The sequence below is a fragment of the Anomaloglossus baeobatrachus genome, chromosome 1 (genome assembly GCF_048569485.1).
Source record: "Anomaloglossus baeobatrachus isolate aAnoBae1 chromosome 1, aAnoBae1.hap1, whole genome shotgun sequence".
Taxonomy (NCBI): Eukaryota; Metazoa; Chordata; class Amphibia; order Anura; family Aromobatidae; genus Anomaloglossus; species Anomaloglossus baeobatrachus.
The window spans coordinates 890,202,479-890,346,657 of record NC_134353.1 but is presented as its reverse complement, the minus strand read 5'-3'; the positions used below and the strand labels follow the sequence as shown (position 1 = coordinate 890,346,657).

General features: G+C 47.2%; 1 protein-coding gene across 1 annotated transcript; it reads right to left on the bottom strand.

The window, feature by feature from the left end:
- Positions 1–34,213: 34,213 nt before the first annotated feature.
- On the bottom strand, positions 34,214–127,590 carry EMB (embigin). Its single transcript, XM_075326724.1, is given in 10 exon segments — positions 34,214–35,715; positions 61,901–61,952; positions 62,272–62,305; positions 76,034–76,316; positions 91,122–91,249; positions 94,937–95,025; positions 101,737–101,926; positions 107,361–107,447; positions 127,402–127,540; positions 127,543–127,590. Coding segments are annotated over 10 exon segments (1,053 nt in total). The 3' UTR covers positions 34,214–35,712.
- Between the last annotated feature and the right edge of the window lie 16,589 nt (positions 127,591–144,179).

Genomic DNA, 144,179 nt, shown 5'->3' with positions numbered 1-144,179 from the left:
CTCTCCAAAAAATATGCCTCCATTAAAGTAAATAGAGCCTGGAACTACAGGTTATTAGTAAGAGCTGTGATTGGTTACTATAGGAACAAAAGACATTCATAGTATACGAAGCTTATATGTGAGGTAATAAGATGTTGGTGGTGAGACGTGTGACGACATGGACTCTCATGGGTTAAAGTGTCTTAAAATTCAGCCAGACAGCATGATAGATTGTCTATAGACGGGGGAGAAGTCCCTCATTGTTTTTACAAGACTCTTGTTGACTCAATGTAATTGTGTTGGCCACTGAAAGCCAGACGTATTGTTCTCCAGACTTTTCCAGTAACCATTGTATTGTAGTTGTGTATTGCTAATGTGATTACCTTAGTAGCCATTGTTGAGTCTGTGACTTGCAGACTCCATGTAGATATCTTCAATCTTTCTGTAGACATCATTTGGATGAACATTGTCCATGCAGCTTGAGATTCATCCAATGGGAGAGGCGCTCTTGTCCAACCAATCGATGAGGACGCACTGTATCTAAGTGGAAGGCTGTAGCTATAAAAGGGACTTCTTTAAGCCACCAGGTGGTTGATGGATGCTGATGGATCCAGTCTAAGCTCTTCAGAGCTGACTAGAGGATCAGGATATCTTATGGCTTCAATCTAGGGACTCCGGTTCCGGTTGGAGACCATATCCACAGCCTAGGGATTTCGACTCCGGCTGCCAGGATTGTATCAACATACCAGGACTACCTAAGGAGGACACTCAGGTTGGGACAGTTCAGTCACCTGTTACAGACTTTGCAGACCTCAGCTAGCTTCCTAAATCTGGCGTTATTCCAGTCACGGTGGGTGCCCGCCGAAAGCGGGGTGCTGCTGGATTGGAGTAAGTAGCCCTGGAACCTGTGAAGCATGGACATTCTAAATCCCTGGTGAGCCAGCGGAAGGGTGAGACTCTGTTGCCTGTTACATTTGTGTGTTTTGCTGGTTATGTGTTATGTGCCGTTAATTGTTTGGGGATCCAATAAAGTCTAATTATTGTGGTTCCCTCACCCTGTGTTGTCTGAGTAGTGTTACGCCCACGGTTAAGGAGGCCGGCGTTCAGTTGGGATGAGCCCTGAGCCACGCTGTCTTTCTAAAGGCGGCGGGTTTCAGTGGACGAGAGCACCCACTGAGCCTCGTGTCTCCACAAGACGGATAGAGAGAGACAGACAGAGAGATAGACAGAAAGACAGACAGAGAGACAGACATGCAGACGGGGAAAGAGACAGAGAGATAGAGACAGACAGGGAAACAGACAGACAGAGACAAATGGTGAAAGAGACAGACAGAGACAGACGGGGAAAGAGACAGACAGAGACAGACCTGGAAAGAGACAGACCTGGAAAGAGACAGACAGAGACAGACCTGGAAAGAGACTGACTTGGAAAGAGACAGACCTGGAAAGAGACAGATGGGGAAAGAGACAGATGGGGAAAGAGACAGACAGACATACAGACAGGGACAGAGACAGGCAGACAGGGAAGGAGGAGACAGCCAGAGAGACAGACAAAGATAGATTGGGAAAGACACAGACCTTGATAGAGACAGACGGGGAAAGAGACAGAGAAATAAATACAGACAAGAAAAGAGACAGACAGAGACAGGCAGACAGGGAAAGAGACAGACAGGAAAAGACACAGACAAAGAGACAGACCTGGGAAAGAGACAGACCTAGAAAGAGACAGATTGGGAAAGAAAACAGAGAGATAGAGACAGACAAGAAATGAGACAGACAGACAGGCAGACGGGGAAAGAGACAGACGGGGAAAGAGACAGACGGGGAAAAAGACAGACGGGGAAAGAGACAGATGGGGAAAGAGACAGACGGGGAAAGAGACAGACCTGGAAAGAGACAGACGGAGCACATTACTTAGCCAATTTAGTTAAATCTGTGTGGAATATCTGAGGTGTTGAAATATATGTTGTGAAATGCTTCTATTAGCTTAGTTTTTGCCTTTTAATAATTACATTTCTATCTATTGGTTTTGTGGTTTTTGTGTGCAGAATACATTTTTGTTAATACATTCTATTTTGTTAACAACAGTTATTAACCTGGGCGAAGCCGGGTAGTACAGCTAGTATATGTATATATATATATATATATATATATATGTATATATACTACATGTACTAATATGTACTACCCGGCTTGGCCCGGGTTAATAACTGTTGTTAACAAAATAGAATGTATTAACAAAAATTTATTTTGCACACAAAAACCACAGAACAATTAGATAGAAATGTAATTATTAAAAGGCAAAAACTAAGCTAATAGAAGCATTTCACAACATATATTTCAACACCACAGATATTCCACACAGATTTACCGTAACTAAATTGGCCAAGTAATGTGCTCCGTCTGTCTCTTTCTTGGTCTGTCTCTTTCTTGGTCTGTCTCTTTCTTGGTCTGTCTCTTTCCCCGTCTGTCTCTTTCCCCGTCTGTCTCTTTCCCCGTCTGTCTCTTTCCCCGTCTGTCTCTTTCCCTGTCTGTCTCTTTCCCTGTCTGCCTGTCTCTGTCTGTCTCTTTTTTTGTCTGTCTCTATCTCTCTGTTTCTTTCCCCATCTGTCTCTTTCTAGGTCTGTTTCTTTCCCAGGTCTGTCTCTTTCCCCATCTGTCTCCCTGTCTCTTTGTCTGTCTCTTTCCCTGTCTGTCTCTTTCCCTGTCTGTATCTATTTCTCTGTCTCTTTCCCCGTCTGTCTCTATCAAGGTCTGTGTCTTTCCCCATCTATCTTTGTCTGTCTCTCTGGTTGTCTCCTCCTTCTCTGTCTGCCTGTCTCTGTCCCTGTCTGCATGTCTGTCTGTCTCTTTCCCCATCTGTCTCTTTCCAGGTCTGTCTCTTTCCAGGTCAGTCTCTTTCCAGGTCAGTCTCTTTCCAGGTCTGTCTCTGTCTGTCTCTTTCACTGTCTGTCTGTCTCTTTCACTATCTGTCTCTGTCTGTCTCTTTCACCGTCTGTCTCTGTCTGTCTCTTTCCCTGTCTGTCTCTCTGTTTGTCTGTCTCTCTGTCTGTCTCTCTCTATCCGTCTCCCCACTGACATCTTATTACCTCACATACAGTTAGGTCCAGAAATATTTGGACAGTGACACAAGTTTTGTTATTTTAGCTGTTTACAAAAACATGTTCAGAAATACAATTGTGTTTATAATATGGGCTGAAAGTGCACACTCCCAGCTGCAATATGAGAGTTTTCACATCCAAATCGGAGAAAGGGTTTAGGAATCATAGCTCTTTAATGCATAGCCTCCTCTTTTTCAAGGGACTAAAAGTAATTGGACAAGGGACTCTAAGGGATGCAATTAACTCTGAAGGCGTCTCCCTCGTTAACCTGTAATCAATTAAGTAGTTAAAAGGTCTGGGGTTGATTACAGGTGTGTGGTTTTGCATTTGGAAGCTGTTGCTGTGACCAGACAACATGCGGTCTAAGGAACTCTCAATTGAGGTGAAGCAGAACATCCTGAGGCTGAAAAAAAAGAAAAAATCCATCAGAGAGATAGCAGACATGCTTGGAGTTGCAAAATCAACAGTCGGGTACATTCTGAGAAAAAAGGAATTGACTGGTGAGCTTGGGAACTCAAAAAGGCCTGGGCGTCCACGGATGACAACAGTGGTGGATGATCGCCGCATACTTTCTTTGGTGAAGAAGAACTCGTTCACAACATCAACTAGTCCAGAACACTCTCAGTGAAGTAGGTGTATTTGTCTCTAAGTCAACAGTAAAGAGAAGACTCCATGAAAGTAAATACAAAGGGTTCACATCTAGATGCAAACCATTCATCAATTCCAAAAATAGACAGGCCAGAGTTAAATTTGCTGAAAAACACCTCATGAAGCCAGCTCAGTTCTGGAAAAGTATTCTATGGACAGATGAGACAAAGATCAACCTGTACCAGAATGATGGGAAGAAAAAAGTTTGGAGAAGAAAGGGAACGGCACATGATCCAAGGCACACCACATCCTCTGTAAAACATGGTGGAGGCAACGTGATGGCATGGGCATGCATGGCTTTCAATGGCACTGGGTCACTTGTGTTTATTGATGACATAACAGCAGACAAGAGTAGCCGGATGAATTCTGAAGTGTACCGGGATATACTTTCAGCCCAGATTCAGCCAAATGCCGCAAAGTTGATCGGACGGCGCTTCATAGTACAGATGGGCAATGACCCCAAGCATACAGCCAAAGCTACCCAGGAGTTCATGAGTGCAAAAAAGTGGAACATTCTGCAATGGCCAAGTCAATCACCAGATCTTAACCCAATTGAGCATGCATTTCACTTGCTCAAATCCAGACTTAAGACGGAAAGACCCACAAACAAGCAAGACCTGAAGGCTGCGGCTGTAAAGGCCTGGCAAAGCATTAAGAAAGAGGAAACCCAGCGTTTGGTGATGTCCATGGGTTCCAGACTTAAGGCAGTGATTGCCTCCAAAGGATTCGCAACAAAATATTGAAACTAAAAATTTTTTTTTGGGTTTGGTTTATTTGTCCAATTACTTTTGACCTTCTAAAATGTGGAGTGTTTGTAAAGAAATGTGTACAATTCCTACAATTTCTATCAGATATTTTTGTTCAAACCTTCAAATTAAACGTTACAATCTGCACTTGAATTCTGTTGTAGAGGTTTCATTTCAAATCCAATGTGGTGGCATGCAGAGCCCAACTCGCGAAAATTGTGCCATTGTCCAAATATTTCTGGACCTAACTGTATAAGCTTCTTATACTATGAATGTCATTTGTTCCTATAGCAACCAATCACAGCTCCTACTAATAACCTGTAGTTCCAGGCTCCATTTATTTTAATGGAGGCATGTTTTTTGGAGAGTAACTGTAAAGCGCGGGGTTAAATTTTCCTATGAAAACATGGTCTACAACGTACCCTGGGTCACATGAGGTGTCTGTGCAAAATTTTGAGATTGTAAATGCGACGGTGCGGATACACTTTTCGTTTCACTTTTTCCCCATTATGTAGATAGGGGCAAAATTGATTGGTAAATTGGAAAGCGCGGGGTTAAAATTTCCCCTCAAAACATAGCCTATGACGCTCTCGGGGTCCAGAAGTGTGAGTGTGCAAAAGTTTGTGGCTGTAGCTACGACGGTGCAGATGCCAATCCTGGACATACACACACAGCGTTATATATTAGATATATATAGTGTGTGTACATATATACTGTGCATATATATATATATATACGGTATATATACTGTATATATACTGTGTGTATATATATATATATATATATATATATATATATATGACAATTTATGATGTGACCGTAATTACGGTAGATTATGCCATTCTGCTTCGTTGGTTGGGAATAGGCAGCTGTTATATAATAATCACCTAGGATCCTTAGTAGAGCTGTTTCTGATTGTGACTTGTTTTACATGGGCTCATTGCATAGACTCTTCTGCCACCTGCTGGTACTTATTGGAAAGTGCAATTTTCATTTTATACACTCCTTTAGGGAAAACGTTTTTTTCTATTTAATATGTAAATGTTTTATAAGATTGGTACACTTTTTCAATCACTTTTGTTTCTCTAGTGTATTAAAAAAAAAAAAAAAAAAAAGGAAGTGGGTTTTCAAAAGAAAAAAAAAAAGTAACTGCTAGAATGAAAAAAAAAAGCCTCATACTGACACTGGGCAAACAAACCTAACACTAGATCTCACCCAGTGGGGATGGACCCGGTATAGCTCTGGGGGGCTCCCGTTATAGGTGGGGGGATGAGGGGGGGCCCGGTGTCAGCATTGGCACTCGGCTTTCCCGCTTGGCATCACATTTTCAACTGTATTGGCATCACGGATGCTGATACAGTTGTAAGCAATGATGGAAGAGGGAGTGCTCAGCTCCCTCCTGCATCATTTTCCCTTGGCGTATGAGATCTGACGTCTCAGTGCAGCGGACGCAATGACGTCACTACTGTGCGCCCGCTGAGCAGTGCAGAAGTACGTTCACCACAGACACAGAAGCAGTAGGGGAAAGGGGAGAGGTGAGTATTTATTTATTTATTTTTTTATCAGTGAGTATACTGGTGGCCAAGGGTCATAATACTATATATGGATGACTATAGGGGTACATTATACTATTTGGAGGACTGTGGGGGTGCATTATAATATATGGAGGACTATCTGGTGAATTATAATATATGGAGGACTATGGGGGGTGCACTATAATATATGGAGAGCTATGGGAGTACATTAAAATATATGGAGGACTATGGGGGGGTATTATACAATATGGAAGGCAATAAGAGGCCCATTATACTATATGGACTATGACTCAGAGGTCCCCAACTCCAGTCCTTAAGGCCCACCAACAGTGCATGTTTTTGGGATTTCCTTAGTATTGCACAGGTGCTAATGTAATTATCTGCCCAGGTGCTGGTTCTAACACCCATGCAATGCTAAGGAAATCCTGAAAACATGCACTGTTGGTGGGCTCTGAGGACTGGAGTTGGGGAACCCTGGACTATGTGATGCATAACACTATATGGAGGACTATGTGGGGACAATTATACTATATTCAAGACTATGTAGGGCCATTATAATATTTGGAGGGCTATGTGGAGACTATTATACTATTTGGAGGACTATTATAATCTTTGGAGGTCTATGAGGGAGCCTTTATACTTTATGAAGGGCTATATGAGGATCATTATACTGTATACAAGCAATTATACAATGTTAAGGTTTGTGTGGGGTCCAACATACTTTGGGGAGAGTTGTGTTGGGGCCATTATACTGTTTGGAGGGCTAGTAAGGCCATTATACAGAGTAAAGAGGTGTGATAGTCCATTATACTGTATGTAGACCCATTATACTGCATGGAGAGCTGTGTGGGGGTCACAGTAAGGGATCATATTGTGTTTGGTCACCATACTTTGCAGGGGGAGATTATGGGGTACAGTAGGGTCATCATAATGTGTGTGTGTGTGTGTGTGTGTGTGTGTGTGTGTGTGTGTGTGTGTGTGTGTGTGTGTGTGTGTGTGTAGAGTACTGTGGAGGAATTCACTGTGGGGATATCATACAGTGTTTGTGGGGCACTTTTGTTGGCATCATAGATATGGGTGCAATGAAAGAAGAATCTAGGGGTTTATAGGAGAAAATTATTTTATAAGGGTTTATAGAGTTATGTGATAGAACCTGTGCTATGTGCACCCATGATTTCTATGTTCGACCCTGATCTCAGCCATCTGCATTATCCAAAGGCAGGCAGCTTGACTTAAGGTAAAAAAAATACCTTTGATTTCTAAGAAGTAAATGCTTTGAAATTGCAAGTATATCACAATTAATGCTGTAGTACTGTAAGATTTAAGGCCCCGTTACATGCAACGATATATCTAACGATATGTCGTCGGGGTCACGGATTGCACATCCGGCGTCGTTAGCGACATTGTTGCGTGTAACATCTACGAACGAGTGTTAACGATCAAAAATACTCACCTAATCGTTGATCGTTGACACGTCTTTCATTTTCAAAATCTCGTTGGTCGTTGTGAACATAGGTTGTTCGTCGTTCCTGAGGCAGCACACATCGCTACGTGTGACACCCCGGGAACGACGAACAACAGCTTACCTGCGTCCTCCGGCAATGAGGTGGGCGTGTCGTTAATGCGGCTGCTCTCCGCCCCTCCATTTCTATTGGTCGGCCGCTGTGTGACGTCCCTGTGACGGCGCACGAACCTCCCCTTAACGAAGAGGTTGTTCGCCGCCCACAGCGACGTCGCTAGGAAGGTAAGTACGTGTGACGGGTGTTAGCGATATTGTGCGCCATGGGCAGCGATTTGCCCATGACGCATAAACGATGGGGGCGGGTGCTTTCACGAGCTCCACTTCTGGGGTGGCTGCAGGATGGTAATTTTTAAGCTATGAAGGGACCAATAAACAGCTTTCTATTAACCAAATAAATACTGCATTATGGTAACTAGCAAAGGTAAAGCAGACAGCTGTGAGCTAATATTATACTATTCTACAGCCAAATTGGTTTGGAGCTAAAAACAGTTGAATTTAAAGAGACTGTCTTAATCAATGTCTGATCGATTAGGGTCTGACACCCGACGATCTGATGTTCTCGTTACCAGCGATGAAGGAAGGTGCCAGCACCAGGCATTCTTTTACCAAGGAGACTCTGTGTGCGATTGGGACTTCAGGTGGGGTGCATGACACTTACTGGTTTCTTCAGGACTGTGTCAGTCACCCTGCTGGCAGTCATCGTTGTAGACATGCAACACCAGAGCTCATTAAGTCAACCACTTTATACTTCACACCATTATGATAGACATGGCCTTCCTTTACTTCCTTCCTCTCAGTGTGGCATACTACTCCTCGACCTGTTCCCCTATGCTATCATGGCCTCACAGTTCGATGTCTGTGTTTCATTTCCCCTGACTCCGTTCACCTTTAGTAGATTCTGGGCCCCATCGGCTCTCTAGCCTGATTACTCTCTAAGACTGCCAGGAGGAACCGTAGGCTTGGGACCTCTTGAGGTTACCTCAGGGTTCTCTGAGGTAACACCGAGGCCATGTCTTCTCACACTTGAACCCTATACTCAACTGGCTCCTCTTGAGACCTCCCAACTGTTCTCTTTCTCCGCACCTGCAACGCCCCCACTATCTCTTCCATTCTGCCGCTATCCCAGCCCAACCACTAGGTGGTGCCACAGTCCGCTCTATTGCATGTGGAGCCTGCACCCAGCTAGCAACATGATATAGCAACATATATATTTAGTATAACAAATAGAATATGTGTCGCCCTGGGCAAGCCAGGGGACACAGGTCACAACACCACCACACCCCACACTCCAGGTAGGCACATCTGCTAACCAGAAATCCTTGTTGCCTTCCTCCAGGAGTCTGTTGATGCACACCAGGGGGTGGGCCAGGCGGTTGGCTCCGCCCACCAAGGAGCTCACAGCTCTGGAGGCAGGAAGTTACCAGGCAGATTAGCCCAGGCAGGGCTCGAGTGCAGATAGCCCCGGGCAGGGGAAGAGTGAAGTCCAGTGAGGGGCTAGAGTAAACAAAGAAGTGAAAGTGGAGGAAAGAAGAGTAGTAAAGGAGGAAAGCAAGAAGTGGTGACAGAGCAGAGAGTGTGCCAAGCCTGAGAGCCCAGCTTTGTGTAGGGCTAGAACAGCAAGGTCAGCGACGGCGGTGACTGTTCGGAGGGGGACCGTTTGGAAGTTCCTGGAAGGACCCCGTTGGCTGTGTGCCCGGTGGTCTGGAGCAGTGTTCCGAAGGACAGTCAGCACCAGGGCAGGGGCCTCTCGGACCCCGGCAAGGCTAGGAGTCGCCAAATTTGCCGAATCCGTCAGTGAAGGGGACGTAGATCCCCCAGCAACCAAGTCCCGATTGACGGCAACAGCCCGACCATTACAGGGGAGACACCGCCACCGCCATGGCACCAGTTTCCCCAGGGCCAGCGCCTGCGGGCAAAGTGTAGAGCTCCTCCGGCCCAGATTGCAGTCGGGGAGCGGGTAACCGGAGGGAATCCACCGCTACCATCAGTCAACACAGGTGCAAGGAAGAGAGACATCACCGTCACCTACCGGGAGTGCAGGTGCAGCCGTCTGTGGGACCGTCCTACCAGCCGTTTGGTTTACCGTACAAACTGTGTCCAAGTCTCAGGCTGAGTGAGTACCACAGTGCCGCAAGGCACAGCGCTGCCCCCGCGTCCCTGCGCCCTCCAGGCCCTACACTTTACATCTCTTCACTGGGCCCCGGGATCACCAACCCCTACCCACGGAGGGGCAACACAACACCTGGCTGCTCCGCATCACCATCCCCGGGACCCCCACACTGAGCAGCGGTGGTGCAATCACCACAACCGTGGGTGGCGTCACGAACTATATCAATCCCCACACCCAACAAACATCCCCCCTTTCACTCACGGGCGAGGAGTGTCGCTCGAGAAACCCCGGGATCCGGCCCACCGCTCGAGCCACCACTGAGCAGCTGCCGGACCCGAGCAGAAGGGGTGAGCGCGGTGTGCTGACACCCTCCTCCCCGCCCGCGACAACTTGGCGTCACGAACAGGATCTTACCGCTCTGCCGTCTGGTAGAGGTGCGCCTTGTTACCGCCGGAGGTATCCGGCAGAAAAATTTCAGAAGCCGCCATCTTTGGCGCGAAAAGTTCCCGCTCGAGCGTCTTCTCGAGCAGTAGAGGCGCGAAGGCTAAAACCCCGCCCCGAGAGAGGAGGGGCCGGAAAGAGCTAAGGGGGACGCGATGGTGGCTGGCCGCATGTAGCCGCGGCTATAGAAGCAGGGACGCCAGGACCCTGCGGCCATTGACTGGTTCCTGGAAGAGGCCGCTGCTAAAGATGCTGAGTCCGACCAACAACACCGTGGTCCCCGCGCCTGGCATCGCGGCGCGGGTGGAAGTCCGGACCGCCCAGCTAAGCAGCCGTCTGCAGGTCCGCATGCAGCTCCTCCTGCAGGAGTGGGAGGCCGACATGGTGGAAGTGGTGGCTGCTATGCGGAGATGCGAGGTGGAGGAAGATTTGGAGGAACGGGTAAGAGACCCACGTCCCTGTATTCCCAAGGGATCGGCCGCTGCGGCTGAGGGGCCCGGCCTACACCCGTTCACCCTGCTGCCTCTCCCGCTACCCGCGTTAGCTGCTGCTGCCCCGCCACTAGGCCCGCTGCCACCACCACCGGTAGCGGTACCCTGCCAATCCGCCCCGGCGGACCGACCTGCAGCAGAAGCTCATGACCACCCTGAACCGCTTCTATGGAAGAAGCCAAAGGCTGAGCCCGTCAGCAAAGATGCACCGGAGGCACGGCGGGGATGCAGCTGCCAGGAGGCAGAGGAGGCCATGTCACAGCGGGGTCCCTCATTACTGAAGGTGCCGGTCGTAGCCGACACGGAGGGACTCTGGCTGGGTCCGTCCCCCGCACACGCTGAACCGGAGCAAACAGAAAGTACTCCCGGCTGGGAGCGGCGGCAACAGCAGCTGCGCAGGGAGATCGATGCCCGAGAGGGGTGTAGAGCGGATGTGCATGCCCGCATGAATAAGGAAGAAGATCGCCTGCAGCGAGCTACCATTGGGGTCCAGAGCGGTGCACCGTGTGAAGGTGGCACTAGAGCCCCACGAGTGAGAATGGACTGTTAAGCCGCAAAAGGCAGCGGAGTGCCGTTGCACAGTCCCCGTTGGGACCACCAGTCAGCATGTTTACAAGTTTGTTTGAAAAGTTTGAAAGTTTTGAAAAATGAAAAAGATGATTATCCGAGTTTTCACCTGATTTTGTGTGATTTGCAACCGGCTGGAGCCGGCACCGTTGTCCCCGTGGGGACCGTTTAAAAGTTTATGGCATGGGAACTATCCATGGACAAGCCCGTGAACTCTGCAGGGCAACCACAAACGTTAGTGGCTTGTAAATATGTTGGGTACCGTTACCGTTTCCGAATGCCGCCTCCGGAGAGGCAGGTTGGAGGGAGGGCCCTGAGCAGAGCAGGCCAGGGCCCAGCCACCAAAGGAACCGGTGGCTACCCTCTGGAGGGAAGGACAGATCCCGCTCGGGTACCGTGTGCTGGACTGTGGGTCAAGGGGTGCTGCCTGGGTTTTAGGGGCAGCATCAGGGCCAGGTTACTTGGGTGGGAGAGAGCGGAAACCGTGACCGTATACCGTTGAAACGTTAAAAGTAAAATGTGCCTCCCGTCTTGGGAAGAGTTATTAAAAATGTTATGCATGTTTGTTTAACCCTGTTATCCCCTTTTTACAGAAAAATAAAACCGGTGTAGGACGGCAGCCCGCGGACGGTCTGCATTTTGCTAAGGGGGAATGTGTCGCCCTGGGCAAGCCAGGGGACACAGGTCACAACACCACCACACCCCACACTCCAGGTAGGCACATCTGCTAACCAGAAATCCTTGTTGCCTTCCTCCAGGAGTCTGTTGATGCACACCAGGGGGTGGGCCAGGCGGTTGGCTCCGCCCACCAAGGAGCTCACAGCTCTGGAGGCAGGAAGTTACCAGGCAGATTAGCCCAGGCAGGGCTCGAGTGCAGATAGCCCCGGGCAGGGGAAGAGTGAAGTCCAGTGAGGGGCTAGAGTAAACAAAGAAGTGAAAGTGGAGGAAAGAAGAGTAGTAAAGGAGGAAAGCAAGAAGTGGTGACAGAGCAGAGCGTGTGCCAAGCCTGAGAGCCCAGCTTTGTGTAGGGCTAGAACAGCAAGGTCAGCGACGGCGGTGACTGTTCGGAGGGGGACCGTTTGGAAGTTCCTGGAAGGACCCCGTTGGCTGTGTGCCCGGTGGTCTGGAGCAGTGTTCCGAAGGACAGTCAGCACCAGGGCAGGGGCCTCTCGGACCCCGGCAAGGCTAGGAGTCGCCAAATTTGCCGAATCCGTCAGTGAAGGGGACGTAGATCCCCCAGCAACCAAGTCCCGATTGACGGCAACAGCCCGACCATTACAGGGGAGACACCGCCACCGCCAGGGCACCAGTTTCCCCAGGGCCAGCGCCTGCGGGCAAAGTGTAGAGCTCCTCCGGCCCAGATTGCAGTCGGGGAGCGGGTAACCGGAGGGAATCCACCGCTACCATCAGTCAACACAGGTGCAAGGAAGAGAGACATCACCGTCACCTACCGGGAGTGCAGGTGCAGCCGTCTGTGGGACCGTCCTACCAGCCGTTTGGTTTACCGTACAAACTGTGTCCAAGTCTCAGGCTGAGTGAGTACCACAGTGCCGCAAGGCACAGCGCTGCCCCCGCGTCCCTGCGCCCTCCAGGCCCTACACTTTACATCTCTTCACTGGGCCCCGGGATCACCAACCCCTACCCACGGAGGGGCAACACAACACCTGGCTGCTCCGCATCACCATCCCCGGGACCCCCACACTGAGCAGCGGTGGTGCAATCACCACAACCGTGGGTGGCGTCACGAACTATATCAATCCCCACACCCAACAAACATCCCCCTTTCACTCACGGGCGAGGAGTGTCGCTCGAGAAACCCCGGGATCCGGCCCACCGCTCGAGCCACCACTGAGCAGCTGCCGGACCCGAGCAGAAGGGGTGAGCGCGGTGTGCTGACACCCTCCTCCCCGCCCGCGACAAATACATGAGATAATGAGTACAGGGTCAAGTCCACCTTCTACAGCGGTGGCAGCAGGTGGTCAGAAATGCACAATGCTAGAGCTGCTCCATCTTCAGTATTGCACATCCACTTCCTATTCAAAACAATAGGAGGAGGATGTGCATAAAGCCTGCTTTACACCTTACAATTAGGTGTGCGATCTCGTATGCGATGTGACACGCCCAGGTCGCATATGCGATTGAATGAGATCGCACGTAGGTCGTTATTTTGCTGTCACACGAGCGTTAGTAGTCTATGTTAAATTGATCAATTTTGTGTGCGATCCTTTAGATCATGTGTTCCGTGACGTATGCATTGGGCACCTTTTTTTTTTTTTTTTTTTTATTTATTGACTTGCCAAGCGTGTGTAATGTGTAGGGATGCGTTTTTACTATGTCATCTGCCATTCAGCTCTGCTACATGGCCGCTGACAGCAGCCACAGACAGCCATGTAGCAGAGCTGAATGGCAGATGACAGCAGACACAGACAGAGCCGCACTGTCAGAATGAACTCGAGTGAACTTCACCCGACTTCATTGTCATGCTGCGGCTCTGTCTGTGTCGCGTCCTGATTAGCGGTCACCTGTGAAGGACTCACCAGTGACCGCTAAACTCCTGAGTAACTGAATTGAGCAGCCCTCTCTGATATACTCACCGATCCCCGATCCCCGGCTCTGCACGGCATTCACACTGCTCCGGCGGCTTTTACTGTTTTGAAAAAGCCGGCCGCCCATTAAACAATCTCGTCTTCCCTGCTTTCCCCGCCCACCGGCGCCTATGATTGGTTACAGTGAGACACACCCCACGCTGAGTGACAGGTGTCACACTGCACCCAATCACAGCAGCCGGTGGGCGTGTCTATACTGTGCAGTGAAATAAATAATTAAATAATTAAAAAAAACGGCGTGCGGTCCCCCCCAATTTTAAAACCAGCCAGATAAAGCCATACGGCTGAAGGCTGGTATTCTCAGGATGGGGAGCTCCACGTTATGGGGAGCCCCCCAGCCTAACAATATCAGCCAACAGCCGCCCAGAATTGCCGCATACATTAGATGCGGCAGTTCTGGGACTGTACCCGGCTCTTCCCGATTTGCCCTGGTGCGTTGGCAAATCGGGGTAATAAGGAGTTATTGGCAGCCCATAGCTGCCAATAAGTCCTAGATTAATCATGTCAGGCGTCTATGAGACACCCTCCATGATTAATCTGTAAATTACAGTAAATAAACACACACGCCCGAAAAAATCCTTTATTATAAATAAAAAACCCAAACATATACCCTGGTTCACCACTTTAATCAGCCCCAAAAAGCCCTCCATGTCCGGCGTACTCCAGGATGCTCCAGCGTCGCTTCCAGCGCTGCTGCATGGAGGTGACCAGAGCTGCAGCAGACACAGCCGCTCCGGTCACCTCCACACAGCAAATGAAGACAGCCGCGCGATCAGCTGCTGTCACTGAGGTTACCCGCTGTCACTGGATCCAGCGGTGGATGCAGCAGTGGCCGCGGGTAACCTCAGTGACAGTTCAGCTGATCGCGCGGCTGTCTTCATTTGCTGTGTGGAGGTGACCGGAGCGGCGGTGTATTCTGCAGCTCCGGTCACCTCCATGCAGCAGCGCTGGAAGCGACGCTGGAGCATCTTGGATTACGCCGGACAAGGAGGGCTTTTTGGGGCTGATTAAAGTGGTGAACCAGGGTATATGTTTGTGTTTTTTATTTATAATAAAGGATTTTTCGTGTGTGTGTGTTTATTTACTGTAATTTACAGATTAATCATGGAGGGTGTCTCATAGACGCCTGACATGATTAATCTAGGAGTTATTGGCAGCTATGGGCTGCCAATAACTCCTTATTACCCCGATTTGCCAACGCACCAGGGCAAATCGGGAAGAGCCGGGTACAGTCCCAGAACTGTCGCATCTAATGTATGCGGCAATTCTGGGCGGCTGTTGGCTGATATTGTTAGGCTGGGGGGCTCCCCATAACGTGGAGCTCCCCATCCTGAGAATACCAGCCTTCAGCCGTATGGCTTTATCTGGCTGGTTTTAAAATTGGGGGGGGACCGCACGCCGTTTTTTTTAATTATTTAATTATTTATTTCACTGCACAGTATAGACACGCCCACCGGCTGCTGTGATTGGGTGCAGTGTGACACCTGTCACTCAGCGTGGGGTGTGTCTCACTGTAACCAATCATAGGCGCCGGTGGGCGGGGAAAGCAGGGAATACGAGATTGTTTAATGGGCGGCCGGCTTTTTCAAAACAGTAAAAGCCGCCGGACCAGTGTGAATACCGTGCAGAGCCGGAGATCGGGGATCGGTGAGTATATGAGAGAGGGGGTAAGAGGGATAGACTGACATGGACAGAGAGAGAGGGACAGAGAGAGTGACGGACTGACAGAGATTAGTGAATGACAGACATTGTGAGGCGCTTCAGAACGCAGCTTTTCAGCTGCGCTCTGAAGCGGACCTTTTTTAAGCTGCGGTGCAGAGCGCACACCTGCGCACATAGCATCAGACACCAAAATCGTATGAGGGATGTCACACGTTTCAATTGACTAGGTTCATACAACAAAACGTCCAATGTATGAGGAATAAACGACGTGTATGCGATCACCGTATTTTCGTTCAATCTTGATTGCACGTAGGTTTCACACGCAAATACGTCACGAACGATGCCGGATGTGCGTCACTTACAACTTGACCCCGACGACGGATTGAAAGATCTATTGAAGCGTGTAAACCAGGCTTTACCAGGCCTCGGCCACTTTCAGAAGATGGAGCAGTGCCAGAACTGAGCATTTCTAGTCAACTGCTCCTTTTTCAGGCACCAAGAACAGTTGATTGATGGGAGTGCCGGGAGTTGTACCCTGGATGATCAAACATTAATAGCCTATCCTTATTAATAATAATAATAATAATAATAATAATAATAATAATAATAATAATAATAATAATATAATAATAATAATGTTTATTTTTATAGCGCCAACATATTGGCTTTACAATCAAGGGGGCTTATACAGACAATCTATGGGGAAATGGGGGACACAAAAGGTAAAGCGTGCTTGTAGTATCTGGTCCGGCATTATGATAAATTATTGAATTCGTATAAAGTGGAATGATCCGATCACCAGACAGTAACCTTTTAAGTTCACTTACATGCTATTGGTTGTAGGGAGGATGTGAGGACAGGAATAGGAGGGAGAAGGTTATGAATTGCATTTCGAAGGTGGGACAGGGGAAAGTCAGGTTAGGGTGACCAAACAAAAAACACAAACTCAGCTCTGATGACATGATCCTAATTACAGTTGCATGTACAGCCGCATAGACCTATTCCTTGTAAGTCAGAAGGCCCTGACATGGCAGATACAGGCCTCTATAGGCAGTATCTCTTGGTCAGATCATGCCCCCATATTTTGAGCCTCACTATCCCGGACGGACCTGGGAGGCCGTGGTCTTGGCGGCTGCATGATAGTCTGCTGAGGGACCAGGGATGCTTGAAAGACGTGCAGAACACAATAGATGAATTCTTGGAGATACACTCAGGAGACACTACTACCCTACCTGTTCAATGGGAGACACTCAAGTGTGTGTTGAGAGGGATTCTGATCAAACATGGGGCTAGGATTAAGAGGGATAGAGCCCAAACCATTCTGTCTCTACTTCAGAATATTTCAGACCTAGAGAAGATCCATAAGCAGACATTATCCCTGGTGACACTGACAGAGCTAGTTAAAAACAGAGAGGAACTTAAATCCATTCTGGACCGACAATACGAGCGATACAGGAATAGACTAAAAAGATTTATGTATGAATATGCGGACAAATGTGGCAGACCACTAGCTAGGTTATTACATCCGAGGGGGGACCCCAGTAACATCCCTACGATCAAAAAATCGGACGGCCTTTTGACTCAGAACCCAATCCACATAGCGGAGCAGTTTCAAAAATATTATAGTGACCTTTATGACATAAGGAGCAAATTTGGGGATATGCCACAAGAAGCTTTGGAGACTAAAATAAATGATTACATACTTAAAACAGCCCTGCCGACTATACCCAATACTGAGGTTGAAAACCTAGAAGCAGACTTTACAGAGACAGAAGTGGCATCTATTATCAGAGATTCTCCCTTAGGCAAAAGCCCCGGTCCGGACGGGTTTACCCCTAAGTTCTATAAAATTTTTCAGACTCAGTTATCCCCGTTCATGACCAAAGTATTTAACTCCATATCTGAAAACTCCCAGTGGGTAGCACAGTCTCTTGAAGCACACATATGTGCTATCCCCAAACCGGGAAAGGACCACTTGCTGGTTAAAAATTACAGAGCCATCTCACTGATTAATTTAGATTCGAAATTTTTCTCTAAAGCACTTGCCAACAGACTTGCCCTGTCCCTGCCTGGGATAATACATACGGACCAGGAGGGATTCGTAAAAGGCCGGGAGGCACGGGACAACACCAACAAATTGTTCCTCCTGATAGCTCGGTCGAAGGCTCAGTCTCTCCCCATGTGTTTACTTTCAGTGGACACCGAGAAGGCTTTCGACCAGGTCAGTTGGAGCTTTATGATGGCAGCCTTGAGACAGGTGGGTTTGGGTCAGAAATTTGTGGGTAGAATTGCGCCCCTGTATATGAGAAACTCAGCAAAAGTCAGGACAAATGGGTTTCTATCATCATCCTTTCTGGTCCACAATGGAACTAGACAGGGATGTCCACTGTCGCCCCTGTTATACGTCATAGTCATGGAGCACCTTGCGGTTGCCCTGAGAAACAACACAAGCATCCACGGGATAGAGGCGGGGGGAGAACTGTAAGCTGGCTCTATTCGCGGATGACCTTCTCATGTTCCTTTCCCAACCACACATATCCTTCCCGTCAATTACTCAAGGAGTTCGAAGAGTTTGGCAACTTAAGCAACTTCAAAGTAAATTTTTCCAAATCAGAGGCCATGAACGTGACTTTATCGGCAGAAGACCTTGCGAGAGTATCACAAAACTTCCCTTTTAAGTGGCAACCATCAGTTTTAAAATATCTGGGAGTTATGGTACCTAGGGATCCAGCAAAAATTGCACATCACAATTTTTTCCCCTTATTAGAGAGGACAATCAGGGACTTAAAGAAATATGACAAAAAGAGATTGACGTGGTTTGGGCGTATAAACGCGATAAAAATGGATGTGTTACCGAGGTTCCTGTTTCTGACAATACCCATACAGCTACCGCTAAGTTACTTCTCCAAGATCCGGACAGCCTTGTCTGGGTTTGTCTGGGGGAACAGGAGACCCCGAACAGGAATTATAACTCTGTCCAGACACAAAAGTGACAGGGGGGCGGGGCTCCCTAATTTTCAGTTATGTTACAAGGCAGCTATCCTAACGAGATTACTGGACTGGCATTTTCATAGGAATTCAAAACAATGGGTGGTGATCGAACAGGATATGCTGGGAACTCCCTTACATTTACTCCCATGGTTAGAGAAAGAAAGTAGGATCCAGATAGCGAAGGGAATGGAGTTCACGCGGACGGCGATGGGGATGTGGGATGGAGAGATAAAAAAGGGATCTCTCTCTCAGGAGCAGGGCCCACTTACTCCCGTATTCGGTAATAAGAAGTTCCCCCCGGGACTCCACTCCCATAGATTCGGGGGATTTACTCGCGCGGATGATACTCGTTTTGGTCACGTGCTCCAGGGACACACCCTACCAACTTATACTTCCATGCAGGCCACAGGGTGAGAGATCTCCTGGATGGAATATATGCAGTTGAAATCTTTCTTCTCGTACCAGGACAGGGAGAGAAGGATGAGGACACCCCCTACTCCTTTTGAGAATGTATTTTTACTGGGGTCATCACCTGGACATGGCCTCTCACTCATTTATAAATTTGCTGAACCAGAGAAATAGGGTGGATAAACCTCACTTGGTCTGTAGGTGGGGAGAGGAACTGGGAGAGGATATTCCAGAGGACGATTGGAGCAGAGCGTACCTGTGGACCCACAAGTTTTCCTTGGCGTGCGCCGCTCAAGAGAAAAGTTATAAAATTCTCACAAGGTGGTACCATTACCCGACTAAATTACATGCTATATTTCCCTCTGTGTCTGATGTGTGCTGGAGGTGTGGCACAGACACAGGTACAATGCTACACATGTGGTGGAGCTGTACTAAGCTGCAACCCTTTTGGGACTCAGTGTTCTACCTGTACAAAAAGATGAGCGGAGGTGAAATAAAAAAGTCCCCCCAGGTTGCCCTTCTTTCTATGTTCCCAGGAGCTATTAAAACACAAAAAAGGGACATGTTGCGATTTTGCCTGGTGGCTGCCCGTATGATTATCCCACGATTTTGGAAACAGACTAGATGCCCTACGGTGCTGGATTGGTTGGAGGAGATGACAAACCTCCAGAGAATGGAGGAGCTGACAGCAGAACTAAATGGGAACACAGAAAAATTGACTACAGTTTGGGGACCATGGATTATGTTCATGGAGTCCCCAGAGTTTCTGGAGAGTTTGGCGAGCTTTTTGAACTGAGAAACAGTGGGAAGTCTCATTCCTTCCCCCCCCCCCCTTTTTTCTTTTCTTTTCTTGCTTTCCCCCCTCTCCCCCCTTCTCTCTAATTTCCTCTTCTTTATGCTTGTATCTTTCCTCTTCTTTCTTTCTTTTCTGAACATTAATCTGCATTTTTTATATGAAAAGATTTTTCAATAATTCATAAGACAATAGACATACAATGAGAATGAGTATATTAGGATACGGGGAGTCAAAAGAAGTGGGAATTCTGACCTATAATTTATCAATGGTTATATAGTAATAGCACAAAGATAATTTGAAGAATTCCAAGAAATTTAGTAATGTAACAATCTCTGGATGTTATCCCGTCATTGAGAAAATGATGTTTATTTATTGTAATTGCACAAATGATATGTTTCTATGTTGACAACAGTTTCATCGATAAAACAGATTTGAAATAATTACAGTTGCATCACCTACTTTTATAAATGCTCCATGTGTAAGGTATATAGCTTTAGGATTTCTAAACATATTGACATGTTTCTATATGTTTTTTTCAGCTATGCCTCATTCTTATACAGTATTAATCAGGTGGATTGTTGTTGGTGTATGTGTACGGAGAAGTCAATTTTGCATCAAAAAAGTCAAAACCTGACTACCATGATAAAGAAAGTCTACAACCTGTATTTTGCATGCAGAGTAGGCGATCAGGACAAGAGTTTGGCTCCACACATTCTACAATAGATGTGCATCGCATCTTGCCCAGTGGTTGCATGGGAAGAGGTAATATATGACTTTTACAGTCCTAATGATCTGGAGAGATCCAACCGATCACACCACCATTTGCTATTTCTCTATGGTACCTCCCATTAGAAAAGGAGTTGCAAGGAAGAAGGCGTAAACTTTACAAGGTCTAAATATTCTATCTGAAATATGCCCAATACTATATAGAGAAGAACTGCCGGATCCAAAAGCACCAGAAACATTTTCAGTCTAGTCAACTGAGGAAGAAGAGGGTGCTTGGTGTCTTTGATACACTCAAAACAGGACTAAATCTTTCTGAAGAATTTATGACCTACTACAGACTCTGATACTTTGCTATACCTGATGAGAAGACCTAAGTGGTCACTAAAACTTGCTTTGTAACATCGCCATTAATAGGTCTCATAACTACAAGATTAATATTTAGTTTCTCCTACTGAGAGCAATTAATATATTATCAACTGGGTAACATGGAACCAAATACTTTTTTATTCTTAGTAAATTCGAGTCATGGATGACAATTGATATTAAATTTATAGAGGGCGCTGTCCAGTACCTCTGGTCCTGAAGATTACAGAGAATGAAGCCAATAAAACTCCGACAATTCAACTTTGAAATCCTAGGGAGAAATACTGTTCACCTAAACTAAGGCACTTAAATTATTTACAGTTTTATGAAAAATGTTTAATCAAAAGAGAAATTTAAAGAAATGTAAAGGAAAAGGAACATTACAGGGATTCTCCCGTCTGGCTAATTTGAGGCTAATGATACCTTTCTTGTTCTAAAACCTTTCTGCTAGAAAAGCTGTAGGAAACCCTAACAAGGACTTGGTGGTGTATGTACAGTATATATTGAAATGATTTCCATAATATTAATATCACCTGTCCCTAAATGTCTCATAAATATGACTGACTAGTCAAGGCAAAGAGTCCACAGAATTTTGATGGTGTTCTTTGGTATTAGTCACAGAGGTGTTTGTAGCATATCTTTTAAGAGTCATTTAAGTATTGAGGTGTAACCTCCCTGGATCTGACTTGTTGCGGCACAGATGCTCAGCGTGACTCATATCCGGAGAATTTGGAGGAAAAGTCAACATTTGGTAATAGGCTACCATCTTTCTTTGTTCTATGGTTAAATGCTGATGTTCAACAGCCCACTGTAGATACTTTAGGGTGGTACACAAGACTCAGCATGGATGATCTAACTCGTTTGTGGCTATGTAGCCCTATTTTGTACTTTTATATCAATTACCTGTAGTAACTGTTGAACAAATTGGGCTATAGCAGTTATTCTCTGGGGTCAGAAAAGACAGATTATTTTTCAATTAGTATATATCAATGAGGCTTGGAAACCAATGACCGTGTCACAAAGTCACCCGTTGTCTAGAATTGGACTACTGCATACTGGATACACCACTACAAACTGTGGGATGTATGTTATAAAGACAAATATGGTCATCCCTTGTGGCTACGTAGCCCTATTTAGTACTTCTATATCATTACCAGCAGTAACTTATTCAACAAATTGGGCTATAGCAGTTATTCTATGGGGTCAGAAAAAACAGGTTGTTTTTCATTTAGTACACATCAATAAGCCTTGGGAGCCAATGACCGTGTCACAGAGTCAACAGTTGTCTAGACATAAGGTCACTTTACACACAGCGACATTGCTAGCGATGTCGCTGGTGGAAGCACCCACCCCCGTCGGTTGTGCGTCACAGGCAAATCGCTGTCCGTGGCGCACAACATCGCTAGGAACGGTCACACGTACTTACCTGCCTAGCAACGTCGCTGTAGCCGGTGAACTGCCTCCTTTCTAAGGGGGAGGTTCGTTCGGCGTCACAGCGGTGTCACTAAGCGGTTGCCCAATGGAAGCGGAGGGGTGGAGATGAGCAGCCGGAATATCCCGCCCACCTCCTTCCTTCCTCATTGGAAGGTACGATGTTGTTCCTCGTTCCTGCGGTGTCACACATAGCGATGTATGCTGCCGCAGAAACGATGAACAACATCGTACCTGCAGCAGCAACGATATTTGAGATTAGAACAACGTGTCAACGATCAACGATATGGTGAGTATTTTTGATCGTTAGTGGTCGTTCGAACGTTTCACACGCAACGACGTCGCTAATGAGGCCGGATGTGCGTCATGAATTCCGTGACCCCAACGACATCTCGTTAGCGATGTAGTTGCGTGTAAAGCGGCCTTTAGACTACTGCATATTTAATACATCTCTACAAACTGCTGTGTTGGAGATGTAGATTATGAAGACATCACAATATGGTCATCACTTATCAAAGTCACACATACAGTGCCTACAAGTAGTATTCAACCCCCTGCAGATTTAGCAGGTTTGATAAGATGCAAATAAGTTAGAGGCTGCAAACTTCAAACAAGAGCAGGATTTATTAACAGATGCATGAATCTTACAAACCAACAAGTTATGTTGCTCAGTTAAATTTTAATACATTTTCAACATAAAAGTGTGGGTCAATTATTATTCAACCCCTAGGTTTAATATTTTGTGGAATAACCCTTGTTTGCAATTACAGCTAATAATCATCTTTTATAAGACCTGATCAGGCCGGCACAGGTCTCTGTAGTTATCTTGGCCCACTCCTCCATGCAGATCTTCTTCAAGTTATCTAGGTTCTTTGGGTGTCTCATGTGGACTTTAATCTTGAGCTCCTTCCACAAGTTTTCAATTGGGTTAAGGTCAGGAGACTGACTAGGCCACTGCAACACCTTGATTTTTTCCCTCTTGAACCAGGCCTTGGTTTTTTTGGCTGTGTGCTTTGGGTCGTTGTCTTGTTGGAAGATGAAATGACGAGCCATTGGCCAAAATCTCCAGGTAGGCCGTGCTATCCATCTTCCCATGGATGCGGACCAGATGGCCAGGCCCCTTGGCTGAGAAACAGCCCCACAGCATGATGCTGCCACCACCATGCTTGACTGTAGGGATGGTATTCTTGGGGTCGTATGCAGTGCCATCCAGTCTCCAAACGTCACGTGTGTGGTTGGCACCAAAGATCTCGATCTTGGTCTCATCAGACCAGAGAACCTTGAACCAGTCTGTCTCAGAGTCCTCCAAGTGATCATGAGCAAACTGTAGACGAGCCTTGACATGACGCTTTGAAAGTAAAGGTACCTTACGGGCTCGTCTGGAACGGAGACCATTGCGGTGGAGTACGTTACTTATGGTATTGACTGAAACCAATGTCCCCACTGCCATGAGATCTTCCCGGAGCTCCTTCCTTGTTGTCCTAGGGTTAGCCTTGACTCTTCGGACAAGCCTTGGCTCGGCACGGGTGGAAACTTTCAAAGGCTGTCCAGGCCGTGGAAGGCTAACAGTAGTTCCATAAGCCTTCCACTTCCGGATGATGCTCCCAACAGTGGAGACAGGTAGGCCCAACTCCTTGGAAAGGGTTTTGTACCCCTTGCCAGCCTTGTGACCCTCCACGATCTTGTCTCTGATGGCCTTGGAATGCTCCTTTGTCTTTCCCATGTTGACCAAGTATGAGTGCTGTTCACAAGTTTGGGAAGGGTCTTAATTAGTCAGAAAAGGCTGGAAAAAGAGATAATTAATCCAAACATGTGAAGCTCATTGTTCTTTGTGCCTGAAATACTTCTTAATACTTTAGGGGAACCAAACAGAATTCTTGTGGTTTGAGGGGTTGAATAATAAATGACCCTCTGAATAAACTTTTCACAATTTAAAAAAAAAAATAAAAAAAGAAATAACATTCTTTTTTGCTGCACTGCATTTCACACTTCCAGGCTGATCTACAGTCCAAATGTCACAATGCCAAGTTAATTCCGAATGTGTAAACCTAATAAATCTGCAGGGGGTTGAATACTACTTGTAGGCACTGTATGTATACAAGCACTGTGCAAGAGTTTTAGGCAGGTGAGTAAAAATGCTGCAAAGTAAGAATGATTTCACTGTAATAGTTTGCAATCAATATTTGGTGTGACCTCTTCCTTTCAAAACAGCATCAATTCTTCTAGATACCCTTGCGTAAAGTTTTTGAAGGATCTCGGCAGTGAGGTTGTTATAACTATCTTGAAGATCTAACCACAGATCTTCTGTGTATGGAACTTGTGAAAATCCTTTTATCTCTTCATATAATCCCACCCAAAGTTAATGACTTTGAGATTGGGGCTCTGTGGGGCCATATAATCACTTTCAATACTCCCTGTTCTTTGCACTGAAGATAGTTCTTATTAACATTGGCTGTGTGTTTGGGGTTGTTATCCTTCTTGAAGTGATTATATTATTTACACAGAGCCTTTATCTCAATATCATTGAGTTTGTGACAGACAGAAAGATTTTTGCAAGTCTACAACACAAAAGATCTGTCGTTAGTTCTCCAAGATGTTTGGAACAACCAACATTTCCTTTAAAAACTATGTGCATGTGTACATAGAACTGATGCTGTGATGTTGTTTTGAAGGCAAAGAGTGGTAAAGCCAAAGATCCATCTTTTATTTTTCACTTTGCATTTATACAGTACTGTATATATGAAAAGGTAAGTGAAGAGGACCCCTGTGTCTAGGGAAGTGAGAGATACTGATCCCTGACCAAACCTACTGCTGGCCCCTGGGGTCCCTCACCACCCATAGGTTCTGCACCTATGTGCTGAACCGGATACCTGACCCTAGGTATCCCTAGTGCTGGACCCTAATTAGGGAATGAGTAGGATGAGTTCTTCATCAACCCAACTAAATGCTAAAGGAAGACACAAGAAAGACACACAAGGGAAAATGCATGAACTACTTATCCACAGATGACTCAGGCAGGAGTTTAGCAAGGTTTCAGCAACGCTACTACAGATGAGAGCAAGCCATCTGCTTGCAACCAGAGCTAGAATGAACTAAATAATATCATGAGCACCAGTCCAGGGATGGAGGGAATATTTAAGCACCAACAGAATACTGATGATCAGCAGCTGGGTGAAAGGTGAGCTCCTGCTGGGTCCAAAAGGGGAAAGATGAAAATCCACCAGGAAAGCTACCCACTACACAATGACATCAACAGCAGAAACAATAGAAACACTACACAACTACATCAACAGCAGGAACAATAGAAAGTCAGGGAGCATTTTGCGCAGTCAAATGCTTTGACCTTCTATTGCCAGAAACCACGTGACTGTGACCCGTGACACACTTGTGACAATATTGTAGTTACAAATGATCCTAAAGAGGCATCTATATATATAATTGCCTTATTCTGTCTGTCTGTCTTGCTCCAAAATTGTGTCGTTATAGTGACAGTGTCGTTATAGTGACAACTGTCGGATTGGCCTCTGGGCTCGGCCTGGGCCCGCCCCCCCACGGATTGGCCGCTCGCCTCGGCCTGGCCCCGCCCCCCGCATGGATTGGCCGCTCGCCCCGGCCCTCCGCACGCATCGCCTGCTCCAGCGTACACCGGCTCCCGGTACACATGTGCAGGGAGCCGGCATACACTGACGCCTCGCCCGCTCGGCCCTGCCCCCGGCACACCTTGGCACGCTCGGCCCCGCCCCCGGCGGACATAACTTTGCGATGCTGGGATCGTGACGGAGCCGGTGTACGCTGGTAACCATGATACACATCGGATAACTATAGGAAGCGCTTCCCTTAGTTACCCGATGTGTATCATGGTTACCAGCGTACACCGGCTCCCGGTACACATGTGCAGTAAGCCGGCATATGCTGACACCTCGCCCGCTCGGCCCCGCCCCCGGAACACGTTGGCACGCTCGGCCCCGCCCCAGGCGGACATAACCTTGCGATGCTGGGATCGTGACGGAGCCGGTGTACGCTGGTAACCATGATACACATCGGGTAACTATAGGAAGCGCTTTCCTTAGTTACCCGATGTGTATCATGGTTACCAGCGTACACCGGCTCCCAGTACACATGTGCAGGAAGCAAGCATACGCTGATGCCTCGCCCGCTTGGCCCCGCCCCCGGCACACGTTAGCCCGCTCGGTCCCGCCCCAGCACACATTGGCCCACTTGGCTCCGCCCCCAGCGACCCGCTCGGCCCCGCACCCGGCACACGTTAGCCCGCTCGGCCCCGCCCCGACACACGTTGGGCACTTATACACCTCCCCCACAGAACTACTCCTCCCATTATACTCTTCTTTCCCCAGGACTATTCCTCCCATTATACTCCTCTTTCCCCAGGACTACTCCTCCTATTATATTCCTCCTATTACACTCCTCTCTGAGTAATATAATATAATAAGAGGACTATTATAGCATGGGGGATGGAGCACGATGGGGGGGTGCAGCATGGAGGATGGAGCACGATGGGGGGTGTGCAGCATGGGAGATGGAGCACGATGGGGGGGTGCAGCATGGGAGATGGAGCACGATGGGGGGTGCGCAGTATGGGAGATGGAGCACGATGGGGGGTGCGCAGCATGGGAGATGGAGCACGATGGGGGGTGCGCAGCATGGGAGATGGAGCACGATGGGGGGTGCGCAGCATGGGAGATGGAGCACGATGGGGGGTGCGCAGCATGGAGGATGGAGCACGATGGGGGGTGTGCAGCATGGAGGATGGAGCACGATGGGGGAGTGCAGCATGGGGGATGGAGCACGATGGGGGGTGCGCAGCATGGGGGATGGAGCACGATGGGGGGTGCGCAGCATGTCGGATGGAGCACGATGGGGGGTGCGCAGCATGGGGGATGGAGCACGATGGGAGGTCTGCAGCATGGGGGATGGAGCACGATGGGGGTGCGCAGCATGGGGGATGGAGCACGATGGGGGTGTGCAGCATGGGGGATGGAGCACAATAGGGGGTGCGCAGCATGGGGGATGGATCACGATGGAGGGTGCGCAGCATGAGGGATGGAGCACGATTGGGGGTGCGCAGCATGGGGGATGGAGCACCATGGGGGGTGCGCAGCATGGGGGATGGCGCACGATGGGGGGTGCGCAGCATGGGGGATGGAGCACGATGGGGGGTGCCCAGCATGGGGGATGGAGCACGATGGGGGGTGCGCAGCATGGGGGATGGAGCACGATGGGAGGTGCGCAGCATGGGGGATGGAGCACGATGGGGGTGCGCAGCATGGGGGATGGAGCACGATGGGGGTGTACACCTCCCCCCAAACACACACACTGCTACGCGCGCACCGCACAGCGCACCGCACAACACACTGGGAACCAGAAACACCGCCCTACACAGACACCCACACACACACAGACAACGCCGCACACACACAACACCCAACACACAAACACCGCGGCATACACAAATATACGCACATACCGCGCAACACACACACATTGCACAAAACATACCTCCCCCCAAAACACACACATGCACCCTACACCCACACAAACCGTGCAACACACACAGCACCACACACACACACAATGCTGCAGACACACTGCGCTCCACAAACAACGCAACACACAAACAACACCGCTCTCACACACCCCCACACCCAGACAACACCCAGAACATTTACAGCGCCCTACACAAACACTTGGCAACTACACACAACAACATCTATATATATATATAACAAAAATCATATATTAACTACACAATACGTAAATTCTAGAGTACCCGATGTGTTAGAATCGGGCCACCTTCTAGTAATAGATAAATGCTCATAAAGGAAGAGAAGGGAAAATATTTCCTTATTAAATGTGGTCAGATTTTAAAGACAACCCTTATTCAGATGCCCTTTTAAATGTGGCTACAATAAGAGAGGTGCCCCTCTCAAGACCCCTCTCTATGAACCAGAATGATGAATAAATATGTAATAGTCAACAGGTAATTCTGGATCATAGAACCTAGAAAAATAATGGGGTCTCAAATTATTACCATCCCGAATATATACTTAAAGGGGTATTCCCATCTCTAAAATCCTATCCCAATATGTAGGAGGTGTAATAATAGTAATATTAGCAAATACCTCTAATTAGAAATGTAGTATAGTTCTCCTGATATAACCGTGTCTCTTACCTCAAGTGCAGGGCTTTGCAGCTTAGGTGTCCATGGTTATGAACAAGCTACTGTAATGCCCTGCACATGAGGTAAGTGACATAGCTAATCAGGAGAACTATATTACATTTCTAATTGTAGTACATGTTCTGTTTGAATGGAGTTGTTTGATGGAACAAACCCTTTTAAAGAGGATGGGCAAAAATTTTCCACCAGTAGAATATCTCGGACACATATTCATCTGTTTACTAAATATGTGAAAATGACAATGTTGAAATGAATCAGTCGAAGTTAAAGAAAGAAAAAACAACTACTCAGTGTCAAATATTTAATATACAGTAAATTGGAAGTTACAGCAGAATAGTTCTGCATAAAAAAATCATTACATTATATTAATATACAGTAATATACATACATGTAAGAAGAAATTACATCACGTAATATTACTATACAGTAATAAAATCACTTTCAATATATTAGTATATAGTAATAAAATGTAATAAGTATTATCACCATATGGTAACAATATCTCTTACATTCTAATAATATGTAGTAAGAAAATACATTAAATTATATTAATATAAAGTAATAAAAGTACCGTACATCACAAAACATTATATTAATATAGATAATATACAATATATTTCACTATATTATAATATACCATATTTTTCGGACTGTAAGAAGCACTTTTTTTCTCCAAAATTTGAGAGCAAAGGGGGATGCGTCTTATAAGATGCGTCTTATAGTCTGCATGTGCCTGGCTCACTTTGGGGGGCGGTAGCGGTGGGGTGGGTCTAAAGAGGCAAGAGCAGAAAAAAAAGGAATATTTACTTCTCCCCACAACCATAATCCACCTCTCAGCACAGTGCCGAAAGGTGGCCTGGATTATGGGTGTGTGGGGCAGTGAATATTCATTTTCTCTAATAGCGGACACACTGACCACCCCAGCAGTCGGCTTCAGCGAGTTAGGGGTACTTTGCACACTACGACATCGCAGGTGCGATGTCGGTGGGGTCAAATTGAAAGTGACGCACATCCGGCATCGCAGGCGACATCGTAGTGTGTAAAGCCTAGATGATACGATTAACGAGCGCAAAAGCGTTGTAATTGTATCATCGGTGTAGCGTCAGCGTAATCCATAATTACGCTGACGCGATGGTCCGATGTTGTTCCTCGCTCCAGCAGCACACATTGCTGTGTGTGAAGCCGCAGGAGCGAGGAACATCTCCTACCGGCGTCACCGCGGCTCCCGTAGGATATGCGGAAGGAAGAAGGTGGCCGGGATGTTTACATCCCGCTCATCTCCGCCCCTCCGCTCCTATTAGCCGCCTGCCGTGTGACGTCGCAGTGACGCTGTACGACCCGTCCCCTTAATAAGGAGGCGGGTCGCCGGCCAGAGCGACGTCCCAGGACAGGTGAGTCCATGTGAAGCTGCCGTAGCGATAATGTTCGCTACGGTAGCTATCACAAGGATATCGCAGCTGCGACGGAGGCGGGGACTCTCGTGCTCGGCATCGCAGCATCGGCTTGCGATGTCGCAGCGTGCAAAGTACCCCTTAGTCTGCTATTAAAGAAAATTAATAATTACTGCTCCCTATGCCCATTATCCTGGGCGTGGGGAGCAGTGAATATACATTTTGGATTAGTTGACAGCTGACGTCGCTATGTAACTGGGGGTGCATAGCAAAGACGTCATGCGCTGCCCATCGCTTAAACGCTGAAGTTAATTGCTGGCATCAGAAGAGGCCACCATGCACAGGGGGAAAAGGTGGAAGGTGAGTAGAATAATTTATTTTTTTTATGTGTGAGGAATAGCGAGAGGCATAAATACCATGATGGGGGGGACATATAATGTATACAGACCCATGATAAGGGGTCATATAAAGTATACCAGGATGGGGGACATGTATATAAGGATTGGGGACATAAATACCAGGATTAGGAACCTATATATCAGGGTTATGGACATATATACCAGGATGTCCTATGATGCCCATCATATATACCAGGATGGAGGACATATAAACCAGGATGGGGAATATATATACCAAGATGGGGGACATATATATCAGGATGGAGCAATGATGGGGATTGATATACCAGGATTAACTGCATATATACCAGGATGGCCTATGATGGGGATCATATATACCAGGATGGAGGACATATAAACCAGGAAGGGGAACATATATACCAAGATGGGGGACATGTATATCAGGATGGAGCAATGATGGGGATTGATATACTAGGATTAATTACATACAGTATATACCAGGATTGGCCCAGGATGAGGATCATATATACCAGGATGGGGGACATATATACATGGAAGAAGCCCAGGATAGATAAAATCAGTACAGAATTGGGTGATGTTACCCCCATAACAGTGACAACAGCAGATTCCCCCATAACAGCGTCTCATGACTAAATTTTTTGCTTCAAATTTTTCCACCCTATTTTCCTCCTTTAAAACTTAGGTGAATCTTATTGTCCGGTGCGTTTCATAATCTGAAAAATATGGTACTATGTTTTTAAAGGGGTTTTACAGAAAAAAACTTTTGATGTTATAATCTTATGGATTCTATCAATCAGAAGATCCAAATAAATGGGAATGGGGCTGAGCTAAAGAAGCTGGCACAAGCAAAATTATAGAAAATCTGAGGAACTTGATTAATGATGATGTGCCCTTAGAGCATCCGGAAAACCCTGGTAAGAGTCGGGCCCCACTGAGCCTATTGGCCTAGGTTTTTCTTGGTGCACAGCACAGGATTCAGCTGTGTTGTACAGCTGGCACATGAATGGTACCCCTACAGACGTTTATTCACTTAGCAGCCACTGTCAATTGTGATAGCAGCATTTAAGAGGTTGAGAATTGGTTGGGAGGTCTTCCTCCAAATGCCTATTATGAATGCAATAGTGGGGTGCTAATGGCTTTATCATTAAATCCACGGACTAAAGGGTGCTTTAAATGCTGCGACATCGCTAGCGGTTGCTAGCGATGTCGCGAGCGATAGCACCCGCCCCCATCGTTGGTGCGATATGTGGTGATCGCTGTCGTAGCGAACAATATTCCTACGGCAGTGTCACACGCACATACCTGTTCCTGGACGTCGCTGGAGACACCGAACAATCCCTCCTTCAAGGGGGAGGTGCGTTCGGCATCATAGCGGCGCCACAAAACGGCCGTCCAATAGAAGAGGAGGGGTGGAGAAGAGCGGGCGGAATATCCCGCCCACCTCCTTCCTTCCTCATTGCCGCTGGACGCAGGTAAGGAGATGTTCGTCGTTCCTGCGGTGTCACACGTAGCGATGTGTGATGCCGCAGGAACAACGAACAACCAGCGGCATGCACCACAAACGATATTATGAAAAGGAGCGACGTGTCAACGATTTTTGCCGTTTTTGAAATCGTTGATCGTCACTCCTAGGTGTCACACGCTATGATGTCGCTAACGACGCCGGATGTGCATCACTAACGACGTGACCCCGACGATATATCGTTAGCGATGTTGCAGCATGTAAAGCACCCTATACTACAGGCCCTTGAATCTGTGGTCTTTGTACACTTATAGAAATATCGGTACATTTGAAAATTCACTGCAATTTTTACAGTTTTACAGTAATAAAAGACAACACAAGTGATCACAGGTTTAAGTCCCCCATGGCGACTAATAAAAAATAGGAAAAAAAAAAGAAAAATATTTTGAAAAAATAAAAATTCACCTCACCCTTCCCCATTTTCATAGAATGTAAATAAAATCTTAAACAAAAAAATAGCATATTTTTAAATTATTGTGTAAGTATCCGAGATAATACAAAAATAAGATTTCTCTCATATGGTGAACATTAAAAAGAAAAAAAGAAAAAATTGAAGTAGCAGAATTGTTGATTTTTGGTCACTTTGCCTCCTCTCAAAAAACGGAATACAAACAGATCATAAAGTGGTATGGACCTCAAAATGGTAATGAAAAAAAAGGACAAAAAACAAGCCCTATTGACCGAAAAAAAAAACCTTATAGCTTTTGGAATCTGAGAAGGAAGATCAAAAGTTAAGATTGGACTCAAAAGGCCTGTAAAAACTTGTAGGCAACTCTGCCACACAGCACCACACCCCATTTGTTCTCCTGATCAGTTGGTGTCCCAGAGGACTAGACCATCAATGTACAGTATGATCCCGGAAATCCCCTTTAATATAATCTCTTTTAATACAACCACCCTATAAAATATAACATAACAGTCATAATAATACTTTATTGCTGTGGAAAAGCCACCGATCACTGAGGTGAGAGCTAATTAATTCGTACAGTATTTTAACATTTGCATAAATCACATATATTTCCAAACACAGAGGTAGCATTAAACTGAACGGTCTTGTATGACACATCGACCCGTTTATCAAAAATTGCAGCCATACTGGATTGCTGATCCCTATGTGTAATCTACAGAAAATTAATACAATTAAAAAGGTTTTCTGGGAATTTGCCAAATTTTGCAAAGAATAGGCAATGTTATGAAAAGAATGAACACCACTTACTTGTTGAATCCTGGCTGCAACTTCAGCCATCATGTACCAGATCATTTTACTCCAGCCGTTCGTTGGCTTAAAGGACAACCCCCATTTTAATTAATTCAGGACTCCAAATAAAATGAAAATCATTGACTGCATACTCATTTCTGATGATTCCACCACCAATGTTCCCACAGAGAGATGAGAGTTATTGTGCTATGCGCAGGCTGCAGCTCATAAGTATTCAATCATGGTCGACATCGAAGAGCGACCGCTCACGTTACTTTCTCCAGAAACAGCGATGCTGCGGGAGCTGAGTATCCGCTGTGTTTACTTTGCATGAGGTCCTGAATTAAAGGGACCAATATATATCCAGAACCATGAGCAGTTCTAGGTGTGTATTGCTAATCCCTGCCTAACCGTCCCTGTATACACTAGCATAGATTAAGAGATCTTTATAAAAAGTATTTCTAAAGATCCTTTATGATATGCTAATGAGTAAAAGGATAATACTCCCAAGGGCGTTAGTTCCTGCGCTCATTCCGACCTCTTAGCATGTTAGCATGCCCACATACCTATATCTGTTGCACCCCCTCAAACGCCGAGCTTAGAGTCAGTGTGCATGATCATAATGTCCAAGGACATGCGCACTATACCAGTTTGAAGCCGGGACGCGTACACCCGGTTTCATAGTGCACATGACTGCAAGTCCAGGGACTTTCTGATCATACCCACTGAGCTGAAAACCAGCGTCGGCTGAGGAGGCGGCCAAGAGGTGAGAGCAATCATGCCTCTGATGCTGCGCATTCATTAGCATTTTAGCATGCCCACAGGAGCGTACTTACATACTAAGGGGGACAACTAGCCAGGGGAAATAACGCCCTTGTGACTAGTTGCTGGCCTCATTAGCATATCATAAAGGATCTTTAGAAATACATTTTATAAAGATCTCTTTATGTATGCTACTATAGGCTGGGACTGCTAGGCCGGCAACAGAAATATACACCCAGAACTGCTCATGATTCTGGGTGCAAATTGCACCAGGCATGCTCCCTTTAATTACATTAGTCTATTTGTGGACAACCCCTTTAAGTTAGAAATTTTCATGACTGCAACAACTGCTGAGTTCATTGATCATGGGACCTCATCACTGCATGACCTGTTTGGATAACCTAAGCACCAGTGCTGGGAATTAAAAGGAACCTATCACTAGATTTGTCCCCTATAAGCTGTGGCCACCACCAGTAAGTTCTTGTATACAGTATTCTAGAATACTGTATATAAGTGCCCAAGCCATAAAAAACACCTTTTATTATACTCACTTGCGGGTTGGGGCGGTTCGGTCCGATGGGCGACGCTGGTATTGATCCGGTGCCTCCTCTCTTATTACGGTTGCCGTCCTCTTTCCTGCTTTGTGTAGATGACGCCTCCTATGTCATGCACACAGTGTTCCTCTGTTGCGCTCTTGTGCACTTCTCTCTACTCTGCTGAGGGCAGAGCAATGTATCGTAGTGCACATGCCTGGGCAGTCTTTGACCTTTCCCTGCGCCATTACAGTACTTACAACAGGGCAGAGAGTGCAATTGAAGACACTTTGTGCAGGACGTAGGACGCATCATCCATATGAAGCAGGGAAGGAGGATAGCAATCGCAAGAAGACAGGAGGCACCGGTTCAAGACCAGTGATGCATATTGGACCAGACCGCCCCACAGGTGAGTATGATAAAAGATGTTTTTTACGTGATGCAGCGCAGCCTGGGGACTTATATACAGTATTCTAGAACACTGAAATAAGGGCTCACTGGTGGGGGGCGCAGCTCATAGGGGACAAGTCTGGTGACAGGTGCCCTCTAAACTAATAATGTTTTTTGTTTTGCTTTCAGTACTTATTACCATTATTGGACAGATTTTATAAGATTCATGAAAATCCCTTGCACATATTTTTTCACAGCATTAATTGGAATATTCAGTCCAATATGGATATATTCAGACCATGCTCAAAACAACTAATACCATCAATCCATAAAGACTGTGCACAATGTTCTTACAGCCAGGAATGAAACGTTTCAAGCCTAATAAGATCACTATGATTTCTTAAGGAGATTCATGCCAATTCTAATTTTAAAACTAAAAATGTTGTGCCATGTTCTGTCCTCTGGAGCGGATTGCTTGCCTATCTTCCTGCTTATGAGAAATGTGGGGTGGAGGGGTTGATGCGCTCCTGATGATTGACAATTTGGATATGCAACATAGTTGAGCCGCGGGTCCAAACGGGTTGCTCTTCAATGTTGTCTGCACAGCAACGGAGCAGTGCAGCTCATTGATCCAGTGATCGGGCCAACTTCAGAGCAGCGCTCGCAAGCAGTATAGCCAAAGAGCTTGCAGGTATTGCCCTATTTGCCTAGGAAACTAATGTAGCAACTCTGATATACTGCAGAGGTGGCTAGTAACTCAAGCACATATCAGTAACGTATACAATTAAAAATATTGAGGATGGAGAAGATTTTTAGTTACATGTTAATTGTTGTTTGTTTTAATAAGAAAAAACATTTCCGAAGATGTGACAACCCCTTTAAGTAAAAGCAGGATTAGAGAGTGTAGGGGGTGCTTAGGTGCCAACGGCGTCTATTAGGTTTCAAGTGCTTGTGCCACATAAGTAGAAGCCAGAATTACAAATAACACATGGTAGGTGGGGGATTTACAGACTTTATACTAGGGAAATGGTACAATGACGACAATGGATCAATGACAACAATGAGTATAATTTGCGTTTAGAGATGCAAGTCAGCAGTCCTGGAGAAAGGCCACGGAAATCTGAAGATCTGGCCGAAGGTGGGTTGGAACACAGAAACCAAATCTGATTCCATCGGATCTGGAATTGTTGACCTACCGAGCCGTAGGAGAATTCATTTCACTGTAGAAGGAAGAAAAGAAGAAATGAGACGACGTGGATTAGGAGAACGGTATCTCACGAAAACTAAGGTGTCAGATCATTAACGTGAGCAAACAATGTATCTAAAACGTTTCTGAAAGTCTAATCATAATTAATGTAGGCGCAGGAGATGGTGCTACTGCCAAATTGTTTTTTTTTCTTTTGTCCCCATAATGATAAATTAGTGTTACGTTGATTGGATTTGGGTTAGTCAATCTGACAGTCTGATTGCTATGGGTGGCACCTGACAAATTGGGTTGTCAGGCAGCACATCCCTAACAACTTATTTTTCTTAGTTTCTTGAAGTCTCAAATATAAATTGTATCTCAGCCATTTATCATTGTGTCATTTTAGCTCCATAACTTTATTATATTTTTCTGATGGCTTTTAAATCACTGACATAGATTTAAGAAAGAACTGTTCCAGGCGGCACACAATCAAAGGTGCACGTGTCCGAGAAGGCATCCACAATATAACTTGAACAAAGGAACCACCCTTTGTTCAAGTGCTATAGATTTAAGGTATAACTGCACATTAAGGCCTAAGCCACACGGCGAGAAAAACGGTGTGAGTGGAGTGCGATAAAACATCATATTCCACTCGCACCAATATTAGCCTGTGTGTCAGCACTCATGAGTGATTATTTTCTCAACCCTAATCGGACTGAGAAAATAATCGCAGCATGCTACGATTGTAATGCGAAACTCTTTCTCTCGCACCCATTCAAGTGTATGGGGCGAGAGAAAAATTGCACTGCACTTGCGGTACACCGGTGTACCGTACGTGCAGAGCGAGAATCGCAATAGCCGGCTACGGAGGAGAGAGGAAGAAAAATCCCTCCCGCCCCTCCTCAGTGCCGGCTCGCCCCTCCTCAGTGACGGCCCGCCCCTCCTCAATGACGGCCCGCCCCTCCTCAGAGCCGGCCCTACCCCCGCAGCTGAGAGGTTCGCTCACACAGTCGGACCTCAGTCACAGGGACACTCGCATGACACTCGGCTCCCGCTGTGCTGCCAGCGGAAGCCGAGTGTCATGCGAGGATCGCACTAGTGCCCCATGTGGCCCCGGCCTAAGAAAACTTCTGACATGTCATGATGACAACTTTGTCAGTTTTTATTGATGGCTGTCCCTGTGTTGAGACCCCCACCAATCGCTAAAACAATGTATCAGAAGCGTTCAGCCAAGTGTTCTCTCGTCCAAGACTAAAGGTGGACAAAAGTTTGTTCCAAAATTGTGAAAAAACAATATCTTCAAAAAAATCTTCTAAAAAATCATTACTTTATTATTCCATAGAAAAGTTTAAAAATATAGACACAGGACGGTCTACACGTTTCGAGTCAACTTGCTCTTACTCATAAGGGAAATTATGAAATATACTGATTTTGACCCAAACTAAGTGAGACTAAAGCGGGCTTTACACGCTACAACAAATCTAACCATGTGTCAGCGGGGTAACGTCGTAAGTGACGCATATCCGGCATCGTTAGTGGTGTTGTAGCGTGTGACAGCTACGTGCAATTGAACGTAAAACTGTTCATCGCATACACATCGTTCATTTCCTTAAAATTGCACGTCGGGTTGTTCAATGTTCCCGAGGTACCACACATCGCAGTGTGTGACACCCCAGGAACTATGAACAGATCTTACCTGCGTCCCGCGGCTCCCAGCCAGCAATGCGGAAGGAAGGAGGTGGGCGGGATGTTTACGTCCCGTTCATCTCAGCCCCTCCGCTTCTATTGGCTGGCTGCTGCGTGACGTCGCTGTGACGCTGAACGTCCCTCCCACTCCAGGAAGTGGATGTTCGCCGCCCACATCGAGGTCGTATGGAAGGGTAAGTGCGTGTGACGGGAAATAATCGTTTGTGCAACACGGTCAACAAATTGAACGTGCCGCACATACGATGGGGGCAGGTACGATCGCATACGATATCGTATGTGATATCGTAAGGTGTAAAGCAGGCATAAGGCACCGCCGTGAGAGTCATTCAGAAATGTAGTGGTGACCTTCCTTGGTGACTGAGTTATAACAACGCTCTTAAGAATTGGGATGCAATGTGTCTCTCAAGTTACATTTCCTGGACTCTCATTCACATTTTTCCCCAATAACCTTAGAGATGTCAGTGATGAGCATGGAGCTTGCAGAACAGTTTCATCAGGGCATCGTGCTATTCGAAGGCCATTATAAAGGGAAATGAAGCCCAAAAATGCTCGCAGACTACTGTTGAGGACTAAAAAGGGACATAGCTATATATTCAGCCATATAATTAAAAAAAAAACCTTTTTTTAAAAAATAATAAAAAAAACCTAAAAATGTTTTGTTGAAAATAAAAAAATCTCTAAAATTTAAATGCTTGCAACTCAAAATCCTTGTTTGACAGAAACATTTTGAAGGCAAATTTGGAATCATGGGATAAATTACCATACGAAATAGCTAAAATATATCTTTGTACCGTGTTGATACCATTAAAAGGTATCAACCACTGAGGACTTCAGTTCTTTTAAACAATTTTTCATACGAAATAGCCAATTTCATGCAAAAAAAGGTAACATTTTATAGGCCAGTGAAATCTTTTCATAAAAAAAAAATGCTTAAAATGTCTTCATATGAACAGAAAAATGAATTTCCCAAAGTAATAAATAGGAAAAGTATTCCAAGGCTTTAAGAAGCAGCATTTAAAGTGAATTTTGGGGCGGATCTACTTAAAAACATTAAAAAAAACAAACTCTGAGTGAACAAACTAAGTGAAGTTTTCTAAAAGTAATTTAAAATGATAAAGGGCAGGGAGGACTAGAGCTGGCTGGAACAGTAGGGGTTAAATGAGTACAGAGTTTTTAGTTATTTCATCATTATTAATTGTGGGCAAATTTGTAAAAACTTGGAAACCCCGTCATCATACTGGCTGCATCCAGATATCACCAGAGAGAGAGCTTAGGAGCTATTGTATGCAGAGACAGCTAAAAATTCCTTAAAGGGTTGGTCCAAAACACATAATAGGTAGTTATTTAGTATGAAAATTATTTACTGCCATAATCTAATCTATTTTCCAATATATTTTAGTTAAAAAGGCTAATATATCCTCACTACACTAACTTCTTTATTTTTTTTTACTATTTCCTTTCTTGATGATGCTTTGTTTGAGCTTCTCAGTGCACTCTGGGAAACTCAAATGAAGCATCATCAGGGGGGCAGAGTTAGCAGTCACTTGAGAATCCTCTGTCCCACCCTAAGGCTTTCTTCACACGTTAGTAATTCTGGTAAGTATGTTGCAGTTTTTATATGTACCAGAATCACGGACATACACAGACCCATTAAAATCAATAAGTGTGTGCACACATCAGTGATTTCTCACTGACATGATTCCATGTGGAGCACACGCGTGTCCGTGTGTTATGCACGGAGACAAGTCCTTTTTTCTCCGGCATCGCTGATGTCCCATTGACCACATAGTGGTGTGAGCCGTGAAACACGTACCAGAAAAAACATACATTTAACACTAGAACTACTGAGGTAGTCATTTTGACTACTTTGCAGCATGTATTTCTATATAGGTGTCACGAGTCCAGCAGTTCTAGTGTTAAAATAAAAAGCTTTTTAAACTCAACTGTCTCCAGCGACGCTGTCTTCAGCAGCTGCTGTCTCCTGCTTCAAGGCCGGCTAATTATGGTCATACATATGCACTGCACAGCTGACCCGGAAGTAGCTGCAGAGGTGAGACAGCAGCGGCCGCACACAGCATCTCGGGAGATATCAGCACAACGGACAGCAGAAGCGTGGGCAGGTGAGTATAAGTGCCTGATCTACATGTATTATCACGGATAGCACATGGAGATCACACGTGTGCAAAACTCATGGCACACGAAGAGACATAGGTACCTTTATCACGTCAGTAAAAAATGTGTGGGTTTTTCACTGGCATTGAAGGGGGCTTAAAACAAAGCATCATCAGTGATGTCCTTGTAAGAAGCTAGGCTGATCGCTGCTCTACTGAGGATACTCAGATTGTCATTTACAACGGATGCGGAGTAGATTCTTGTCACTGTGCTGATGTGATATTTGCATGTGGCGATCATACTTGACACAAGTTTTTCTTTATTTTGTTTCAATTTTTTCATCATCTGCAAATCATTAACATGAGTGTCGATCCTGTGATTATAATAACGTCACAACCTTTCCTTGTCTGTTTTGCAATTTCAATCTTGTGGAGAGTATATTCGTGAATACAGACAACAACCAGAGTAAAAGCAGTCAGTAGATACATTCTTTTAATTTCATACCTATGAATTCCGTCTATAATTCCCTTTTAAAAAGGTCTATTTTATATCAGGATAAATGGATAGACAGCTTTTTATGTACAGAAAGCACAGATTTCATCTTGGCATGGTTATATCTCATGTCTTTCTTACAGAAGAGGAAATATTGATTAAAGACATTAATAAAATCTACTAATCAATTTAAAATATCACAGTGCGGATGGAAAGGGAAGAGGTCAATTCATTATTAATGCAGCGGCTAATTATATCTCTGCCGCTCCCGTTTTAGCCTTGTGGTTCTCCTTATCCCTCAGCTTTACTTTTCAAGGCATTTTTGAGTCATTCTTCCTTACTATTCTTTTCTTATCAGGAACAGCCACAGTAATCAGACACTATGCATACTTCACGAAAACATGACACATATGTGACACACATAGGATGCTCCACATCAATGAGGCCCCCGCTGGATGCATGCTACATACACAAGAGACGCATACATGCACACCGCATACACGCTACAGACCCATCAGGTACATGCACCACACACATCCCTACTGTATATCATACACTGAACTACATACAGCAGCATAAATATAACCCATACAATTAACTCTTTATGCTCTATATACACTGCAGCATGCACCAAGTAATGCTCTCAGCCTATAACTTAGTAGGTCTTCATAACCAAGGCCTGCATGCATATGGCCCGCCAAAGGGTTTGTTGTGTCCAGAAGGAACAGGGAGATGCTGACTCCCTACTTTCTTTATTCAAATGTCTTCATGTTTTTCTGACTTGAATACACTTGAACACTTGAGTGCCAGAATTGGCACAGAAGAGGGCTCATCATACCTGACCCAACATGCAGCGATGTGTTGACAGCCCGCTACTGGCCTCATCCCACTATTATTGTAAACACACTGCTGCGGAGATGGCAGAGAAAGCAACAGTAAGCACCTCATGGAGGAGCCAAAGATTAAATGCCATCTTATTTTAGATGAAGGGATCAAGGGGAAGAGAGGGTTAGTGTTGCTGGGAGGGCATATTATGGGGCAATGTGTGGAGGGATTGTAAAAGAAGGACCAGTATAGCAAGGGGAAGTGGAGTGGGAGGGACTGTATACAGAGAGGCAGTGTGGGTGAATATTATGGAAAGGAGCAGTACATCAGGGGATATTATGGAGAGGGGCAGTGTGAGAGGAATATTATGGAAATAAGCAGTGCATCAGGAGATTTTATGGAGAGGTGCAGTGTGGGATGACATTATGGAGCGGGGAAGTGTGGAAGAAGGGCTATTATGGAGAGTGGCAGTATGGGAAAACATTATGGAGAGGAGCAATGTGGGGGGAAATATTATGGAGAGGAGCAGGGTGGTGGACATTATTAAAAGGAACAGTGTGGGGGGATATTATGGAGAGGGGCAGTGTAGGGGGAAATTTTGCGCAAGACGCACAATGAGAGGCAATTGTTTATTCAGGGACGCAGCATGGAAGTCATTTTTATTTATGGGGCAATATAATGAAACTGTTATTTTTAAAGGGTACTATGTTGGAAAGTGCTGCTGAAGATGGACAAGTGGTATGTTCAGAGAGATGAGCTCTGACCATGAAATCTCATCAGTGTATCTGTATTACATGGAGATAAATGGGATGAGAAAGACTCAAATCAGAGAAGATGTCATCTATAAAGTACCTGGATGTAAATGTTTATTTGTGATACTGAATAAGTCTCATCAGTACTGTGGTTCATTGACTACAGACTGGTCACTTGGCTAGACGTCATTGCTTGGTCCTGTCAGTGCATCTCTCCGGTACGCGGTGATCGTTCAAGCATCTCCGTGTACCGGCAAAATGCTCTGGCACATGGTCGAGTTCCTATTCCTGCATGTGGGCGCTCTTTACAGAGTCAGCCCACATACAGGGACTGGCTGTCACAGCCGGTAAATAGTGGCACCGGTAATCACATGATCGGAGCACCGTTGTTATGGTAACCTGCCTGTCAGCTGTGACGTCACCGTTTACAGCACGCAGCTTGTGCTTGCTCACTGAGTGAATAGACTACACGGGAGCAGCAGCGTTCTTCCTCCCATGCTGTGCTGTCTGATGTAGCAGAGCTGCATGGGTTGAAGGAGAAAGAAGACAGAAGACCATGGATCGTGGAGGGATGAGAGGGAGTAATAAAAATGGAGTCTCTAATGTGTCTGTGTATTTATTTCTATTAAAGTATTTTTTCTCTGTGTGGTGTCTTTTTTTAACCCTTTATTGGACATTCTTAATGGCCGAGTCAAACTTGCCTGACATTAAGAATCTCTGGCTTAATACTAGCTAGTAAAACAAAGCTAGTATTAACTCATTATTACCCAGCAAGCCACCCGGCTTCAGGCTGCTGGAAGAGTTGGATACAGCGCCAGATGATGGCGCTTCTATGAAAGCGCCATTTTCTGGGGCGGCTGCAGACTGCAATTCGCAGCAGAGGGGCCCAGAAAACTCGGGCTAACCTGTGCTGCGGATTCCAATCCCCAGCTGCCTAGTTGTACCTGGCTGGACACAAAAATGGGGCGAAGCCCACGTCATTTTTTTTTTAATTATTTCATGAAATTCATGAAATAATTAAAAAAGGGCTTCCCTATATTTTTAGTTCCCAGCTGGGTACAAATAGGCAGCTGGGGGTTAGGGGCAGCCGTACCTGCCTGCTGTACCTGGCTAGCATACAAAAATATGATGAAGCTCACGTCATTTTTTTTTAGTTTTTTGGCAAAAAAAAAAAATGCTTCCCTGGATTTTCCATTGCCAGTGAAGGTAACACCAAGCAGTGGGGGTTAGCAGCCAGTAGCTGCTTGGATTACCCTTAGCTAGCAATACAAAAAATGCAGCGGGAGCCCATATATTTTTTTTTAATTATTTATTTAAATAACTAAAAAAAATGGACTTCCCTGTATTTTGATTGCTGGACATCACAGTACTGTAAAAATAAATCATTAAAAAGAATGACGTAGCGCTCCGCGGTATTTATGATTCTCAGCGCAGATAAAGCAGACAGCTACGGGTTGCCACCCCCATCTGCCTGGTGTTACTTTGGCTGGCAATCAAAATACAGGGAAGCCCATTATTTTTTTTTATTGAAAAAAATAGTTTAAAAAAAAAAATGACGTGGGGTCCCCCCATTTTTGATAGCCAGCTAAGGTAAAGCAGATGGCTGTAGCCTGAAAACCACAGCTGGCAGCTTTACCATGGTTGGTGATCCAATATGGAGGTCACCCCAGGCTCTCTTTTTATAAATAATAATAATTACAAAAAAAAAGTAGGGTCCCCCCAAATTGGATCACCAGCCAAGGTAAAGCGGACAGCTGTGGTCTGGTATTCTCAGGGTGGGAAGGTCCATAGTTATTGGCCCTTCACAGCCTAAAAATAGAAGACCGCAGGTGCCCCAGAAGTGGCGCATCCACTAGATGCGTCAATCCTGGCACTTCACCCCAGCTCATCCCGTGCCCTGGTGCAGTGGCAAATGGGGTAATAAATGGGGTTGATACTAGCTGTAAAGTCACCTGACATCAAACCCAGCAGTTTGTGATGTCATGGCGTCTATCAGATACCCAACATCACAAACTGTCAGTACTAACAAAAAAAATAGACAAAAAAATGTATTTGAAAAAACACTCCCCAAAACATTCCCTCTTTCACCAATTTATTGTAAGGGAAAAAAAATAAGGCGGTCCCACAACGACTCTGGACCATCTAGAATATGGGGAGACACGCTCAGGGAACGTATCCCCCATTTTCTAGGAGTGCAGACCCTCCATGTGAGGAGTGTGGGTGCAATGAATCTGCACCCACTCTCCCTGGGTCCACAGCAGCAGAGTCCATGTCGTAACTGTTGCTAACCAAAGTTGCAATGCCCTGCTCATGAGGTAAGGGAATGCCTAACCAGGAGAACTATTCTACATTTCCAAATATTGGTATTTGCTGATATTATTGCTATTCCACCTACTATATATTGGGGATAGGATCTTGGAGATGGAATACCCCTTTAAGTCCAGTTATCCAGCTGAATGAATACTAAACAACAGAGCTCGCTATTTAGACATGTTTTCTTGTGGCGTATAACGGACTCTCATGTTTGGTAGTCGTTCAGCAGGGCAACTATAAAATCAAATACCTCCATTTGGAAATGTAGTATAGCTCTCCTGATCAACTATGTTCCTTACCTCATGAGCAGGGCATTGCAGTAGCTTACAGATGCATGGTTACCGCCACTCACTGTGTCTGAACACAGGAAGCTGAGCTGACAGCCGCTCTGTGCATGCGGCAGCATCTATTGTGAAGGAGGGGGCCGCTGGAGATCAACGCCACATAGGTACCGTGGGACACCGGGGAACACCGGTGGGGTTATAGGGGGTGACCTGGCAGGGTCTGGGGAGGAGTTTTCTGTTGCATGTGTCATGGCACATGCGACAGAAATCAGAGGAGTAGGGTGAATGCGGCCGGCGTGCTGCTGTGCGCGTGGCCATCTTGGATTTCCGGGAGAGGGTCGGGGGGGGCACTTTGGCGACACCGGGGGACCGGAGGGGACCGGGGAGGAGATTTATTCCCATCTGACATGTTTGTTAATGCCAGCTGGGAGATAAATAATTTTTTACCGGCGCTGTCATTTACTGTAACTTGATCATTGGTATATGGTGTATACCAGTGATCACGTGAGCGGGGAGCGGAAAAACCGACCTGAATCATGATCTCCAGGGTCTCTGCTACCCCCTGAAACCCCGGAGATTTTCTGATGCTGGGGGGCACTATTCACTTATTTCTGCCTGCTGTTTATAAACGGCAGATCAGAATAAGGCTACATGCACATGACCGATCCGTTTTTGCGGTCCGCAAAAAAAGGTCAGTTTTTTTCACGGATGCATCCATGTGGCATCCGTTTCCGTTCCATATACGGTCCATATGTCATCCGTTTGTCATCCGTGTGCCTTTTGTTTTTTTGCGTACTGCAAAAAAACTGAAGGAGGGAAAATACATAAATTTACCCAGGCTCCATAGCTTCAACCTACATGAGGCGGTGACATGTTCACTCCAGTGCCATTTTCTACTGCTTTTCACAGCGTAGAGCACTCTGGTGATTTTCTTGTGCTTGTACACTTCATATCAGTCTTTTCTGTCATTATAATGGCAGAAAGACACATATTGTCCCACTCTCCTGCATTTTGTAATTTTGCACCCTTTGGTGCCTTTCATGTGGCACTAAGGGGTGCTTATCCTTGTACTTAGCCAAAAAAATAAATAAATTGAAATAAAAAAAAACAAATTACGTGGGGTTCCCCCCTATTTTTGATAGCCAGCTAGGGTAAAGCAGACGGCTGCAGCCTGCAGGCCACAGCTGGCAGCTTCACCTTGGCTGGTAATTCAAAACTGAGGGCACCCCACGCTGTTATTTTAAATTAAATAATTTTAAAAAAAACAACACGTGGGGGTCCTCCCAAAATTGGATCACCAGCCAAGGTAAAGTGGACAGCTGGGGTCTGATATTCTCAGACTAGGGAGGTCCATGGTTATTGGACTCTCCCAAGCCTAAAAATAGCAGGCCGCAGCTGCCCCAGAAGTGGCGCATCCATTAGATGCGTCAATCCTGGTGCTTCGCCCCAGCTCATCCCGTTGCCCTGGTGTGGTGGCAAACAGGGTAATATATGGGGTTAATACCAGATGTGTAATGTCACCTGGCATCAAGCCCTGGGGTTTGTGATGTCAGGCGTCTATCAGATACCCGACATCATCAACCCAGTCAGTAATAAAAAAAAAAAATAGACGACAAACACATTTTAATTTTAAAAAACACTCCCCAAAACATTCCCTCTTTCACCAATTTATTAGAAAGAAAAACAAATCCAGGTCTGGTGTAATCCAAGAGGGTCCCATGACGATCCATACCATAGTCAGAAGAACAGAATGTTCCATATTGGCTGGGAGAGCAATGCAGTGACCTGAGCTAACATCAATAGGTCAGCCCAGGTCACTGCAGGGAATGACGAGCGCTGCTGTCAGGAGGTTAGCGAGGTACATTACCTGCGGTGATCGCTGCACTCCTAACGTCAACACTGTCACTGAGTTCAATGACCGCCGCCTTCACAACCAAGTATCGCGAATGCCTGTGACGTCACCGCTAGTGACAGTCTCGGGTCGGCAGCGAGAGGAGATGTGACAAGCGGCGGCCATGGAGGACAGTGACAGCGCTGATGTCGGGAGGGCAGGACTTCATCACTGCAGGTAAGGAACTTCACTAACCTTCTGACGGCAGCGCTTGTCATCCCCGCGGCTGCTGTCACTGCAGTGTGGTCAGCTGCGGACCCAATACAGTGTGGGCAGCTGTGGACACTGCTGAGCAGGCAGCCGCGGGGCTGGGGCTGGGGCTGGAGCGGAACACAGACTGCAGCGGCATCCGAAGGTAGTCACACGGAAGTGCTTCTGTGTGGCTTTCGGAGATTTTTGCACATGTAGCAAGGGTAAACATCGGGTTACTAAGGAAAGTGCTTTGCTTGGATACCCGATATTTACCCTGGTTACCAGCTTACCGCAGGCTGCCAGCGATGGCTCCCTGCACACGTAGCTGTAAAAAGCCACGCTTTTGGTGATCGAACCATTCTCGAATGTAACTCGAACTGCCGAACTTTTAGCAAATCGTTCGAGTTTGTCGAACGACTCGAACACCCCCCAAAATCACTCGAACATGAAATTGGCGAACCTCGAACATCGCTCATCTCTATTAAGGACATACTGGGAGTTGTTGGTTCATGCAGTTTCATGCAATACAATTATATATGGGGCTATCCTTATGTTATAAGTGATTGCTGTACTAACCTTGGTGATGTATATATGTACTGATAGTGTTTATATGCTGCATTCATATACTGACAGTTGTTCTGATGATGTATTTATTTGCTAACAGTGTTTATTATGCTGCATTCATGTACTGATGGTGGTTCTGGTGCTACACATGTTCTGACAGTGGTGGTACACATGTACACAACATGCCTCATGGCTATGTTAAAACTGTTTCCTGTGTTTTGGATAGCCTGTGTTCACAATGATTTTTGGGGAGTAGAAACGCAGCAGAAACTCTCCAAATCCTGCTCAAATAGTCAAAACTTGGTTCTGGTGATGCATCAATGTACTGATAGTGGTTCTTGTTATGTAATCATGTAAGTAACCCTTTAAAAAAATTGCGGCTCTTGGGGATTGATTCAGTAATGTAGTATAGTTCTCCTGATATAGCCATGTCTCTTATCTGCAGGGCATTTTAACTTAGATATCCTAATCAGATGACTCCCTGATAATACTGTATGGATAAGTATCTGCTTGGATTTCTCAGTATATGATGGGCAACATTGAGAAGTGTAGACACAGTCGTTGGCCAAGGAAACTTAGTGCAGCAGATGAAAGGCACATTGTGATTACTCTCCTTAGAAACTGGAATATTCCCATCAGTAACATCAGCTGAGAACTGGCAACAACCAGTGGAACCGAGGTACAACTAACAACTGTGTAGATGGGTACATCTACTCCATGGAAATCAAATTACTGAAATCCGTTAAAAAAAGTGATTGCACTCGGACCCATGTTATCCAATGAGGCAGTGCAGACCTGCAATTTTTGTCTTAGGGTACTTTCACACTTGCGTTGTTTTCCTTCTGTCACAATCCGCCCTTTTGGAAAACAGTGGAATCCGTTAACGGATTCTGCTGTTTCCCATAGACTTGTATGGATGACGGATTGTGCCAAAAGGACCTGCGTTGCTTCCGCTGGCCGACGCTGCGCTGCTTCCGCCCAGCGGGAGGAACGCAGCATGTAATGTTTTTTGAGCAGCGGAATAGTTAGGATTTCACTGCGCATGCTCTCTCTGGCTCCCTGCACCCGTAACTAAGGTAAATATCGGGTATCCAAGCAAAGTGCTTTACCCGATATTTACCCTGGCCACGTGTGCAGGGAGCCCGACACTTCCCCACTCGGCTCCGCCCCCTCCCGCACTCCACTCCGCATGTATATATATATATATATACACACACACATACACGCACACACAATCACCTGTCCTCAGCACCATGGCCCCGTTCGGCTCCACCCACTCTGCACTCCACCCCCCGCACACATTCTCGGCGGCCGAGCGATCAGCTGATCACCCGGCGCTGGGAGTGATCAGTTTACCCCCCCTCCGTGCTGGGAGCGATCAGCTGATCACCCGGCGCTGGGAGCGATCAGCTGATCACCCGGCGACTGGCTGCTGGGAGCGATCAGCTGATCGTTCACAATAGTCTGCCGCCGGTGAAACTGTGTAAAAAAAAAAAGGCTGATTCCGTTGTTTTGTACGATCCGTTGCATCCGTTATGCCACTATATGCAACACATCCGTTGCATCCGTCACACAACACAATGCAACGGATACCGTTCAACGCAAGTGTGAAACTAGCCTTAGGTATATCCATCTTTGTGGTAAATAAGAGATGCCGCGTGTGAACCTAGCCTTAGACATACTGGATTATAAGATACACCCCAATTTAGAAGAGGGAAATAGGAAAAAATAATTTTAATGTTAAAATGAGGGTCCATCTTATAATCCTAATGTTTCTTATATTAGCTCACTGGAGGGAGTGGCGGTGGTGGAGCGGCTCAGGAGTGTCACAGGAGGCAGGGTACGGTAAAGTTCAGTGGATAAAGGGTCGGTGATGCTGTGAGCTCGTAGGAGGGGGTGTCACTGCAGTGGAGCGGCTCAAGAGGGTCAGTGGATGGAGGGTCGGCGATACTGCAGGCTCAGGGGTGTCGTGGCGGTGGACGCCATTGATCTGCCGTCGGACTGTGGGCTCCATTGAACTGCCAACAGTTGACGCAATGGACTTCAAGAAAATGACCGCGGAGGTGGCGTGTTCACAAATTGGCCTTTGCGGACATTTTCTTGAAGCTCATCTCGTCAACTGCAGGTGGTTCAATAGAGCCCACCAACAGATCAATGTCACCCACTGCCGCAACACCCCCGAACCCGCAGCATCGTCGATCCTCCATCCACCGACCCTTCTCCGAGCCCTCCGTATCGCTGACCCTGCCACCTGTGACTGCTCTACTACCACCGCCACCCTGGTAAATCATATCCGGATTATAAGACGCACCCCCATTTTCCCCCCCAGTTTTTTGGGTAAAAAAGTGTCCTATAATCTGTAAAATAGGGAAACAGTTGTGCAGAAAACGACAGCAGGTGCCGTGGACTGATGAGTCAAAACATGAAATATTTGGCTATAACAAAAGGCAGTTTGCTTGTGAAGGGCAGAAGAGCGATAAACAAATGAGTGTCTGCAGTCAAGTGATGATCCGGCCGCACAGAGCCCTCATCTCAGTGCCATTGATTCTGTCTGGGATTACATGAAGAGACATGAGGATTTGAACAAGCCAACATCTACAGCAGTGTTATTAGTTGTCCAAGATTTTTGGAACAATCTCCCTGCAAGTTCCTTCAAAAACTATGTGCAAGTGTAGCAAGAAGAAAGATCCTCCATACTTGTTTTTAATGATAACATCCAATACTAAAATCTAGCCACAATTGTTACAGGTACTCTCATCTCAGCCATTCATGCCTTGGCCATAAGTAACTTAAATTACAAAAAATAGTGAAGCAACCTGTGCTTCACTATTCACTATTCACTTAAATAAGAATTACAGTTATGACTGACAGTGTTGGCACCTCTGAAATTGTTACAGAAAAGTATTTCCCCCATAAAATTATTGAAATTACACGTTTTGTTATACACATGTCTATTTCCTTTGTGTGTATTGGAACAATACAAAAAAACAGAGGGAAAAAAAGGCAAATTGGACATAATTTCACACAAACTCCCAAAAATGGTCCGGAAGAAATTGTTGGCGCCCTGAACTTAACTGCAATCAATCGCTTCCTATAATCACCCACAAGCTTCTTCCACCTCTCACCTGGAATTTTGTACTCTTCTCTTGCAAACTGTTCCAGGTCCCTCATATTTGAAGGATCCTTCTCCCAACAGCAATTTTAAGATCTCTCCACAGGTGTCAATGGGATTGAGATCCGGACTCATTGCTGTCTCTTCAGAACTCTCCAGCACTTTATTTCCATCAATTTCTGGGGGCTTCTTGAAGTATGTTTGGGGTCATTGTCCTGCTGGAAGAAACATGATATAGAACGCAAACCCAGCTTTCTGACACTGGGCTCTACATTGTGATAAAAAATCCTGTGGTAATTTTCAGAGTTAATGATGCCTTGGTCAAGGCACCCAGTACCAGAGGCAGCAAAACAACCCCATAACATCTTTGAGCCTCCACGATATATGACTTTAGGTACTGTGTTCTTTTCTTTGTAGGCCTCATTCCATTTTCAGTAAACAGTAGAATGATGTGCTTTACCAAAAATATCTGTCTTGGTCTCATCTATTCATAAAATTCTTTCCCAGAAGGATTTTGGTTACTCACATACATTTTGGCAAACTGCAGTCTAGCGTTTTTATGTCTCTGTGTCAGTAGTGGGGTCCTCCTGGGTCTCCTGATATAGCGTTTCATTTCATTCAAATGTCGAAATATGGTTCATGCTGGCACTGCTGCACCCTAAGGCTACATGCGCACGCTGCTTTTTTTGCTGCTTTTTTGCTGCTTTTTTGGCTGCAGTTTTGTCAGCAGAACTTTCTGACATCTGACTTCCCAGCAAAGTCTATGAGAAGTCAGATTTGTCATGCGCACACTGCAGTTTATTTGTCAGCGTTTTTTTTGTCAAAAGTTTGTGACAAAAAAAATGCACCATGTTCATTCTTTCCTGCGTTTTTGTCAACATTTGTCACCCATTGAAATCAATGAGGGCATCAAAAACGCAGGAAAAAATGCATGTTATCAAAAGTGGTGCATTTTACCTGCCTTTTACCTGCGTTTTTGCTAGCAAAAACGCAGGTGATTTGTCAGGAAGTGAGGTCAAGCAAGTGGTCCCGTCCCGTCCCATCCTCCATGTGTTCCCCGAAGTACCGCTGTCCCCAGGGGAGATGATGTGGAGGACGGGACTATCAGCAGCGGCAGCGAGAGGGGGATGGACATTGGCAGCTGAAAACATTGATTTTTATCTCTCTCTGCTGCCGCCGCTGATAGTCCCGTTCTCCACGTGTTCCCCGAAGTACCACTGTCCCTAGCGTGCACGCACAGGGGAGATGATGTGGAGGACGGGACTATCAGCAGCGGTGGCAGCGAGAGGGAAAAATCAATGTTTTCAGCTGCCAACGTCCATCCCCCTCTCGCTGCCGCCGCCGCTGATAGTCCCGTCCTCCACGTGTTCCCCGACGTACCGCTGTCCCCAGCGTGCACTCACAGGGGAGATGATGGACCCCTCTCACTGCCACCGCCGCCGCCGCTGAAAGTCCCGGGCTCCACGCTCCTGCCGGCTCCACGCTGTAGCGCGATCAGCTGAGCTGTCACTGAGGTTACTCGCGGCCACCGCTGGATTCAGCGGTGGCCGCGGGTAACCTCGGTGACAGCTCAGCTGATCGCGCGGCTGTCTCCATTAGCTGCATGGAGGTGACCGGAGCGGCGGTGTCTGCTGCTTCTCCGGTCACCTCCATGCAGCAGCGCTGGACGCGACGCTGGAGCATGCTGGAGTACGCCGGACATGGAGGGTTTGTCGGGGTTAATAAATTGGTAATGAGGGAATGTGTTTGTGTTTTTTATTTCTAATAAATGATTTTCTGTGTGTTTATTTACTGTAATTTACAGATTAATCATGGAGGGTGTCTCATAGACGCCTGACATGATTAATCTAGGACTTATTGGCAGCTATGGGCTGCCAATAACTCCTTATTACCCCGATTTGCCAACGCACCAGGGCAAATCGGGAAGAGCCGGGTACAGTCCCAGAACAGCCGCATCTAATGGATGCGGCCATTCTGGGCGGCTGCTGACTGATATTGTTAGGCTGGGGGGCTCCCCATAACGTGGAGCTCCCCATCCTAAGAATACCAGCCTTCAGCCGTATGGCTTTATCTGGCTGGCATTAAAATTGGGGGGGACCGCACGCCAGTTTTTTTTAATTATTTATTTATTTCTAATTTTTTTTTTTTCAATTCAACAAGCTTTATGGGCTTGTTTGAACTGAAAAATACATGAAACAATTGTTGACAAAACTGCAGCCAAAAACGCACCAAAAAAGCAGCAAAAAAGCACCTACATTTCTTGTGACATTTCCAGGCTCTCTCTGACAAGGTGCAGTTTTGGCTGCAGTTTTGGCTGCAGTTTTGGCTGCATTTTGTGAACACGAAAAAGAAGCAGCGTGCGCATGTAGCCTTAGCCTGCAGGATTGCTTGAATTTCTTTGGAACTTGATTGGCACTGCTTATCCACCCTCTGGGCTATCTTGTGTTGCAACCTGTCATCAATTTTTCTCTGCTGTCCATGTCCAAAGGAAAATTAGCCACAGTGCCATGGATTGTACACATCTTAATTAAATTGTGCATCTTGGACAAAAGAAAATCAAAATCTTTGGAGATGGACTTATAACCTTCAGATTGTTGATATTTTTCAACAATTTTGGTTCTCAACTCCACAGACAGTTCTTTCTCTTCTTTCTGTTCTCCATCTGTGGCACACATTTAACACAAAATGCAAGGATTGAGTCAACTTCTCCCCTTTTTATCTGATTTCAGGTGTGATTTTCATATTGCCTACATCCAGGGCCGGGATTCAAATTTTCACCAACAGGTTTTCTGTTTGTGTTAATAACCCATGCCAATTTAAAGCCACACTCATTTTATTAACCACACCCATTTTTACGCAGTTTCAACAAACAAGTAATGGCAGCTAAAAGTACAAGCACTTTACCCTTCTTACGCTACATTGACCTTAATTTATAGTCCCATTGACTTCTATCAGGTCCACATTGTTCCAGTCACTGCCAGTCATTTCTTAGTATGGTGAATAGTTTTAAAGGGTTTTCTAAAAAATTTTAAAATTAGTACTAAAGGAACTTTGTTCAAATTGGAAAGGGTGACCACTTTCTGCCACCTTATTGTCTGTTGCACCTAATGTCTAGCCTCAGCAAAACAGGACCACATATTACCACCGCATATTGACCGAATAATACCACATACAATGGAGAAATAGCGCAATTCTATGAGAAGACCACATATTACAAACAAATAGTGACTGAATAGTACCATATACAAGGAGAAATACCGCTGCACCATGATCAGACCACATAATACCACCACATAGTGACTGAGGAATACAATACTGACCATTAATAAAAACCATAATACTAATAACACTAAAATAATTCATCTTTGCTTTTCCTCTTCATCTGGTGCAGACCACTATCACTTCTTTCTGCCGGGACTCAACTCTGCAAGAAATACCACACAGTCATCTATAACAGATCACTTCTAAAACACATTCACACTTTTTGCCCGACTTCTACACTGCGTCAGATGAAGAAAAAAAAAGAGACTGAGAGTTGCCCTGCACAAAAACAAGATCTCCCTGTTTGTTCCCCTCCATGGAAAACAATATCCTCAAAAGTAAAATACATTACAGCAGTAGTTATGTCCCGTAATTGGCCTCTACAATAATTGTCCTCCACTTTTCACCATAAAACAATAATGTATGTTTTACATTTTAGCCCCCATTTATTAGTAATTATGTCACCCATCCTGGGCCCCTTCCTGTAATAATATCCCCTATCCTGAGACCCATCCTGTTATGTTCCTCATCCTGACCGCTTTATGTAATAATGTACATAAATGTACATAATAAGGGTCTTCATATCTCCCTCATTCTGGTCCCCATATGTCATCCATCCTGTTCCCCAAATTATCCCCCATCCTGGTCCCAATATAATCCCTCATCCTGGTCCCCATATAATCCTCCCTCTTGGTCCTCATATGTCATCCATCCTGGTCCCCATATGATCCTTCGTCCTGGTCCCCATATAATAGCTCATCCTGGTATTCATATAATCCCCCATCTTTGCTCCTGGTCCCCATATAATCCCCCATCCTGGTTTTCATATATTCCTCTATCCTGGTCCCCATATAATCCCACATCTTGATCTCCATATGTCATCCATCTTGGTCCCCATATGTCATCCATCTTGGTCCCCATATAATCCCCCATCTTGGTCTCCATATCATTTTCCGTCCTGGTCCGCATATAATCCCCCATCCTGGTATTCATATAATCCCCCATCTTGGTCCCCATATATTCCCCCATCCTGGTCCCCATATAATTCCCCATCCTGATATTTAGATAATCCCCCATCTTGGTTCCCATGTGTCATCCCCCAGATGAAAGAAATTCTAAAATAAAATAAAAGAACATTTTTCTTACCTGCCAACGGTCCAGTAGTGTCCTTGCTTGATTGGTGGCGCAGACTAGCTGGTACAAGACAGTGACCTCATATGCGCACTGACATCAGATGTTGACATCTGATAAGCCGGCAGCTGACTCCGACATTGTGTGCGCTGACTTCAGCTGGCTTCTGATAGGATTTGCTACACTGTGATATAGTTCAACTGAATGTGCATCCGAGGATACACATTCAGTTGATACCAATCGGGCAACAGAAAAAAGTTGGGGGTGCTGCTTCTTGCCGGTTTGAAGAGCCAGCTTCACTTCTTTACAAGCGGTTCCCCCAAACTGGAGAGAACCGGATGAATCCCATGCCCACCCATACCTATTACTATAGGTGGGTTTGAACAAGCATCACATGCTTGAAACAAAGTTATTTACCCACAATTTTGGAAAGGTGCCAACATTTTTTTCTGACCTATTTTGAGTTTTGAGTGAATTTATGTGCGATTTGCTTTCTTTTTCTCTTTTCTTTTTTCTTTACATTATTCCAATACACACAAAAGAAATAAATGTGTACAACAATTACAATAACTTTCTGGGAGTAATACAGTGGAACCTCGCTTAACGAGTAACCCACTTAACGAGAATTTTGCTTAACAAGCAAAGCTTTCTGAATATTTGTAACTCGGTTTACGAGAAACCACACACACTTCCGGTTCCGTACATCCACCGCGCTCTGACCCACTCTTGCAGTCTGCACAAACACACACAAGCACACACAAACACACACAAACAAAAACGCACGCACCACACACATACAGTATTATGCTCACCTTACCTTCCGTTCCATCGCCGGCCTCATGGTTCTTGTAGTCCACCGGTACATTGCGACGAGGAAGGAATCCTCAAGGCGAACTACAAGACCCAGGAGGCCGGCGATGGAACGGAAGGTAAGGTGAGCATATGTGTACCTTCCGTTCCATTGGCCGACCTCCTAGGTCCTGTAGTTCGCTGCTCTAGGATGTGTATCGGCAAGCATGGCGACGAGGCAGGAACTTCGGCTGTCAGACACTACTCAAATCAGAGTGAAAAGGGGGTTAATGCCGCGCATCAGCCAAAATGAAGATGTAGCATGTTGATGTTATAAACGTATTCTTTTATTCCATCGGTCTACGCGTTTCAAGGATATACCTCTTCTTCAGGACCAGTGCATCAACATAGTATCATACTATGTTGATGCACTGGTCCTGAAGAATAGGTATATCCTTGAAACGCGTAGACCGATGGAATAAAAGAATACGTTTATAACATCAACGTGCTACATCTTCATTTTGGCTGATGCGCGGCATTAACCCCCTTTTCACTCTGATTTGTATGCACATCCACGTAGGGCTGCAGCAGACGCCATCATCCTATGCTCTATCAGTGGTTGTGACTATCACAACCATTTCAGGTGAGTGTATTTTTCCTGATCTACCTCACTGATCTGTTGGTATTACACTATCAGCGCTCCTTATTTTTCAGCTTAGACACTACTCAAAGGCAGCGCGCTGGCCAATCAGAGGCAAGCGGTTCCTGCCTTTGACGTCAGCGCTCTGGGAGCGGAAGTTCCTCCCTCGTCGTGATTGTTACCAGATACACAGCCCGTACTAGCGAACAACAAGTCCCAGGAGACCGGCGATGGAACAGAAGGTAAGGTGAGCATAATATGTGTGTGTGTGTGTGTTTGGAATGACACAATAGTGGACCAGGATGGGACATTTAACAAGTTGTGGAACAAATTGTCTGCATTGCAATGATTTCCTATGGGAAATCTTGCTTTGCCTAACGAGTAACTTGGTTAACAAGCACACTCCCAGAACGGATTGTTCTCGTTAACCAAGGTTCCACTGTACTTCATTTTCTGGAACAATTTCAATGCTTTCAGCCATGACTCTACAAAAAAAACTGCAGCGAACTCATCTTAGCTTTTTTTGGTCAACCTCTGACTTATATGGCATAATGGCTGAGATAAGATCTTATCTTATCTTGATTTAAACACATTTCTACCAATTCCTGCTATCACCTTTGCAAACGAATAGGATAATGTAAAGTAAAATAATATATACGTCTCAAAACTTTGGCTACTTTTCTAGTATTGATGTATAAATGTATAAGCAAATTTCAAAATTGGATGGGAATAACTTTTAACAGGGATCAGTCAACTGAAGGCTTGACTTGGTTGTACTATATTAGACCTGCATGGTTTGTTGTTATAGTATTATATGTGAGACTGTGACCGGGGTTATCTATGACGGCCGGTATGTCTCGCCCCGGTTGTGCTCACTCCATGATAGAAAGTAAATCCACTCTAGGGTTAATCCTGTTTCCCTACAGGCTGAAGGAAGGGTTAAATGGAAACAGGAACGAGGGCAGGTGTGCCGGGTGTGAGGGAGTGAACACAACTCCCTGAGTTCTCTGCTGGAGAGGCACATGTATATATTGTTGTGGACTTTTTTTTGTTTGGACATTAAAACCGTGTGCTGTGAACCTTAATGCCTGGATCCCGTGTCTTCTGCAGCGCAGCCGACCGTGCTACCTCACATATGGTGGAGAATCGGCGGGCATGACAGCCGGTGAGGTGTAGCATCATCCCTGGTGACCCAGCAGCACATGTCCTGGATCCGAGCGGCTATACTACAGCCCAAACCCGGTGACGCCATGGAGGACATACTAAGGCAGCAGCAACAGACTAATGCACAGCTACAAGAGGCTAATGCACAGCAGCAACAGACCAATGCACACCTGCTCCGGGCGTTGGAACGTCAGCAGCAATCCTTGCAAGCGCAGGAAAAAAGGCACCAAGAACAGATGGTTCTCCTGGCCAAGTCGATCCGTGCCGGACCGGCAGCAACAACCCCGGGACCGGGTGATGACGGCAGCGTCCGGAAAGCGGTGAGACAAGCGTTGCAAAAGATGACCCCGGGGGATGATGTGGAAGCGTTCCTGGCGGTGTTTGAGCGGGTGGCCGAGCGGGAAAAGCTGCCGACCCCCCAGTGGGCTGAGGTATTGTCGCCCTATCTGACGGGGGAACCCCAAAAAGCGTACCTGGACCTCTGTACCGAGGACGCCATTGACTATGTGACCCTAAAAGCCGAAATACTGGCACGGTTGGGGGTGAATACCTATGTACGGGCTCAGCGGGTAAATCAGTGGTTCTATGAGGAAGCCAAACCCGTACGCTCCCAGGCCTATGACTTGTTGCATCTTGTAAAAAAATGGTTGCAGCCTGACACTCTGAGCCCGGCGCAGATGGTGGAAAGGGTAGTAGTGGATCGTTTTGTGCGCACTTTACCCGTCACCGTTCAACGGTGGGTAGGACAGGGTGACCCGAGTACCCTGGACCAGTTAGTGTCCCTGGTAGAGCGGCATGTGGCTACGCAGGACTTGATACGGGACACTGAGACTTTGCGTACCGCCCGTCGGTCCGGCCCCTCCAAGCCTAGGGCCAAGGACCCACCGCCGACAACGGTGCAGGAGTCCCCTACCGTCCCGCCTGAGGCCACGGCCGCCAATCCTGAGGTCCGGAAGGTTCTGTACCCTAAACGACAACCCGTCAAGGGGGTTTCCGTCCTCATTAGATGGGGTTACCCGACGGGGTTCAATGTATGCTCAGGTGGTGTGTACCGCTGACCTGGTCTCCCCAGAGACGGAGCCCCACTTGTGCCAAATACAGGTGAATGGATGTCCGGTTACAGGATTGTTGGATTCCGGAAGCTTAGTGACCCTTGTGCGATCCACCTTGAGGGCTAAAGTAAAGGCCACAGGACGTACCGTGGGGGTGGTTTGCATACATGGGGACCGCCGAGACTATCCCACGGGGATTGTCACCATCACAGCACCTTGCGGTCAGGTGCAACATGAGGTGGGACTTCTTAACACTCTTCCTTATGACGTGATCCTAGGAAGGGATCTGCCCTATTTTTGGACTTTATGGAAGGGACCCCCTAAGTCTCCTCAGATATTGGTCAGTCCGGGACCTGAGCCCTACAATCCTGAATCCGGGACACCTGCCGTAGGGGTCCCCATGATAGGGACAGAATGTGAACCCAATAGGTCGCCCCTAGAGGTATTGGCAGGAGAGGCTGAGACGGTCGAACCCATCCCGGAGTTGGAGGCGTCCCCGGATACGTTTGGGACTGCCCAACTCCAGGACCCTACATTAATACATGCCCGGAGTCGGGTGACAGTAATTGACGGGGTGGCACAGCTGCCCGGTGCCCAGGTAAGGTACCCCCATTTCGCTCTTAAGCAGGATTTACTCTACCGGGTAGATGAAATACGGGGCGTGGGGGTAGAGCAGTTGGTGGTGCCCCAGCCGCATCGTCGGCGGGTCCTCGACTTGGCTCATAAACACCTGATGAGTGGCCACCTAGGGGTCAAGAAAACGCAGGAGCGAATATTGCAAAGGTTCTATTGGCCCGGAGTCTTTGGGGAGGTAAAACGGTTCTGCGAAACCTGCCCGGAGTGTCAGCTTACCGCACCCCTGACCCATTTTCGCAGTCCGTTGGTACCGTTACCCATTATAGAAGTCCCTTTTGAACGGATAGGGATGGATCTGGTGGGGCCCCTCGTAAAGTCCGCTCGAGGGCACCAACACATCCTAGTGATCGTTGACTATGCCACCCGGTATCCCGAGGCGATACCTCTCAGACATACTGCAGCAAAGCTTATAGCTCGGGAGTTGTTTGCTGTGTTCTGCCGGGTGGGGTTGCCCAAGGAGATCCTTACGGATCAGGGGACCCCATTCATGTCTAAAGTGACCAAAGAGCTATGCCGGCTACTCCAGATCAAGCAGTTGCGTACGTCTGTGTATCATCCTCAAACGGACGGTTTAGTCGAGCGTTTCAATAAAACCCTGAAAACCATGCTAAAAAGGGTGATTTCAAAAGACGGGAAAGACTGGGATATGATGCTTCCCTATTTGATGTTTGCCATCCGTGAGGTGCCACAGGCATCCACGGGGTTTTCGCCTTTTGAGTTGTTATACGGGCGACATCCCCGGGGATTGTTGGACCTGGCAAAGGAAACATGGGAGCAAGAGCCCACCCCCCATAAAAGTGTGATTGAACACATTTTGGGTATGCAGAACCGCATAAGCGCGGTCATGCCAATTGTGAAGGAGCATTTACAGGAGGCTCAGGCCGCGCAAAGCGGCCGCTACAATAGACAAGCCACCGTGCGGACCTTTAAACCCGGGGATCGGGTGTTGGTATTAATCCCCACGGCGGAGAGTAAATTCCTGGCTCAGTGGCAAGGCCCCTACGAGATAAAGGAAAGAGTCGGGGTGGTTAACTATAAAGTATTGCAGCCCGGTAGGCGGAAACCTGAACAAATATACCATGTCAACCTATTAAAACCCTGGCAGGAACGGGAAAGCCTGATGGCTGTTTTTTCCCCATCTCCCTCCTCTTCGGGTCGTTCACCTCCGGCTCCAGCGACCTCCGGAGAGGACGAACCGGAAGTAAGGATTGGAGAAGCCCTCACCAAGACTCAGAGGCGAGAGGCCAGACGGTTGGTTCAGCAGAACCCCGATGTCTTCTCCGAGCTGCCCGGTAGGACCAGTCTGATACGACATGATATTGTCACCGAGCCCCACCTGAAGGTACGCCTGAAGTCATACTGGGTACCGGAGGCTCGACGACAAGCCATATCGGAGGAAGTAAAGACAATGTTACGCCTGGGGGTCATCGAAAAATCCCGGAGTGAATGGGCTAGTCCGATTGTCCTAATACCAAAACCCGATGGCTCCTTAAGGTTCTGCAATGACTTTAGGAGATTGAACGAAATATCCAAGTTCGATCTCTACCCCATGCCCAGAGTGGATGAGCTGATTGATAGGCTGGGACAGGCGCGGTATTTTACCACGCTCGACCTGACCAAGGGGTACTGGCAGGTGCCACTGACGGAGTCCGCCAAGGAGAAAACCGCTTTTGTTACACCGGAGGGTCTCTTCCACTATGTTGTCTTGCCTTTTGGGTTACATGGCGCACCGGCCACGTTCCAGAGGTTGATGGACTTAGTGCTGGAACCCCACCAGGCGTATGCATCAGCGTACCTTGATGACATCATTATTTACAGCTCCGATTGGCAGACCCACTTGGAACAGGTACAAGCGGTGGTGGACGCGCTTCGAACAGCCGGATTGACAGCCAATCCCAAGAAATGTGCGTTGGGACTCACGGAAGCCCGCTACTTGGGCTACGTGATAGGCCAAGGAGTGATTAAGCCCCAAATTAACAAGGTTGAGGCGATCCAGAAGTGGCCTAGACCCCTGACCACGAAGCAGGTTAGGGCCTTCTGGGTATCGTGGGGTACTACAGGAGGTTTGTAAAGGATTTTGCGGGACTATCAGCCCCCTTGACGGACCTTCTCAAAGGCAAGAAGTCCGTCATGGTGCGCTGGACTCCGCAGGCCGAGGACTCCTTCCGGGCCCTGAAGGGGGTCCTGTGCGGACAGCCCGTTCTTGTACACCCTGATTTCCGGAAGGAGTTCATAGTACAGACTGACGCCTCAGAGGTCGGCCTGGGGGCAGTGCTGTCTCAGGTGGTTCAGGGGGAGGAACACCCCGTCACCTTCTTAAGTAGGAAGCTCACCCCTCCCGAGCGGAATTATAGCGTAGTGGAGAAGGAGTGCCTGGCGATCAAGTGGGCCTTGGAGTCCCTAAGCTATTACCTGCTGGGACGGCAGTTTCGCTTGGTGACGGATCACTCTCCACTGGTCTGGATGAGGTCCGCCAAGGAACGGAATGCCCGGGTTACCCGGTGGTTCCTTTCTCTGCAGAACTTCCGGTTTACGGTTGAACATAGGGCCGGTAGGTTGCAGGGCAACGCCGATGCCTTGTCCCGCGGCCCGTGTTTGATGGCGGGAGTTCAACCCCGCACGCTTGAACTGAGGGGGGGTATGTGAGACTGTGACCGGGGGTTATCTATGACGGCCGGTATGTCTCGCCCCGGTTGTGCTCACTCCATGATAGAAAGTAAATCCACTCTAGGGTTAATCCTGTTTCCCTACAGGCTGAAGGAAGGGTTAAATGGAAACAGGAACGAGGGCAGGTGTGCCGGGTGTGAGGGAGTGAACACAACTCCCTGAGTTCTCTGCTGGAGAGGCACATGTATATATTGTTGTGGACTTTTTTTTTGTTTGGACATTAAAACCGTGTGCTGTGAACCTTAATGCCTGGATCCCGTGTCTTCTGCAGCGCAGCCGACCGTGCTACCTCACATATAGCTATGTAGAATTATGGGTATGTATTTCTCTTATCAAACGTCTGCAAATCACAGATGTAGAACTGATGGTCAGTATTGCTCTCTGTGAGTAATGGGCAAATAGTGACTATTTGTGTTCGGATTATTCGTAACAATACGCAATGTACTATTTCGGTATTCGTCACAAATAATAACGAACCTAATGTAAGTCAATGGGGAACCCAAGTATTTTTCTTGCCATGACGAATACTGGAATAGTACTCGGTATTCGGTAACCATTATCCAAACACAAATATTTACTATTCGCCAATCAGTAGATATTACATATTGCCCCTATATATAGTATCACCGTTATACCTTCCTCTGTCTGGTGGTGCTGGCCTCCGCAATGCTGCTGTCCTCAGATTTTCTGAAGTGTAAAGAAAAGTGACAAAATGGAATAAGTAGAAGTCCAAGTTATAGGCCAGAGTCACACTTGCGAGTGCCTCGCGTGTAACTCGCGCGAGTCTCTCATTGAATCACCTGGCACAGACTCAAATTCTCCTAACAGGAGCGGGTCGGTTGCATGTATTTGTATGCAGCTGAGACACTCCTGTCCAGTGAGTGTGCGGCCTTGATGGGTGATGCAATGAGAGACACACGCGAGTTATACGCAAGACACTTGCAAGTGGGATTCTGGCCATAAAGGAAGAGCGGTGTTTAAGAACATAGTGAAAATGAATTCTTACATCTGAGCCATTTGTTCATAGTCTTTTTTAATGTCTGTAGGGAAAAAAAAAACAAAAAGTGAAAATCAGTGAAACAGATCAATAATTAGGTGAAATAAAATATATACATACATTGACCTGTATACACAGAGCTGCCCGAGAATCATTCCATATAATACTAATATAGTGTGAACATTAAAGGGAACCTGTCAGGTGCAATATTCACCTAGAACCACAAACAGTTCTGGGTGCATATTCCTAATCTCTGTCTAACCGTCCCTGTATACACTAGCATAGATAAAGAGATCTTTAGAAAAAGTATTTCTAAGGATCTTGTATCTTATGTTAATATGCCCACAGGGGCGTGCTAACATGCTATTCAATGCCCAGCGTCATCAGCGGCGACATGCGTACCTGTGTCCAATGGTCTGAATGCCTGGCACTTACGGTCATGCGCAATATGAAGCCGGGTGGACACATCCCGGCTTCACAGAGATCTAGTGCACATGACTGGAAGTTCTGGGACTTATGATCAGCGGACACAGGTACTTGAGTCACCGCTGATGATGCCGCATTGAATAGCATGTTAGCACGCCCCTGTGGGTGAGCTAACATGCTAAGAGGGTGGAATGAGAGCAGGAACTAACACCCTTGCGACTTGTCGTTGGCCTCATTAGCATATGATAAAAGATGTATAGAAATACTTTTTCTAAAGATCTCTTTATCTATGTTAGTGTATACAGGGACCACGGGGGAACACTATTCTCCTTAAGGAGACTTTGCAAGCCAGTCTGGCTGCCAGGTAAGGGGACTTATAGCTGCAATGCCCCTAAAATTCCACGGGGGAACACTATTCTCCTTAAGGAGACTTTGCAAGCCAGTCTGGCTGCCAGGTAAGGGGACTTATAGCTGCAATGCCCCTCTGGGAAATATTCAAATTGTCTCTCCAGTAAAGGAGACAAACTCTAGCACAGCGCCACCTATTGGAAGTAGCGATCCTAAAAGTCACAAGTGGATTTTTGACAATCCTTTGCAATATGACTCAGGATATATAAGCCAGATCAGAATCCCAATTTGCAGACACGGTGTTTCGGGGTGCTTGCCCCTCGTCAGTGCAAAGTATGGGGGTGTCTGATCTGGCTCATGAGAAAGCTATGTGGGGACCACGGGGGAACACTATTCTCCTTAAGGAGACTTTGCAAGCCAGTCTGGCTGCCAGGTAAGGGGACTTATAGCTGCAATGCCCCTAAAATTCCACGGGGGAACACTATTCTCCTTAAGGAGACTTTGCAAGCCAGTCTGGCTGCCAGGTAAGGGGACTTATAGCTGCAATGCCCCTCTGGGAAATATTCAAATTGTCTCTCCAGTAAAGGAGACAAACTCTAGCACAGCGCCACCTATTGGAAGTAGCGATCCTAAAAGTCACAAGTGGATTTTTGACAATCCTTTGCAATATGACTCAGGATATATAAGCCAGATCAGAATCCCAATTTGCAGACACGGTGTTTCGGGGTGCTTGCCCCTCGTCAGTGCAAAGTATGGGGGTGTCTGATCTGGCTCATGAGAAAGCTATGTGGGGACCACGGGGGAACACTATTCTCCTTAAGGAGACTTTGCAAGCCAGTCTGGCTGCCAGGTAAGGGGACTTATAGCTGCAATGCCCCTAAAATTCCACGGGGGAACACTATTCTCCTTAAGGAGACTTTGCAAGCCAGTCTGGCTGCCAGGTAAGGGGACTTATAGCTGCAATGCCCCTCTGGGAAATATTCAAATTGTCTCTCCAGTAAAGGAGACAAACTCTAGCACAGCGCCACCTATTGGAAGTAGCGATCCTAAAAGTCACAAGTGGATTTTTGACAATCCTTTGCAATATGACTCAGGATATATAAGCCAGATCAGAATCCCAATTTGCAGACACGGTGTTTCGGGGTGCTTGCCCCTCGTCAGTGCAAAGTATGGGGGTGTCTGATCTGGCTCATGAGAAAGCTATGTGGGGACCACGGGGGAACACTATTCTCCTTAAGGAGACTTTGCAAGCCAGTCTGGCTGCCAGGTAAGGGGACTTATAGCTGCAATGCCCCTAAAATTCCACGGGGGAACACTATTCTCCTTAAGGAGACTTTGCAAGCCAGTCTGGCTGCCAGGTAAGGGGACTTATAGCTGCAATGCCCCTCTGGGAAATATTCAAATTGTCTCTCCAGTAAAGGAGACAAACTCTAGCACAGCGCCACCTATTGGAAGTAGCGATCCTAAAAGTCACAAGTGGATTTTTGACAATCCTTTGCAATATGACTCAGGATATATAAGCCAGATCAGAATCCCAATTTGCAGACACGGTGTTTCGGGGTGCTTGCCCCTCGTCAGTGCAAAGTATGGGGGTGTCTGATCTGGCTCATGAGAAAGCTATGTGGGGACCACGGGGGAACACTATTCTCCTTAAGGAGACTTTGCAAGCCAGTCTGGCTGCCAGGTAAGGGGACTTATAGCTGCAATGCCCCTAAAATTCCACGGGGGAACACTATTCTCCTTAAGGAGACTTTGCAAGCCAGTCTGGCTGCCAGGTAAGGGGACTTATAGCTGCAATGCCCCTCTGGGAAATATTCAAATTGTCTCTCCAGTAAAGGAGACAAACTCTAGCACAGCGCCACCTATTGGAAGTAGCGATCCTAAAAGTCACAAGTGGATTTTTGACAATCCTTTGCAATATGACTCAGGATATATAAGCCAGATCAGAATCCCAATTTGCAGACACGGTGTTTCGGGGTGCTTGCCCCTCGTCAGTGCAAAGTATGGGGGTGTCTGATCTGGCTCATGAGAAAGCTATGTGGGGACCACGGGGGAACACTATTCTCCTTAAGGAGACTTTGCAAGCCAGTCTGGCTGCCAGGTAAGGGGACTTATAGCTGCAATGCCCCTAAAATTCCACGGGGGAACACTATTCTCCTTAAGGAGACTTTGCAAGCCAGTCTGGCTGCCAGGTAAGGGGACTTATAGCTGCAATGCCCCTCTGGGAAATATTCAAATTGTCTCTCCAGTAAAGGAGACAAACTCTAGCACAGCGCCACCTATTGGAAGTAGCGATCCTAAAAGTCACAAGTGGATTTTTGACAATCCTTTGCAATATGACTCAGGATATATAAGCCAGATCAGAATCCCAATTTGCAGACACGGTGTTTCGGGGTGCTTGCCCCTCGTCAGTGCAAAGTATGGGGGTGTCTGATCTGGCTCATGAGAAAGCTATGTGGGGACCACGGGGGAACACTATTCTCCTTAAGGAGACTTTGCAAGCCAGTCTGGCTGCCAGGTAAGGGGACTTATAGCTGCAATGCCCCTAAAATTCCACGGGGGAACACTATTCTCCTTAAGGAGACTTTGCAAGCCAGTCTGGCTGCCAGGTAAGGGGACTTATAGCTGCAATGCCCCTCTGGGAAATATTCAAATTGTCTCTCCAGTAAAGGAGACAAACTCTAGCACAGCGCCACCTATTGGAAGTAGCGATCCTAAAAGTCACAAGTGGATTTTTGACAATCCTTTGCAATATGACTCAGGATATATAAGCCAGATCAGAATCCCAATTTGCAGACACGGTGTTTCGGGGTGCTTGCCCCTCGTCAGTGCAAAGTATGGGGGTGTCTGATCTGGCTCATGAGAAAGCTATGTGGGGACCACGGGGGAACACTATTCTCCTTAAGGAGACTTTGCAAGCCAGTCTGGCTGCCAGGTAAGGGGACTTATAGCTGCAATGCCCCTAAAATTCCACGGGGGAACACTATTCTCCTTAAGGAGACTTTGCAAGCCAGTCTGGCTGCCAGGTAAGGGGACTTATAGCTGCAATGCCCCTCTGGGAAATATTCAAATTGTCTCTCCAGTAAAGGAGACAAACTCTAGCACAGCGCCACCTATTGGAAGTAGCGATCCTAAAAGTCACAAGTGGATTTTTGACAATCCTTTGCAATATGACTCAGGATATATAAGCCAGATCAGAATCCCAATTTGCAGACACGGTGTTTCGGGGTGCTTGCCCCTCGTCAGTGCAAAGTATGGGGGTGTCTGATCTGGCTCATGAGAAAGCTATGTGGGGACCACGGGGGAACACTATTCTCCTTAAGGAGACTTTGCAAGCCAGTCTGGCTGCCAGGTAAGGGGACTTATAGCTGCAATGCCCCTAAAATTCCACGGGGGAACACTATTCTCCTTAAGGAGACTTTGCAAGCCAGTCTGGCTGCCAGGTAAGGGGACTTATAGCTGCAATGCCCCTCTGGGAAATATTCAAATTGTCTCTCCAGTAAAGGAGACAAACTCTAGCACAGCGCCACCTATTGGAAGTAGCGATCCTAAAAGTCACAAGTGGATTTTTGACAATCCTTTGCAATATGACTCAGGATATATAAGCCAGATCAGAATCCCAATTTGCAGACACGGTGTTTCGGGGTGCTTGCCCCTCGTCAGTGCAAAGTATGGGGGTGTCTGATCTGGCTCATGAGAAAGCTATGTGGGGACCACGGGGGAACACTATTCTCCTTAAGGAGACTTTGCAAGCCAGTCTGGCTGCCAGGTAAGGGGACTTATAGCTGCAATGCCCCTAAAATTCCACGGGGGAACACTATTCTCCTTAAGGAGACTTTGCAAGCCAGTCTGGCTGCCAGGTAAGGGGACTTATAGCTGCAATGCCCCTCTGGGAAATATTCAAATTGTCTCTCCAGTAAAGGAGACAAACTCTAGCACAGCGCCACCTATTGGAAGTAGCGATCCTAAAAGTCACAAGTGGATTTTTGACAATCCTTTGCAATATGACTCAGGATATATAAGCCAGATCAGAATCCCAATTTGCAGACACGGTGTTTCGGGGTGCTTGCCCCTCGTCAGTGCAAAGTATGGGGGTGTCTGATCTGGCTCATGAGAAAGCTATGTGGGGACCACGGGGGAACACTATTCTCCTTAAGGAGACTTTGCAAGCCAGTCTGGCTGCCAGGTAAGGGGACTTATAGCTGCAATGCCCCTAAAATTCCACGGGGGAACACTATTCTCCTTAAGGAGACTTTGCAAGCCAGTCTGGCTGCCAGGTAAGGGGACTTATAGCTGCAATGCCCCTCTGGGAAATATTCAAATTGTCTCTCCAGTAAAGGAGACAAACTCTAGCACAGCGCCACCTATTGGAAGTAGCGATCCTAAAAGTCACAAGTGGATTTTTGACAATCCTTTGCAATATGACTCAGGATATATAAGCCAGATCAGAATCCCAATTTGCAGACACGGTGTTTCGGGGTGCTTGCCCCTCGTCAGTGCAAAGTATGGGGGTGTCTGATCTGGCTCATGAGAAAGCTATGTGGGGACCACGGGGGAACACTATTCTCCTTAAGGAGACTTTGCAAGCCAGTCTGGCTGCCAGGTAAGGGGACTTATAGCTGCAATGCCCCTAAAATTCCACGGGGGAACACTATTCTCCTTAAGGAGACTTTGCAAGCCAGTCTGGCTGCCAGGTAAGGGGACTTATAGCTGCAATGCCCCTCTGGGAAATATTCAAATTGTCTCTCCAGTAAAGGAGACAAACTCTAGCACAGCGCCACCTATTGGAAGTAGCGATCCTAAAAGTCACAAGTGGATTTTTGACAATCCTTTGCAATATGACTCAGGATATATAAGCCAGATCAGAATCCCAATTTGCAGACACGGTGTTTCGGGGTGCTTGCCCCTCGTCAGTGCAAAGTATGGGGGTGTCTGATCTGGCTCATGAGAAAGCTATGTGGGGACCACGGGGGAACACTATTCTCCTTAAGGAGACTTTGCAAGCCAGTCTGGCTGCCAGGTAAGGGGACTTATAGCTGCAATGCCCCTAAAATTCCACGGGGGAACACTATTCTCCTTAAGGAGACTTTGCAAGCCAGTCTGGCTGCCAGGTAAGGGGACTTATAGCTGCAATGCCCCTCTGGGAAATATTCAAATTGTCTCTCCAGTAAAGGAGACAAACTCTAGCACAGCGCCACCTATTGGAAGTAGCGATCCTAAAAGTCACAAGTGGATTTTTGACAATCCTTTGCAATATGACTCAGGATATATAAGCCAGATCAGAATCCCAATTTGCAGACACGGTGTTTCGGGGTGCTTGCCCCTCGTCAGTGCAAAGTATGGGGGTGTCTGATCTGGCTCATGAGAAAGCTATGTGGGGACCACGGGGGAACACTATTCTCCTTAAGGAGACTTTGCAAGCCAGTCTGGCTGCCAGGTAAGGTGACTTATAGCTGCAATGCCCCTAAAATTCCACGGGGGAACACTATTCTCCTTAAGGAGACTTTGCAAGCCAGTCTGGCTGCCAGGTAAGGGGACTTATAGCTGCAATGCCCCTCTGGGAAATATTCAAATTGTCTCTCCAGTAAAGGAGACAAACTCTAGCACAGCGCCACCTATTGGAAGTAGCGATCCTAAAAGTCACAAGTGGATTTTTGACAATCCTTTGCAATATGACTCAGGATATATAAGCCAGATCAGAATCCCAATTTCCTGAGTCATATTGCAAAGGATTGTCAAAAATCCACTTGTGACTTTTAGGATCGCTACTTCCAATAGGTGGCGCTGTGCTAGAGTTTGTCTCCTTTACTGGAGAGACAATTTGAATATTTCCCAGAGGGGCATTGCAGCTATAAGTCCCCTTACCTGGCAGCCAGACTGGCTTGCAAAGTCTCCTTAAGGAGAATAGTGTTCCCCCGTGGAATTTTAGGGGCATTGCAGCTATAAGTCCCCTTACCTGGCAGCCAGACTGGCTTGCAAAGTCTCCTTAAGGAGAATAGTGTTCCCCCGTGGTCCCCACATAGCTTTCTCATGAGCCAGATCAGACACCCCCATACTTTGCACTGACGAGGGGCAAGCACCCCGAAACACCGTGTCTGCAAATTGGGATTCTGATCTGGCTTATATATCCTGAGTCATATTGCAAAGGATTGTCAAAAATCCACTTGTGACTTTTAGGATCGCTACTTCCAATAGGTGGCGCTGTGCTAGAGTTTGTCTCCTTTACTGGAGAGACAATTAGTGTATACAGGGACAGTTATGTGGGCTTTACACGAGACGACCGATCGTGCGATGCATCGTCGGGGTCACAGTTTTCGTGACGCACATCCGGCATCGTACACGATGTCGTCTCGTGTGACACCTCCTAGCGACGCAGTATCACTCACAAATCATGAGTCGTGTACTCGTCGCTAGGTTTCATAAAATTGTTTAATTAAAATGGCGCCGGTTGTTCATCGTTTCCGTGGCATCACACGTTGCTCTGTGTGACACCACGGGAACGATGAACACAGCTTACCTGCGTCCCGCGGCACCCGCCGGCTATGTGGAAGGAAGGAGGTGGGTGGGATGTTTATGTCCCGCTCATCTCCGCCCCTCCGCTTGTATTAGCCGTGCTGCCGTGTGACGTCGCTGTGACGCCGAACGTCCCTCCCACTTCATAAAGTGGACGTTCGTTGCCCACAGGGAGGTCGTCCGGAAGTAAGTACATGTGATGGGGGTTAAACGAGTTTGTGCGCCACGGGCAGCGATTTGCCCGTGACGCAAAAACGACGGGGGCGGGTATGATCGCTCGTGCTATCGCATGATAGATCGACTCGTGTAAAGCAGGCTTTAGGCATTGATTAGCAATATAAACCCAGAACTGCTCGTGGTTCTGGGTGCATATTGGACTTGACCGGTTCCCTTTAAAGGGCTGTTATCACTAACAAAGTAAATTTTAATCAATATGTCTTGGAATAATAATAAATTCCACAACGAATTGTTTTGAAACCCTCAAATTAAAATAAAGAACTAAGACTGGTCATTTACAGGTAAAAGAAGTATTTTTAGTTTTAGGTTAAGTTTCCATAATGAGTTTTTGGTGCCTTTTCAAAGCTGCAAATTTTACTTACAGTTCCATCAAAGTGTATGGGATTTCTAGAATTCTCATGCCCATTGTGTTTGCTTTTTTTTTTTTTTATGCAGAATAAACTTACCTGTGGTTCGTGTCTGAAATCCTCAACATAACAAAAATATATCCGGCACACCACAATGTAAGAGAGGAATCTTAGAATTGGTTTGAAAAAAACGTGGATTTATTGTGTATGTACAAGAAAGTCCGTCCAACGTTTCGATCCAAAAAGATCTTTCACAGGGACAATGGGACTAGTGTGAAAAAACAAAAAACATACATAGAATTAAAAACAGAAACAAAATATCATCAGTGGTACACTGTTGTGATTATATAATCAGGTAAATTACAGATATGAAGAAAATGGCAGAGACTGCAGCAACAAGAAAAACAACATGAACATTTAAATCCATAAATTTCATGGGCACCAATTGATGAAACATGTAAATCTCCATTAAGATATAAAATAAATGACAATCTGTTGAGACATGAAAGAGACCGTTAGAGAAGTGACCATACATGATAATAAGACACGTACCCTGAAGTATAAAAGGATTGTCAAATCGTATCAGTACAGGTAATGATGGTCATCAGAGTATATCAGAAGGATGCGTAAGCGGTCTATGAAAAAGGTAAATGAGGAAATGAGGTGATGATTTGAACAAAAAAAGTCTGATTACACAAGTCAAAAAAGGGAAAGGGGACATACCTCAGTAATTCTACTTAGTGATATAGTGCTAGGGGAGTGTCCAACAAGAACGTGTTGTGGTCTTGTGTATGACAGGGAAGAATCCTAAAAGGGATAAATCGGAAAAAAGGGGAGAGGTGAGGGGTAATATTATAGTCCTATGTATAGAAGAGAAAGAAACGAAAGGTCTTTTTTACAAAAGTGCAACAGGACCTGTATGTATCAACCTACCGGACCAACGGAACTAATAAATGTTAGTCACACAATGTCGGATGGGAGAACCGATCATGCCACAGAGGGGTCACATTAATGTAATTCTTTTATATAACGTGATCTGTATAGGTAATAAAATGTACAATGTAAGTAACAAAAGAAAGCGGACAGAGAGGAAAAAAGAAACAGAGGAAATCAAGGTAAGAGGGTGAACATACCGGAGAGGGGTATGTTCACCCTCTTACCTTGATTTCCTCTGTTTCTTTTTTCCTCTCTGTCCGCTTTCTTTTGTTACTTACATTGTACATTTTATTACCTATACAGATCACGTTATATAAAAGAATTACATTAATGTGACCCCTCTGTGGCATGATCGGTTCTCCCATCCGACATTGTGTGACTAACATTTATTAGTTCCGTTGATCCGGTAGGTTGATACATACAGGTCCTGTTGCACTTTTGTAAAAAAGACCTTTCGTTTCTTTCTCTTCTATACATAGGACTATAATATTACCCCTCACCTCTCCCCTTTTTTCCGATTTACCCTTTTTAGGATTCTTCCCTGTCATACACAAGACCACAACACGTTCTTGTTGGACACTCCCCTAGCACTATATCACTAAGTAGAATTACTGAGGTATGTCCCCTTTCCCTTTTTTGACTTGTGTAATCAGACTTTTTTTGTTCAAATCATCACCTCATTTCCTCATTTACCTTTTTCATAGACCGCTTACGCATCCTTCTGATATACTCTGATGACCATCATTACCTGTACTGATACGATTTGACAATCCTTTTATACTTCAGGGTACGTGTCTTATTATCATGTATGGTCACTTCTCTAACGGTCTCTTTCATGTCTCAACAGATTGTCATTTATTTTATATCTTAATGGAGATTTACATGTTTCATCAATTGGTGCCCATGAAATTTATGGATTTAAATGTTCATGTTGTTTTTCTTGTTGCTGCAGTCTCTGCCATTTTCTTCATATCTGTAATTTACCTGATTATATAATCACAACAGTGTACCACTGATGATATTTTGTTTCTGTTTTTAATTCTATGTATGTTTTTTGTTTTTTCACACTAGTCCCATTGTCCCTGTGAAAGATCCTTTTGGATCGAAACGTTGGACGGACTTTCTTGTACATACACAATAAATCCACGTTTTTTTCAAACCAATTCTAAGATTCCTCTCTTACATTGTGGTGTGCCGGATATATTTTTGTTATACTGGACTTATTATTCCAGAGCACCCCCACGTTGAGTGAGCCAAGTCTATCTCTATATTTTTGAAATCCTCAACATGACAATTTCTCTTGTGGGTAAGTTGAGTTTTATGTGCAGATTTTCCCCATAGATTGCATTAGATGCAGAAAATCTGCAGGTAAAAACTTACATGACTGCTTAGTGTGATAGCAGAGTAAAATGCGTAAAATCCGCACATGACTGTATTAATAAAGTTTTTACAAAGCCAAATACTTGGAAGCATAAAAAAGCAGCTTTAGTTAAAAGAAGACATTTCAAAAAGAGAGAAAACTGCAGCATTAAAAATGTGGTAGAGACCATGTCAAAAAATGTACTTAAAAATCTAAACATCTCAAACATCAGAAATTCACCAAATTCTCATTGTGGAAATGTAGTTTAGGTGAAGCGGGTAGCAAAAATAAATGGTATTCACCTGCAGACAAAGAGGTGATCTTCAGGTAACCATGTTTTGAATATTTGCAGGTGTCTAATTAGAAGTGTGGCTGCAGTGAGAAGTTGAAGTTTTATTTTCCCTGCAGCCACTCACTTCCAGTCATCCAGACGGCACCAGGGAGTGTGATCAATGAGTGTGCTGTCATCAAACTCACTGCACCTTCACGCACATACTGCTCAATGTTCTGTGGGTAAATCAGTGTAACGCCTGCCTGGATCCACAGACTCAGACGGGCTGTAATGGACAGACTAGAGGGAAGCCACTCACTAAGCAGGAAACCTAGAACCCTGAAACCCTTTAACCCCTATACAGGAATTTCGAATTACACAGGGCCCTGGAGATCACTACCTGTGGAAGGCAGCAGTCTGATGAGAATAGTAGTTAGGCACGGTCGAACCGGGAAATGCAAAACAGGGACAGAATCGGCAGGCAAGGAGGTAATCAGAAAACAAAGTAGAGGTCAAATCCGGTCGGACAACGAGGTACATAAACAGCAGGCAGGAAGGTATTCAGGAAACAAGCTTAAGTCAGAACACCAGAATCACTAAACAGAACAGGGCAGGAACAGGAACCAGGAGTACAGAACTATCTCAGGCAGTGGTCAGCAGACAGGAGGGGAAATAAGAAGGTTGTGGTGTCTTCCCATTGGTTTTAGCTGAATGATGGTAACTTCAGCTGGAAGACACACACTACTTACAGTCAGCCAGTGGTACTGCAGGTCCCAAGGAAACCCAGCCCAGTGGATGAGCGGAGCCTACGCCCACCAGCGCCGCTGGCATTGACTCCTCTCCGATCACCAGCACTATCCACGGCAGGAACACGGCGTCGCCTGGTGATCGAAGTAGAAGTCGCTGGAGTGGACTCCGATGGGGGCATAACAAACAGGCTGTCTATCAAAGATAAGGGGGGGTGGTAGTGCACTCACCATTTAGTGAAACATGACTGAGCACAGCCCCCAGCGCCATCCTGAATGCAAGTGAATACAAGAATATAACTTTAAGAGGTTGTCCACAAGCCCTTTTGATTTCTTGTTACCATTTGTAAAATAATAACTCTTATACTCAACTCCAAGGCTGGCACCGTTCCAGCAGTGTCAGCATAGACTCTCCCGGGGATAGTGTGACACTGTTATGCCATTTGATCCTTGCAGCCAATATGCGGTCTCTTCACTCTCCCTGCCTTCTTACATATCATATGCATCCAGAATAAGTCATAGAGCAGCAGAGAAAGGGGCAGTGAGAGTGAAGCAGATGATGACTGGCAGCAGGGAACGCATGACATAACAGAGAGGGTCTATTTGTTTTGTGGTGTTTGTGTGCAGAATACATTTTTGTTCATACATTCTATTTTGTTAACAGCAGTTATTAACCCGGGCGAAGCCGGGTAGTACAGCTAGTCTCTTCTATAAAAGGCATATAGAAGTTGAAAATTGTATATATAATATGAAATATGCAAAATTGCAAATAGAACATACAAACCAAATTACTAGTACAACCAATGGAAAACTAGTACAACCAATGGAAAACTAGTACAACCAATGGATAACGAGTCAGAGTGAAAAAAAATAATTGGTATGTAGAAGGCAGATGGATGACCCCATGTGTATCGCCACTACAGATGCGGCTTCCTCAGAGGCAAGTGGCAACACTTGCCCCTGTTGATATTTTTTCGATATCTGTTGATATCTGCTGAGGTTCCCCTATAACCACAATAAGGATGTACCACCCTAGTTGTACACATGGTTACCTGGTTAAGGATCTACTCTGAAGTCTTGCGCTCCATGAGCTGAACCCCTTACCACTCTTCCGCTTCCTGATATTTGGCTTTGACACAACTCTATTAATTAGCTATGTGCGGATTACATGCATGTTTGATGCGTTTTCACAGTGGAAATGCACTAAACATGCATATGTGTTTTTTACCCTCAGATTTTTTGCATTTATAGCAAGTCTATAGAGTAAATGCACACATGAAAATCATTGTCCCCACAATAGAAATTCACATGTTGCGGATTTCAACCACGCACCACAGGACAATTTACGCTGAGTAAGAAAGGCATAATGTTTCTATAAATCCCGTCCACTTTGTGAACTGTAAAACAAAAGTTTTTTACCCAGCAAAAATATGCAGCATCGAAAACTCCATAAAAACTTAACCAATTTTGTCGTTAACCCCTTCTTGACCGGGAACATTTTTCTGCTTGTGCTTTTTCCCACAGCCATAACTCTACCATGCTTGGGTGCTCGGTACTCGTAATGAGTAGTTGGAAGCTCGGTCGAGCTTGACTCGTGTACTGAGTATAATTGAAGTCAATGGAGAACTTGAGTATTTTTTTGGAAAATGAATTTTCTGCCATTGACACGCCCAATCTCGGAAATGGGAGAATGTCCAGTAAACCCTCCTGTGGTCCTTCCCTGGTTGTCTTCCTGCGCTGGCCTCTCTTGCCTTCCCCGTGCCTCACACACAGAGCCCCAAGCCAGTGTCCGAGGATCCCTTTTGTGGGTGGCTTTCTTGCCTTGTCCCTTGGTCCTATGTGGTCAGCTTTTCACTGGATGTGTGTGGATGTGGCTTTGGTACTTGCACTAACCTCAGCCTCCAATTTGCTAGCTGAGCCTTGTAGTTCACCACTAGTTGAGTGGCCGGTCCCCCTTTGCGGCCAAGTCCCTCCACACCGGTATACTGGCTGTGGATACAAGCCCACAGGTGTATGGCACACTTCCTGTGGTTCTGAGACTCCTTCTTCCCTGATCCTGAGACGAACTGCTCCAGCTCCAGACCCCAGGACCTCTCTCCTCCGCGTCCTCTTCCTAACTGGCTAACGTTCTTCCGTCTGCTCCCACTAACTAAACTCCACCTCCAGACTAGCTTCGGGTCTGTGCTTTCCTAAGGTGACAGTTAAGTTTGCAACTTGCCCTAACCACAGCCTAATGGAGTGTCGCTAAATTAAGAGTGTGTCTGTGTATGTGTGCAACGACTTGTGACCTCCTCCTTACCCAGGAATGGGATACCACACCTCTGGATGAGGTGCAGTACCTCTGTGGCGACTGGAGCCTCAGGGGCACTACACCATGACTGTTCTGTAAACACCGCAGACATTATATCTGGCTGCAATCAGGTTGCCATGCTGTGACTCATGCTGCCCGTGGATTGGGGAGAATGAATCTAATCACAGAGAACGAGTCAAACATTTATAAAGCTTTAGTTCAAATATTCATATATGGTAGCGTTTAATTTAAAGGATTTTTTTAGAATAGGGAATACAGAAAAAAGCAATTTGTTACCTTCTTCACCGCGTTTCTTCTTGCTCATCACCTCATAAATCCCTATTACGGATACTAAGATTACAACTTCGGCAGCAATCACAAGGAAGACCTTTAGGGGAACCAGGTAACTGAGAACTTTCAAATCCACTTCACCCTCACTTTCCCCGGCTTTAAATACGGCCTTGCACACGTATCTACCGCTGTCACTTTCAGACAGATTTGTAATGCGTAGCTTTGTCTCATTTCTTTTCTCACTCAGATCTTCATATCTTTTGGGATCTAAAGAGAAGTTTAGCTGGACCTATTGAAGAAAAAAATCGCCAATAAAAACTAGTAAACTAGTAACACATGAAAAGAAAAGACTCAATCAATTCCATTTAATGAGGATATTATTACTGTAAGGGTTTTACGGGTGCACTTGAGTATCGGGGTACTCTCCCGTAGTCACACTATGTCACTAGGGTCAGTTTTTTATGGAATGATCACAAATAACCTATGTAACCTCAATGATGAAATATTTTGTGTGTGCAATATTAATAAATTGAGTTTATGTCACTATTTAAAAATTTACATGACATATTTGTGGCGCCCCTGAGGCTTCCGTCGCCACAGAGACATTGCACCCCAGTCAGAGGTGTGATGTCCCATCCTGGGTAAGGAAAGGGGTACATGCCAGTTCACAGGTAAAACTGCACTACACCCATTGCTAGGCACACACTGGGACAAGGGATAGTGGCAGTAACCCTCCCATGCTGCATGCTGGGAGGGGTCGTAAGACCCATCCCTGCTCCCATAGGGTGGTAGCTTAGCAACCGGGGGGTGGGGAGAGCCAGCCGAGTGTAGAGCAGAGAGGAAGGTCAGAGTTTCAGTTTACCTCAGAGAGTGAGAGAGTGAGGAGCCAGCATGTAGCTGTGAAAGAGAAAGGAGCTCTGTGAGTTCAGAGTGTCCGCACAGAGAAAGAAAGCAACAGAGAAGGAGAGAAACAGAGAGTAGAAGAAGAGCTCTAGTCAGGCAGGAGCTAAAGAAAGAAGAAAGTGACGCTTCCTGGTGAAGACCCTGGGACTTGGAGGGTCCAGGTGACACCAAGCAGGGAACGAAGGGATTCCAGGGCCACAGATAGCTTCAGAGCTGGTGGCCAGTGAAGTCAGCAGAGAAAGGACACAATTAGAGGGGTGCACTGGCATTTACCCCCAGATCTACCCGGGATCGGCGGAGGTCCCTGACGGTGGTCCCAGCAGTCCAAAGGCTCCTGCAGGCCTTGACAAGAACTGTGAGTAAAGACCTTGAAACTGCACCCCTGGTGTTGCCTCAGTTATTTCTCTGCATAGACACTAATAAGCACCAACAGTGTCCCCGGGGCACCGCTCCACCTGTGGGGAGCAGTACCACCATTGCTGCCATATCATCACCCCGGAGGCCTCACACAGCAGCGGCGGCTTAATAGCCGCAAACCACAGGTGGCGTCACGAACGCAAACTTTATACAAACCCCAAGTCATCAGCCATATTTAACTGACACCCACCAGGGCCACGGAGTCGGGCCCCGTCACCACTGACGTCCCCCGGACTAGTCCGGCCCGGCATTGGGTGTCCCATAGCCCTGGGGTTGGCGAGTCAAATTTTGGCGTCACGAACAGGATTTCGTGCCCGGTCCCACCGGGTACTGTGCGCCTGCATAAACTGTGCTTAAAAGACTGTGTTACTGTGAAAAACCGCCGCCGCCATTAGCGCTGCTGAGCGCGGGAAGAAGAGGGGCGTGCCTGCAGAAAGAGCGCGAAAGTAAGCCCCGCCCCTTTGATCTTGCAAGGAAAAGCGCGAAGCGGTGCCCGCTATGGAGAGCGGACGGAAGATGTCTGCATTCAGCCCTGTCGGCGGCATGGCGGGACTCCGAAGTGGAGGAGGCGGAGTGGCTTTTGAAGTGGAGGATCGCGGCCCGAGTGAGCTCCCCGCGGGAACCGCTGCCTGGTTGGAGCGGGAGCTGGGTCGATTCTGTGTCCGGGTGAGAGCACAGACGCTGCAGCAGGTGCTCGACTGGAAGGCGGAAGTCCGGAGGATGGTCGCCGCGGTGTGCGCCCAGGAATAGAGGGCCGCTGCAGCAGCCGTGTCGCGTGAAGACAAAGCCACGCAGACCCCCACGGCATCCCTCCTCAGCTGGGAGCCAGGACCAGACAGCACCGTGACGAGTGAGCCCTGTGAAGCACCACTCCGGGACCAAGAGGTACCGTGTACGCTGCCCCCGCCACCGTTCCCGCTGGAGGTTCAGAGCCCGGGGATGTATTGTGCCTGGAGAAGAAGTCCGGTGTCCCGTACGACACTGGCACAGTACGGTCCCCTGCAATGGTAACCGCATTTGTGAGTTAACCCCTGAAGTTAAACGTCCGAGTTGAAAGTTTTAAAGGACCTGCTCCAGAAATAATGCTTCCTGCCTTTGTTGAATGTCCCTAAGTTCTCCAGGAGACGCCACCCAGCACAAGAGGTGGAAGGAGGAGGACCTTGTCTGACTTGTTGACCGTCGCTGGGTCAGAGTCCCAGTGGGCGCCATCAAGGGTCGGAGCCGCTGGTGGAGGACGACAAGGAGTTAATGGAGTCAGGACAGTACATAGCCCCTGAATGTCTGCCCATTGTTCTTTTCGAAGATGACACCCTAGTCCTGAATCCTTGTCCCCTGTTCTTTTTGAAGATGACCCCCCCCTGTTTATGTGTTACCGGGCCACTGGACTGGAATGTGGTCCCCGGTGAATGTGTTATTTATGTGCCTCCCATAAAGGGATGTAATGTCCTAAAGTTTTAATGTTTTATGCCTAACAAAATTTTGCAGTTTCTTCCACTGTTTTTGTTGTTTCAGCCCGAGGACGTGCTGGGATTCGCTGTGGGGGAGTGTGGCGCCCCTGAGGCTTCCGTCGCCACAGAGACATTGCACCCCAGTCAGAGGTGTGATGTCCCATCCTGGGTAAGGAAAGGGGTACATGCCAGTTCACAGGTAAAACTGCACTACACCCATTGCTAGGCACACACTGGGACAAGGGATAGTGGCAGTAACCCTCCCATGCTGCATGCTGGGAGGGGTCGTAAGAGCCATCCCTGCTCCCATAGGGTGGTAGCTTAGCAACTGGGGGGTGGGGAGAGCCAGCCGAGTGTAGAGCATAGAGGAAGGTCAGAGTTTCAGTTTACCTCAGAGAGTGAGAGAGTGAGGAGCCAGCATGTAGCTGTGAAAGAGAAAGGCGCTCTGTGAGTTCAGAGTGTCCGCAACAGAGAAAGAAAGCAACAGAGAAGGAGAGAAACAGAGAGTAGAAGAAGAGCTCTAGTCAGGCAGGAGCTAAAGAAAGAAGAAAGTGACGCTTCCTGGTGAAGACCCTGGGACTCGGAGGGTCCAGGTGACACCAAGCAGGGAACGAAGGGATTCCAGGGCAACAGATAGCTTCAGAGCTGGTGGCCAGTGAAGTCAGCAGAGAAAGGACACAATTAGAGGGGTGCACTGGCATTTACCCCCAGATCTACCCGGGATCGGCGGAGGTCCCTGACAGTGGTCCCAGCAGTCCAAAGGCTCCTGCAGGCCTTGACAAGAACTGTGAGTAAAGACCTTGAAACTGCACCCCTGGTGTTGCCTCAGTTATTTCTCTGCATAGACACTAATAAGCACCAACATTGTCCCCGGGGCACCGCTCCACCTGTGGGGAGCAGTACCACCATTGCTGCCATATCATCACCCCGGAGGCCTCACACAGCAGCGGCGGCTTAATAGCCGCAAACCACAGGTGGCGTCACGAACACAAACTTTATACAAACCCCAAGTCATCAGCCATATTTAACTGACACCCACCAGGGCCACGGAGTCGGGCCCCGCCACCACTGACGTCCCCCGGACTAGTCCGGCCCGGCATTGGGTGTCCCATAGCCCTGGGGTGGGCGAGTCATATTCTATAAAGATGGGGAGTAGCCCTCACAACCATGGACCTAAGGAATCATTCAGGACGTTTCACCAGGACAAAAGTAGCCAGATTTTGCTCTTATTTATATCACCAGGTTTTTCCCCTATAAGCTGCGACCACCACCATTGAGCCCTTATATACAGTATTCCAGAATACTGTATATAAGAACCCAGGCCGCTCTGTAGAATGTAAAAAACATCTTTATTAAACAAATTGTCTCTTTAGGGATGAAGTAGATGAACTCTAGTGCCACCTATTGGAAGTAGAAATCCTAAAATTTAAAAAGTGTCTCTTTAACGATCCATTTCATATGGCCTAGGATTTATGCCAGATCAGAACCTCAATTTGCAGACATGGTGTTTCGGGATCATTGTTCCTCGTCAGTGCAAACTATGAGATCTGATCTGGCTATATGAGAAACTCAACTGGGGTTTTCCCCTTAGACCTTTATTATACTCATCTAGGGGGCGGTCCAGTCCTATGGGTGTCGCTGCTCTCGGTCTGGCGCCTCCTCTCTTCCTTCCATTGCCATCCTTCTGCCCAGCCCCATGTGCATGACACGTCCTGCGTCATTCACACAGACGCCACCACTGCTCTCCTGTGCTTGTGCGCTTTGATCAGCCCGGCTGAGAGCAAAGTACTGTAATAAGCAGGAGCGAGAAAAGGTCAAAGAATGGCCGCTCATGCGCACTACAATACTTTGCTGCCCTCAGCCAGGCAGATCAAAGTGCACCTGCGCAGGAGCGCAATGGAGGCCTCCCTATGAATGACACAGTACGCGTCATGCACATGGGGCTGGGCAGGAGGACGGAGATCCCACAAGATGGAGGAGGCGCCAGATCGAGAGCAGTGACACCCATTGGACCGGGCCGCCCCCTAGGTGAGTATTATAAAGTTGTCTTTTACGTTCTACAGAGCAGCCTGGACTCTTATATACATACATGATTCCAGAATACTGTGTATAAGAGCTGACTGGTGGTGGCCGCAGCTCTTAAACGAAAAACCTGGTGACAGACAGGTTCCCTTTAATTCTTCTTTCGCCTCTAAGTATTTTTTTGCTGCACAGTTGTACATCTTGTCTATATAGTTTTGCAAGAGCAGATATTGAAACAGTCTGGTCTGGACCCAGCTCTGCCCCATCTATTTTGAGGCCCATAGCGAGGTGAACTACATGTGTTAGGGACCGTCACAATTGGGTACGCCTTTTCAAAATGGGATCTTTTAAGCTTTTAATCAAAAAAGTGTCAACTTAGTACCCTATGTTATTTACTACCACGATACCAGCTTACCACTCACAATATTGGACTGGATCCTGCATGGATGATCCCAGGTGAGGACGTCCACAATTCAGAAGGTAAACTATCCAGCGGATCACAGGCAAATTTAAAATTCAAGTAGCTTTATTTCTTACATTAAAAGTCCACATCATGGAATCCAGCAAACAGGTACAAGAATTATAGAAATGGCATCATCCAACGCGTTTCGACATATTAATTGTCATAAAATCTTATTCATGGATTTGTGACGCCCTGGACTAGTCAGGTCGTCCCAGGTAGTCCCATGCATGCACCCACCCTCCACCTTAGCAAGGTGACAGCAGCCAAACTACAAAACCCTTGTCACCACCCTCCGGGTTTGATGTTCACACCAGGGAGGCGGAGCCAGGCTGTTGACTCCGCCCACCGAGGAGTTCACAGTCCCGGAGGCGGGAAAGACAGTAGATGAGTTTGAGTCAAGTTCAAGGGCAGACCTGTGCTCAGGCCTACCAAAAGTCTACACTAGGTGTCTGGGTTGGAGCCCAGTCACCTCTGGCAAGGAGGCAGACGGTGGTGGCTGCCTACAAGAGCTGGGATTACAGCCGGTGGAACCGTAGGGACCGGGGACGGGCGGTGGCCCGCCGGTACCGAACCGGGGAACCGATAGGAAACCGGAGCACCAGGAGGGGTACTCAGACCCAGTACAAGGCCCAGAAACAAGTAGGCTAAGTAACATCAACTGATTGAGGACTGGACTTTAGGACCTTTCCCACACAAGACCCGACTGAAGACAACAGCCCAACCATTACGGTAAAGCCACCGCCAAGGCATAGAGACCCAAGGGGCCAGCATCTGCAGGCAAACAGGGCTCTCCTGACACATAACAGGAGCCGGGGAGCGGACTACCGTTGCTCAGGCATAGGAGTCGTGATTCTATACAAGCGAGGTGCAGGAGAAAGGCGGAAACCACTAACCTGTTAAGGGAAAAACTGCATCCGGCTGCGGGCACCGTTCACTATCTTGTTTGGTTTACCAGAGACTCCAGCGTGTTTTTTCATAGTGAGTACAACAGTGCCTTCGGGCCACGCACCGCGCCGCACCGCACCAACACCCCAGCACGCATCCATCCCCGCGCCTCAGCACCTCCCTCGGGCCCCCAGGACCACCATTCCCCTACCCACGGAGGGGGTCAATATCAAGCTGCGCAACACCGTCCCCGGGAGCCTAGTCAACGGCAGCGGTGGGGTCCATCCATTCACCACAACCCTTGGGTGGCGTCACAAACTTAAATCCCCCTACAAACCACCACGGCTCTGGCCGTGGACCTCCCCACCGAAGTCCCTACATGTAGCGCCAACCCCCTTTCAGAGCGACGTGACCCCCGGGTGCATGAAGAGCTCGAGCCACCCACCGACGAGCACAGATCCGAGCAGCTCGGCAGCCGGCCGAGCCCCGGGGCATTACAGATTTATGACAATTAATATGTCGAAACGCGTTGGATGATGCCATTTCTATAATCCTTGTACCTGTCTGCTGGATTCCATGATGTGGACTTTTAATGTAAGAAATAAAGCTACTTGAATTATAAATTTGCCTGTGATCCGCTGGATATTTTTCCTCCTCAACTATGTTATTTATAGGTACTATTACTATTTATTTAGTTACTGCAGGATATTTGCTCATTTTGTTTTTATCCTAGGTTTGGTCTGTTAAAGGCCACAGTGTGAATGTGCACCTACATATTCCACTTATACCAACAGGTCAACGGGTGTGCCGGCCTATTTTTTCAGTTCCACTTGAGGGTTAAATGTAGCACCTACCATGGCTAAGGCTAAGTTCAATATTCCGTTGTTTTGCATCAGTCACAATCCGTAGCCTTGAGGAATTACGGTATCCTGCAAAATATTTTGCAGGAATCCTGTTTTTCCCCATAGGCTTCTATTAGTGACGGATTGTGACTGATGATGCTGCGTTGCATCCCCTGCGTCGCGGTCAGTCGTTTTTTAACTGACCACAGGGCGGGAGCAACGCAGCCTGTAACGTTTTTTGAGCAGCGTGATCCGTAGGATTTCGCTGCGCATGCGCTCTCTGGCTCCCCGCCCCCGTAACCAGGATAAACATCGGGTAACCAAGCAATGCGCTTTGGTTAGTTACCCGATATTTACAGTGGTTACGGGTGCAGCGAGCCAGCGCTAAGCTGGTATCCAAGATAAATATCGGGTAACCAAGCAAAAAGTGCTTTGCTTTTAGTTACCCGATATTTACCCTGGATACAGTGTGCAAGGAAGCCGACACTTCACCACTCGGCTCCGCCCCCTCCCGCACTCCGCATGTGTACACACACACTCATACACACACTCACACTTACACACTCACACACACTCACTCACTTGTCCCCAGCCCTGCAGTCCCCGCGGCACTGACGTCCTCAGCTCCACGGCCCCGCTCGGCTCCGCCCCCTCGCGCTCCGCCCCCTCCCGCACTCCGCATGTACACACGCATGTAGACACACACACACATACACACTCACTCACCTGTCCCCAGCCATGTAGACTGCGGCACTGACGTCCTCAGCTCCGCCCCCCAAACTCCGCCCCCCGCACACAACGGAGTCCGACAAAGAAATTCTTTTCTTTGTCACCGTTGTCATCCGTTGTACAACGCATCAGTCACATGCGTCAAGCAACGCATGTGACTGATGCAAAACAACGGAAATGTGAACTTAGCCTTATATAGCAGGGTGTCAGCTGTATGTTACCCTTGAGACTGCTGTGCATCATCTAAGTGCTTTGTTTAAGTGTACTGCAATGAATTAGATCATAATTGAATAGGATGCAATTTATCATCACCGCTCTCTAATTATCATCTAATCATCATGTCTATTGTTCCCACAGGTAGGCTTGAACTACTACTCAGCTTTTCCAACATCTGATCTCCCTTGCCTCTGCTGCTTTTCTCCACCTGGTATGCTTGTAACTGGCCACTCCACTACCTCCTCCACACTCTTCTTTATGACCTGCTTGTTTATTCTGCCTAGGGTATCCTACATCTGGCTCAGCTTTGATTAACTGATGGAGCTGAGCACAGGCCTCTCCACTCTGCTTCACACCTGAACGCATCTCTAAGCATATAAATATATTGTGAGCATCTAGCCTGCTTAGACATAGTCTGCTGTGCATCATCTAAGTGTATCATTTAAGTGTACTGCAAGAGTTAAACCAAAATTGAACCAGAAGGAAACAGAAGGTAACTTGATACATAGTCAATGTAAATAATGTTTCTGTTTCATTCCACGATCACCCCTATAGTCCTTCACTTCCTAATAACCCCTCTAATCCCTACATCTATTAATGAATTGGTCATCTCTCCCTCCACTCTACTCTCCAGATCACATCTCACCTCCTGTGCACTTGACTCGATTCCACCCCAGCTCATCCCAAACCTCCCTCCAATCTTTTCCCCAACCCTAACCCATCTCTTCAACCGATCACTAACAACTGATGCTTTAAACATGCCTCGATCACACCCATCTTCAAAAAGCCCTCCCTTTACCATTATCTGGTTCTAGATATCACCAAACATCACTTTTCTCCTACACCTCAAAACTACTTGAACAGCATGTCCAACTTAAACTGTCCTTCCATCTCTCCTCCTGCTCCCTCTTTGACTGCTTACAATCTGCCTTCTGACTGCATCATTCAACTGAAACTGCTCCAACTAAAGTCACCAATGACCTACTAGCCACCAAAGCCAAGCAACACTACTCTGTCCTACTCCTCGTGAACCTGTCCTCTGTCTTCGACCATTCCCCCCTACTACAGATTCACTCAACTCTTGGCATCACAAATTTGGCCCTATCTTGGATCTCTTCATAGCTAACTGATTGTACATTCAGAGTCACCCACTTTAACACTAACTACTCATCCATCCCGCCCCCTATCTCTTGATGGCCCCCAAGGTTAATTGCTTGAACCCCTGCTCTTTTCCATCTACACCTTCGGCCTGTGACAACTCAGAGAGTCTCACGGCTTTCAGCTTTATGCTGATGACACACAAATCTGCCTCTCTGGACCTGATATCACCTCCTTAACCAGAATGTCTGTGTGATGATGGGATATGGTGTACTGTGTAGGTTGGTATTTTATGCTTAGTTCATTGTTCATTATTTGTATTGCTTGTGTGTACATTGTATTGTCTGTAGATAATTACACCCTGTAGTGTTCCTGTCCCTAAGTCTGGGGGAGGGGGCCTGGGATCCACCTACTGTAAACTCTCTGCTTACCTGGAGGATTTGTCAGTCTGGCTGAGCAGGAGAAGACAGAAGGATGAAGATTGATCCTCTGAGTAAAGGCTGACACCCCAGAGAGACTGAGACACCCCGATTTGCCTGGAAAAGGACTGCTGGACAATTGTGACTCATCCCTGGGACATTTATGCATTATTGGAATATTTTACCCTCTGTGTGGTGGATTATTTGATGGACATTCTGGATTGCATGGAATAAATATGTTTTGGATTGCTCACTCATCTCTCGCTCTGTTGATTGTGTGATATGGGAGAAGGACCCCGTCCCAACTGGTGGCAGCAGTGGGATCAACAGAGCACAACCTAATAGAGATCCATCCACAGAGTGAGTACAGAAACTGGACCACGTCCAGTCTACAGGAGAGAGCTAAAGATCTGGGCCTGAACTACCAGGGACTGAGTAAAGAAGCCTTAATTGATCTACTTGTGGGTGAGAGCCAGACCCACTCCTCCCAGATGTCTGACAGACAAGTACTGGGGACGGGGATCCCTGCCCAAAAAAGCCAGTGGTTGGTGTGGTTCGAAGAAGAGATGGCAGTTCTGGGCCCAGGTGTATCTCAGGAGTATAAGGAGGAGGCTGCTCTCCGAGCACAGAGGAGACAAGAAGCAATGGAGTCCGGCAGAGAGAGTAATATGTGTTGGAGTGTAAACCCAGCAATCCGGGAGCCTGTACGGATCAACCGGGCAGACTTCAAGCCATTTGATGAGGCTTCCGGAGATGTGGAAGGCTTCTTCAAGGACTTTGAGCAGCAGTGTGCCGTGATGGAGGTTCCCCACTCTGGCTGGATGCGTTTGTTAGTGGGACTCTTGAACGGAAGCCTGGCAGAGGCTTATCGCACCATTGACTCACAGCAGAACCGGGATTACAACATTGTGAAGCGGACTATCCTGGATTACCATGCCATCACCCCAGACTCACATAGGGCACAGTTCCGAGACCTCCCATGCACCACGGGGGAATCATTTAGGATGTATGCCCATAAGATGTCCCAGGCATGTTGGAGATGGCTGGAAGCGGAAGACACCTTCACTGTGGAAGACGTCATACAGGTATTTCTTATAGAACAATTTCTTTACAAGTGTCCCTCATAAATAAGGGAATGGGTCAGAGAACGCATGCTGCACACCTTGGATACAGCTGCAGCCCTGGCTGATGAGGCCCTTGCTATCCGAATGCAATGGAGGAGGCTTATGGACAATAAGCCACAGTCTGATCCTCCTGTGCCTCGGCCCTCTCCAGTTATATCTGCCCCTCCACCCAGCTGCAAGCCGATGACATCCACGTCTCACAATTCTGGGCCCCAACAGTTCCGACCACGCCCTGTGGGAATCACAGAGAGGAGATGTTATGGGAGCGGGCAACCTGGGCACTTGCAATCCAGTTGTCCCGCAAGGACTCGGAGGGACCCCCATGCACCTCTATCTCGTCCGGTACATTTTGTGCACTCCATCCCGCCTGAGGAAGAGTTACCAACACCTCCACCGGAGTGTACCACTGACCCCTGCACCTTAGATGCCCCTGTTGGAGTGTATGGCCCCCGGCCTTTGTCACCAGGTTCTCCTACTGCCTTCTCCAGAATGCAGATTGGAAGGAGTGCGACACAGCACAGATGTTATCGATGTGGGCAGCCTGGGCATTGGCAAAACACTTGTCCTGCTGGTCGATTGAGGAATGACCTTGCACCAAATCGACCTGTTCATTCTCTACAGCCAAACACAATGGGGGAAGAGTTCTCACCCCTTCAAGTTGACTTGCCTAATGACTCAGACACTCGTAGTTGACCACTAGAGTTAATGGGGTGCGAGCCACAGCCCCGAGTTCTTCTTCCCATCAAAGTAAGCACTTACAGGAGGTCGTCCTGGATGGACAGAGAGTTATTGGATTATATGACTCCTGGGCATTTCTCACAATAGTTGATCCCCGAGTAGTTCGGGCAGAGGCGATACATCATGGACCAGGGATTGTTATTGAATTGGCTGGAGAACAAAGGAGGAATATCCCAAAGGCGACTGTAGATCTGGACTTTGGCTTTGGGGTCAAGCAATGTGTGGTTGGGGTGATGAGCGGCCTGCCTGCAGATATTCTCCTAGGAAATGATGTGGGAGATCTACAATGCCAATTTGTGGGTGCAGGAAACACAGTTTGAGTGAAGGTGGACACAAAGGGAAGCTTGTCCTTCCAACCCTACTGCTGTACAAGGGACTATCTACAGCTTCTCCATCCAATACAAGCATAGAAGCCAATACCAGAACGCTGATGGACTGTCCCCCAATACCAGAATGCTGATGGACTGTCCCGGCAAGAAGAACCATAGACTATCCACAACTGAGCAACATGGACTTAAGTGAGATGGCCAGAGGTCTGTGTAGACCTCATGGCATACTCACTTATTCAGAAGGAGGGAGAGGTTGTGATGGTGGGATATGGTGTGCTGTGTATCATGCTGTGTAGGTTCGTATTTTACGCTTAATTCACTGACCATTATTTGTATTGCTTGTGTGTACATTGTATTGTCTGTAGATAATTACCCCCTGTAGTGTTCTTGTCCCTAAGTCTGGGGGAGGGGGCCTGGGATCCATCTACTGTAAACTCTCTGCTTACCTGGGGGATTTGTCAGTCTGCCTGAGCAAGAGAAGAGAGAAGGACGAAGATTGATCCTCTGAGTAGAGGCTGACACCCCAGAGAGACTGAGACACCCCCATTTGCCTGGAAAAGGACTGCTGGAGGATTGTGACTCATCCCCGGGACATTTATGCCATTATTGGAATATTTTACCCTCTGTGAGGTGGATTATTTGATGGACATTCTGGATTGCATGGAATAAATATGCTTTTGATTGCTCACTCATCTCTCGCTCTGTTGATTGTGTGATATGGGAGAAGGACCCCGTCACAGTCTGTCAGCTATTTCATTCCATTTCTAAATTAATGTAGACAAAACAGAATTCATGACCCTTTCCCCCATCTCACTCAACTGCCCCAATAGACGTATCCATCAAAGTCTATGGCTTCTCACTCTTCCCAGTCCCACAAGCTTGTTGCCTTAGGGTAACCCTTGACTCTGATTTCTGCTTCAAGTCACATATCCAACCCCTTTCCCCCTCCTGCTGACTGCAACTTAATATTTTTTCTGGATCTGTACATTTCAACCTCCTGCTCTGTGGCCTCCCTTGTAGCACTCTCGGACCTCACCAATCTAACTTAAACTCTGCTGCTGCATAACTAAACTACCTGCCCCCCACTATTACCTGGCCTCTTCTCTCTGCCGGCACCTACCTGCATGCAACCTCCTCACAAAATCTCCTTCTCTCCTCCCATCTTATCTCCTCATCCCACAATCTCATACAAGATTTCTCCTGTGCAACTCCCCATACTCTGGACCTCTCTAGCCAAACATAGCAGACTCTCACCTACTGTGGAAACCTTCAAAAGGAACCTGAAGACCTATTTTTTCCGACAAGCCTACAACTTGCAATAACCATCATTCCACTATACCGCTGCACGACCATCACTATCCTCGCCTACTGTATCCTTATCCATCCCATTTAGACTGTGAGCTCTTGTGGGCAGGGTCCTCTCCCCTCCTGTACCAGTCTGTGCCTTGTGTCATTCATGCTTATTGTTCTTGTTCTTAATATACAGTTAGGTCCAGAAATATTTGGACAGTGACACAATTTTCGCGAGTTGGGCTCTGCATGCCACCACATTGGATTTGAAATGAAACCTCTACAACAGAATTCAAGTGCAGATTGTAACGTTTAATTTGAAGGTTTGAACAAAAATATCTGATAGAAATTGTAGGAATTGTACACATTTCTTTACAAACACTCCACATTTTAGGAGGTCAAAAGTAATTGGACAAATAAACCAAACCTAAACAAAATATTTTTATTTTCAATATTTTGTTGCGAATCCTTTGGAGGCAATCACTGCCTTAAATCTGGAACCCATGGACATCACCAAACGCTGGGTTTCTTCCTTCTTAATGCTTTGCCAGGCCTTTACAGCCGCAGCCTTCAGGTCTTGCTTGTTTGTGGGTCTTTCCGTCTTAAGTCTGGATTTGAGCAAGTGAAATGCATGCTCAATTGGGTTAAGATCTGGTGATTGACTTGGCCATTGCAGAATGTTCCACTTTTTTGCACTCATGAACTCCTGGGTAGCTTTGGCTGTATGCTTGGGGTCATTGTCCATCTGTACTATGAAACGCCGTCCGATCAACTTTGCGGCATTTGGCTGAATCTGGGCTGAAAGTATATCCCGGTACACTTCAGAATTCATCCGGCTACTCTTGTCTGCTGTTATGTCATCAATAAACACAAGTGACCCAGTGCCGTTGAAAGCCATGCATGCCCATGCCATCACGTTGCCTCCACCATGTTTTACAGAGGATGTGGTGTGCCTTGGATCATGTGCCGTTCCCTTTCTTCTCCAAACCTTTTTCTTCCCATCATTCTGGTACAGGTTGATCTTTATCTCATCTGTCCATAGAATACTTTTCCAGAACTGAGCTGGCTTCATGAGGTGTTTTTCAGCAAATTTAACTCTGGCCTGTCTATTTTTGGAATTGATGAATGGTTTGCATCTAGATGTGAACCCTTTGTATTTACTTTCATGGAGTCTTCTCTTTACTGTTGACTTAGAGACAGATACACCTACTTCACTGAGAGTGTTCTGGACTTCAGTTGATGTTGTGAACGGGTTCTTCTTCACCAAAGAAAGTATGCGGCGATCATCCACCACTGTTGTCATCCGTGGACGCCCAGGCCTTTTTGAGTTCCCAAGCTTACCAGTCAATTCCTTTTTTCTCAGAATGTACCCGACTGTTGATTTTGCTACTCCAAGCATGTCTGCTATCTCTCTGATGGATTTTTTCTTTTTTTTCAGCCTCAGGATGTTCTGCTTCACCTCAATTGAGAGTTCCTTAGACCGCATGTTGTCTGGTCACAGCAACAGCTTCCAAATGCAAAACCACACACCTGTAATCAACCCCAGACCTTTTAACTACTTCATTGATTACAGGTTAACGAGGGAGACGCCTTCAGAGTTAATTGCAGCCCACAGAGTCCCTTGTCCAATTACTTTTGGTCCCTTGAAAAAGAGGAGGCTATGCATTACAGAGCTATGATTCCTAAACCCTTTCTCCGATTTGGATGTGAAAACTCTCATATTGCAGCTGGGAGTGTGCACTTTCAGCCCATATTATATATATATAATTGTATTTCTGAACATGTTTTTGTAAACAGCTAAAATAACAAAACTTGTGTCACTGTCGAAATATTTCTGGACCTAACTGTATGTACCCCTTTTTCACATGTAAAGTACCATGGAATAAATGGCGCTAAAATAATAATAATTGAGATCCAATGCCGATAGCACCCGTACCATCTCATGACATATTACGATATGGTGGGGAGAGCCCAGCCGCCCGTGATGTAGTAATAGATCATGAAGGGGAAAGGGAATAAATCATGGCATATCCAAGCCATTCGCCACATTTCAGTAATTAAGAATTTCATATTTTCAGTATAAATACGTGATTCTATGACAAACATTGAAACTAAAGAAAAAGCAATTAATGACTGTACAAACCACAGAAACGCAATGTATCTATTATTACCTGCCCGTTCTCAGTAACTTTGTACCATAACCAATTCTGGGGTTTGTTTGTTGAGGTATCGCACTTAAGATCTATATGATCTCCAATATAGGAAACAAAAGACTTGCTACCGCCATGAACAGGAGGCACTAAAAAAAACAAAAAAAAAACAACCGAAAATATTACTACAGAAAATATTAATGCAAAATAAGTCATCAGAAATTAGTCAACTTCCTGACAAGAGGAATGACCCAAAATTAATGTTTGGATAGTGATTGATGCCAATTGTGAAAGATGACCATGCATCACATAGTCAGATATTAACATAGTCTACGAAGTGGACATCCATTGTTAGGGACATCTCTACTCTTTTAACCAGACATGTCATCCAATTGAAAAACAGCTTTCCAAGTAGGAGCAGATGAGTCCAAATTAGCATATATACTTTATATTTACCATTCCACTTCTCATTGCATATACTATACATGCAATCACAATATGATTACTTATATATGAACTTTGATTACTTGAGTAATATACCAATGACTAAAATATATCTTAAGCCCGCTTTACACGTTGCAAGTTTGCATACGATCTTGTATGCGATTTGCAAAGCCCCCATCGTATGTGTGACACGTTCAATTTGTTGAATGTGCCGCACATACGAGTAACCCCCGTCACACGTACTTACCTTACGACCTCGCTGTGGGCGGCGAACTTCCACTTCCTGGAGTGGGAGGGACGTTCGGCGTCACAGCGACGTCACACGGCAGCCGGCCAATAGAAGCAGAGGGGCGGAGCTGAGCGGGACATAAACATCCCGCCCACCTCCTTCCTTCCGCATTGTGGGCCGGGAGCCGCAGGACGCTGGTAAGATCTGTTCATCGTTCCCGGGGTGTCACACACTGCAATGTGTGCTACCCCGGGTACGATGAACAATCTGACATGCAATTCTAGAGAAAGGTACGATGTGTATGCGATGAACGTTTTACCGTTCAATCGCAATCGCACGTACCTGTCACACACTGCAATGTACCTCACGATGCCGGATGTGCGTCACTTACGACGTGACCCCGCCGACACATTGTAAGATACATTGCAGCGTGTAAAGCGGGCTTTATAGAGTGTGATTCCATATTTTCTTGCACATATTCCATCTCGTCTTGCTATATTGTGCTGCCTTTAAGGCCGCTTTACACGCTACAACATCGCTCAAGCGATCTCGTAAGGGGTCACGTTATTTGTGACGCACATCCGGACGCTTTAGCGATGTCATTGTGTGTGACACCTATGAGCGATTTTACATCGTCGCAAAAACGTGCAAAATCGCAAATCGGTGACATGCCCCCCTATTCCCAATTATTGTTGCTGCTGCGTGTACGATGTAGTTCGTCGTTCCTGCGGCAGCACACATCGCTACGTGTGACACCGCAGGAACGAGGAACCTCACCTTACCTGCGTCCTCCGGCAATGCGCAAGGAAGGAGGTGGGCGGTATGTTACGTCCCGCTCATCTCCGCCCCTCCGCTTCTATTGGCTGGCCGATTAGTGACGTTGTGGTGACGTCGCTGTGACGCCAAACGCACCTCCCCCTTGAAGGAGGGATTGTTCAGCAGTCACAGCGACATCGACGAGCAGGTATGTGTGTGGGACGCTGCCGTAGCGATAATGTTCACTACGGCAGCAATCACTAGATATCGCATGTGCGACGGGGGCGGGTGCTATCGCGCCGGACATCGCTAGAAATTGCTAGCGATGTCACAAGGTGTAAAGTACCCCTTAGGGTCAGTGCCCCTGATCAGAAGTCTTGCCACTTCCGGTTATGCGCACTAGACGTCTCTTTGGACGCGTACGTCCAGCTTCATAGTGCGCATGACCAGAAGTGTCGAGATTGCTGCTCATAGGATTGCTAGAGAGGAAAATCAGAATCCCCGCTTGCTGGAAAAGACCTTTAGGAAGATTTAGCAGACTCTGAACTTGAGGTACATTTTTCTACTATTCAGAGGCACCTGCACAAATATAGCCTTCATGGAAAAGTCATCAGAAGACAACCTCTCCTGCGTCCTTTCCATCAGCTTCAGAAGTATGCAAAAGAACATCTGAACAAGTTGATGCATTCTGGAAACATGTCTTGTGGGCCGATGAGGTTAAAATAGAACTTTTTGGTCCGAATGATCAAAGGTATGTGTGGAGAAAAAAATGGCACAGAATTTCAGGAAAAGAATATCTCACCAAGCATTAAGCATGGAGGTGGATCAATCATGCTTTGGGGTTCTGTTGCAGCCAATGGCACAGGAAACATTTCACAGGTATTGGGAAAAATGGATTAAATGAAATTTCAACAAATTCTTGATGCAAAAATAACACCATCTGTAAAAAAGCTGAAGTTGGAAAGAGGATGGCCTCTGCGGTGCAAATGGATAAAAAAATACACAATAGACTATCTCAAAAGGGGCAAGCTGAAGGTTTAACAAGTCCCCTGATCTGAACACCATTGAAAATCTGTAGCTAAACCTCAAAAGAGCAGTGCATGCAAGTGTGCTGCCCCCGTGCCAGCAGCCGCCGCTGCTCGGATCCGGACCACCTAAGGGGCCTTAGCAGGCAGGGGGGGATGTTTGGTTACTCACAGCAAATGAATCACACGAGTCTTTTGGTAAACCAAGGTGCTGGTGGCCGGCCGCCGCGACCGGTTGCATTCAGGTCCTCCACCCAGGCTGGTGGTCACTGTCCTTTTCCTCTGCACTAGTTTTGTGTAAGGTGGACTTCCTGGTCTGAAACTCAGGAGTCCTCTCCCGGCTGGATGTGGGCAAAGAAGCCGTGCCCGCAAATGCTGGCCCATGGGATCTATGGGCCCTGGCGGTGACCTCCTATCCCTATCGGTGGGCTGTTGTCTTCTATGAGGGACTTTGGGTGGGACAGGACCTCTAGCCCTGGTCTCAATCGGTGAATTAACCAGGCCGCTGGTTTCCGGTCCTGGCTTCAGGGTCCGAGTACCCCCCTTTGTGCTCTGGTTTCCGGGTCGTTTCCCTGTGTCGGTACCGGCGGGCTACAACCCTGTCCTGGTCCACCTCGATTCTGCTGAGCCGTCTTCCCGTCTCCTGCTGACAGAGACCACCGTCTGCCTCCTAGTCAAAGGCACCAGGGCTCCTACCCTGGCACCGTTCAAACTGAGCTTTTCTTCCGCTGGAGCTACACCTATCTCCAGTCTCACTCCTCTGAACTTGAACCACAGACTAGACTGTTTGTTTTCCCGCCCCGGGCTGTCTAGGCCCCTAGGTGGGTGTTCCCAACCGCCTGGTCCCGCCCACTGGTGTGCCTATCTTTCCCTAAGGGGGGGTGACTAGGGTTTTTTGGTTGGCTGTGTGTTACCTGGTGAGGGAAGGTTGTTGTGCGGGGGCCTATCTGTGACTACCTGGTTTTGCCAGGGCATCACACAAGACGAGCCACGAATCTCACTTGAAGACTTTTCCAGCGAAGAAAGATGAAGATCCCTTAAAGTAGAATTGAAAGACTACGAAAAGAGTTTATAAGCTGTGATACTTGCTAAGGGGATGCTACTAGGTACTAACCTATTAACCATGCAGGGTGCCCAAACATTTGCATTAGTTTATATGGTTTAATTTGATCTACTTTTGCAGTGATATTTGCTGGAAATCTCTACAATAAATCTAGGGCAATATTATTTCCATCATGTGTGCATGTGGTGTTTCACTAGCATTATATTGTAGTGTAACCTCTTGCAGATTTTGGGTGGAAAAATTCCCACCGCCTGAAGAAGCCTTTCTACAATTGCGGTAAGTAAATGAAGTGGAATTACTGATCATGTTTCTGTCTCACCTTGTACACTGAATGTTCCATTTATTTCTGTGGCAGAACTGAAAATACACGTGTAGTTCCCAGTCTTGTTCACATCTGTCATTACAAATCTGCAGATAAAAATGTTCAGGTAGAAGATTATAAAGCAGTGGAGGTGAAACATAGGAGGGGAAAACAGAAATATGCCCTAAAATATGCCTTATTTGCTAAAAAGGCAAACCAACAAGCCACTTGTCTTCTCCAGGGTATTTCTACTACATGAAGGGATTGACAGCAAGTTATTATTTTCCACAGTTGTCAAAAAATATGCTCTGTCTATTTTTATAAATTATATCCTACTTTGTATATAGTGCCATATTCCTCAGTGCTATGCAGATATCTCGAGATGGGGTTCTTGAAGTTGGTGGCAAAATTGTGACAAAGGGGCTTACATAGAGTAGTTGGTAACCTCCAGTTTTGTCGAGAACTTGGTGATGGCCTCGAGATGTTTCTGGGACTCTTGAGGGTGGGTTCCCTGGGACTTTGTGATATAGAAAAGGTTTTCGAGCAACAGAGGTGCCAACGAGCCTGTGGATGAGGCTGAGGGTAATGCCGGAAGGTTGCAATCCTTGGGTGCCTCCAGGTTTTGGAACTGCAAGAACCTCCATACCTCAAGTTTGTTATATATACTATAATAAAATGACCGGTCTGTTATTATTTGGAGGAATAAATGAGGTACTTAAAAGGGGTGGTTAATAGTCTACAAAACTACAATACTGGAGTCATGAGTGTTGAAAGTAACCAAAGAAAGTTGACTCATAGACAGCGCTAAACACTGCAATATTGACCTCTCTTTTCCACCAATTCTTTTTCCAAAATGCAAATGGCCTCAATATTTTGGATGGTTGTGGTTGATAAACCATTGCAATATAATGTGAAGACTCATTCAGACAGTGTTTCCTCAGTGTGCTGGATCTGAGTTTCAACCATTTTTAATTTGTGTCATTTTTACCATCCATTTTTGTGTTAAAAAAATTATAAACCGCACTCAAATGACACACACATGGCATAATTGCTCTATTCGTTTTTATGGATTCATTGATTAGAATGGGCGAGTTTGATCCGTTACTCCAATCAATTTTTTTATTTTTTTTGCGAATTCTCACAATAACAGGTATGCGGTCTATCTGTGAAAAACACATATAAAACATGTACAGTTAGGTCCAGAAATATTTGGACAGTGACACAATTTTCGCGAGTTGGGCTCTGCATGCCACCACATTGGATTTGAAATGAAACCTCTACAACAGAATTCAAGTGCAGATTGTAACGTTTAATTTGAAGGTTTGAACAAAAATATCTGATAGAAATTGTAGGAAATGTACACATTTCTTTACAATCACTCCACATTTTAGGAGGTCAAAAGTAATTGGACAAATAAACCAAACCCAAAAAAAAAATTTTTATTTTCAATATTTTGTTGCGAATCCTTTGGAGGCAATCACTGCCTTAAGTCTGGAACCCATGGACATCACCAAACGCTGGGTTTCCTCCTTCTTAATGCTTTGCCAGGCCTTTACAGCCGCAGCCTTCAGGTCTTGCTTGTTTGTGGGTCTTTCCGTCTTAAGTCTGGATTTGAGCAAGTGAAATGCATGCTCAATTGGGTTAAGATCTGGTGATTGACTTGGCCATTGCAGAATGTTCCACTTTTTTGCACTCATGAACTCCTGGGTAGCTTTGGCTGTATGCTTGGGGTCATTGTCCATCTGTACTATGAAGCGCCGTCCGATCAACTTTGCGGCATTTGGCTGAATCTGGGCTGAAAGTATATCCCGGTACACTTCAGAATTCATCCGGCTACTCTTGTCTGCTGTTATGTCATCAATAAACACAAGTGACCCAGTGCCATTGAAAGCCATGCATGCCCATGCCATCACGTTGCCTCCACCATGTTTTACAGAGGATGTGGTGTGCCTTGGATCAAGTGCCGTTCCCTTTCTTCTCCAAACTTTTTTCTTCCCATCATTCTGGTACAGGTTGATCTTGGTCTCATCTGTCCATAGAATACTTTTCCAGAACTGAGCTGGCTTCATGAGGTGTTTTTCAGCAAATTTAACTCTGGCCTGTCTATTTTTGGAATTGATGAATGGTTTGCATCTAGATGTGAACCCTTTGTATTTACTTTCATGGAGTCTTCTCTTTACTGTTGACTTAGAGACAGATACACCTACTTCACTGAGAGTGTTCTGGACTTCAGTTGATGTTGTGAACGGGTTCTTCTTCACCAAAGAAAGTATGCGGCGATCATCCACCACTGTTGTCATCCGTGGACGCCCAGGCCTTTTTGAGTTCCCAAGCTCACCAGTCAATTCCTTTTTTCTCAGAATGTACCCGACTGTTGATTTTGCTACTCCAAGCATGTCTGCTATCTCTCTGATGGATTTTTTCTTTTTTTTCAGCCTCAGGATGTTCTGCTTCACCTCAATTGAGAGCTCCTTAGACCGCATGTTGTCTGGTCACAGCAATAGCTTCCAAATGCAAAACCACACACCTGTAATCAACCCCAGACCTTTTAACTACTTCATTGATTACAGGTTAACGAGGGAGACGCCTTCAGAGTTAATTGCAGCCCTTAGAGTCCCTTGTCCAATTACTTTTGGTCCCTTGAAAAAGAGGAGGCTATGCATTACAGAGCTATGATTCCTAAACCCTTTCTCCGATTTGGATGTGAAAACTCTCATATTGCAGCTGGGAGTGTGCACTTTCAGCCCATATTATATATATAATTGTATTTCTGAACATGTTTTTGTAAACAGCTAAAATAACAAAATTTGTGTCACTGTCCAAATATTTCTGGACCAAACTGTATGTGAAAAACACATTTCTGAACTGGGCCTAAGGCAGATATCCCCCTTACATAAAGCAGGCATTTGCTAAAGAGTGAGTTAATGTTGCAGAAAAATTGCTTTTCTCCCAAATATGTCACCTTTTATTCACCTAGGGAGTCCATCTGTCCCCTTTCATGTATCCTCTCCCCAGAGAACAGTTCCAGTTTACCCACCCTTATGTAACTAGTCTACAATTTATGGGTGTGATTCAGCCAAATAATTACTTATAAAGGTGTTGATCTATTGAAAAAACACCATCACATGACAAAAAAAAATATACTTACTGGTGATGAGCGGGCACTACCATGCTTGGGAGCTCGGTACTCGTAACCAGCGATGAGTGAGCACTACCATGCTTGGGTGCTCGGTACTTGTAACTAGTGATGAACGAGCACTACCATGCTCTGGTGCTCGGTACTTGTAACTAGCAATGAGCGTCCACTACCATTCTCAGATGCTCGGTACTTGTAACTAGTGATGAGTGAGCACTACCATGCTCAGGTGATCAGTACTCGTAACTAGTGACGAGCGAGCACTACCATGCTCAGATGCTTGGTACTCGTAACTAGTGATGAGTGAGCACTACCATGCTCAGGTGCTCAGTACTCGTAACTAGTGATGAGCGGGCCCAACCATGCTCAGATGCTTGGTACTCGTAATTAGTGATGAGTGAGCACTACCATGCTCGGGGGCTCCGTACTCGTAACTAGTGATGAGCGAGCACTACCATGCTCGGGGGCTCCGTACTCATAACTAGTGATGAGCGAGTGTGACGCCCTGGCACAGCCAGGTTGTCACAGAAAGAGTTAATCCTCCTTGGTAATCTGATCTCACACCGGTGCAGCAAGACAAACCACATCCCCCAGGGTAAGAGAAAAGCAGAGCAGAGGGGAGGGGCTGGAGCAGAGTGTGTGGAGAGGAGACAGAAGTGGAGCCTGGAGCTGTAGCTCCCAGGCTGAAAGCAAAGCGTGCTCCGAGAGGGCCGGGACAGGCTGTAGTGAGGAAGGGGCCAGAGGTAGCCGGAGCAGGACGGTGGCCCCTCGGTACCTGGGTGCCCCGGATCACTACAGGGGAGTGGATTCCCCGTTCCCGGCTGAGGAGAAAGAGGAAGAGAGTGGAGAGAAAGGCACCTGGCTGCAGGGAAAGAACAACAAGGGCTGCTGCACCGTGTGTGGGACACTAACACCCCCGTACCGAAGGCGGCGGACACCGGCAATTCCTAGTTTACCAGTGACTCCGTGTGACTTACTTGTGAGTACGCCCGTGCCCTCGGGCACCGCACTGCAGCACTGCGCCCTGCTCCCTGCTTACCCCATCACCGGGCCCCGGGACAACCAACCCCCTACCCACGGAGGGGAGAAATAACATCTAGCTGCTCCATACCATCACTCCCGGGATCCCCATAAAGAGCAGCGGTGGTGTCCCAATCACCACAACCATGGGTGGCGTCACAGACAATATAAATCTCCCTTACCAAATCCCTTTATACTGTGGAGCCTGGGATCACAGACCGGGTCACGCCACCGTGATACCCACAGAAGTGACTCTGTGGCCTGGATCTGAGTGCCCCCTGGTCCCCGGGCGACACACGAGCACTACCATGCTCGGGGGCTCCGTACTCGTAACTAGTAATGAGCGAGACCCTTTTTACAGTGAAAAAACAAATCCCTATAAAAATAATCTTTATTTACATCAATATTTAAAATTGCCCAGGTGAAGCACCCGCAACCACACAACTATACATATAGAAGGGATAGTTACTTGAGGGATAATTAATACCAATGTCTTTAAGTGGGGGTCAGGAAAATTAGAGATAACCTACTAAATAAGGATAACAATGACCCTAGTAAACACCTAAATCTGACCCCTACCTGCCAATGGAGGGTATGATACCCTAACTTAACTGGGCGCTCCTGTTCCTCGTCGGCTGACCCTCCCTAACCCTTCACTTATCCTACCATGAAATGACACAAAATGCACCAATGATCCAAAAACCAATCAATATATTAATAATGAATACTGGTTATTCAGTTCATATGAACTTCTGGTTCAGTACATAAAACAAAATCAACACACCAATTTATTGAATTAATGTATAATGTACTTAAACATGATGTACCATAATTGATCATTCAAAGATGTTTAGAGCCAGAGAATACAGTTTTAGCATTGAAATTTCCTTCTCCAAAAAGCTTGTCAGCAGAGAGAAGAATAAAGGGCTCTAACATTTCCTGGTAGATTGCTGCGCTCACTTTGGTCTTGATAAAACACAGTGGACCTACACCAGCAGATGACATGGCTCCCCAAACCATCACTGATTGTGGAAACGTCACACTAGACCTCAGCAGCTTGGATTGTGGCCTCTCCACTCTTCCTCCAGACTATGAAAAATTTACTTTAATCCTAAAACAACACCTTGGACCACTGAGCAACAGTCCAGTTCTTTTTCTCCTTGGCCCAGGTAAGACGCTTCTGGCGTTGTCTATTGGTCCTGAGTGGCTTGACACAAGGAATGTGATAGTTGTAGCCCATGTCCTGGATATGTGACGCCCTGGACTAGTCAGGTCGTCCCAGCTAGTCACACACAACACCATACCCCCTTCTCGGTTAGGTGACAGCAGCCAACCAAGAAACCCTTGTCACCACCCTCCAAGTTTGATGTCCACACCAGGGGGCGGAGCCAGGCGGTTGGCTCCACCCACCGAGGAGTTCACAGGCCTGGAGGCGGGAAAACAGTCAGTCAAGTTCAATGTCGTGAGCAGAGTAGTCTGGAGGAGGTGTAGAGCAGACAAGTTCACGGTCAGTCCTGTATCCAGGTCTGCCAAGAGACTACCGGGTGGCTGGGTCGGAGCCCAGTCACCATTGGCAAGGAGGCAGACGGTGGTGGCCGCCTGCAGGAGCTGGGATTACAGCCGGTGGAACTCCTCACCCAAGTCCCCGCGTGTAGCGCCAACTCCCTTGCAGAGTGATGTGACCCCCGGGTCTGTGAGAGGCTTGAGCCACCACCCGCAGTACGAGCACGGATCCGAGCGGCTTGGTGGTCGCAGTCGAGCCCGCGGGGCGGTACAGATACATCTGTGTGTGGTGGCTCTTGAAGCACTGACTCTAGCAGCAGTCCACTGCTTGTGAATCTCCCCCAAATTTTTGAATGGCCTTTTCTTAAAAATCCTATCAAGGCTGCAGTTATCTAAGTTGCTTGTGCACCTTTTTCTAACACACTTTTTCCTTCCACTCAACTGTCCATTAATATGCTTGGATACAGCACTCTGGCACTCTGTGAACAGCCAGCTTCTTTAGGAATGACCTTTTGTGGCTTACCTTCTTTGTGGAGTGTGTCAATGACTGCCTTCTGGACATATGTCAAGTCAGCAGTCTTCCCCATGATTGTGTAGCCTACTGAACCAGACTAAGGGACCATGTTAAGCGCTTAGGAAGCCTTTGCAGGTGTTTTGTGGTAATTATTCTAATTTTTTGAGATAATGACTTTTGGGTTTTCATTGGCTGTAAGCCATAATCATCAACATTAACAGAAATAAACTCTTGAAATACATCACCCTGTGTGTAATGACTCTACAGTATAATATATGTGTTTCCCTTTTTGTATTGGATTACTTTAATAAATTAACTTTCTGATGTTATTCTAATTTATTGAGATGCACCTGTATCATTGCTGCGACCTGTGCAATCACACAGGGGCCCATTTCTACCTCCAAAGCAGGTGAAATTGTGCATTATGGTGAGACAATGGGCTGCAAAGGGCCCATATATTGTTTTTGTACTATCATTACTGTCCTATGGGTATGTCAAGGTAGCACGCATTTTGAGAGTTCTTCACCTGCGCTCGGGTTCTACTATTGCACAATTAACCCCTTCCTGATGTATCCTTTTAGTCAGAGATTACCTCACCTAGAAAGTGTGGCCCCAGTTAGTGACAGGGTGATACAATACACTCACTCATATGTGGTACTCCATTGCTTCTCTCTGTTATTGTATGTGTACAGGTTGCTACTAATTTGTTCATCTTCATGTCTCCACGAAACGTTGACTTGTAAATCCTTGGGGTCAACAACTAGATCACACTCCAGCTTCAGACGGAGCGGGTCGACCATGACTATTGTTTTGCTATTTTCTTTGGTGGAGAAGCCTATAATGATATATAATACAAAAAGATGGCTACGCATCAGCCAGAAATAGAAGGATAAGAACAAAATTACAGTCCAGACACAAAGGTGGGAATTGCTTAAAGGGAATCTGTCAGTAGGTTTTTGCTACCCCATGTGAGAGCAGCATAATGTAGCGATTCCAGCGATGTGTCACTTACTGAGCTGTTTGCTGTCATTTTGATAAAATCAATGTTTTCTCTGCTGGAGATTTCGCAGTTATACAGAGCTGATGAATATGTTGGACTACATGCAGAACGCCAAGTAGTCCTGTAATGATAATCAACTGCTGATTAATCAATGATTTTATCAAAACTACACTAAGCAGCCCAGTAAGTGACACATCGCTGGAATCAGGGTCTCTGTCTCTACATTATGCTGCTCTTAGATTAGATGGCAACACAAAGGATATAAAAGGCAAAAACATTTTTAATGAAAGCTAATTGAAAAAAACATATTTTAAGCCCCAATTACATGCATTTAAGGAGCAAAAAAAAACCAACACAGGATATGTACCCATTACATTCTATGGTGCTGTGTATTTTTATTTTTAGACTTTTCCATTTTTGATTGGTATCTGAAAGAGAAACTGTTTGTGTTGCCCATAGCAACCAATCACAAAGCAGCTTTCATTTTTCAAGAGCCAAATGTGAAATCAAAGCTGTGCTGTGATTGGTTGCTATGGACGACAGACACAGTTTCTGTTTCTTAAATCAGCCTGTTTAGAAAATTGAGTCTTTATTGGGAAAAGAGGAAGTAGGACAAACGGGCCCAAATGAAAATATGCAATAATGCTAGATATATACTAAAATATCTGCTATTAGCCCAGCTAGTCAATTCCAAAAATATTGTATTTTTCCTGACCCCCCTTGGGGCCGCAATTTTCCCTTTTTTCTCTTTGATTTTTCCTCATCACCTTCAAAGAGCCATATTTTTTGTCCATATGAAATATCTAGAATACTGTATACAAGCGCTCAGGCTGCTCTGTAGAACATAAAAAACATCTTTATTATACTCACCTAGGAAGCGGACCAGTCCGATGGGTGTCGCTGCTCTCCGGTCCGGCGCCTCCTCTCTACGGCGATCGCCGTCCGCCTTCTACGCAGCCCAGTGTGGTTGACTTGTCATTCGTAATCCACACAGGTCGGCATTGTGATCCTGCGCAGGCGCACTTTGATCTTCCCTGCTGAGGGCAGATCAAAAAACTGTAATGTGCAGGCACGAGGAAAGATTACTAAAGGCCGCCCGCGCATGCGCACTACAGTACTTTGATCTGCCCTCAGCAGGGCAGATCAAAGTGCACCTGTGCAGGACCGCAATGCCGGCCTGTGTGGATGACGCAGGACACGTCATCCACACTGGGCTGAGTAGAAGGAGGACGGTGATTACCGAAGAGAGGAGAGCAAGACCGGAGAGCCGCAACACCCATCGGACCGGACCACCCCCTAGGTGAGTATAATAAAGGTGTTTTTACGTTAGACAGAGCGGCCTGGGCTCTTATATACAGTATTCTGGAATGCTGTATATAAGAGCTCACTGGAGGTGGCCGCAGCTTATAGGGGCAAAATCTGGTGAAAGGTTCCCTTTAACCATATGAAATGGTCGAAAAATTCCAAGCGAGGTGGTATTAAAAACATAAAAAACAAACAAACAACAACCTAGTAACATTGCTTTATGTGTAAATTGTGTTTATGGTGATAAGTTTTTATAAATTTAAAAAAAACTGTAAGGAAAATCATAACTTTTTTTACAGCTTGCTTTTTGTACGTCAAACTGCAATTTTTATCATTTTGGGGTCCTTATGATTTTCTGATCTCTTAATATAATATTTTTAGCAAGGTGAACAAAAAAACAAAAATGCCCCATTTCTTCCAGTTCATTTTTTTGCCGTTTTGCAGCTTCCAGAATGGGATGGATATTTTGAGTTAAGACAATTATGTAAGCAGTAGGAGCAAATACCGTAATATCGGGAGAGATATCTGTGTGCCAACAGCTATCTATTATGTATGAGGACATTAAAGGGGTTTTCCCATAAACAAAGTTCATTTTAATCTATAGAACTTGAAATAATAATAATTTCCACAATTGAATGTGTTTAAAAAAAAATTCCCGTGCTGAGATAATCTTATATATGTGTCCCTGCTATGTACTGTGTAATGGCCGTGTCTGACCGTACAGGGACATGGTCTGATCATACCACATCTCCTGGGCCGGGGAGGAAGTATAAAGTATACAGACATTATAGCACGATATTGCAAATAATTCTGTCCTTGAGGTTAAACATTTTTTTAAAAACAGACAGGGAAATAAATGCTTTACCTTAGGCCTCCGACACACATCTGTGCCGCCGGCACGTGTTTGCCATTTTTTGCACGTACCGGCGGCACGGAGACACGTTCAGCAATGCTACCCTATTGTAGCAGGCACACACACGTAAAACCACACGGAACGTGTGTCCGTGTGCGTTTGTACGTGTGTGCGTTTTTCTACACGCTGACATGTCCACATTTTCTCCGGCAGCACGGGTGTCACACGGCTCGCACCCATACCATACAGATGTAGTGTGGATGCGGTCCCGTGTGACACACGCCGGAGAAAACACACGTGTCAGTGAAAAAAAAACCAAAAACATTTACTCACCTTCTCCAGCTCTCCTGTCTCTGCCGCTGCTGTCACTTGCTGCCAACTGACGCTCATTATGCTCATTTAATATTCACTTCACTGCGGCCGGAAGCAGAAGCAGCGGGGAGACGGCAGGTCTAGAGACCGAAGATCAGCACCACGGACAGCAGGAAGGACCACGTGAGTATGCAAATTACCGGTTCTACGTGTGCTATCGCGGATAGCACACGTAGAACACACGTGGACCGCACGTACCCGAGACACGTACTTACCACACGCAACACGCAGGGTAAATACGTGTCTCGCGGCACGTGCGTGTTTTTAACGGAAGTGTGTTTCAGGCCTTACAAAGAGAATCAGCTGTGATCCAGTGCTGTGATGTCTGTATACATTTTTTTTAATTTCCTCCCCTGTACAGGAGCTGTGGTATAATCAGACCATGTCCCAGTACAGTCAGACACGGCCATTACACAGTACATAGCAGGGACACATATATAGGATTATCTCAGCACAGGAACATTTTTTCTTAAAACACATCCAATTGTGGAACCTATTATTCCAAGATCTATTGTTTAAGATGAACTTATTATTATTTTTTATTTTTGTATGTTGGTTTTTGTGTTATCGGTCACGATGTGGAATGGTTTTTGTCTTGTAAATTTTAATAACATTTAGAATAAAAGGTTTTTTAGTAAAATTTGAATTGCGGTAACCTTTCTGATAAAAAAAAGTTAGTAATTTTTTTAGTATTTTTTTTTATAAAAAATCAATTTTTCCTGGAAATTAATAACTAAATTTACAAGTACAGTGCCTACAAGTAGTATTCAACCCCCTGCAGATTTAGCAGGTTTGATAAGATGCAAATAAGTTAGAGCCTGCAAACTTCAAACAAGAGCAGGATTTATTAACAGATGCATAAATCTTACAAACCAACAAGTTATGTTGCTCAGTTAAATTTTAATAAATTTTCAACATAAAAGTGTGGGTCAATTATTATTCAACCCCTAGGTTTAATATTTTGTGGAATAACCCTTGTTTGCAATTACAGCTAATAATCGTCTTTTATAAGACCTGATCAGGCCGGCACAGGTCTCTGGAGTTATCTTGGCCCACTCCTCCATGCAGATCTTCTCCAAGTTATCTAGGTTCTTTGGGTGTCTCATGTGGACTTTAATCTTGAGCTCCTTCCACAAGTTTTCAATTGGGTTAAGGTCAGGAGACTGACTAGGCCACTGCAACACCTTGATTTTTTCCCTCTTGAACCAGGCCTTGGTTTTCTTGGCTGTGTGCTTTGGGTCGTTGTCTTGTTGGAAGATGAAATGACGACCCATCTTAAGATCCTTGATGGAGGAGCGGAGGTTCTTGGCCAAAATCTCCAGGTAGGCCGTGCTATCCATCTTCCCATGGATGCGGACCAGATGGCCAGGCCCCTTGGCTGAGAAACAGCCCCACAGCATGATGCTGCCACCACCATGCTTGACTGTAGGGATGATATTCTTGGGGTCATATGCAGTGCCATCCAGATTCCAAACGTCACGTGTGTGGTTGGCACCAAAGATCTCGATCTTGGTCTCATCAGACCAGAGAACCTTGAACCAGTCTGTCTCAGAGTCCTCCAAGTGATCATGAGCAAACTGTAGACGAGCCTTGACATGACGCTTTGAAAGTAAAGGTACCTTATGGGCTCGTCTGGAACGGAGACCATTGCGGTGGAGTACGTTACTTATGGTATTGACTGAAACCAATGTCCCCACTGCCATGAGATCTTCCCGGAGCTCCTTCCTTGTTGTCCTTGGGTTAGCCTTGACTCTTCGGACAAGCCTGGACTCGGCACGGGTGGAAACTTTCAAAGGCTGTCCAGGCCGTGGAAGGCTAACAGTAGTTCCATAAGCCTTCCACTTCCGGATGATGCTCCCAACAGTGGAGACAGGTAGGCCCAACTCCTTGGAAAGGGTTTTGTACCCCTTGCCAGCCTTGTGACCCTCCACGATCTTGTCTCTGATGGCCTTGGAATGCTCCTTTGTCTTTCCCATGTTGACCAAGTGTGAGAGCTGTTCACAAGTTTGGGGAGGGTCTTAATTAGTCAGAAAAGGCTGGAAAAAGAGATAATTAATCCAAACATGTGAAGATCATTGTTCTTTGTGCCTGAAATACTTCTTAATACTTTAGGGGAACCAAACAGAATTCTGGTGGATTGAGGGGTTGAATAATAAATGACCCTCTGAATAAACTTTTCACAATTTAAAAAAAAAAAAAAAAAAAAAAAAGAAATAACATTCTTTTTTGCAGCAGTGCATTTCACACTTCCAGGCTGATCTACAGTCCAAATGTCACAATGCCAAGTTAATTCCGAATAAGTAAACCTGCTAAACCTGCAGGGGGTTGAATACTACTTGTAGGCACTGTATATGTTACGGCTTCCCTTTTCCATTGGGAATGTTCCTGTGCAGCCTGCTAGTGTCAGCATTTATTGGAAAGTGTCAAACTGATCAGGGAAAATACTACTGACAAGTGGAATGCTATATATAACATCAAATTGTCAATTTATCCACATATTCCCAGGAGAAATAACAAAATACCAATATGAAATAAAAGATGCGGCAGAGTTGACATTTATTTGATGCATCTGTAATGTTGTATGCTACGTAAAATGACAAGACAGAGCACTTATGTATATAAAGGTCTTCTGCATTCTGCAGTATGCACCAATATTCAATAAAATTTAATCGAATAAGTCAATGAATTCAAATAAATGGATGACCTGGACCAATATATTTAGTTAGATGCGTTACTTACCTGCTATGGATATGCTGTGCTCTGCTATACTGTGATTATTAAAGCCATCTTGATTATGTACCGAAGCTAGTGGTGTCACATTAAGACCTAGGAGAGAAGACAAGGCAGTACATAGGTTTAAATCCACTTTATATTTGTGTAACGCCTTTGTGTTCACAGATTGACCTTCAGCCGCAGTCTGACAAATCAATATGGTGCCTTACAGTTTGATAAATATGCACAGTCCTTCTTCGGCTTATATGGATCAACCCTCCTACTTCAAGGGTTGCAGGAGCTGAGGTTTGAGTGTTATGGTCTTTAAGCATGGACACCTTGTATTCAGGAATAGATACAGGGATTCACCTTCCATTGCTACAAGTGGCACAGTTATATTGGTAGTACAGTGTTTTGTATTCTGAAGAGAGGGAATGTCGAGCTCTGACCCCTGTCTTTTTATACCTAAACTTAAGACATGTACCTTTTTATATTATATCTACAACAAAGAGAATGTATTTGCGTGCTATTTTTCCAGTACCTTAAAGGGATAAGCACAAGGATAAATAGGATACCTGTCTCAAGTATTTAAAGGGAACCTGTCACCAGATTTGGCGACTATAAGCTGCGGCCACCACCAGTGAGCTCTTATATTCTAGAATATTGCATATAAGAGCCCAGGCCATTGTGTAGAACATAAAAAACACTTTTAATACTCACCTAAGGGGCGGTCCGGTCTGATGGGTGTCGATGTTCGCGGGTCTGGCACCTCCTCTCTGCAGCGATCGCCGTCCTCCCTCTTCTGAAGCCCGTCAGCATAACACATTCTACCTCATCCACAATTGCCAGCATTTTGGTCCTGTGCAGGCGCACTTTGATCTGCCTTGCTGACGCAGATGAAAATATTGTACTGTGCATTCACAGGTGGTCTTTAACTTTTCCTCGCACCTGCGCATTACAGTACTTTGACCTGCCCTCAGTAGAGCAGATCAAAGTGCACCTGTGTAGGACCGCAATGTTGGCCTGTGTGGATGACTTAGGGCGCGTCATCCACACTGTGCTGGGTAGAAGGAGGATGGAGATCGCAGCAGAGAGAAGTCGTTGGACCCACGAGCAGCGACACTCATCGGACTGGACCACCCCCTAGGTGAGTACAATAATGGTCTTTTTTATATTTTACAGCGCAGACTGGGCTCTTGTTCCGCCCCGTGCTCGGCAGCCGAGCCGCTCGGATCCGGACCTTCAGTGGGTGGCTCGAGGGTCTCCGGACCCGGGGGTCCTGCGGTCACGTCAATAAAAAAGGAGTTTGCGGTTTGGGGACGTAGGTGTACGGCCGGAGCCGTGTTAAGTTCGTGACGCCACTCACGGGATGTGGTGAAGGTGGACACCACCGCTGCGGTTACGGGGCACCCAGGGGAGATATTGCACAGCAAGTTGTTAACCCCTCCATGGCCAGGGATGGTGGCCCCGGGACCCGTTGGGGGTGTTTGGCGGTGCAGGGAGATGGGCGACCGGAAGGCACTGATGTACTCACTTTTAGTAAACACACGAGTCTCTGGTAAACCAAGGTGATGGTGGTCGGTGCCCGCAGCCGGCTGCAGTCTGGTCCCCCACCCGGTTGGTGGTCTTTGTCTTTTTCCTGCACCTGTTTGTGATGGTGGACTACCTGCGCTTGCAACTTCAGAAGTCCGCTTCCGGCTTGTGGTTGCCTGAGCAGCCCTTTGCCCGCAGACACTGACCCGTGGGATCTCTGTGCCATGGCGGTGGCTTTCTATCCCCTTCGTTGGGCTGTTGTCTTCAGTCGGGACTTTGGGTGGGACAGGACCTCTAGTCCTGGCCGCAATCAGTTAATTAGCTAGCCCCCAGTGGCTTCTGGACCTAGCTTCAGGGTCTGAGTACTCCCCTTTGTGCTCTGGTTTCCTAGTCGATTCCCCGGGTTGGTACCGGCGGGCCACTCTCCTGTCCCGGTCCACCACGGTTCCACCAAGCCCTCTTCCTGCCTCCTGCGGACGGAGACCGCTGTCTGCTTCCTAGCCAGCAGTACCAGGGCTTCTACCCTGGCACCGGTTCAGTTTGGGTCTTTCCTCTGCTGGAGCTGCACACAGCTCCAGCCCACACACCACTCCACTTGACCTCTAGACTTCAACTCTAGAACAGAACTACTAAACTTTCCCGCCCCAGGCTGTCTGAGACTCCTTGGTGGGTGGGTGCTTCCAACGCCTGGTTCCGCCCCCTGGTGTGTCCATCAAGCCCTGAGGGGGGTCACTAGGGTTTTATATGTTTGGCTGCTGTCACCTGTTAGGGAACGGTGTAGTGCGGGGCCCTATCTGTGACTACCTGGCCTGGCCAGGGCGTCACACTCTTATATACAGTATTCTGGAATGCCGTATATAAGAGCTCAGTGGTGGTGGCCGCAGTTTATAGTCACCAAATCTGGTGACAGGTTCCCCTGTGTTCCCTCTGTGCCTAGATAGGATAGAGGATATCTTAATGCCAGAGATAGTTGAGTACAGTGTCCAGCTCTATCTTTGGCAGTCCTGTAACGAATGAATATAGCAGCGGTAACCATGCATGAGCCATGCTCATTGCAAATAAGGTTCTGTTGAACCCAGTTCTCAGAAAGTGGGGATCCGGACAGTCAGACCTCTAAGCACTCTGAGTCAGTTATCAACTCTCCGGATAACTTAAAAAGTTGATAGAAACTCTTTAACTCAAAGAATGAAGTTTGATCCCAGTGCCAGCTATTAAGTGCTCTCCGATCTCGATAGTGAGGGATCCATAACCCTCTGCTCAAGGAATGATGTAGCAGTCAACAAGAGGCATACTACAGCCATCACTCAATCAAGAGTAGAGGGTATGGGTTGTGAGGACTCACTTCGGAATTAACGACTGTGCTGGTGCATTTACAGGAACAACTAGCACCATAAAAACACTTAATTTCAGTCTTGGTGCCATTAAATTGTTATACAAAGCTGAGAATTCTGCAGATTTTGCCATGTGCCACATCTACTAAGTATTTTAGTCACCTTTTATAACTTAAGAAGATGTGGCTTCATTGGAATCGACATGGCTTAAGATTTGCCAAAAGGCTTAAATATTTTGGTGCAAAAAACTGGTCTAAAAAACTCAAACAAGAGGTGATATAAAGTTAGGTAAGTTTCTAAATATACCCCAAATTTCTTTTTATTATTCTTTTTTTACTTATTAAATTTTTCATTGGAGCAAAGCTGTAGGGACTGCTGAGATAGCAATCGTGACCTAGTTCTATTTTTCAAAAGGTTCCTCGGTCACATAGGAAAAATACCAGTACACTGTGTACAGAATTATTAGGCAAGTTGTATTTTAGAGGATTTTTTTTATTATTGATCAATAACTATGTTCTCAATCAACCCTAAAGACTCATAAATATCAAAGCTTAATATTTTTGGAAGTTGGAGTGGGGTTTTTGAGATTTTTATCTCAGAGGATATCTGTTTGTGCAGGTAACTATTACTGTATAGAATTATTAGGCAACTTAATAAAAAACAAATATATTCCCATCTCACTTGTTTATTTTCACCAGGTAAACCAATATAACTGCACAGAATTTAGAAATAAACATTTCTGACATGCAAAATCAAAATGCAAAAAAAATTAGTGACCAATATAACCACCTTTCTTTATGATGACACTCAACAGCCTACCATCCATAGATTCTGTCAGTTGCTTGATCTGTTTACAATCAACATTGGGTGCAGCATCCACCACAGCCTCCCAGACACTGTTCCGAGAGGTGTACTGTTTTCCCTCTCTGTAGATCTCACATTTTATGAGGGACCACAGGTTCTCTATGGGGTTCAGATCAGGTGAACAAGGGGGCCATGTTATTATTTTTTCTTCTTTTAGACCTTTACTGGCCAGCCACGCTGTGGAGTAGTTGGATGAATGCGATGGAGCATTGTCCTGCATGAAAATCGTGTTTTTCTTGAACGATACCGACTTCTTCCTGTACCATTGCTTGAAAAAGTTGTCTTCCAGAAACTGGCAGTGGGTCTGGGAGTTGAGCTTCACTCCATCCTCAACCCGAAAAGGTCCCACAAGTTCATCTTTGATGTTACCACTTACCAGCCCATACCAGTGTGACGCCCTGGCCTATCAGGTCGTCACAAGGGTGCCGTGTAATCTGCCCTTCTGCATGGTACCCGTTCCTCCTTGGTTACGGGTCCTGTCCCTTTGGTGTTGATAAGAACAGGTATACACAAATCCAGAGGAACACAATGCACCACACCCACCAAACACCCATTGGGCAGCCTGAGGGGAATAGGGCCGCCCAGATGGACGGATGGTAGAAGGAGGGCCAGAAGTGTCAGTTGTAGTCAGAGAGTGTCAGTGAGCAGTGACAGGAAAGGTCACGCTGCGGAGCTGAGCTCCTATACCCGTCCCAGGTGCCAGACGTTGACCTGGCCTGGAAGGAGCTGGAACCCCGGTCGCAGGGGGTAGTGGCAATCGGCACGTTACTGCCACGGAGGGCAGGTCAGCCGCCTCGTGCTACAACTGGGCAGGGACCAGGGAACGACAGTGTACACGGACCCTAGGCTGGGAATTAGCTTTATGCAGCCCAGTAATTCACCCGACGAGGACGGAATCTTCATGAACCGCTCTCCACCCGCTCTAAAATCAGGGTACTAGCGCAACGAGGGGGATAGGACTTCCCAAAATCGTCCAGAAAATCCCAAGCGTGAACCTTGAAAGCAAGCTCACTCTGCTAGCCACACCGGTGAGCGGGACCCGAGTAGTTTTAGGCGAAATGGATCCACCAAGACTAAACACAGTGCCAAGGGACAAAGCTTCAGACCAACCAGCAATGCCAAAAGGGCACGGACCCAGCGTGTTCGAACTAAGGCTGCAGGGCATTCAAGACTTTGGTTTACCAGGTGTCAGTGTCAGCATCTCTGGACTGTGTGAGTACGATGTGCCCCTTTGCTTGCAACGGGTCCCAAGCCTACCATCACCGAGCCCCAGGACACCTTCCCCTGCCCACGGAGGGGTTAACATCACTAGCTGCCATCCCATCGCTCCTGGGCGCTCTCCCTCTCTCCTCAACGTGCAAGCGGTGGTATCCCATTTTTACCACGACCCGTGGGTGGCGTCACGAACATTATCCAATCCACCCTGTCATTCCCCTTTTTCATTTCGAGTGGCTGCGCGACTCCGCCTCGGGTCCGGAGACTCCTCGAGCCACTGCGGATCCTGATCCGAGCAGCCTTTCGGCTGTCGTGGGGGCGGTACACAAGTACTTTACCTCCACCTTGCTGGCGTCTGAGTTGGAGTGGAGCTCTCTGCCCTTTACTGATCCAGCCTCTGACCCATTCATCTGGCCCATCAAGAGTCACTCTCATTTCATCAGTCCATAAAACCTTTGAAAAATCAGTCTTAAGATATTTCTTGCGGGGAGCCTCTGATATTCAGTGGGCTCCTCAGTACCTGCGATACTTGGGACTTAAATTGTCGGCCAACGTGAGCTCCCTTTTCCAGTTGAACTTTACCCCTCTGCTCCAAAAAATTAAAGAAGACTGTAAAACCTGGTCAAAAGGCACTTTCACGTGGTTCGGACGGGCCGCGATTTTTAAGATGAACATTTTTCCGAGACTCTTGTACCTCCTTCAGACCCTAACCATAGGGATCCCCAGGCCATTCTTTAGAGAAGTTTCCTCTCTACAAACGAAGTTCCTATGGGCAAACAAGCCGGCGAGACTGGCACGGTCGTTGTTGTGTAGACCTAGGGCTCGGGGGGGGGCTGGGTCTCCCGGACCTCAAGACGTATTACATTGCCACACACATGGCCAGGGTGGTGGACTGGTGTCGCCATTCTAAAGCCAAGGCTTGGGTACAGGTGGAGCAGAGCTTTACTGACATGCCATTGGCGGGGCTTCCCTGGGCACTTCCCCCTGTGGGCACAGAACTCAAATCCCATCCTACGATTGGTGCTACGCTATCTTGTTGTTCCCAGGAGGTGGTCCGGAGAGCCCTACTGCCCTTGCCCTCTCCCCTTTCTCCGATCATTGGCACCCCGAATTTTTCGCCGGGTCTCTCTGACCCTATGTTTGGCCTCTGGATCTCGCGGAATAGATTCCGTGCTCAACACATCGGAGTCGGGGGGCATTGGCCAACAATAGAGGAACTTCGGAGCTTCCGGGTTCCTGGACCCCTGGGCCCGTGGCGTTCCTTACAACTGCGACACTTTCTCGTTACTCTACCAATCCATAGTCAGTTTGACAGACCCCTCACCGACTTTGAGAAGCTGTGTATGAAAAGGGGGTCTCTCCGACACTCCCTGGCCATTTCACACTCCATGCTATGCAACTCTACAGACCTGTCCCCGCCGGGGTTTCTCTTGCATTGGGAGTCAGACCTGGGCCTCACCCTCTCGACCTCGCAAAGAAATAAAGTGCTGTTACTCGCCCACAAAACATCAGTTAGCTCCAAACTCCAAGAGGCCAACTATAAATGTATCTCTCGATGGTATAGGGTCCCGACGAAACTCCACAGGATGTTCCCAGGTGTAGACTCCAGTTGTTGGAGATGTGGGACTGGGGAAGGTGACTTCCTGCACATATTCTGGGCATGCCCGGAGTTGCAGCGGTTTTGGGAGGGGGTGCGGGGGGTGATCGGGCATGTGGTTGGACACGCGCAGACCCTGGGCCCGGAGCTCTTCTTGCTTCAACTGCCCGACTCCTCTGTCCGTGCTTATAAGGGGTCTCTATTAAGCTTCCTGGTGATGGCCGCCAGGACGTGCATCCCCCTGAGATGGAGATCCCCCACTCCGCCGACACTATCAATGTGGGCGAACAGGGTGAATGAATTGCTGCATATGGAGGACCTGACGGCGTCTCTCCACGACAGACAGGAGGCTTTTCACAGGACTTGGTTTCCCTGGATCGAGTTTAAATTCTCCAAGGAATACGGTACCTGGATCCCACCTGACTGAGGGGGTCTTCTTCTGCCGTTAGACAGTGGTGTTCTGAGATGATGGATCTCTGCCTAGTGGCTGCTTGTTCCCTTATTTTCTGCTCTGTACCCCCCCCCTTCCTCCCCCCCTTTTTGTGTGCTCCCTCCTATTCGTCTACGGTCTACTTTCTTCTGCTCTCTTGCTTCTTTCTCTCTCTCTCCTTAATTCTCTACAGAATCTCTATACTTGAAAATTCCCGGGTAAACATGGAGGAGTCAAAGTGTGGTAGTTATCAGTTGTTACAGTTAGCCTGATGGGTGACAATGTACAATGGTCGTAAATTGTTATGCTACTGTTCTGGATTGATGTATTCCCATGTTTTTCGGTTAAATAAAGAATTATAAAAAAAAAAAAAAGATATTTCTTGGCCCAGTCTTGACGTTTTATCTTATGCTTCTTGTTCAAAGGTCGTCGTTATTCAGCCTTCCTTACCTTGGCCATGTCCCTGAGTATGGCACACCTTGTTCTTTTTGATACTCCAGTAACGTTGCAGCTCTGAAATATGGCCAAACTGTTGGCAAATGGCATCTTGGCAGCTTCACGATTGAATTTCCTCAATTCATGGGCAGTTATTTTGCGCCTTTTTTGCCCAACACGCTTCTTGCGACCCTGTTGGTTATTTGCCATGAAACGCTTGATTGTTCGTTGATCACGCTTCAAACATTTGGCAATTTCAAGACTGCTGCATCCCTCTGCAAGACATTTCACAATTTTCGACTTTTCAGAGCCCGTCAAATCTCTCTTCTGACTCATTTTGTCAAAGGAAAGGAAGTTGCCTAATAATTAAGCACCCCTTATATAGGGTGTTGATGTCATTACACCGCACCCCTCCTCATTACAGAGATGCACATCACCTGATTTACTTAATTAGTAGTTAGCACTCAAGCCTATACAGCTTGGAGTAGGATAACATGTATCATGTGATCAAAATACTCATTTGCCTAATAATTCTGCACACATGTATTACAGATGTTGCATAATGGCCCATGAGCTTCAGGTTTATTATTTCAGTTCCTGCCTTAGCACCAGTGTAGTGTTCAGAGTGTAGATACATTGCCAGACATTCTTAATATTTCCTAGGAAAAGGCATATTAGTAATTCATGATTCCTTCTGTGGTGGCCTGTTTTCCAGATGCCGAAGCAGCAGACATGCATTCATGCACAGCGTCAGACTGGAGTACCCTCGGCCCACCAGAGAAAATCGTTCTTAGGACCCACTATGTACTACATAGAAATAAATATAAGACCACCAATAGTGTGGTAAAATGTGCTAATATCAGGGTATAATACAGGGTAATAGATAAAGACAGGGTTCTTTTTTCTTACCTACCGCTGGAGTGGAGATTCTCATCTAAGGACCCTGACCTTAGGGGCACTTTGCACACTGCGACATCGCAGGTGCGATGTCGGTGGGGTCAAATTGAAAGTGACGCACATCCGGCATCGCATGCGACATCGCATTGTGTAAAGCCTAGATGATACGATTAACGAGCGCAAAAGCGTCGTAATCGTATCATCGGTGCAGCGTCGGCGTAATCCATAATTACGCTGACGCGACGGTCCGATGTTGTTCCTCGCTCCTGCGGCAGCACACATCGCTGTGTGTGAAGCCGCAGGAGCGAGGAACATCTCCTACCGGCGTCACCGCGGCTTCCGTAGGATATGCGGAAGGAAGGAGGTGGGCAGGATGTTTACATCCTGCTCATCTCCGCCCCTCCGCTCCGATTGGCCGCCTGCCGTGTGACGTCGCAGTGACGCCGCACGACCCGCCCCCTTAACAAGGAGGCGGGTCGCCGGCCACAGGAACGTCGCACGGCAGGTGAGTGTGTGTGTGAAGCTGGCGTAGCGATAATTTTCGCTACGCCAGCTATCACCACATATTGCTGCTGCGACGGGGGCGGGGACTATCGCACTCGGCATCGCAGCATCGGCCTGCGATGTCGCAGTGTGCAAAGTGCCCCTTACTCTTATACTCTCCCGGCCCTGTCTTCAGCTCATGGAGCGCTTACCTTCCCTGCTATGTCCTTGTCACCTCCGTGGTTCTGCATTGGCTGCAGCAGTGTAATGAGGTCACAGCTTGATGACCGCATCACGCTGCTGCACGCTGGGCCACAGAATGACGCGCCTGCGCCCTACTCTGCTGACCCTGGTTGCAGCACATAGCTAATTTGCATGCGAAGTGCATCGCATGAAAATTAGCCATGTGGTAGTGCGACTGTGGAGGGGAGCCCGGCCGGGGCTTATTAAAGCAAAGTAAGTACCCAGCCGGGCCTGGGCCTCCTTCTTCACCGGGCTCCAGTAGTGAGGGTATTGGCTGCCCTGGAAGCATGTGCCAGTGCTTAGGCCCACCGGAGGATCCTCCGATTCTCCGGTGGACCAGTCGGACCCTGTTCATGCACAGCAGTGGTTTTGAGTGTCCACATTTTGAGATGGAGGGTCAGATTTATTAATGTGTTTACATACTGTATAAATATACTCCAAATGTAGACCCCGAGCCAAACATACTGTTCAAGATGAGAGAAAAAGGTGATTGACTCTACTTTCAGGACACTTCTCTGAAGCATGTGAATGGTAACTTAAACTCTGCATTGTAAAATCTGGATAGAAGGAAGGGTTAAACCGCGCTGCCATGGACAAAAAACAGGAGGTGATTCCGGAGATAAATTCTTCGTGATTTTTATTTTTCTATGCGTTTCAGAGTCTGACTCCTTCATCAGGAGCAAAAAAACACTGATATACATCCAGACTTTACGAATTCAATACTGGGTCTGCGGCATCCTACATGGTGACTTACTATATTCTAACGGTAGTTGTGACCATCAACTCCTCGAGGCGAGTGGTTCTGAGCTCCTTTATTCTGGTTTCACTGGGATAAGAAACCATCTGCACCCTTGTCTCTTTCAGATATTATCTTAAACTGTGCATTGTGATATATAGAGGCTGTAGAGTCCAAGCGGTCCAAGTTTTATGGTAAAACCGAATTTGCAAAAATGCTTTAAAAGAACAAAAATAGATGCAATTAAATAACAAAAATGTCCCAATATTGTATTTAAGGGAAATATCAAAGACGTTCATTGGAATTCTACACTCCAATGTACACTATAAATGCAGTGTGAACAGAACCTAAAGCCCGCTTTACACGCTACAATATATCTTACAATGTGTCGGCGGGGTCACGTCGTAAGTGACGCACATCCGGCATCATAAGGTACATTGTAGTGTGTAACAGCTACGTGCGATTGCGAATGAACGGTAAAACGTTCATCGCATGCATGTCGTTCATTCCTCATGAATTGAACGTTAGGTTGTTCATCGTACCCGGGGTAGCACACATTGCAGTGTGTGACACCCCGGGAACGATGAACAGATCTTACCTGCGTCCTGCGGCTCCCGGCCAGCAATGCGGAAGGAAGGAGGTGGGCGGATGTTTACGTCATCTCTGCCCCTTTGCTTCTATTGGCCGGCTGCCGCGTGACGTCGATGTGACGCCGAACGTCCCTCACACTCCAGGAAGTGGACGTTCGCCGCCCACATCGAGGTCGTATGGACGGGTAAGTACGTGTGACGGAGGTTAATCGTTTGTGCGGCACATTCAACAAAATTGAACGTGCCGCACATACGATGGGGGCGGGTACGATCGCATACGATATCGCATGCAGAATCGTAACATGTAAAGCAGGCTTAAGGCATCATGCACATGGTTGAGCAGAAAACTCTGCCTCCGATGGAAAGGTCCCAAATTTTTTCTTGTGTTACAACTATGTAAAATAGCCCTGGAATGGCTCCAACCATATTACTGAGATAGAAGATATATTCCTGTGGAAATGTCGTGTATAGAAATAATATTCTGCTAGACATTACTGAGAAGAAGTTTAGCCCTGTTAAAGGTCTAAATAACCTAATATAGAAGAATTTCACTACCAAAATGTCAAATGAGAAGTGATGCAGTCGTGATTGCATGTAGCCTATTTCTAGATATATTTTTTTACCTTTTTTTCTGTCACCAGGTGAAATGTTACCAGATTCTAGAGAGAATTTTTATGGTCATTAGCAAGGGGGCAATGCAAACAGGATAATAGTGCAGAGCTGCCTAAATACACACTCCAGAGGATCCTGTGATACACGCCCCAGAGGATCCTGTGATATATGCCACAAAGGATCCTGTGATACATGCCCCAGGGGATCCTGTGATACACGCTCCAGAGGATGCTGTGATACATGCCTCAGAGAGGATCCTGTGATATGTGCCTCCCCAGGAGCGCTGGTCCTGTTCGGGGAGGCCAAGTACAGGGAATCTTCTGGCCACGGGTAGGTCAGGTTAACTTCTATGGGAATTGTGACGCCACTCTCGGCAATTGCGGTCAGGGGTGACCGCCACTGTAGTTTAGGGAACGCCTGGGGCTGATGTTAGATGCAGTCAGTTGTTGTGGCCTCCCGAGAGTGAGGCTGGCCCCAGGGCCCCGTGTAAGTGTGTAGTACCACAGGTCGCAGAAGAACTCACACACAAGCAGCAATGTCTTTCAGGGTTTTTACTCACTTTCAGATGGTAGCTGTGAGTCAACCCGGGCGATGCTATGATGAACCAGGAGGAACCAAATATCCCTTCGGCTGATGTAGGGGTGACTGCTGACTCGCCTTCCTAGCCCTTCTTGTTTTGAGGTGACCTCGACTTGGAGTTTTGCAGGGATCACCCAGGGAAGTCGCAACTGCCGTTCTCCCCTTTCTGGCCCGTTTGCGGGCAGCGTGGACCAAGTAATTCCGGCTGCTTGCCTTCTGTCACTTATGGGCCCCCTCATTGCTGCTGTAGCTGCAGACTCTGTATGGTTTGGTGAGGTACATCCAGTACCCTCACCAGCAGGTGTAGCAGGCCAAGTAAATGAATTCCTGCTCTGGGGACCTGTCTCCCCGTGCGGGCTTGGTCTACTGGCAGTCACCTTACTCAGCCACCTCTTGCTACTGCCCTAGGTGGTTTACAGGCGGCACTGCTGAGTAGCCTTTCTCCTCCGCCAGCAGCCACTACAGGTGCAGGGTCTGACAGGGTCCTGCTCCTCTGCTCTACCCTACAGACACGGCTCCACACCTCCTTCTCCTTCGGCTGCCACTGCACACTGCCTGTCTCCAGTCCCACACCCACCACTAGCTGGGATGCGAGGGCCACGCCCCCTCCCTGGGTCCGCCCAGGGGTCTCCTCTAAGCTGTGTGTGTGTTCCTGGTTCTAAGTGTCTGTGTTTGTCCACACCCTAGTCAGCCTCTGGGATTACCTGTTTTGTACTGACCAAGCATGGGTGCAGTACTCAGTGGTGCCTGACCAGGTCAGGGGCGCCACAGATACACGCTCCAGAGGATACTGTGATACACGCCCCAGAGGATACTGTGATACACGCCCCAGAGGATCCTGTGATACATGCCCCAGTGGATGCTGGATGCTGGGATACATGCCACAGAGGATATTGTGATACACGCCCCAGAAGATACTGTGATACATGCCCCAGAGGACACGCCCCAGAGGACACTGTGATACACACCCCAGAGGATACTGTGATACACGCCCCAGAGGATCCTGTGATACACAACCCAGAAAATCCTGTGATACACGCCCCAGAGGATCCTGTGATACACGCTCCCTTGTAAAGACCATTAAAATAAGCACTAAATAAAAAGGCCTATGTCTTTAAAACAATATAGTGAATTAAAAAAAACAACCCACAATACAGCGATTATAAAATAAGACCAAGAACTGGCTATTTTTGGTCCTCTGCATATATTTTATGTCTCACAATTCAGCAACCACAACCATTTCACTCAGATTTAAAGTGCATACGATTAAAACAAATCTTTGAATCTTTAAAGATCTGAAAATTATTTTCAATCCTATAATTATAAGTCTAGTTCAAGAGTAAGGCTATGTGCGCACGTTGCGTAAATACATGCAGTTACGCTGCGCTTTGTAGCGCAGCATAACTGCATGCGTCCTGCGTCCCCTGCACAGTCTATGAAGATTATGCATGAGACGTGCACACGTGACGTCTTAAGGCTGCTTTACACGGTACGACCGATTGTGCGATTTCACAATCGTTCGTACCCGCCCCCGTCCTTTTTGCGTCACGGGCAAATCGCTGCCCGTGTCGCACAAAGTTAGTAACCCCCGTCACACATACTTACCTCTCGTGCGACCTCGCTGTGGGCGGCGAACGTCCACTTCCTGGAGTGGGAGGGACATTCGGCGTCACAGCGACGTCACACGGCCGCCGGCCAATAGAAGCGGAGGGGCGGAGATGAGCGGGACGTAAACATCCCGCCCACCTCCTTCCTTCCACATAGAGCCGACGGCGGCCGCGGGAGGCAGGTGAGCTGCTCATCGTTCCCGTGGTGTCACACGGAGCGGCGTGTGCTACCACGGAAACGATGGTCAACTAAATGAAACGATATTATGGAACCTAGCGAGCAGTACCCGACTCGCGATTTGTGAGCGATACTGCGTCGCTAGGAGGTGTCACACAGGCCGGCATCGCCAGCGATGCCGGATGTGCGTCACAAAAACCGTGACCCCGACGATCTATCGCACAATAGATTGTCTGGTGTAAAGCAGCCTTTAGAGCGCAGCGCTTCGGCTGCTGCCTGAAGCGCTGCGTTCTAAGAAGTGACATGTCACTTCTTCCGTGCGCTTTGCCGGCAGCCCATGCTCTGTCTATGGCAGGAGCTGCAGGCAGAGCGCATGGAATCGGCTTTTTTTTTTTTCCTCTACGGACATTTTCTGCAGCGATTTGAAGCGCACGTGTGCTCTTCAGATCGCTGCAGAAATTTCTGCAGGGCTAGTACGCAACGTGCGCACATAGCCTAAAACAAAAAAATCTAACAACAAAATATTTAAAAACATGAAAAAAAAATGAAAAAAAATTACCCAGCCACTAATCTGCCATTGAAGCGCCATAGCTCATACGGTCCCCTATAATGCCAGAATGTAAAGCATGTGACTGCTGCACACAGTGATTGATCACTGCGGTCACAAGCCAGGAACGTTTGTAATTCACACCTCCCCAGATCAGCTGGTTAGAGAGACCATGGCAAGAAGGAACTAAGCTGGGTAAGAGGTGCTTAGTGCCAAACCCACTTAAATTGATATTGACAGCATATTATAAGGATATTCAATCAATATTGTGATCCCAGAGAAATGATCTCAAGGTCACTACAATTATGGTTTATTTCTATTATGTATAACAAATTCTGAGCTTTGTAATAAAAATAAATGGTGCAGTGACAAAAAATATCAATCTTGGCATTTAGATTTTTTAGAATTAAAATTAGAATTAAGGGGGCTTTACAGGCTACGATATCGTTAATGTTTGGTCGCCGGGTCACATTGTTAGTGACGCACATCCGGCGTCATTAACGATATCGCAGCATGTAATACTTACCAGCGACCTTAGGCGACCTCAAAAATGGTGAAAATCGTTCCCCATGGAGAGGTCGTCCCAAAGTCAAAAATCGGTAAGGGTTGTTTAGCGTTGTGGTTCATCGCTCATGCGGCAGCACACATCGTTGTGTGTGACACCGCATGAGCGAGGACCGTCTCCTTACCTGCCGCCGGCCCCAATGAGGAAGGAAGGAGGTGGGCGGGATGTTACGTCCTGCTCATCTCCGCCCCTCTGATTTGATTGGCCGGCCGCTGCGTGACGTTGCGGTGACGTCGCTGTGATGCCGAACGTCCCTCCCCCTTGAAGGAGGGATTGTTCGGCAGTCACAACGACGACGCCGACCAGGTAAGTATGTGTGACGCTGCGTAGCGATAATGTTCGCTACGGCAGCGATCACAAACAATCGCATGCGCGACGGGGGCGGGTACTTACACGCTCGCTATCGCTAGAAATTGCTAGCGATATCGCTAACGTGTAAAGCCCCCTTAAGAATTGGTATTACACAGTCCACATCCTGCTGTTCACATTTTGACATGATCAGACCAAGATGATACCGAACAATAGATCAGCAGTACCGCACCATTGCGAGGCTTCAAGCAGGATTTTTTCAGACTGAAGTGACCACTGAGCTTAGAGTGTGACAGTGTCATCAGCAGGTTGCCATATAAATCAAATAGAAAACCGGTTTTAAATGCCGCGCTAAAAACCACAGATGCTGTAGATAAAGAGATTTCCTTTATTTCACAGTTCTACGCGTTTCAGAGACATCTCCGTCTCCTTCCTCAGGAAAAGAAATCATATGAGATGAGATATGATTTCTTTTCTTGAGGAAGGAGACGGAGATGTCTCTGAAACGCGTAGAACTGTGAAATAAAGGAAATCTCTTTATCTACAGCATCTGTGGTTTTTAGCGCGGCATTTAAAACCGGTTTTCTATTTGATTTATATGATAACCTGCTTTCCGGGGCCGCTGCTAAACCACATAAAACCACTCACATGCGATCATAGGGGGTTGTGACTGGCACAACCCTACCAGGTGAGTGTATCTCTTTCTGTCCTGTCTCTCTACCCTCATACCGGGTAAGACCCTATTGCGCTTTTTCCCCCCTACAGCTTTATCAGCAGGTTGCAAAAGAGATACAGAGAGACTGGAAAAGTCACAGAAAGTCATAGAAGTGGACATCCTTTGGCCACATCCCACACTGATGACCGCTTCATTATGAACAATGTCCTTTGGAATCGGATGATGAATGCCAAACTCCAGCCACATTTAAGGGAAGTGAGAAGCTCCAAAGTGTTATGTCTGACTATTCAAAACTATTTACATCAGTGTGGTTTGCGTGCTAGACGACCTGCAATGGTACCTGACAAAATTAATTACCAGGCACAGACATCATTGTCCTGCTGGACGAGGGATCAGTGGCCTCAGTGCTATTCACTGATGAAAGTCGATTCACACTGAGCAGAAATGATGGCACCAATGATGTTGGAGATGTCATGGAGAGTGCTATGCTTCAACCATTGTTGTCACCAGATGAGCCTTTGGTGGTGGAGATGTTACAGTGAGGCAGGTGTGTCTAGTCAATACAGAACTGCCCTACACTGTATGAATGGTACAGTGACATGCCCCTACTACTGGAATAACATCATTAATCCAGTCATTGTGCCTCTGCATGAACATCACAAGCCTATGTCATCTTCATGGACGACAACGCTCCAGCAAGTTGAGGTCATATCATTAGGGAATGGCTGCAGGACACTGGAGCTCCTCTAATAGAGCGGCCTATACCTTCTCCAGACCTGACTCCCATAGAAAATCTATGGGATCAACTGAGACGGCATGTAGAGGCTCGTAACTCCGTATCCTAGAATCTCAATGCCCTGAAGGTTGCCCTTCAAGAAGAATGGGATCACCATGCCTCAGAAGACAATAACTCCACTTTGGAACAGCAGAAGACGTCGCTCTGGGAAGCTACAATTGATTCTCAAGGCCACATGACAAGTTATTGAGATTTTGGGGGGGTGTATACCATTCAGTATTGTTGGCTTTTGTTTCAATACAATGAGATGAGGAAATCACCATTGCATGCTTCTACTTAAATGTCTGACTGTCATCATTAAATATCACTGTGGCGTGAACTTTTTACGTTTTACATAATTTTCACCAAAAACCCAAATATCCCTAAGTTTTTGTGAGTAGTGTACATTAAAGTCTGCCAAACCCACTAATTTCAGAACCTGCTGCTCACCAACAAATATATATAGGGGACCACCAAACATTATCCCTTAGATAATATTGAAGAAAAGAATGACCAGATAGTTTAATTTTTAGATAAACAAAATAGGAAACCACGAGATCTTGCCACAGCCCAGCCTTTTTGTTAGGCTATGTGCCCATGGGACTATGTACCCGCGGATTTTCTAGATAAATCCACATGTTTTAGCAAGTACAAACACTCCCCATGTTATCCTATGGGACATGGGGAGTGCTGTGTCCATGCTGCGGTATGTGCGGCTGCGGAATATGCTGAGGATGTCCCGCAGCCGCATGTTACTGCATGTCAATTATTCCTGCGGAACTACCTGCGGAAATCCCAGCCCTCCACTATGGAGATAGAGGCCGGGAGTTCCGCAGGTAAGTCGCATGAATGTCCGTAGGTTGTCCGCTGCTATTTTGTTGGAATCCCGCAGCTATGTATTCCGGGGAGCTGCTGTGGGAAACCTGCGGACGTACCTGTGGATATATCCACAGGTGTGACCTCCCGTGGGCACATAGCCTTAGGCTGGTTTCAGACGACCGTGTTTTAGGTACGTGTGACATCCGTTTTTAACACGGATGTCACACGTACCCATGTTACCCTATTGTGTACTCACACGGCCGTGTTTTTACACGGACCATGTGGCCCCGCTATTTCACACGGAGACGTGTCAGTTTTTTCTCCAGCAGCATGGGTGTCACACAGACCGCACACTAATATGATCCGTGTGACATCAGTGTGACACGGACCGGAGAAAACACGGGTTTTTAAATAAAAAGATGTTCTATATTTACCTGTATCATGTGATGCTGTCTCCGGCTCTGCTGCCTCCCGCTCCTGACCCCCACTCATTATTTTCACTGATTACTCACTGCAGTGAGCAACTGGGAGCAGGGGCATCACGGTGACAGCGCTGGGGACAGCATCGCCGAGGACAGCACCACCGAGGACAGCATCACTGGGGACATTGCTAGGGACAGGTGAGTATCCTGCCAGCAGTGTGGCAGGGACGTCCAGGAGGTCATCGGATTTCCCAATGAACTCTGATGACCTCCTGATGACACCCCTGCGACAACTGCGCTACAGCAAGTGTCACAATGGTGACTTCCAGGGGTTCATGAGAGTTCATTGGGAACTCCGATGACCACCTGGATGTCACTGCACAAACTGCTGTATACTCACCTGTCCCCGGCGGTGCTGTCCTCAGCTGTGCTGTCCTCGGCTTTGCTGTCCGGCGCAGTCCCCGCAATGCTCCGGCTTCCAAATCCTTGGGCAGTGAATCAATGAAAATAATGAGTGGGGGTCAGGAGTGGGAGGCAGCAGAGCATAAGACAGCATCGCTAGATACAGGTAAATATAGAACATCTTTTCATTGCAGAGACACGTGTTTTACCCGGTACGTGTCACACGTATGCAAACACAGATGTCACACGCGTGACCATAACCATGTGTGTGACTGGTACCTGATTAAACACGGACGTCTGAAACCAGCCTTAGGCCTCTTTCATACGTTCGTGAAAAACCACGCACGTTTTTAACGGCCGTGTCAGAGGTGCGTTTTGCCCTCGGTGTGCCGTGTTTATGGGCTACACACAGAGAACGGGAACTTTCTGCGCAAGTGTCCCTGGCGTCCCTGTCCGTGGTGCTGATCTTCGGTCTCCGGTCCTGCCGACTCCCCGCTGCTGCTACTTCCGGTCGCAGTGAAGTGAATATTCAATGAGCATAATGAGCGGCGGTCGGCAGCAAGTGACAGCAGCGGCAGAGACAGGAGGGCTGGAGAAGGTGAGTAATGTTTTTTTTCTCACAGACACATGTCTTCTCTCTAGTGCGTGTCACACGGAACACATCTGTGTGGTCTGTGTGTGTTACGTGTGACACGTTTGCGTTCCGTGTAACACCCGTGATGCCAAAGAGAAAACGGACATGTCGGCGTGAGAAACACACACATGTAAGTACGGAACGGACACAGGTTCCGTGTGCAAATACTTACATGTGTCCAAAACCATAGGAAAACCTAGGTGTACGTGTGTACGTGTCTCCGGTATGTGAGAAAACTGCCAAACACGTACCGGAGGCAAGTATGTGTGACAGAGGCCTTATACAGGACTCCTGGTGTTTGTAAATAGCATGTGCATCATGAATGGCCATGAAATGTGCATGATTTATATAGAGGGGCTGTGGAGCTGTGCGGGGCTCATGGACACCAGTCTGACAGTGAGCGGACATGACACAAAGATTTACATTGACGATGTGTAGTGGGTGGGCAGACCCCTACAAAGGAAACCTAGTCAACCGGAAATGTTAATGTTGTTTTAATAAAAGTGTTTTACTGATATTGTATTGTGTTAGGGCACCCCCTAGTGGCTGGGTGGGACGGCTGTCGCCACAGGGAACGAGGAGGAGCCGGCAGAAACCAGGGGAAGATAAAAAGTGTGTGTGTGGTGGAAAGTAGCAGTTGGGCCCGGGAGGAGCAAGTGAACAACAAGGGGGCAGAGTGTGGGAGCTGAATTGATAGGGGACGCCGGAGAAGACAGGAGGAGACGGAACCTCAGCGAGTGAAGCAGCCGGTGTGGGTCCGTTAGTGGGAGCCCGGCGAAGTGGAGTAACCGGTCACATCCCCACTGGAGGGTGCGTCAGGGCAGGTTGTCCCCCAGCTCAAGCAAGTGTACCCGGTATCCATAACTGCACTGTTTGTTTTCTGGAGAAGAAGTGTGAAAATAAAACATGTCGTTTATTTGCATTGAACCCTGCCTGAAGCGTGTTTATGCGCCGGATGATCGTTGCACCACCACACTCTGCCCCACCGAGTCATCTCCCGACTTTGAAGTAGTGATGGAGTCAGGGGAGAGTCTTGAATCTACAAAGGCCACGACTACAAGGCCGGAGGCCCCCCTGGCTCTTCATTACAGATGGATAAGAAAAACACTCCGGGATCTATAGAGTGTAAGATGGTAAACACATACGGTATGTTCAATGGATGCTGCATCCACCAGCCATAGGGTCCTGTACACAAATGAATACGCTGACTTTTTAATGGATGGTGCTTTTCATTTTTATAGATAGATACAGATGGGAGAAAGAAAGAAAGAAAGAAAGAAAGAAAGAAGCAAAGATAGAGATTCCGTATATAGATATATACATAACGATAGATACATAGATATAGATGATAGATCTAGATTATAGACAGATAAAAAAATAAAGTACATGTACACACAGATAAATACTGAGACATATTTAGTAACTAGATTATAGATAGACAGATAGGAAATAGACTGGCAGATGAGAGGCAGGAGGACGCGGATCCTCTATAGAGCATTGCTCCTGAGCTGCTGCACGCTGCAGATCCGCACACAGCTCCTCTGACCTCCGCAGTCAAGGACATGGAGCGGCTGTGCCCGGACACCTACCTGCTGTGTACGAGGTGATGCCCGGAGAGGCCACAGAGAGGATCCCGCAGAAGACGGGCACCAGCAGCGGGTGCAGGGCTGACAGCCGCATGTCGGGGAGCAGGGGTGTGCAGCAGCTCAGGCCACTTCCTCTGCTCCGTGCTCTGCAGAAGTTACATCAGTCCCGGGCTGTGTAATGTGATGAATCATGGTGTGCACCTTCCTGTATGTCACCACAGCACCGGCCTCTGCTACAGCATCACTGCTGCTGAGGGCTCATATGTGCTACAGCTCAGCAACTATCTATCTATACATATATAGATATATATAGATATATATATATATATATATATATATATATAATCTATATGTTTATATATATATATATATATATATATATATATATATATATATATATATATATATATATATATATATATATAGATATATAGGTATATACAATATACATATACTGTATATACATATACACACATTATGTATGTGTGAATATATATAAGCATATATATATGTATTGTCATACCTACTCATTATACATATATATATATATATTTTCATACCTACTCATTATACATATATATATATATATATTTTCATACCTGCTCATTATATATATATATACAGGGCTGTTATTTGCCTTCGTGCTGCCCTAGGCACTTTAAGTGGTCGCGCCCCTTAGTGACAACGTAACACTGAGTTTTCGCACACGACATCTGTTTAAGGCAGATCTACTCTGTAAAACACTTGAAAAAGTATCAATGAGAAACGAAGGGCACTAACCCCCCCCCCCAATGGGGATCACCACAGGCACATCAAAACATACCATGAGTATAAAATATGCCCACCACACCATCCCCACTTATATACTGTGACTGTCACACTGCCCCTAATAAACTACACACTGCCCTCCCTTATAAATTATACCCACCACACCTTCCTCAATTATGAAATATGATCTGCACATTGACCTCACATCATGCTGCCCCCTCCTCACAATGTCCCATGCATGCTGCCTCCTCCTCACAGTGTCCCATGCATGCTGCCCCCTCCTCACAATGTCCCATGCATGCTGCCCCCTCCTCACAGTGTCCCATGCATGCTGCCCCCTCCTCACAATGTCCCATGCATGCTGCCCCCTCCTCACAGTGTCCTATGCATGCTGTCCCCTCCTCACAATGTCCCATGCATGCTGCCCCCTCCTCACAGTGTCCCATGCATGCTGCCCCCTCCTCACAATGTCCCATGCATGCTGCCCCCTCCTCACAGTGTCCCATGCATGCTGCCCCCTCCTCACAATGTCCCATGCATGCTGCTCCCTCCTCACAATGTCCCATGCATGCTGCCCCCTCCTCACAATGTCCCATGCATGCTGCTCCCTCCTCACAATGTCCCATGCATGCTGCCCCCTCCTCACAGTGTCCTATGCATGCTGTCCCCTCCTCACAATGTCCCATGCATGCTGCCCCCTCCTCACAGTGTCCCATGCATGCTGCCCCCTCCTCACAATGTCCCATGCATGCTGCCCCCTCCTCACAGTGTCCTATGCATGCTGTCCCCTCCTCACAATGTCCCATGCATGCTGCCCCCTCCTCACAGTGTCCCATGCATGCTGCCCCCTCCTCACAATGTCCCATGCATGCTGCCCCCTCCTCACAGTGTCCTATGCATGCTGTCCCCTCCTCACAATGTCCCATGCATTCTGCCCCTTCCTCCCAATGTTCCATGCATGCTGCCCCCTCCTCACAATGTCCCATGCATGCTGCCCCCTCCTCACAGTGTCCCATGCATGCTGCCCCCTCCTCACAGTGTCCTATGCATGCTGTCCCCTCCTCACAATGTCCCATGCATGCTGCCCCCTCCTCACAATGTCCCATGCATTCTGCCCCTTCCTCCCAATGTTCCATGCATGCTGCCCCCTCCTCACAGTGTACCATGCATGCTGCCCCCTCCTCACAATGTCCCATGCATGCTGCCCCCTCCTCACAGTGTCCCATGCATGCTGCTCCCTCCTCAAAATGTCCCATGCATGCTGCCCCCTCCTCACAATGTCCCATGCATGCTGCCCCCTCCTCACAGTGTCCCATGCATGCTGCCCCCTCCTCACAATGTCCCATGCATGCTGCCCCCTCCTCACAGTGTCCCATGAATGCTGCTCCCTCCTCACAATGTCCCATGCATGCTGCCCCCTCCTCACAATGTCCCATGCATGCTGCCCCCTCCTCACAATGTCCCATGCATGCTGCCCCCTCCTCACAGTATCCCATGCATGCTGCTCCCTCCTCACAATGTCCCATGCATGCTGCCCCCTCCTCACAGTATCCCATGCATGCTGCTCCCTCCTCACAATGTCCCATGCATGCTGCTCCCTCCTCACAATGTCCCATGCATGCTGCTCCCTCCTCACAATGTCCCATGCATGTTGCTCCCTCCTCACAGTTTCCCATGCGTGCTGCCCCCTCCTCACAAAGTCCCATGCATGCTGCCCCCTCCTCACAATGTCCCATGCGTGCTGCCCCCTCCTCACAATGTCCCATGCGTGCTGTCCCCTCCTCACAATGTCCCATGCGTGCTTCCCCCTCCTCACAATGTCCCATGCATGCTTCCCCGTCCTCACAATGTCCCATGCATGCTTCCCCGTCCTCACAATGTCCCATGCATGCTGCTCCCTCCTCACAGTTTCCCATGCATGCTGTTCCCTCCTCACAATGTCCCATGCATGCTGCCCCTCTCCATGAGCTCCTAATGCTGCCTTCCTCTTTTTCATAATGACACCTCCATGCTGCCCCATTCATCATACTAAGACCACCATACTAACGCTTATGCTGAGACACCTCTCCCACACACACACACACACACACACACTACCCCACTCTTGATATTGACTCCCCTACATTGCTCCACTCCATACTGAGCCCACACATGCTGCCCCTTCTCCATAATGAGCTCCCAATGCTGCCCCCCTCTCATTCTGAGTCCTTACACTCCCCCGCCATCGATTTTGTCATTGCACTATCCCTCAACCCTTGTCCTCTGTCTCTAGGATTGGCCCCTCTCTCCCATTCCCCCAGCAGCAGCCGCTCTCCCCCGCCTTCACCAGCAGCCTCTCCCCCAGCATCAGCCTCTCTCCCCCCAGCGTCCCCCAGCATCAGCCTCTCTCCCCCCAGCCTCCCCCAGCATCAGCCTCTCTCCCCCAGCTTCCCCCAGCATCAGCCTCTCTCCCCCAGCTTCCTCCAGCATCAGCCTCTCTCCGCCAGCTTCCCCCAGCATCAGCCTCTCTCCCCCAGCTTCCCCCAGCATCAGCCTCTCTCCCCCAGCTTCCCCCAGCATCAGCCTCTCTTCCCCCAGCATCAGCCTCTCTTCTCCCAGCCTCCCCCAGCATCAGCCTCACTCCTCCTAGCCTCCCCCAGCATCAGCCCCCCCAGCATCAGCCTCCCCCTCCCAGCCTCCCCCAGCATCAGCCTCCCCCAGCATCAGCCTCTCTCCTCCCAGCCTCCCCCAGTATCAGCCTCCCCCAGCATCAGCCTCCCTCCTCCCAGCCTCCACCAGCAAAAGCCTCCCCCCTCCTAGCCTCCCCCAGCATCAGCCTCTCTCCTCCCAGCCTCCCCCAGCATCAGCCTCCTTCAGCATCAGCCTCCCTCCTCTGAGCCTCCCGCAGCATCAGCCTCTCCCAGCATCAGCCTCCCTCAACATCAGCCTCTTTCCTCCCAGCCTCCCCCAGCATCAGCCTCTCTCCTCCCAGCCTCCCCCAGCATCAGCCTCCCTCAGCATCAGCCTCCCTCCTCCCAGCCTCCCCCAGCATCAGCCTCCCCCCTCCTAGCCACCCCCAGCATCAGCCTCTCTCCTCCCAGCCTCCCCCAGCATTAGCCTCCCTCAGCATCAGCCTCTCTCCTCCGAGCCTCCCGCAGCATCAGCCTCTCTCCTCCCAGCCTCTCCCAGCATCAGCCTCTCTCCTCCCAGCCTCCCCCAGCATCAGCCTCCCTCAGCATCAGCCTCCCTCCTCCCAGCCTCCCCCAGCATCAGCCTCTCTCCTCCCAGCCTCCCCCCTCCCAGCCTCCCTCAGCATCAGCCTCCCTCCTCCCAGCCTCCCCCAGCATCAGCCTCCCTCCTCCCAGCATCAGCCTCCCCCAGCACCAGCCTCTCTCCTCCCAGCCTCCCCCAGCATCAGCCTCTCTCCTCCCAAACTCTCCCAGCATCAGCCTCCCCCAGCATCAGCCTCTCTCCTCCCAGCCGCCCCCTCTCTCCTCCCAGCCTCCCCCAGCATCAGCCTCTCTCCTCCCAGCCTCCCCCAGCATCAGCCTCCCTCCTCCCAGCCTCCCCCAGCATCAGCCTCTCCCAGCATCAGCCTCCCTCAGCATCAGCCTCTTTCCTCCCAGCCTCCCCCAGCATCAGCCTCTCTCCTCCCAGCCTCTCTCCTCCCAGCCTCCCCCCTCCCAGCCTCCCCCAGCGTCAGCCTCCCCCCATCCCAGCCTTCCACAACATCAGCCTCCCCCAGCATCATACTCTCTCCTCCCAGCCTCCCCCAGTATCAGCTTCTCTTCCCCCAAGTCTCCCCCAGTATCAGCCTCTCTCCTCCCACCCCATACGCAGATCTCCAGTCTGCATTAGAGACACCCCCATGCTCCTTATGAATCTTCAGCTCTGCGAGCACTTACCTGCTCCAGGGCCCGCCATCATCTTCCTGGCTTACGTGAGTATCCTCTTCTGACACCGGCTTCCATCGCGGCGTCCTCTGCGGCGTCCTGCTGTGAGCTCTGCATGTGAAATCCACACAGCATTGGACGCAGCACAGAGGAAGGAGCTGATTGGCGCGCCTGTGACCCCGGAAGTGCAGGCGCCGGCAGTTCCGGGGTCAATCAGCTCTCTGTGCCCGGCCGCCGCAGTTTGTCTGCATTCGCATCTTAATTGACGCAGATACAAATAAATAAAGGTGCGCCTCTCCCCCCTCCCCCCTCCGAAAATACAGCGGATTTAATGAATGTGTAAAAAAAAAAAATATTTTTTTTTTTTTTACTGCTAGAAGGTGCCGCCCCCTGCATCCTGCTGCCCTAGGCATGGGACCACGGGTGCCTAATGATAAATACGGCCCTGTATATATATATATTTTCATACCTAGTCATTATACATATATGTATATATATATATATATATATATATATATATATATACGCTGACTTACGGACCCAGCAAAGGAGGGTGCTGTGAAGAGGCGCTGGGCTGGTATTACAATGGCCATTATAATATTCTAAATACCTCCATTTATGTATTGGATAGAATTTATTTTGTTTTTTTCACAGTGTGCGGCTGGATTTTTTTCTCATATTTATACACAATCCAGATACGCACCTGTTCACATTGTAAAAGTGCTGCCAGTACGGTTTGAAGTCAGGTTAGTACCAGCGTGGGAAACCAGCAAGTGAACCCCTGCTTCATTCTGTTTTTTTGTATTGTATAATGCATATAACAGGGAGTGGTGCTCTCTTTGCTGGATTTGCACCCCAGCTTCTGGCCGCTTCATTAGCCTCCTTTTTGTTCACCAGTTGATCTTGCAGTGTAGTTTCATTATGTTTTTTTTCTATTGTATAATATATATGTCGCGGGCGGAGGAGGGGACGCCGCTCTCTCCCACTGCTCGGGTCCGGCTGCCGCGACTGCTGCGGCCTGCTGCTGCTCGGTGGCTCGAGCGATGGGCCGGATCCCGGGGACTCGAGCGGCGCTCCTCGCCCATGAGTGAAAGGGGTTTGGTTTTTGGGATAGTTTATTGTCCGTGACGCCACCTACGGTTGTGGTGATTGTATGGACAGCACCGCTGCTCTGTATGGGGATCCCGGGAGCGGTGACAGGGAGCAGCAAAGTTGTTAGTTCTCCCCTCCGTGGGTAGGGGGTGGTTGTCCCGGGGCCCAGTGATGAGGTGAAGGATGCTGGATGGCAGGGCCGGTGCAGGGCTTGGTGGGGTGCAGGGATGCGGGGGCAGCGCTGTGCCTCACGGCACTGTGGTACTCACTCAGCCTGAGACGATGACACAGTTCTCGGTAAAACACACGGTTGGAAAGACGGTTCCCACGGACGGCTGCACTTGCTTTTCCCCAGTAGTTGACGGTGACGGTCCCTTTTCCTGCACCTAAGATGATGATGGTAGCGATGGGTTCCCACCGGTAACCCGCTCCTCGACTTGGTTATGGGCCGGAGGAGCCCTACTTTGCCCGCAGGCGCTGGCCCTGAGAAACTGGTGCCCTGGCGGTGGCGGTGTCTCTCTCTAATGGTCGGACTGTTGCCTTCAATCGGGACTTGGTTGTTGGGAGACCCAGAGGTCCCCTTCACTGACGGATTTGGCAAATTCACGGCGACTCCTAGCCTTGCCGGGATCCGAAAGGCCCCTGCCAATGGTGCTGACTGCTCTTCGTATACCGCTCCGGTACCGCCGGGCCACCACCCGTCCACAGTCCTTCCGGCAACCCCCAAGCAGCCTCTCCTGCAGACAGTCACCGCCGTCTGCTGACCTTGCTGTCTCAGTCCGGGGCACACACCCGGACCAACTTCAGGCTTTCTTAACTGTTGCTTTTTTTGTCACTACTCTCACTGTCCTCCTCTACCACTTCCTTCTACTTCACTCCCCTAGACTCAACTCCTTCTCAGACTCTAGTCTGACTTCAATTGCCTGGTTCTCCCGCCTCCAGGGCTGTGAACTCCTCGGTGGGCGGAGCCAACCGCCTGGCCCACCCCCTGGTGTGGACATCAGCCCCTGGAGGAAGGCAACAAGGATTTTTGGTTAGCCTTGGTGTTCCTATCTGGGGTGTAGGGTGTGGTGGTGTTGTGACTTGTGACCCCTGGCTTGCCCAGGGCGTCACATATATGTGTGTATATATATATATATATATATATATATATATAAAATATATAATATATATATATATATATATATATATATATATATATATACAGGTCCGGCAAAAATTAAGGGACCATTGCACAGTTTTTTAAAGTCAGCTTCTCTACATGTCTGGCAGCCATTCCAGTCCAGTGTCAGTTGAATTCCAATCACACTGCACCTTGCTCTCCTTAATGTGCTTCTGTGGCGCCCTGGACAAGCCAGGGGCCACAGGTAACTACACCACCACACCCTACACCCCGGTTAGGCACATCTAAGCCAGACACAAAACCCTTGTTGCCTTCCCCAGGGGCTGATGTCCACACCAGGGGGTGGAGCCAGGCAGTTGGTCTCCACCCACCAAGGAGTTCACAGTCCTGGAGGAGGAAAAAAGAGCAGATTAGCTTGGACAGTGAAAGTGGAAGGAGGAAAAGTGAGGAGTAGTGAAGTGGCAAGAGAGCAGACTGAAGTGAGTCCGGGTGTGTGGCCCGGACGGAGCAGCAAGGTTGGCAGACGGTGGTGACCGTCTGCAGGAGTGGCCTATCAGAGTTTGCCGTAAGGACCGTGGACGGGCGGTGGCCCGGCGGTACCGGACCGGTACACAAGGAGAAGCCAGCACCATTGGCCGGGGCTTTTCGGACCCCGGCAAGGCTAGGAGTCGCCGTGAATTTGCTGAATCCGTTAGTGAAGGGGACCTCCGGGGTTTCCAAACAGTCAAGTCCCGACAGAAGGCAACCGTCCAACCGTGAAGGGGAGACACCGTCACCGCCAAGGGCAACCGTTTCCCAGGGCCAGCGCCTGCTGGCAAAAGGGGCTCCTCCGGCCCACATCCAAGTCGGGGAGCGGGTTACCGGTGGGAACCCATCGGAATCAACATAGAACATAGGTGCAGGGAGAGACAGTCATCACTAACCTACGGGGAAGAAACAACCGCAGCCGTCTGGGGGACCCGTCCATCCAGCCGTGTGTTTTACCGAGAACTGTGTCATCGTCTCAGGCTGAGTGAGTACCCCCGTGCCATACGGCACAGCGCTGCCCCTGCGACCCTGCACCTCACCCGACCCCGCAACCCGCCTGCCATCCACTCCTACCCCATCACCGGGCCCCGGGACAACCAACCCGCTACCCACGGAGGGATGAAATAACAAGAAAGCTGCTCCCAGTCACCGCTCCCGGGATCCCCGTCTAGAGCAGCGGTGGTGTCACCAAAATCACCACAACCGTGGGTGGCGTCACGGACAATATCCATAATCAAAACCCCCACAACCAATCATCCCCCCTTTTCACTCACGGGGAAGGAGCGCCGCTCGAGTCCCCGGGATCCGGCCCACCGCTCGAGCCACCACCAAGCAGCAGCGGCGGCCGCAGCAGCAGCGGCAGCCGGACCCGAGCAGTGGGAGAGCGCAGCGTCCCCTCCTCCGCCTGCGACACTTCTGATTGGTGTATGGCCCACATCCTGTGGCACACATAATAACATAAACATTTATACTCACCTTTCCTCACTCCACGCAGCATCGCTTGTCTTCCTGTCTGGCTGGCCTGTGTGGAGCTGTGCGCACAGCGATGACGTCATCGCTGTGCTCATTGCTCTGCACACACATCAGCGGGTCGGCAGACAGGAGGTCATCACGATGCTGCAGGGAATGGTGACCGGTGAGTATACTTATTCACTGACCCCATGCTGATGATGATACGTGGGGGGCAGTGAATATAGCCACACACGTTCACTTGAGGCTGTAGGAGCCAGGGATGATCACACGGGTCGGCTGTTTAGTTTGCGCGCACCCCCCGCCCATCATCCTATCCACCTATCAGCACCGGCTTCAGCGCTGAGAAATGATGGGCAGGAGGATGCAGTGCATATGAAAATAGGCTTATGAGCAGGCCCACGTGGTCACAATAGGCACTGCTACAGCCTGCTTCTGCCTCTGATGACCCGCTCCAACACCACCGCACCCCCTTTCCCCGCAGCCATCGGACTATAAGATGCACCCGCCACTTTCACCCAAAATTCTGGGGAAAAACAGTGCGTCTTATAGTCCAAAAAACGGTACCTATAAAATAGAAAAATCAGAAAAATGGAAAATTTTGCAGTGGTCTCTTAATTTTTGCCAGAGCTGCATATACATACATACATACATACATACATACATACATACATAAGGAATAGGTCACTGCTCAGACCTAAACATTAATTACTGGTTACCACAATAAAGTTTATCAACCCAAAGAAAGAGTGGTATGACTCCAATTCATTAAAATCACCATTTTATTGTTACAATTAAAATTAAAATAATTCACAACAAGGATCCTCAGTTTTAGGTAAGTTGTACCGTACACAAGAATGGATCAGTAAATATAATTTATATGAGGCACTAGTATATATGGTATGAATAACCACATATATTAAGCATGCTCAATTATAATATGATACTGTAGTTAGTTACATAGTTTGGTATAGTATATAATCTAGTGCAAGGAAGTATGTAATTACAGTTAAACAGCTTGCAGCCAAAATGGCCGTACTAGAGGAAGCGACATTCGGTGTTCCGAATGATTCTGCGCGCAGGCCACGAACCCACGAGACACCAACCCAATGAAGTAAGGGACTGTTTTGCTGCGGTACCGTCACTTACACTGGTCAGTATGGTTAACCCTTTATTGCACTATATGATCTACTGCTTCTGAGAGTGATGGAAGGTTGCTAGTTCATGCTTGGTTAATGTGGATGTAATTAATCTCACTGTGAGCGCCTTGTCACATGTGCAGTTTGTCTTACTGGGTTTAACCATAATTATATAACTGTTTAACTGTAATTACATACTTCCTTGCACTAGATTATATACTATACCAAACTATGTAACTACAGTATCATATTATAATTGAGCATGCTTAATATATGTGGTTATTCATACCATATATACTAGTGCCTCATATAAATTATATTTACTGATCCATTCTTGTGTACGGTACAACTTACCTAAGACTGAGGATCCTTGTTGTGAATTATTTTAATTTTAATTGTATCAATAAAATGGTGATTTTAATGAATTGGAGTCATACCACTCTTTCTTTGGGTTGATATACATACATACATACATAGTGTATTTATGTGTGTGTATGTCTGAATATTATGTATATGTTTATAAACGCATATATTTTTTCTCCATTCTCCAATATATAATAAGGATGAAGGTAAGGTTGATAAAGTAGTGATGAGCGAACCCGTGGATATTCGGGTTCGCGGAACCAGCACGGGAAAAAAAAAAAACAGTATTCGCAAGTGAACTTGACGCCCAACTTAACCCCAAACAATGAACCCCATACAATTCAATGGGGACGAGCCGTTTGGGACTGTAAAATGGCCTTAGTAAGCTCTAGGGGACTGTGGTGGAAGGTAAATGGTAGTAAGAGCAGGATAGTTATACATACTCTCTTCCTGGCCCGCTAATTAAGTGTTATGAATATTCACCATTTCCCCCGCCCACCATCTGTGCCAGGGTCTGTGATTGGGTATAGAGACTGCTATATACTCCCCCACCTTGTGTCCGCGTCTGTGATTGACTGCAGTCACGCAGGATAGTCCAAATGGTGGATAAGCATCTGCAATCAATTCCAAAGAAATCCAAGTTGTCCTGTAGGATCAGGGTGCATCAGTGTCGGTGCAAACTATTCGGCCATATTTGAATGGCAGGAGACCCAGGAGGAACCCACTGCTGATACAGAGACATAAAAAAGCTAGACTTCAGTTTGCCAAAATGTACGTACGTAACCACAATCCTTCTGGGAAAGCATCTTGTGGACAGATGAGACCAAGATAGAGCTTTTTGACAAAGCACATCATTCTACTGTATACTGAAAACAGAATTAGGCCTACATAGAGAAGAGCATAGTACCTACAGTCACATATGGTGGGTTGTTTTGCTGCCCCTGGCACCAAAGCACTATGAAATCTGAATATTACCAAAGGACTTTGGGTCACAATGTAGTGCTCAGTGTTAGAAAGCTGGGTTTGCATCCTAGGTCTAGAGTCTTCCAGCAGGACAATGACCCCAAAAATAATTCAAGAAGTCCACAGGCATATGTAAAATGCCGGAGGACTGCAGTCATGGGCAAGGGCTGTGATCCTCGACCCACTCTGGCACAGTACAAAAACGGGGGTCAGAGTGGTGTATGGAGTGATGGGTGTGAAGGTGGTACCTGCCAGCGACTGATCTTCGTCCGGCTTCTCAGGACCCGTTCACTTCTAATGGCATCATGCATTGCTCCTTTAGTAACGAGTTCACTACTGGTTGCAACTTTAGCATTACTGAGTACACGTAGCACAGTTGCGGTCCATTTTTTAAAGGCGGGTTTCACATCAATATTTTTCATCATCATCATCATCATCATCATCATCATCATGTGTTTCTTTACAGCGGATCTGTCATCATCATCAACCACAGGTGTTCTTATCTCCATACTGATTCGGCTCTACAGCTGAAGCCACCAGATGTGATTTATCCTTTATGCGGCTCGGCTCTAACAGGTAAACTCCCACTTGTGACGTTCCCGATGCGGCAGCGCTTCCGCAGGTACTTGTTGCTACCGGCCTCAGAAAGGGACAACCCTACTCCTTTCAAACTGGATTTTATGCCTCGCTGCAGTCGAGACCCCTTTTTCTCTTGTTACTCCTTTCTTCCTAACCTTCTCTGTCCTGTGTCTGTTGCCTCCACACTGTCCACTACCAACTCTGCTCCATCCGATTCTGTAGGTCTTCCTTCTCTTGTCCTTGTCGCTCACTCACTCTTCCCTATCTGACTAAACACGAAGTTAGGCTACTTTCACACATCCGGTTTGAGCAGTGTGGCTCAATCCGGCTGTGAAACCTATGCAACGGATGCGGCGAAAACACCGCATCTTTTGCATAAGTTTTTACATGCGGCCCGTCCGTTTTTTTCCGGTTGCAGCACGCTACTGAGCATGCGCAGTGGAAAAAAACGCATGCGGCGGCCGGATGCGTTTTTTTCCGCATCGCGCCACATCCGGCGTCCATAGGCATGCATTTAAAAATGCGCTGCAGCAGCCGGATGCGGCGCGATGCGGTTTTTTTGCCGGACAAAAAAACATTGCAAGCTACGTTGCCTCCGGCCGCCTCTTTAACTAATTTTGCCGCATCCGGAAAAAAACTGATGCAACGCAAAGCCATCAGGTACAATCCGGTAACAATGCAAATCTATGGGGATAAAACGGATGCGGTACCGGATCCGTTTTACCCGTTTTTTTCCGGATTGTACCTGATGGAAAAAAACTGATGTGTGAAAGTAGCCTTACTCCTCCCTATATCTTTTCCTGTGCTGGTGAACCACCTCCTTGCTTAACCCTTGCTTCCCTGTCACTCCTTAGGCTACTTTCACACATCCGGTTTGAGCACTGCGGCTCAATCCGGCTGTGAAAACTATGCAACGGATGCGGCGAAAACACCGCATCCGTTGCATAAGTTTTTACATGCGGCCCGTCCGGTTTTTTCCGGTTGCGGCATGCTACTGAGCATGCGCAGTGGAAAAAACCACATGCGGCGTCCGGATGCGTTTTTTTCCGCATCGCGCCGCATCCGGCCTCCATAGGTATGCATTGAAAAATGCGCCGCAGCGGCCGGATGCGGCGCGATGCAGTGTTTTTTTCCGGAGCAAAAAACGTTGCAGGGAACGTTCGATCCGGCCGCGGCATCGGCTAAATCTGCCGCATGCGGCAAAAACCGGACCGAACGCAAGCCCCTGCGGCACAATACGGCACTAATGTAAGTCTATGCAAAAAAAAACCGCAACCGGCGTTACAAAAGCCGGTTGCGGTTTTTCTTCAGAACGCCGTATTGTGCCGCAGAGCAAAAATCCGGATGTGTGAAAGTAGCCTTAGCCATCACTTCTCACTAAGGGGGCCTGGGTACCTATGACACCTGGTGGCAGCCGGCCGTATTACACAGGAGAATGCATTACATTAACAAAAGAATACCATATAATAATCAAAAACATTTACATGGTAGTTTCCCTAGTCCCCAGTACGAAGTGGGGCTGTAGGGCTCTGCACACCCTATTACACATGGATGGAAACAGAGCGCTGGAGAGTTCTGATGTGGCAGCAATGAGTACGGATCTATATCATCACATTGAACACCTGTGGAGAGATCTAAAAATTGCTTTTGGGAGAAGACGCCTTCAAATATGAGAGACCTGGAGCAGTATACAAAAGAAGAATGGGGATTTTGTGTGACATTATTTCCAATTTTGACCTTTCTTCTCTATTTTTTTTGTGTTGTTTCCTATACATACAAAGGAACTAAGCTTGTCTGACAAAAGAAGTGTAATTGCAGTAATTTTCTGGGACAAATACTACATTTTCTAGAATGATTTCAAACATGCCAACACTTTCTGCAATGACTGTATATTTAATATTTTTTCATATATTTTTCAATACACCAAATTCAGCGTTGTAAAGAAACTGCTGTAAATGTCACATGTTCAAAAGACAATAAGGGGTACTTTGCACACTATGACATCACAGGCCGATGCTGCGATGCCGAGCGCGTTAGTCCCCGCCCCCGTCGCAGCAGCGATATCTTGTGATAGCTGCCGTAGCGAACATTATCGCTACGGCAGCTTCACATGCACTTACCTGCCCTGCGACGTCGCTCTGGCCGGCGACCCGCCTCCTTCCTAAGGGGGCGGGTCGTGGGGCGTCACAGCGACGTCACACGGCAGGCGGCCAATAGAAGCAGAGGGGCGGAGATGAGCGGAATTTAAACATCCCGCCCACCTCCTTCCTTCCACATAGCCGGCGTGAGCCGCGGTGACGCAGGTAAGCTGATGTTCCTCGCTCCTGCGGCTTCATACACAACGATGTGTGCTGCCGCAGGAACGAGGAACAACATTGTACCGTCGCTGCAGCGAAATTATGAAAATGTCGGACGCTACACCGATGATACGATTATGACGCTTTTGCGCTCGTTAATCATATCAAAAAGGATTCACACACTCCGATATCGACAGCGACGCCGGATGTGCGTCACTTTCGATTTGACCCAACCAACATCGCACCTGCGATGTCGTAGTGTGCAAAGTACCCCTAAGGGTCACATACGTCATCTATATAAGGCCTTTCTCCCACTTGCGTGGAACTAATCACTCCAATTCTCATCCAGAAAAGTGGGACGAGTGTAATATGTAAGTAACTTTGTTTGTCATAGAATGCAGGTGTGCAATATTTTTTCCGCCTAGCATCTGTATGCAATGCGTTTTTAACATCATTTTTTACCTACTATGATACCATATATTAAATTAATACTACTGTAGTTGGCATAAATAATAAAACAATCCTATCTAAAGATATAGATAGATGATAGAGAGGTATTAGATATGTACTACATATATAATAGATAGATATTACAGATACTGTAGATAGATAGGACAGTAATTAAACCAGGCCGCAGCCAATATGGTAGGGGTAGAAGACAGAAATACCAAAAATTATTCCCCATTAAAAAATAACTTTTAATAATATCATTAAAAGGTAAAAAAATACAATTACAAAACACACAGTATAAATGCAGGGTGTATAACGAATGCTAGGAGGGAGAAGAGATAAAAATCTATATATATAATTGCCTTATTCTGTCTGTCTGTCTGTCTGTCTGTCTTGCTCCAAAATTGTGTCCTTACAGTGACAACCGTCGGATTGGCCGCTGGGCTCGGCCTGGCCCCGCCCCTCCACACGGATTGGCCGCTCGGCCCCCCGATGGGGGGTGCAGCGTGGGGGATGGAGCACGATGGGGGTGCCCAGAATGGGGGGATGAAACACGATGGGGGGTGCGCAGCATGGGGGATGGAGCACGATGGGGGGTGCGCAGCATGGGGGATGGAGCACGATGGAGGGTGCGCAGCATGGGGGATGGAGCACGATTGAGGGGTGCGCAGCATGGGGGATGGAGCACGATTGAGGGGTGCGCAGCATGGGGGACGGAGCACGATGGGGGGTGCACACCTCCCCCCAAAACACACACACACCGCCACACACGCACCGCACAACACACCACACACACACTGGGAACCACAAACACCGCCCTACACAGACACCCACACACACAGACAACGCCGCACACACACAACACCCAACACACAAACACCGCGGCACACACAAATATACGCACATACCGCACAACACACACACTGCACAAAACATACCTCCCCCCAAAACACACACACGCACTCCACACCCACACAAACCGTGCAACACACACAGCACCACACACACAGAACGTTGCAGACACACAGCGCTCCACAAACAACGCAACACACAACGCAACACACAACACCACCGCTCTCACCCCCCGCCACACCCAGACAACACCCAGAACATTTACAGTGCCCTACACAAACACTTGGCAACTACACACAGCAACATCTATATATATATATATATATATATATATATATATATATATATATATATATATATATACAACAAAAATCATACATTAACTACATAATACGTAAATTCTAGAATACCCGATGCGTAGAATCGGGCCACCTTCTAGTAACCCTATAAAGCCCTAATTAAGCTCTCCCTACCTAGCAATGGAGGGTATGACGCCCTAGGGTTTTGGCGCCCCCATTCACCGATGGGAGACCCTGAAGGACCCTATAAAACCCTGCAAAGGCCAAACAAACAACAAACAATTACAAAAAGAGCCCCATCAAGATGAGATGGAGACATAAGAAACTTATCTGAGAGTATCCTGAAGACAGAGTCCCGACGCGTTTCCTCCCAAAGATGCCAGGGGATCATCATGGGACAGACCCAAGAAGTAAATCACCAATGCAGAAGCTACCTGGGGCACCAGAACAATGGTCTTACCCTCCTGAACCATCATTCTGGTGCCCAGGGAGGCTTCTGCACCCTACATTTATACTGTGTGTTTTGTAATTGTGTTTTTTTACCTTTTAATGATGTTATTAAAAGTTATTTTTTAATGGGGAATCATTTTTGGTATTTCAGATAGATAGGACAGCTATGATGTAGATACATATAATTTCCCAACACCCCTATGCAATATAAACTATCTTTCATGTCAAGTTTATTCTACAGTTTTTATGCTTCTTTAACCAAATAAATAATAAATAAATTTAATTTGTGGTCACCCCTATTTTTGATAACCAGCAAAGGTAAAGCAGACAGCTAGGAGCTGTTATTATCAGGTAGGGAAGATTCATGGTTATTGTTCCCTACCCAGCCCAAAAGTAGCAGCCTGCAGCCACTTCAGAAGTGACGGATCACATTAGATGTGCCAAATCAAGCACCCCCCTCGGGTCTTCACAATTACTCTGGTTCGTTGGAAATCAGGCTAATGGTAGTTGGGGTTAAGATCAGCTGTGAAGTGTCCAAAACCACAGCTGGCTTAAAGCCCTGGTGTTAGTAATGGAGAGGTGTCAATCAGACACCTCAATTACTAACCCAGTAAATAAACAAAAAAAAATAAATACACAAATACTGTATTTTAAAAAACAGGGAGTGTTTTTTAAAATTAAGTATTTATGTGTGTCTCTGTTTTGTTTTTTTTTACTTACTGGGTTAGTAATGGGTGTGTCTGATAGATGCCTCTCCATTTCTAACATCAGGGCTTGATGTAAACTGTTGTTTTGTATAATTCACAGCTGACATCAACCCCAAAAACCATTACCCCAACTTCCAAATCACCAGGGCAATCGAGAAGCACCTACGCGAAATGCCAGATTTGGCACATCTAATGTGATCAGCCACTTCTGGGGCAGCTGCGGGCTGGTATTTTTCGCTTGGAAGGGCCAAATAACCATGGCCCTTACCAGCCTGATAATACCAGACCTCAGCTGCCTGCTTTACCTTGGCTGGTTTGTGTGCCATCCAA